The sequence below is a fragment of the Jaculus jaculus genome, chromosome 3 (assembly GCF_020740685.1).
Source record: "Jaculus jaculus isolate mJacJac1 chromosome 3, mJacJac1.mat.Y.cur, whole genome shotgun sequence".
Taxonomy (NCBI): Eukaryota; Metazoa; Chordata; class Mammalia; order Rodentia; family Dipodidae; genus Jaculus; species Jaculus jaculus.
Genome location: NC_059104.1, coordinates 94077636 through 94221814, shown reverse-complemented (window position 1 = coordinate 94221814; position 144179 = coordinate 94077636). Strand labels below are relative to the sequence as shown.

At 48.1% G+C, this 144179-nt stretch overlaps 1 protein-coding gene and 1 pseudogene across 1 annotated transcript; one reads left to right on the top strand and one right to left on the bottom strand.

Annotated features, from left to right (window-relative positions):
* Positions 1–93121: 93121 nt before the first annotated feature.
* Positions 93122–120010, bottom strand: Trim29 (tripartite motif containing 29). The gene is made up of 9 exons (XM_004667357.2): positions 119143–120010; positions 110721–110816; positions 108507–108740; positions 107196–107394; positions 104564–104665; positions 102332–102424; positions 99854–99949; positions 96928–97004; positions 93122–94203 (listed from the first exon to the last, which is right to left on the bottom strand). Exons 1-9 carry the CDS (start codon positions 119947–119949, stop codon positions 94141–94143), a joined length of 1767 nt encoding a protein of 588 aa, XP_004667414.1. The 5' UTR covers positions 119950–120010; the 3' UTR covers positions 93122–94140.
* Positions 120011–140928: 20918 nt separating this feature from the next.
* On the top strand, positions 140929–141176 carry LOC123459243 (annotated as a pseudogene).
* The last annotated feature ends 3003 nt before the right edge of the window (positions 141177–144179 follow it).

Here is a 144179-nt window from a genome sequence, read left to right as displayed (position 1 = left end):
GGGAAGGGAAGGGAAGGGAAGGGAAGAGAAGAGAAGAGAAGAGAAGAGAAGAGAAGAGAAGAGAAGAGAAGAGAAGAGAAGAGAAGAGAAGAGAAGAGAAGAGAAGAGAAGAGAAGAGAAGAGAAGAGAAGAGAAGAGGAGAGGGGGAGGGACTGGGAAGATGGTTCAGTGGATAAGGAAGCCTGCTGCATCAGCATTAGGACCTGAGTTTGAATCCTAGCACCCCATAGAAAGCCCTGTTGGCTGCATATGTCTGTAACCCTAGCACTGAGGGTGACAGAAACAGGCTGGTCACTGGGGCTCACTGATCAAATTGTCTACTGAACTATGGGAAGCTCCAAGGTCAATGAGAGACTCTATTTCAGGAAAATAAGGCAGAGGAGCCAAGCTATAGAGGGAGACACCTGATCTCTTCCTCTGACCCCCATGCACATGTGCACAGGACACATGCATCTGCACGCATGCACACACACCAAAGACAGGAAGGAAGGAGGAAGGAAAACAGGGTCATGTGGAGAGAGGGAATGATGGAGGGAAGGAAGGAGGGAGGGAAGAAGAAGGAGAAAAAGAGCTCAACTGTGACATGGTAAACTTGAAAACACTATGCTAAGTCAAAGAAGCCAGCCACAAAGGACCACGGTATTGAATGATTCCATTTAAATGAAAGATCCGAGATAGGTAAACATAGAAATAAAATGTAGGTTAGATTAGCAATCACCTAGAATTGTGGGCCTTGGTGGGGGCAGGAGACAGGGTTTCTTCTGGGAGAAATAAAAATGCTCTGAACTTGATTGTAATCACAGCTGTACGAGTCTGAGACGATACAAAACACCACTGAATTATACACTGTGTGAGTTGTCAATTAAGCTTTTAGAAATACAAGGGGGAGGGACCGGAGAGATGGCTTAGTTAGGACACTTGCCTATGAAGCCTAAGGACCCAGATTCAATTCCCTAGGGCCCACGTAAGCCAGATGCATGAAGTGGCACATGCATCTGGAGTTTGTTTGCAGCAGCTGGAAGGTCCTGGTGCACCCCTTCTCTGCCCCTGTCTCTCTCTCAAGCAAATAAAGAAAGAAATTTTTAAATACAATGGAGATTTTTTTGCTTCTCGAAGATACAGTCAATGTTTCCCCTGCTCTCAGCTGAGAAAAACTGAACACCTCAGACATGATGCATAAAACAAATGTAACCAGGCTCTGAAAGATGAAAATAAGGTAGACTTTATGTTTATTAAAATTCTTGAAAATTTTCATATGTGTATCTTATCATAATCCCTTCCCATTGCCTTCTTTTGTATCCCCCTTCTCTGTACCCCTTCCACTGACTCCGTTCTTACTTTCAACTAGCCCCTCACTTATACTGATATCATTTTGTGGGGGGTTTCTACCATACATGATGGAATGGTAATGGGCCCAATATTGTGCTGGTCTTGTACAAATAATGACAGCCATGCTAAGGTCATACATGCAACAGACGCTTCATGTCTAGAAGACAACATTCCAAAGCATTCCTCCCCATCCTCAGGCTCTCATCAGCCTTATCTCCCCCAGTGTTTCCTGAGCCTTGACGGGTGATAAGATGTCTCAGTTAGTGCCAAACACTCAACCGGCACTTATTTTGAGCACTTTGATGCGTTTTGAGTCTCCCCAGCAGTCACCTCCATCCACAAAAAAGAAGTTCTGACCAAAGGTGAGAGCAGCATCAATCTATGGGCATAACCATAAATATTTAGAGGCCCATCAGATTGTGCACAACATATCCATTTAGCGAAATAACAGGAGTAGCTTTCTCCTTGTGGCCTATGATCTTCCCAGCCATAGACTCTGACTAGGTTTTCAATACCAATCATTAATTCCCTCCTGTGGGTTGGGCATCGGATCCAATAGCAGAGCAGTTAGCTATCCCAATAACAGAAGACGGACTTTCTAGGTTCCTCACTAAGAAATGGCACAGTAGAATTGTCTGGGTTGTTGTTTTGACATGTGTGTATATGTAGGATGTGTGTGTGTGTGTGTGTGTGTGTGTGTGTGTGTGTGTGTGATGATTTTATGCATAGTGTGTGCACGTGTATGTGCAGATGTGTGCCCTGTGTACGCACATCCTAAGGCCAGAAGAGAACGCTGGTGACCTACTCTTCTGTGTTGTTTCCTTGTAACAGAGTCTCTGACTAAACTTGAAGCTGTCATTTATTCAGTGAGACTTGCTGACCTGTGAACCCCAGTGGCTCTCCACTCTCCATTCCCCACAGGACTGGGTTATAATCGTGCGTGACAATTCCTGGCATTTTATGTGGATACTACGGGTCAGACTCGGGCCCTTCTGCTTAAGCAGCAAACTAACACACTGAGCCATCTCTCCAGCCACTGCTTCTTTGTGTTTTATTTGTCCTCTTATACCCGTACTTTATGATGAAAATTTTGGCAACCTGAAAACCATCAATAGCTACAAAAAGAAAAAGGAATGCCAACAAAAACATCTGCTCTCTACAGACAACTTTTAGACAACCACATGACTGCTGCTGTCAAACGAGTAACCACAGCCCCAGCTCCACTTATGCCAACAAATGGTGGGTGACGAGCAACTTCTACTCTTGTGAGGTTGTGCCAAGCAACCAACACCTGGCTGAGGTTGTGCCAGAGAAGACCAAGTAAGGAGTAGCACCTGGTATCCTGCCAGCAAGTGAGAAGCCCACCACCTCCATTACTCAGTGTCATTGCATGTGACATGAGGACAATGGACTCCCACCCTACCCCACAGCAGGGGACTGCATCTCCCCTTCCCTTCTGCAGTAGAGCCAGAGGAAGGCAAGGAGTCAGTACTTTGACCAATGCCCATTAGTAATAAGACCATCTGCATTGTGGTATCAACGGAGATCTTGTGGAAATACAGAACCTTCTGTCCTTACCAACTAAACTATAGGCCAGCGTCAAGTGTGCATATAAGCTGACTCAGGAATCTCACTTCTGCTTCTACCTGGCAGTAACGACAGAAGAACAGAACACTTAAATAAGGTCTAGAATCCGGAAATATGAACATATAAAGGTTTCAAATGAAATCACTTATTATGCCTAGAACCAGGACAATCTCAAACTGAATTACAAAAGACAATCCATAGTGCTGGAGAGATGGCTTAGTGGTTAAGCACTTGCCTGTGAAGCCTAAGGACCCCAGCTCAAGGCTCGATTCCCCAGGACCCACATTAGCCAGATGCACAAGGGGGCACACGCATCTGGAGTTCATTTGCAGTGGCTGGAGGCACTGGCGCACCCATTCTCTCTCTCTCTCTCTTTCCCTCTCTCTCACGTGTGCACGCTCTCAAATAAACAAAAAAAAAAAATTAAGGTAATCAATAAACCCAACAAACACTTCAGGTAGCTATAATTTTTTTAATGCTATAATAAAAAAGTGTGAACATGCTTTCAATTAAATGAAATAAAAACAGAAAGCCTCAACAAAGAAAGAGATGATATGAAAAAAGAACCAAATGCATAAAAACACAATCAAAATAATAAGTTCAGTGGGAAGGATCAACAGTGGAATGGAAGAAAGAATTAGTAAATAAGATAGAACATAGAGATGACCCATCATGAACAGTAGGGCAAAAAATAGATGAAAACAAAGATCAAGCAGAGCCTCAAGGACTAGAGGGATAACAAAACATCTCACATTTGTGTCATAGTGTTCTAGGAGAAAAGAAAGAAGATAGGAATGAATGGTACTTAAGGAAATAATGGTGAAACAATTCTGATATTTCCGAACAAGGTATCAACCTACAGATTCAAGAAGCTGTGAGCCCTAAACAGCATAAACTTTAAAAAAGTCCACATAATAAAACCTCTGAAAACTCATGACAAAGAAAAAACTATGAGCTGAGAATGTAGCTCAGTGGTAGAGTGCCTGCCTAATATATACAAGGCCATAGGTTATATCCCCAGACCTATAAAAAAGGTGGAAAAATGTTGAGCATGGTGGCATCTTTAATCCCAGCACTCTAAATCAAGAGGTAGGGGCATCAGTGTGATTTCAAGGCTGGCCTGGGGTTACAGAGCGAGTTCCAGGTTAGCTTGGATTAGAGTGAGATCCTACCTTGAAAAACCAAAAAACAAAAATATTGTAAAAAAAATAAATAAATAAAGAGAAAATTTTAAAAAGCCTTAAAAGCAATCAGAAAAAACAAAACGATAATTTACCTTTATGAAACTATTTGCATTACAGTAGATTTCTTATCAGAAACCATTGATGTCAGAAGGAAGTAGAACATTGGTTTTCAAGTGCTGAAAGAATTGCCACAGGGAATACAACAGCCAACAAAAATACCCTTTGAGAATAAAGGGAATTGAGGACATCCTATAATGAAGGGAAACTAAGAGCAGACCTCCATGTAGAAAGCCTTAATGAAGTTCTCTAAGCAGAAGGGAATAGATTAGAGAAGGAATCTTGGAACATTGGGAAGAACAAACCTAACCAAAAATATAGCTTAGCATGGCAGGCTTTACTTTTTCTCTTGAGTCACCTAAATTGTTTTATAAAACATATTTTTTAGGACATTTAAAACTGGGGGAGGGAGCTGGGGAGATGGCTTAGCAGTTAAGGCATTTGCCTACAAAGCCTAAGGACCCAGGTTGGATTCCCCAGTACCCATGTAAACCAGATGCACAAGGTGGTACATGCATCTGGAGTTTATTTGTAATGGATAGAGGACGTGGCATGTCCATTCTCAATCTCTCTCTGTCTCTCTCTCTCTCATTGCCTCCTTCTTTCTTTCTTTCTTTCCTTCTTTCTTTCTTTCTCTCTCTCTCCCAAATAATTTTTTTAAAAAATGGGGCCAGACAGATGGCTCAACAGTTAAGGCTCCTGCCTGCAAAGCCTAAGGATCCAGGTTTGATTCTCTTGCACCCACATAAAACCAGATGCACAAGAAGGAAAGTGCATCTGGAGTTTGTTTGCAGTGGCTAGGGGCCCTAGTGTGCCTATTCTTTCCTTCTTTCTCTCATAAGTAAATAAATAAAATATTTAAAATGGGAAAGAGGAAGGGATGCATGTCTACACATAGAGATCATTCCACCCAGCAACTGCAGAAAGTACATTTAAGTACCGACAGATTTAAGTAGCAAGACAGTCCACAGGACACAAGCAGGCCATAGGACAAAACTAACAGAACTGAACTCTTTCAGCTGTTGTATTTGAAGAGATGGAATCATTCAGAGTATGTTTTCCAACCGTAATGGAACAAAAACTAGATATTAATATTGGAAAGACCATTTTCCAAACATTTGATAACTAAACAACACATTTCTAAATAACCTATAGGTCAAGAGGAGATATTTTAAGGCAACTGTTTTAAGTTAATTATGTAAAAATGAAAATACACTTGTGCATCACTTGATGAGGACACTCTTCCATGAACATGGCAGGCACGCTTCTACAGTAAGTACATGGCAAGACAGCTATGTCATAACTTTGCAATATGATTTTACAGAACTACTGTCAGATGGTAGTGACTGAAAATGACTGTCATTGACTGAAATGTTATTAGGGGACACATGGCTGTACAGCATCTAATTTGCGGAAGGCAAGAAAAGTAGCCCTGACAAGAACATTTTTAGCACTAAAAGCAGAGCACATATTAGAAAAAGAAAAAAAGTAATCTGGATGTGGTAATGCACATCCATATACCCCGAACTCCAGAGGCTGAAGCAGGGGGATTGTAAATTGCATACCAGCCTTGCTACATAGCAAGATCCTATCTCAAAATAATAATTAATAATAATGATGAAAGAAAGGAGGGAGGGGGAATGAAGGATAAAAAATTGGAAGGAAGAAAGAAAAGGAGGGAGGGAAGGGAGAAAAGTCTTGAGTCAATAACATAGACTCCTGCTTAAAAAAAAAAAACAAAAAAAAACCAGAAACAGAACAAGTTAATACAGAGGGAGCAGTGTTGCTAACACTGAAAAGAGAAGATGATAGTTAAAATAAATAAATAAATAAATGTACCAGTGAGCTGACACTTTGAAAACATTAACAAACTGGACAAACCTCAAGCAAGACTGACGGGGGGTGGGGGAGGGGGGAGGAAGCAAAGTTAAAAATTAGCAGTAATGGGAATGAAGAGACATTAGTAGAGACCCTGTGGAAGAATGATAATGGGGGGAGCAGGGGGAAAACAAAGACAACTCTATTCATATAAAGCTAGTAACTCAGAAGAATGGGCAACACAGACCCTTTCCCCACGACTTGCCCAATATGAAGTAGAATTTCAATTGAATAGTTCCTATAACCGTTAAGGAAATTGAATTCATAATTTGAAAACTCCCCCCAGAAAGAAATCTGTGGGCACAGATGGTTTCACTGGATAATTCTATTAAATGTTTAAATAAGAGTTAACACCACAAATTCTATACAATCTCTGCCAGAAAATGGATGAGGAAGGAATACCAATTTCTTCTTTGAAGGTAGTATTATCCTAATACAAAAGTCAAAGACAGGACCCAAAAAAAAAAAAAAAAAAAGCACACTAGAGATCAATATTCTTCATGAATATAGATGTGAAAAATCTCTAACAAAATATTAGCAAATGAAATTCTTCAATATATAAAGTGAATTATGGGCCATGCATGGCAGCACGTGCCTGGAATCTCAGCATGGAGAGATAGAGACAGGAGGATCAGGAACTCAAGGTTCAGCCTCAGCTATATAGGGAATTTGACATTAGGCTGCAATACATGAGACCTCGTCCCAAACTTCTTATTCTCTCCCTCTCTTCTCCTTCCTCCCTCTTACTCTCTCTCTCTCTCTCTCTCTCTCTCTCTCTCGTAGAATGTGTGTGCATGTGTATATATGTGTATACTGATTTTATATTCTAGAATACCATTCTAATATCATTCTGTGGTAGTTTGAATTTATGTCCCCCAATAGACTCAGGTGTTTTCTTAAAGCTTTTCTCCAGCTGCCTGGCTGGAGGAGGTGTCACTGGGAGCAGGTCTGAATTCCAGGCCAAACATATACAGAGCAGCCTGGGTTTTGCCTGGGTCTCTGCTGCTTGCCAGTGGTCCCTGCTGGGTTGCTGCCAGTTGTGTGCTTGCCCATGGTGCTGGCTGTTTTGTGGTTTTGTGTCTCTCTGCTTGGACTTCTGAATGGGGGCCAGCTTCTTCCACCATTGATGGAACTTCCCCTAGATCTGTAAGCTGAAATGAACCCTGCTTATGTCTGGTTTGGGTGTTCATCCCAGCAACATGGAGCTGACTACAACAACTCTGTATTCTAGCATGGAATGTATTCTAGAGATGCAAAGGTGGTTGAGTGTTTGAAAATTAATCAATGTAGTTTGTATTAAAAGGCTGAAGAAAAGTCACAAGATCCTATCTGTTGGTTCAGGGAAAGCATTTGATACAAGTTAATGTCCATGAATGATTCAAAGGGTGGAGGGGTCAAAACACAGGATTAGAGAACTTCCTCAACCATCTGTATGTGTGTTCGATGTGGGGGTTATTATGCATGTATGTGGGCACATGTATGTGCGCATGTGCATGTGGAGGCCAGAAGTTGATGTCAGGTGTCTTTCTCAATTGCTCTCGTCATTCTTTGAGGCAGACTCTATCGCTGAACCTAAAGCTCACTGACTTAGCTAAACTAGCCAGCCAGTGAGCCTGGGGGATCCCCTGCCTCCCCAACACCAGCATTACAGGCCCATGCTGCTGTGCTTTGCTGAGGATCCACACATGGGTCTTCATGCTTTGCAGATAACATTTGACCATGTGAGCTATCTCCCAGTCCCTGACAGATGCTTGGTGGTAGAAGATTGAGTGCATGTGTGGACACCAAAGTCACCAATATAATGCCATTTATAATCAAAAAATGAACTTCTTGGGCTGGAGAGATGGCTTAGCGGTTAAGGTGCATGCCTGCAAAGCCTAAGGACCCTGGTTTGATTCTCTAGGTCCCATGTAAGCCAGATCCACATGGTGGAACATGCATCTGGAGTTCGTTTGCAGTGGCTAGAGGCCCTGGCATGCCCATTCTGTCTCTCTCTGTGTCTCCCGCTCTGTCTCTAATGAATACACTTAAAAAATAAAAAAATGAACGTCTCAGCTGGGAATTCAACAAAGCCTCCCCAGGACTCCGTATGCTGCTGAAGAACACAACAGTGACAAGAGAAAGCAAAGACCTCAGTAAATGGAAAGTTGTATAGTATTCATGGATTAGATGACTAAACATGTCAAAGATAGCAATACTTTCTTCTACAAATATTAATTTTGAGAAAGAATAAAGTGGAAAGAATTAGTGCACCTAGTTTCAAGGATTACTATGTAGCCACAATAACCAAGACTACGTGGCATTAGAAGGATAAACATCTAGATCAGAGGAGCACATCTCACACTGGCCAATGCCAAGCCCTCTTTAGTCCTTACCACTGACCTTCACATGGCCAATCACGAGCCCATCTCAATCCTACCAACGACCTCCTAATGTTAGTGCAGGGCGGCCTGTACAAAAGCAGGTGGATGGCCCGTTCTGCACCGGTTACCAGGACTGACATTGCTCCACTGTGCCCATGGTCTCATACTAAGCCCACCACACAGAGAACAGCCCCTTCAGAGTCAAGCCTGCCCTCACCCCCATAGCCCGCGTGCCCCATTAAACACCCAAGGTAGCACCGGAAGTTAGGCCAAGGACATTCATTATCCCATGCCTTGCCCCAGCTGCCCTGACTACTTCCTTCTGATCATGACTCCCTCAGCCTCCTGGGAGTTATGTGACCATGACTTCTTCCTGCTTCGCTTAACCTCTAACCTGAGATTCGCATGAAGATGAGCACCCTGAAGGCCCAGCAGGAGTCCTGAGCAAACCCAGCGGTGAAAGTGAGGCAACAAACCCAGCAAGGGAGGAGGAAGAGAGTTTTGTCTCTGACCTCTTGTACTTAAGATGCCAGGTGACACAATACAAATTGAGCTGCTATTACAAAATCTCAAAACCACAGTGGCTTAAACAAGGTAAGCTTTCCTCCTCATAAGCACGGCATCATAAGCTTATGGACTAGTGTGGTTTCCTGAGGGATCAGAGCCCAGGTTCTCCATCTTCTTGCATGTACGTATCCCATAGGGCTCATTACTGTCTACGTTCCAGCCAGAAACCAAAAAAAAAAAAAGGGGGGGGTGCATGGGGCAAAGAGAGGGCACGCAACTTGCTTTAGAAAGGCTGATGTGCCCATCACTGCCACTCATATGTGGAAATGGGTAAGAAAGAAATGGACACTAAGGCTTCTAACCCTGGAAGTTGAAAAGATGGGAGTACCATGGAGATCGCTGATGGGTGAGGTTCTGATGGAGGCACGATCCACTCATCGGCTTCCCTGGAATGCTTCCTAAACAAAGCCTCCACCCTCAGTCCTTTCCCACGGCCAGAGTCCACCCCCTGCCTCAGCAGCGAAAGGCTGTGTTCATGACTGCCTGCCGACCCACAGACCCCCTAAGCAGTCACGCCAATTTCGCCATGGTGCCTGGGAGAACACGTTGTCATTGAGCACAAAAGGACCCGCTTCCTCCCAAGTAGTGACAAGCTCCCTGGCGTGACAGCAGCAAGGCTGTCAGCTTGCATCAAAGCAGGGCACATCAGGGCCACCATGAAGCTCATATCCAAGACAGCCCCCTAACAGCTCCAGGACCACATGCACCAGAGGAACCTTTGTCAGGGTCATCTCCAGCCTTACATATGTCCTTCCTCTTTTGTCTGTGTCTTTTTTTAGATAGTCAGAGCATAAGTCAAAGGAAAGAGAATGTCGTGATCACTAGAAGCGCATAAGGTAGGAAGATGTTATTAGGAGCCAGCAGTGTCTGTCTCTAAGGAATGGCCCTCACTGTGTACATTCCAAGGGGTATCTCCCAAGGATCCTGTCTCACATGGCATGTTGGCAACATTGAAGCAGCACAGCTTGGAGCCCTCCCTTGAGGAGTCTCCTGTGGTACTCCTCAGCCCATCGTAGGTTGACTAGGAGTTGGCTGTTGGATAAGGAGGGCAAAAAGAACATGGGAAACTGCTCAGTGGCTCTACTTCTTAAACAGCCACACCTGTGACCTTGGGGGAGCCACCACACTAGCAGCTCTCTGGGCTATGGAAGTGGTCAGATCTGACACTCTTGGGGGTCAGAAATCTCAGTGTGATCTTCCAAGCTAGGGTACCTGCCTCAGGGCAGGAGACATGTCAAAACAAGCAGCTAGTATTCAGTGGTGGCTGCTCCTGAGATATTAATGGACTTTAGGAATCAAGGCTATGCACCTTAGCTGCCTCGGAAATGTTTTTTCCACCAAAATACTTTAAAGATGAAATAGGAAACTATGAATCTCATAAAAAGAGATGAAGAAATTCTGATGTGTAGGCAAAATAAAACTAAAAACTTTAGGGATTAAGCAGCCATTCGGAGTCTTGGATATATGGATAGGGTCCATCCTAGATGTTGTGGGCATCTCAGAAAGTGGGGCGTGTTAACATTTACTAAGCATCCATCACACATCAGGCCCACCCCTCCCGATCTCAAGGAAGAAGAGTACTGATGCACACAGGGAAGGGGCTTGGCGCTGAAGGCATCATATGTCCAATGAACCAAGGGACAGGAAGCAGTCTGCCCTGTTGTGATCAACCACGTGATTGAATTGTAAATCAATCTGGCCATAGAAGAAGAAACTGGGGAGAGCAATTCCAAGGCTTCAGAGAGGTCCGCACCTTGGCACATCTAATATGGTCCGGAGCTTGGGTTTCATCCAGAGGACAACAGGGAGCCACTGAAAGATTTTAAGTGAGAGACAGGATGGGATTTGACTTAGAAATGTGGCAAGTGGCTTCCGGTGAGTATCATGTGGAGGAACAGCTTATGGAAAGAGACAAGCTGTGTCTTGCCTTCTCCGTTGAAAGTTTCTGGGGAAGAATGGAAGCTATTTCCTCCCCTCCTTATTCCCTCCCCAGGATGGGAGCCACGCCTGCCTCTATCTCTGAGGCCTGGGCTCTGCTCACTCATGAGGGAACAGACAATGTTTCTCTGTATTCTGAGGCTGAAAAGAAATTGCCAGTACTTCCTGCCTATTTAAGAAGGCCTGAGTCCAGCTGGGAGTGTCATGGCTAGGAATTAAGGAGGGGAATAACAGCTCTTAACTAGTTTATAGGACATGTATAGACTGAGTTCCAGCACTCGGTCATGGTTAGCTATGGGGTGAGGAAAGAAAGAAACAAAGGATGGTTTCCAGACTTTTCACTGGATAGGACACAGTGGCGGGACCAGTCACTGAATAGAGGAGAATATGCCATAGGTCCAAGCAGTAAATACTTGTGAGCCTAGAGCTAGGCACCCATCCTATCCAGGAACTAACCTGTGGGTTATTCTTGGACGAGAGAGGAGGAGTCCTTATGGTTTCCCTGCTGCTAAGTAACCTGTTAGTGTCTCCTGCATTGGTATTGATCAGTGATAGCATGTCCCTAGTGGGTGTAGAAGAAAGATGACTATTCTCCATGGATAGGATATACACAACATGAGCTCTGGTGTGGGCTCGGGAAGGATGACTTGGCCTAGTGTCTTGGGAGACAAAGCCAATTCCATTGAATAGGAGAATTGAGAGTTCCATGGTGTTTCTCTGCTCTTAGGTGGGCAATAACTCAGGAACTAGGGTGCCAGACATTCACTGTCACACAAGCTTCCACTGACTTAGTGGCCTTTGGGTTCTTGTCTTATTAAATTCAACAAAGAAAATCGACAGACCAGAGGATCAAGTTTAGAAAAGAATACAGAGCTCCTGCCCAAGAGGAGGCAGGAGTGAGGTTTCTGGAAAAGAAAATCCCACCTAGAGGCCCATGTTGGGGTCTTCTGCAAGAGTTTGCAGGATGGGATGAATGGGTGGGTCCAGCCCTGGGTGTCAGGTGTCCAGATGCTGCCAGGATTTCCGGAAGAGAAAGTCATCCCTTTGCATTCCTTTCTCTTCTAGGAAAGAGATCAGACTAGGGGCACAATTCACACCCTCTAATGAGGTTTTGTTTGTTTGTTTTGTTTGTAGAAAAACCATATACTCCCTTACAAGCTCAAGGACATTCTCTGCTTCCACTTTTGGGGGATCTGTGTAGTAGACAGCTCCGTGATGCTGGGATGAACACCAACCAAACACAGTTTTATGGGAGGAAGGGATTTATTTCAAGCTTACATATCCAGGGGACGTACCATCAATGGTGGAAGAAGCTGGCTCCCACTCATAAATCCAAGCAGAGAGAAACCACTATAAGGGTCCGAGAATCATTGAATAAAGACCCTACAATCAAATAGTATGTAAAAGCCGAGTATTTATTCATCAAAATCAGCCAGCATGCAGGGTAGACCATTCATACAAAATGGCGACCCCTAGAGGGGCTCACGGGCTCTCTTAAGCATAACTAAGGGAGGTTTTGGTAGGCAATTACTTCTACTGTTTGATTGGCTAATTTGAACAAGGGTTGCATTTGATTGGTTCCAAGATCTTCCCTGATTTTTAAGGGGAATTCCTAGTAGGTGAGGTAACCCTTATTATGACTGGTCTACAATTACATCTGTACATCCTTGATTGGTTGGGGCCAAGAGGCCTTGAATTTCCAGGAAGTGACCCAGCTTTTCTCCGGCCAGGGCAGTCACTGATTAATGGCCCTTTGCTCTAATTTTAGGCCTAACCTGGGAAGTGTTTTGCTGAAGCCTATCATGGTGTTGATTTAGTTCTTTCATTCCCCCCTTGAGTATGGTGTCATATCAAATCCTTGAGATGTTTCCAGAGGTTGATATTGTTGCCTTAGGACCATTAGCTGTACTGTGGCTAAGCGTTCTGTAACAAATTTGATTAATGCATTGATGATACATGGTCTGCAGGTAAGAGCGAGCAATAGGAGAATAAGTGGGCCTGTTAGGGAGGAGATCAGGGTCATTAGCCAAGGGGACCAGTTGAATAGTGCTTTTCTAATTTTGCCCCCCCCCTTTTTTTTAGCATCTTCTGGACTATGGCCAGGCTATCCCTAATAACACCTGAATTGTTGACATAGAAACAACATTGCTCTCCTAAAGCCTGACAGGTCCCCCTTGCTGTAGGAAAAGTAAGTCTAGTCCCCTTCTGTTTGTAGTACCACCTCAGCCAGTGAATCCAGGGACTGTTCTAAGTGACGGACCAACTTTTTTAAATGGGCAAGATCAGAATCTAGTAAGTTAGTCAAGGCTTGATAAGTCTGGTCTGCTTTAATTAGGGCCATAGTACCAGTATCAATCCCTGAAGCTATACCAGTCCCTTTCAATGTTGTAAGAAGGATTGCTGGCATTCCAAAGTCACATTTCCATCTATAATGATGATATTTTAGGGTTTCTATGTAATCACCAAGGGGGAGGTAGTAAACCTGAGGAAACAGAGTGACTAGATACATAGCCTGGTAGTGTTTTGAAGGATCTGAGGGTGAACACAAGGAGTTAGTCCCATGGTGCATGCAAACCAAGTTCAATTAGAGGGCACCAGATAGAAGTTACCAGTGTCTATAGTAAAAGTGTGATTACAGAGATATTTGAGTTGGGGAAAATTGTCCAGTTTTCCTCCTGTACCTAGTACACATAATCCTTTCCCAGTGACAGATAGTAGGGTAAGGATTAGGGACTTTCCCCATGAACATCATGGTGGCCCTCTCACTGGGGTTGACAGAATTCCTGTACTGACCCAGCCAGTATAGTCAGGGGGTAGTGGGTCTAAGCAAAGCCAACAGTCCTCCCTAGTGAGGTTAGTAGTGGAGTTGAGGAACCCATAGGTGAATTTGAGTAACAATAACTGAAATGCCAGTGGCACGTCTGAAACCTTGGGAGGTGGCATAGCCAAGGGCATACTGGTGCTCCTGGAAAAAGAACTGTCAAGGACTGGGGAAGATAACATGACTGTTGTGGGATGGAAGGCAAGGCCAAAATGGGATTTGGTCCCACAAGTACTGCGGCGGCCTGGGTGGTCTCTAAAGGTTGGACATGAAGTCGTAGGGTGAATACTGTCCCCGGGTCCTTTCCTTATATGTATAACCTTAATCCCCAGTTTTTACCAAGTTCCCATTTAGCGGCAATTTTCCCCTTATCAGTAAATTTAATCAGTAGCTGATTACATCATAGCAAGAGATCGGCTCCGTGATTCTAGTAATAGTGATGTGATCTGTCTTTATGGGGGGGGGGGTCAGTAGATAGTTCCTGTGGATTCACATCCCCATGAGCCACAGTAATACAACTCTGGGCCACCACAATTAGCTTGTTTTGTGGGGTCTCTATCGTGACTGGGGCATACATAGAAAACCTCTTTTCATATTAGCTTGGGTTTCAGGTGAGTTACATCCATGGGCTGGGGAGAGACCGAGTTCCCCATCATCTTCTATGTATGCATAATCCCAGGAGTTTCCCACTAAGTCACATAAGTCAAATATCAAATTGGGACACCGGGTTCCAGGAGGTGCTAAATGGGAAGTAGAGTTGACTATTTTCCCTGTGTCCATATTAGTGAGGATCCATGTGAGATTATAGGGATGATGGGGGTTTGCAAGAATAGAGGTTATTAAGCAACAAGATATTATCCTTACATGAAAAGATTTAGTCATCATGAAGTCTTAGTTTCTAGCTTACAAATCCTTAGTTTGAGTGGGTCTCATGGCTGTGCGACAGCATGCCACAGTCCAGGTTTTTCTTCAAGGGTGCAGTTGTCTGGGTGGTGTGGCTGTAGGTCAATAGCCTTCACGGGAGAGTGGTGTATCCAGGCAGGAACTCCGTCCACTTTAATTGCAGTTGGAGTGGCCAGGATCACAGTGTAGGGTCCTTTCCAGCCAGGTTCAAGAGTCTCTCTCCAGTGTCTCAAGCACTAGATCTCCCGGCTTGAATCCGTGGGGCGTGGGTGAAGGTGTCTTCTCATAAATGGCCTGTAGCTGAGACCAGAATTGTTCTTGTACTGGGAATAAAGCTTGTAAGGAGGAAAGGAATCTCTTGTCATCAAATTCAGTTAATATTTCTGCTTTTATATTAGGTAACAAGAGTGTGGGTCTTGCATACATGATTTCAAAGGGAGTCAGCCCCATGGTACAGGGGGAGTTTTGAACTCAGAAAAGGGCAAAGGGAATGAGAGATATCCAGTCACCACCAGTTTCAAGGGTTAATTTAGTTAGGGTCTTCCTTAAGGTCCAATTCATACTTTCTACCTGTCCTGAACTCTGGGGATGATACACACAATGAAGCTTCCAATCCCCACAATTTTTACTATATCCTGGGTTACCTGTGAGATGAAGGCTAGCCCATTGTCTGATCCCAAAAGAACAGGTAAACCATGCCTTGGAATGATGTCATCTAAGAGTCTTTTAGCCACACTTGAAGCTATCTCATTCTTGGCTGGAAAAGCTTCAGTCCATCTTGAAAAGGTGTCTATAAACACTAGTAAATACCTGTACCCATACAAACCAGGTTTTATTTCTATAACGTCAATTTCCCAATTTATTCCTAGCTGGGTCCCTCTTTCCCTAGTTCCTGACTGAGAAACTCCACTTTTTACATTTACTAGGCGGCAGGCATGGCATCGGGTTCTGCTTCTGTTTTTTTTTGTTGTTGTTTGTTTTTTTTTTTTTTTTTGTCTCAAGTCAAAAACGTTAAGGTGGGCCTATCTAAGTAAGTCCTCAATCTTCTGTTGTCCTAGATGAGTACTCTGATATATTTGTCTGATGAGTTGGCTGGCAAAGTCAGATGGTAGGATAATCCTTCCATCAGGAGTCTTATACCACCCTTGTTTTTTATAGGCTGCTGTGCAGGTCTTAATCCTCCAACGTTCTGAATTAGTGTAGTTTGGTGTCTCTGGCAAGGTGGGGCCACCATTGGAGGTAAATTTGCCACTAGGGTAGTAGCGACCTGGAGGGCTGCCTCTTGAGCCGCCTGGTCAGCCCTGTTGTTCCCTTTGGAAATAGGATCCTCCCCTTTCTGGTGACCAAGGCAGTACATGATTGCTTTTCTCTGGGGAGCCATATAGCCCGCAAGAGGTCCAGAATTTCCTGTTTATTTTTAATGGTTTTTCCTTCTGCTGTCAATAATCCCCTTTCTTTATAAATGGCCCCATGAACATGGACCATTGCAAAAGCATAACAGCTGTCAGTATAGATATTAAGTTTCTTTCCTTGGCCCATCTGTAAGGCTTTGGTCAGAGCTATCAGTTCAGCTTTCTCAGCAGACATTCCTGGAGGGAGGACTTCTGACCATACAGTTGTCTCTTCTGTTGTCACTGAAGCTCCTGCATACTGGACACCATCTGTGGTGGTTTGATTCAGGTGTGCCCCATAAACTTAGGTGTTCTGAATTCTAGGTTCCCAGCTGATGGATATTTGGGAATTAATGCCTCCTGGAGGGAGTGTATTGTTGGGGGCAGGCTCATGGGCTTTATAGCCAGTTTCCCCATGCCAGTGTTTGGCACACCCTCCTGTTGCTGTGTTCCACCTTACGTTGGCCAGGGGGTGATGTCCACCCTCTGCTCATGCCATCGTTTTTCCCTGCCATCATGGAGCTTCCCCTCGAGCCTGTAAGCCAAAATAAATCTCTTTTTCCCAGAAGCTACTCTTGGTTGGGTGATTTCTACCAGCAATGCGAACCGGACTGCAACACCATCCTTAAAGAAGCTGCTTCACCTGTATACCAGGTCAGTTCTGCCCCTTTAAGGGTAATGTCTTTGAGATCTAGTCAGGTCCCTTGTAAACTGCTCAGCATCTCCAAGCACTCATGTATGGAACTGTCTAGATCTGGGTCAGGTAACAGCGTTGTGGGAATAAGGGCCTGACTGATGGCAAATTGAACCTGTGGGAGTTGAGAAGAAGAGTCTGATAATGAGTCAGTCTGGCATTGGTCAGCCACCTGTCAGGGGGCTGCTTTAGCACTCCTTCAATAGCATGAGGAGTAGTCACTCTCAGAGTTTGGCCCAAAGTCAGTTTATCTAAGTCTTTGACCAATAAAGCGATGGTTGCTATTTATTCAGAGGCATGGGGGCCATCCTGTTGCCAATGGGTGTAATTTCATTGATAGGTAAGCTGTTGGCCTCTTCCAAGGGCTGAGAGTTTGAGTCAGTACCCCTTCAGCTGTGCCTTTGTTCTCATCAAAGTAAAGATGGAAAGGGTTGTGGATGTCTGGCAAAGCTAATGCCGAGGCTTCAAGAAGGGCCTTTTTTAACTGGAGAAAGGCCATTTCCCTTTCTGGGCTCCATTCAAGGGAATTCTTTTTGTCCCCTCATGGCCTCATAGAGAGGCTTGGCAATCTCTGTAAATCTGGACATTCAGAGTCTACAAACTCCCGTCAACCCCCAAAACTTATGTACCTGTCACTGAGTTTTGGGGTGGAGAATGTTAAGGATTGTCTCTTTGCGAGCTTGAGACTACAAATATTGTCCACCCTTGAGTATGTACCCAAGGTAAGTTACTTCCCTCTGGCAGAGCTTCACCTTTCTGGCTGAAACTCGATACCCCATGCAGTCCAATTCTCTCAGCAAGGCCTCTGTGACTGAGTGGCAGCCTTCTTCATCTGAGGCTGCTGTGAGAAGGTCATCTACGTACTGCAAGAGGTTATTTGGGGATGGGACTGGCAGTACTCACCCAGATCCTCAGGGAATGCCTCATCAAAGATGGTGGGTGAGTTTTTAAAACCTTGCAGCAGTCTGGTCAAAGTCAACTGTCCATTGAATCCACATTCTGGATCACTGTATTCAAAGGCAAACAGAAGTTGACTGGCCAGGGCCACTGGCAGACTGAAGAATGTGTCCTTGAGGTCAAGTACCATGTACACATTGTGCTCAGGTGACAGAATGCTTTGGGTTTGGCACCATGGGGTGGATGTCTTCCACCCATTTATTAATTTATCTCAGATCCTGCACAGGCCAGTAGTCATTGGAGTGGGGCATTTTTACTGGCAGAAGAGGAGTATTCCAGGTGGACTGACAAGGGACTAATATCCCTTGTTCCTAAAGTTGGTTTATGTGAGGTGTTATTCCCTGTTTGGCCTCTTGGGGCACAGGGAATTGGCGGACTCAGATTAGGCTGGCATCAGCCCTCAGTTGAACTATGATTGGGGCCTAATGTTTGGCCAGCCTGGTCTTATTTCTTTCTGCCCATACACTTGGAATCCTTTCCCATAGTTCCCTCAGATATGGGCTTTCAGGGGTGGCTTGGGAGGGAGAGGTGGAGAGTTTATATTCTTTCTCCTGTGACACAGTTAACATGTGTATAGGACCATTCTGGTTAAGAACCTGTACTCCCTTGGGGTTGAAATGGATTTGTGACCCCATTTTAGTCAAAAGGTCGAGGAACTAGCTTGCAAGCAGTGGCTAGAATTCACTCTCTTTCCTCTGTTGTAAAGAGAACCTGCAAAAGCTGCTGACAATCGTCCCAAGTAGGCTGGTGAGTTATCATTATAGAATCTAACAAGTCTAAGAGGGCCAAAGGTTTCTCTGAAAATTTTGGATTCTGCATCTTACAATTATACAGGTCACTGGTATAAAAAGGAATATGAGTCACGAACTGTTGGCTGTCCTGACCGAGGGAGGATGGGGGTTGTTGCTCACAAAGGCAGTGCAACCACAGTGGAGTTTGCCTGTCTTGCGACTCAGGCTTGCATGTGGGGAGAACTGATCATGTTTCCTCCTTCTTCCCCAGGGCCCTGATCAGCAGCTCTTGCTCATGGTACAGGTGGCGCAGGGGAAGATACATAGGGAGGTGGGTAGAGATCTTCCTCAGGGGTAAAGGGGGGCAGGAATCCTGGCTTATGATCCTCTGGCAGTTTTGGTTCCCTGATAGGCAGTATGGCTGGGGCTGGTGGCAAAAAGGGAATTAACCAGGGAGGGGGGCCTTCTACTAGATATTGCCAAGCTTTAATGTATGGGACATGGTCAGGGTGTCCAGGATCCCCGAACACAATACCTTTGACCTGGTAAATAGTAGGGAGATGAAAAGTACCTCCCTCTGACCATCCTACATTGAAAGTTGGCCATTCATTCCTGCAAAAGATGGTTAGTTTTCCCAACTGCACTGTCATACCCAAATTCTCTGCCATGTGTCAGAAGTCCTTAAAAAGTGACTGGACTAGGTCCAAAGGGATGGAACTAGTTGCCTGTCCCATAATACTTCTCTACAATATTTTCTAGAAACCAGAAAAGGAAAAACATCACACAAATACACAGACACAAAAACAAATTTCCTGAGAAATGCTGCAGTTGGCGGTATGTCCCAGGAATGGGCTCCGCCAGATGGGCACAACCCATCTCCTTTTATCAAAACCAGAGCAGGCTGGAGTTTTCAGGCTCCACCAGGTTCGAGCTTTCCAGCTTTGCCAGAAAGGTGTCTAGGGTGTCCTCAGGATCCCCTGGCCCTGAGGTAATTACTGGCTCATCAGCCTTACCTCCCTGGTCCTCCAGATTGTGTCCAGATGCCAGATTAGCTGTAAACAAAACAAAGCAGACCAGAGACACACAAGGAGGTGCTCAACTCACCAATCACTGGAGAGCTAAATGCCCTCCAGGAAAGCTTTACTATTGATTCCGGTGTTGGGGGGTGGTTGGTTTCTCAGCCATCCCGGACGAGCCTCCAATTGTAAGGGTCTGAGAATCCTTGAAGACCGACCCTAGACTCAAATAGTATGTAAAGGCAAAGAGTGTTTATTCCGCAGAACCAGCCAGCATGTGGGGGGCGACCATTCATACAAATGGCAACCCTGCGAGGAGCTTGCAGGCTCTTTTAGGCATAACTAAGGAAGGTTTTGGTGGGCAATTACTTCCACAGTTTGATTGGCTAATTTGAACAAAGGTTGCATTTGATTGGCCCTAAGATCTTCCCTGTGTTTTAAGGGGAATCCGGAGTAGGTGAGGTAACCCTTATTATGATTGGTCTACAATTACATCTTTACATCCTTGATTGGTTAGGGCCAAGAGGCCTTGAATTTCCTGGAAATGACTCAGCTTTTCTCCAGCCAGGACAATCACTGATTAATGGCCCTTTGTTCTAATTTTAGGCCTAGACTGGGAGGTGTTTTGCTGAAGCCTATCATGGTGTTGATTTAGCTCTTTCACCACCAGCAGCCAGCAAACTCCAAGAAGCAGCAGGCAGGAAGCTCAGAGCTCAAGCCTCTGTGCACACCTTTGGGCTGGAATTCAGGTCCCCCCACAGTGATACACCTCCTGTAGCAGTAGTCACCTTGCTAGGGTCTGAAGCTGCAAAGTCAATTTTAATAAAACACTTGATGTCTATGGGGCCATCATTCAAACTATAACACCTGGTTACCCCTTAACTGCCCTTCCCCCCTCCATGGATCTTCTTCACCTCTTTGGAAAAGTAATCCCAAAGTTCTATACTGCTGCTTCCAGCCTGTGCTTTTGCAAGAACATGGAGCTACATGGCCAAACTCCCATAGGGTCATCAGGGGAAGATTCAGAGTGTGGAACCTGGCTGTGGGTCCCTTGGGTATCAGGCAATCCTCTCCTTCATTTCCCATGCTGGACAAGGACAGGTGCCTAGCAAGGCCAAGGATAGCATGTGCTCTTGGTTCCTACTTGACTGGCCTGGGAAACAGAATGGTGTGGTCTCCAGCTCCAGCAAAGATTACATGGGAGGGCTGGAGAGATGGCTTAGCGGTTAAGCGCTTGCCTGTGAAGCTGAAGGACCCCGGTTCGAGGCTCGGTTCCCCAGGTCCCACGTTAGCCAGATGCACAAGGGGGCGCACATGTCTGGAGTTCGTTTGCAGAGGCTGGAAGCCCTGGCGTGCCCATTCTCTCTCTCTCCCTCTATCTGTCTTTCTCTCTGTGTCTGTCGCTCTCAAAAAAAAAAAAAGATTGCATGGGAGATGACATCAATAGTGTGATGAGTGTCACCTGGAGGCTTATACAAAGTCCTGTGGGAGCTCAGCATAGGGGCAGGTTTAGGAAGGCTTTCAGAGGAGGTGCTAGAAGTAGCAGTTGCCTGATGAGAGTGAGAATAGAAGGATTGAGGAACCCATACATGTGAACCATGCAGCACTATTGCCCAACTGAGCAGAATTCCATTATACCTGCTACTCTTCTGCTTCACCTTTGCAGTGATAGGAACTGAACCCACGCCTCACGCATGTCACACCCCAGCCCTCACTCTCCAAAGGATGGGCCTGGAGCCTGCCCCAAGCCTGGCTTCTTGGGGAGGGCTCTGCCTATACCCAAGTCCCCCTGAGAACCACAGTTGTCCCTCCCACCCCACCCCAGCCTGATCTTCAGTTTAGCTAAGCCACTGGATCCCTTTGGGTTTGATATCATCTAATTGCTTGTGGCTAATCCCATATTAACTTCTCCCAAAACAGCTAAAAGGCCTCTCCACACCCTCCACAAGCCAGCCTCCACAGAAGCTACAGTTATCATGTTTATGAGCCGCCACAGCTGCAGACAGGCAAATTTGCATATAAATAACCTGCCAGCACAGGAGGCTGCAAGAGGCACCAGGTAACAACTCTGTTTATTACTCGGGAGAGGGGGGCAGTAGCAAGGGCTCAGGCACTGGGTGGCCCAGTCAGGACAGCTACATTTCCACCCACTGATTAGCTGGGAAAGCATCACAGACCTCCTCCTGGAAGAACAGAAAGATCTAAAAGCAGCACAGCTCCTCTCTTTTGGGGAACCCTGGACCCTCACCTCATAGCCAAGGTCTGAGACAGCCACACCCACCTGACACTGAAGCTGGTCTTGCCTAAACATTCATCCAAGGAGCTAGGTGTCACCTGGGCTTGGCCCAGGTGGGTAAAAAGATATGTATCAGGTGTTCTAAGAACCATCTGATACAGGATTTGGGGGTTCAGGAGGATCCCCCAATGTATGAACTCCAAGTTGGGGTTCGGTCCTACCTTTAACAAAGAATTGAGAAGTATAAACTCAAGAAGGATAAATTATGAATTATTAAGTTTATTGAGGGAAAATCACAAATTGTGGGGTTTAGGAAACACTAATGTGGAAACACTGCATAGTTTATAAGGTTCGCTTAAAAGGAATTGAGGTTTGGGGTAGAAAACTGGACTAGAGCTAATGTAGTGTTGGCAAACATATGCTGTAAAAACTAGAACAGTGGAAAGCCCCAAGATGAGCTAAGAAAAGAATAAGAAGAGATGACTAGATAGGCTGTCCCCCACCCACCTATTTATTGCCTTTGCTCCCCTTTTTTAGTTAATTGCAGGTTTAACTTTAATAGTTACTACTTTTATCCTACTCTAATTTTTTATGTCAAACTGTTACATTTTTGTGGAAAAGAGATTTTTTAAAAAGCCCTAATTCCTTCTCCCAAATCTGGTCTGAGGGATACCCCCTTCTGTGAGAAGATGCAAACCAGGATTGGGCATAACCAGACTCTAGAAACTTCACTTTCCTCCACTTTGCTTCAGAGGGGACAGTCAGCTTACAGGGTACCCCAAAAGTCTCTGCCAGCCTGTCTCCTGAGAAACTAGGCTCATTTAGATAATGCAGGGACAATAGGAATTGCTCATTACTTTTCTCCAGAGACTTAAGGAAACAATTAGAAACATACTAATGTAACTCCAGATACCTTGGAGGAGGAAATTCCTCTTAAACAAATATCTTCAACTCCATAAACACCTGATATTCATATAAAATTACAAAATCTGGTAGCCAAACCAGATGAGAGTTTAAAACAGTTGCTCCAGGTGGTAACCACTGGTTATTATAATTGGGAAGCCAACAGAAAATAAAAAGGAGGACCAGAAAGGGAGATGAAGAAGAAAGGATAGGGGCTGGGGATATTGCTTAGAAGTTAAGGCGCTTATCTGCAAAGCCTCCAGATCCACATATAGCCAGATGCAACAGTGACACAAGCATGCAATGCTGTGCATGCCCACAAGGGGGGTCACACATCTGGAGTTTGTTCACAGTGGCTGAAAGCCCTAGTGCACCCATTCTCTCTGTCACTGCCTCTTTCTGTCTCTCTCTCCCCCCCCAAAATTAAAAATTAATAAAAATATTTTAAAAAGAAAAAAGAATAGAATTCATTGGGGGATCATAGTGGTAATGAAGATTGCTCAGAGAAGGGCCCCTTTATTGAAACATCTAATTGGACCAAATCTAAAATATGTTTACTTGATGTCAAGGTTTTAACCAGTAGAGAAACTGAGTCTTATGCTTGAGGCTTCACTCATTAACAGCTCAATGATGCAAATTTGTTATGATTTAAGGGTTATAACTGGCTTTAAGACTCTCAATAAAATAAACTATATTTCTCCGTCAAGATTTTAACTATTCGGGCTGGAGAGATGGCTTAGCGGTTAAGCGCTTGCCTGTGAAGCCTAAGGACCCTGGTTCGAGGCTCAGTTCCCCAGGTCCCACGTTAGCCAGATGCACAAGGGGGCGCACGCGTCTGGAGTTCACTTGCAGAGGCTGGAAGCCCTGGCGCGCCCATTCTCTCTCTCTCCCTCTATCTGTCTTTCTCTCTGTGTCTGTCGCTCTCAAATTAAAAAAAAAAAAATTAAAAAAAAACAAAAAAGAAAAAAAAAAGATTTTAACTATTGGAGAAACTGAGCCTTAAGATAGAGGTTTATGCATAAGTGTTTAATTTACAAAGATGAGGTACTCATACCTAAAGACATTTTGACTTCAAAGATAGCTCCTGTTTTATTTATCCTAATTCTATCAAATGGTCATCACTAGGTTTAATCACTTAAGTTTAAGTGATTTAATTTCAGTCATTATAACCTTTATCCTCCTGTTAGGTAAAAGATTTTAGGATAGTCTGCCTAAACTTTATCAATTTTAAGTCATGGGCAAGACATAAAATTGTTTTATGTTGATAAAAATTCCTATTATACATAAGATCAATTACTATCCAAGATTAAGCGAAAAACATTGGTTGTCAAACAGTGTTTCCTCTTTGAAAACAGAGTTTTCAGGGGTTGTATTAGAGCTTTGCTCAACAATGACCAAATTCTGCTCCATTATATATAAAGTAACTGTCTCATTTCTGGCATCTCAAGTCCAGTGCTTATAACAAAATTAACTCTTAAGACATATTCCCTGCTCTAGGGTACAGCCTCATGTTCAGACAGTGCTCCTTTTCTGAAAGAAATAATTTCAAGCTCTGTGGCTCTGTTTCCAGTGTACTCTGGATAATTGGTACCCACACAGGTATCTGGACTAATCAAAGAAAGATGTTTTCAAACACAAGTGCCAAGACTTTATACTGTCTTACTTGTCTTTTTGCTGACAATTTCTAGGTTAAATTAATTGGTTTAGATGTACATTATTTTCAAGACTGGTAACAGATTCTGCCTGTATTTACAGCTACTAGATATTTAAAGGGTAAGATGTGCCTACTTTCTATGCTCCAGATATGGCCTATGCTGTCACAGAATAAATAAAGTTAAAAATATTGAACAAAATGACTTTAAGCTCTTGTGTCATTCTTTAACTCGATCTGTTTCAGTAATCAAGTGTGCTCTACATGTACATATATCCAGGTTGGCATAACTCCCTTTCTAAGTGTTAATCACCTATGTAGAAGCCAAAGCCAATTGGATTCACTGGAGCTATATTAAAAAAAAAAAAAAAAGGCCAATATTCTAGTCCCTGCTTCCAGTCATGAGGCCACTGGAGATGATGGGACACTTCTACATTGTTCCCCTGGTAAGTCACCTGTCTTCCTGATCAAGGAGGATACAGAGACCCAGAAACAAAAATATCAGTGAACAGGCTGAAAGAGACAAGTCACAACTGAGGACAAATCCGTCCTCCTGGCTTCTCAAAGAAGGGCAAACTACTTGGCCAGGCTGGCCCTGACTCATCCTAACAGACAATACAAGTATCTGAGAAGACAGAATGCTGCTCCTGGGTCCCTAACGTCTCTTTTAGAGACACATTAGAGACCTCCAAGATTAATCCTTGACTAAATTTTGGCTATCTACTTGGTCTTAAACACCCAGAGAGAAATGTATAACCAAAGACAAAGGGACACCTCAAATATTATATAAATGACCTACTAAGTAACACAACAAGAGCTTTCAAGAGGGGAAACAAACAAGGCCTTAAGACATGTTGACCCCATATCTAATTCTATGATAAGGAAAACAACCAGAGATGTCAAAATGGTTATTCTCAAATCTAAAAAATATGTATGGATGACTCTGGCCAAGGGTCCCTTAATTCAGAAGGCTTCCTTATACAGCGAACAATGGTGAATCGCTTCTAACTTGTGTCAAGACATCACTAATAAATAAAATAAGTCCTGAGGCCAAAAATGTATTTGTACAACCTTTAATGACACCCAATGGCTCAATGGTACCAACCTTTGGCACTAGCTACCTCCAGGACAAATTTTAAAAGGTACACCCTGGAAGGTTTTATACAACATATGCTATATTCACCATTATTGAGGTTAAATGTTGTGTATATATTCCTGATAACTCTGATACTATCTCTTCTATTTTACAAGCTGTATAAAAACAGATTCAGACCATGTCAGACAGTACTGTTCCATTCAATAAAAAGTGCTGTAGGAAAATCTCAGCCAGCTCATGCTCAGATGGTCTTGAGACAATCCAATTCCATCCACCTGGGTTTTTTCAAGTGCTCCCCAAGGCCTAGAAGTCCACAAAAGGAAACCCTAAAGGTGACCAGTTTGCTGTGTGCTCCTTCCTCATTAACTCCTTATTTTTATTCTTTCTCCCCAACACTTTCTTCCAAGGCTATCAACCTATACTTCATCATACACTTTCAGGGTCCTTTAGAATAGTTCCTCTCCCTGGGAGAGAGCCTCTAACTGCCATATTTCTATACCCCCTTTCAGCCAGAAGTAGTTCAAGATCTCACGTCATCATCCCCTGCCCATAAATAATGAAAAGAGAGAGCAATTATTAAAAATAAGAAAGGCAAGCCAGACATGGTGGTGCACACCTTTAATCCCAACACTCAGGAGGCAGAGGTAGGTGGATTGCTGTGAGTTCAAGACCACCCTGAGACTGCATAGTGAGTTCCAGGTCAGCCTGGACTAGAGTGAGACAACTCTCTCGAAAAATCAAAAAAATAAAAATAAAATAAGAAAGGCAGGCTGCAGAGATAGCTCAGTAGTTAAGGCACCTGCTTGCAAAACATAATGATCTGGGTTCAATTCCTCAGTATCCACGTAAGCCAGGTGCACTAAATGGCAAATGCATCCGGAGTTCATTTGCAGTGGCTAGAGACCATGTTGCACCCATACTCTCTCTCTGTCTATCTCTCTCTCTCTCTCTCCATATCTCTGCTTGCAAATAAATAAATAAAACACTTATTTTTAAAAAAAGGAGAGAGGCATTCCCAACAATGGGAGTGGAAAAGACCGACATCCTAAAAGCACCTGCCATAAGCCTCATGGCCCTTTAACAGGTCATTGATAACATTAGAACCAGAATGACTCCATCTTTGGACCCTGACTGCCATCTCGTTGTAACCCTCCTTTCCCAAAAATGACCAACCACCCCTCCCAATTATTACATTCAGGGAATGGCCCAAGCCACCTGTCTGATTATCACTTCCCTAAAGTGACCCAAGCCCCAAGGCAAGGTGGACTGCCCAGCAATCACGGAATTCCAATGCCCTCACAGCCCCCCAGAATATCCCCTACTCTGTAAGGTGGCTTTTTGACCTGCCTGGTCAGAGCCCTCCCTGGGTGTCCCAAAATAAAGCCTCTTTCCACTGTGGAGCTGGACCTTTCCTGTCTTTGCCAGCTTTTAACAGACGTAGCACCCTCCTCTCCCATATTTTTGTATCACGGGCTTTTTTCACTCATGCTCTATTGTTACAGTGGCTAGCATTGGAAAGGTTGTCATTACCTCCTTTTATATGTTGATATTTTCTAAAAAAAAAAAAAAAAAAAGCTATGTATTTATTTTTGCATGTAGTAGAAGATGGGAAGGGAGGGTAGGATACATTAAGGCTTTTTGCTGCTGCAAACAAACTTCAGATGTATAAATTTATGTGGTTAATGGGAAAATTGAACCTAGGGCTAGCAAGCTTTGCAAGTAAGCCCCTTTAATTGCTGAGCCATTTTCCCAGCCCTATAAGTTGATTTTGATGTAGTCTTTTCCAAGTCCTTATGCTACTGATATGTGGAAAAGCCATATAACCACCACCATGAATGAGGAGTCCAAAGCATCTTCCTTTTTGCTTCAAATCCTGACATTCTCTCACTTGGTGCTCAATAAATCTTGTAGTGCTAAGGAACAGTTCATCTTGGTGTTCTCTAGTATTGAACCTGAACTTACAAAATGGATTACTGAATTTGAGGAGGGAGGTCCATTAGAAGACCACAGAAGGGTTAGCTGGAAGGGTAGGCATGTGTCAGTCGTAGGGCCTCTTGTTTGTGACCTCATCTCCTAGATCTTGAAGGCTTTAGAAGCAGGACATAGCACTGGAGGGAGTATTGTAGACAGGAGTTGGCCTCTGATATCAACGTGAAAAACAAATGAAGGTCAGATTGAGGCAGCTGGGGTGACTAACCCCTCCCAAATGTAAAGGCAGGAATGTCCTTAAGTGTGCCCTTGCAATCTCCACTTTGCTAGAGATCAAAGGATGTGATGATCTGACTTCTCTCTTTCCTAAAGGAGTTCCTTAGATTTGTTTCTCCACAAACAACCTGAGCCCCTCCAGGGAAGGAGGTCCCCTTTCGTAGAATTTAAATCTAATCCTGACACTGTAGTTGGTCAAGTTCAGCTCCCAGAATTTGGCATTGCGGCTGGCCTCTTCTTGAGCCAGCCTCGAACCCAGATCGATTAGCATCTCTCAGGTTCACCTGAGCCTAAAGGTGAAGCCATCAAAACAAGGTTATAAATAGATGTGCACCAGGAGACAAGCTCTCTTGGCTATCTCCTGAACTTTCAGGGTCTGGTAAGCTTCCCTCACCTCAGCCCAGCCAGGCTGAGATGTGGAGAGACCGCCTATCCTTACTCCCACATGGGCTTTCTTCTCCCTCCTGCCCTCCACATGAAAAGAGTGCTCTTTCTTTTCTTTCCTTCTCTTAATCTAATAAAGTCTCTCTAAACCTTACCCTCTGGCCTATGGATTTTAATTCTTTAAATTCAAAAGACATGAATCTAAGGTACCCTAAATTTGTTGGTGAATTGGCATATTGGTATATTGGCAAGTGTTGCACTCAGGTTCTCATTGATGGCAGAAATCACCTGACCAAGAGCAGCTTTTGGGAAAAAAGGATTTATTTTGGCTTATAGGCTCAAGGGGAAGCTCCACAATGGCAGGGGGAAACGATGGCATGAGCAGAGGGTGGACATCACCTCCTGGCCAACATCACAGGTGGACAACAGCAACAGGAGAGTGTGCCAAACACTGACAAGGGACACTGGCTAAAATAAGCCCACCCCCAACAATCCACTGCCTCCAGGAGGCATTAACTCCCAAATCTCCATCAGCTGGGAACCTGGCATTCATAATACCTAAGTTTATGGAGGATACCTGAATCAAACCACCACAGCAAGGAAACCCAAAATTCCTGTTTCAAGAAAATGATGGCACCTGCCTAAAATTCAGCACTTGGGAAGTTGAGGCAGGTCGATCAGGAGTTTAAGACCAGCTTCAGGTACACAATGAGTTTAAGACCAGTCTGGGCTACATGACAGCCTGTCTCAACCTCCCAACCATAAAAAGGAGAAGACCTCCAAAACATTGCCATTGGTTCCTTGGTTTCCCACCAGGAATAGATGGTTAGACCCTATTGCTGGAGACTCTACATACTTGGGCTGCAAGGTCACTGAGAAATCCTGCTGGAGCTGAACTGAAAACTTCCTCCATGTAGACCAGCTGACAGAAAGCTATAAAAAGCCACACTGCATGCAGTTCAATGGGAAAAGAGACAATTCATCAGTGAAGATACTCAATAGTGGACACTACAAGCCTTAAATTTCGCCAGCCAGGCCAAATGAGCAAACAGGTGCAATCGTGGCATGTCTGTTATGGGGGAAACCAACCACCCTCTAATTTGACTGGAGGCCTGCTTTATGGGAGGGAATACATCCCTGATACTGAAAACCTACAACAGGGGTAGTCATGAGCCCTTGGGATATAATGTCTGCTGCTATCTGGGTATATACTATGGTCACCAAACTGTCCAGTAAGCACTTCTCTTAATGTTCATACCCATATATTAGTGCTACTCTCATTCTTTGTTAGAGAAGCTTCTCTTTTCAGATGGCACTGACCTTGGCATCTCAGAAGGCATCATGGTGCTGAGAAGAAGTGACAGAGTGCTCAGCACTGCAGTATCTCTATCACACCTCCCAAGGCTCAGGGTCCATTGTGGAAGAGGTGGCGGAAAGAATGTAAAAGCCAAAGGAAGGGTAGGACTCCTTACAACGTGCTCCTCCAGTCAGAAAATGGCCTGGATATCCATGACCTCACAGTGCCTGACACTACCTACACAAGACCATCATAATAGGAGGAAAAGATGATGACATCAGAATAAAAGAGAGACTGATTGAAAAGGGGAGGGGATATGAAGGAGAGTGGAGTTTCAAAGGGGAAAGTGTGGGGTGGGTTACCATGGGATATTGTTTATAATTATGGAAGTTTGACAATAAAAAAAATGTAGAAGAGCCAAGAGTTAGCTAAAGAGGCACTGTAGGATCTATTCACACAGTGTGGAACCAACCCAACACCCCAAGGCTTAATTCAGAAAGAGGCCATGAGCCAATAGCATAGGGACCTAGGTCAAAGAGACTTGGGGCCTTAGAGGTGGGGTGTAAAGAATGGGGTGAGAAGGCTGGAACTTTGGGTAAAGTCAAGGCAAGAGAACAGTTGGGAATAAAATTTTTTAAAAAAAGCAAACTTCTGGGCTGGAGAGATGGCTTAGCAGTAAAGGCACTTGCCTGTGAAGCCTAAAAACCCATGTTTGACTCTCCAGATCCCACATAAGCCAGACACACAAAGGTGAGGCAAGCACAAGGTTGTACATGCCCACTAGGTGGCACAAGCATGTAGAGTTTAATTGTAGTATCTGAGGCCCTGGCATGCCAATTCTCTTTCTCTGAAATTAAAAAAAAAAAAAAAAAAAAAGCAAACTCCCAAGCTAGGAAATCTCTGCACAAAGGTGGGCTATAGAGAAACAAATCTTACCAAATGAGCAGAACACAGCCAATCAGCTAAGAGCAGGGACAAAAGGTAGCCTGACCCACCACATAGTGAAGCAGAAACGACCCATTTCACTTGTTCTCAAGACCAGCAATAACTAGTCTTCTGGTCACAGGACGTGATATCAATGGCAGCACATAATCCACCCTAACTTTCCCAGAGAATTGGGGTGATCATCTGTAGCAGACAGCTTCAGGTTGCTGGGATGAACTTCCAAACCACGCACAGTTATGGGAGGAAGGGATTTATTGAAACTTACAGATTGAGGGGAAGTTCCATAATGGCAGAAGAAGCTGGCGCAGTTTCACAGGTCCATGCAGAGAAAAGCCACCACCATTGCCATCAGCAAGCACAATCCAGGAAACCAGACAGAGGCCCAGCACATTGCATGTCTTTAGACTGGAATTCCAGACCCCCGCTCCACACACACACCTGAGGGCTGGACCAAGGATCCACCTACAGTGTCATCTCCTCCAGCTAGGTGGCTGGCGATCTAAGTTACCAGCTTGAATAAACCTCTTGTATCTACTGGGGACCATCCATTTGAATTACCAGACTGTCTTTGTGAGCCTAATTAGTAGCTTTATTCAGAGGATCCCATCTTCATGCCAATTCATCCACAAAGTCAGGTTTTTAACTTCCACAGGAACTTTGAGAGGAGGACTCCTCCTCTAATCCTCTTCATGGTCTCAGGTTCCTGAAATATGCCTTGGTTTTAAGACTGGCAAGAGGCTTATTTGGCCATTATAAAGACTGACAAACAATTAAAAATGACAAAGTGCCAGAGAGATGGCTCAGCAGTTAAGGTGTTTGCTTGCAAAGCCTAACAACTCAGGTTCAATTCCCTAGTGCCCAGGTAAAGCCAGATTCACAAAGTGGCACATGCACCTGGAGTTTGTTTGCAGTGACTAGAGGCCCTGGTGCACCTATTCTCTCTCTTCTCTCTGTCTCTATATGCAAATAAATTAATAAAATAAAAATAAAGGGCAGAAAACTATTTTAAAACAGAGGAGTTACTCTCTCCTTTTTTTTTAAAAAAAAAATTCAGTTTCTTATTTATGATTTGTATTTGACTTGCCAGACCTATAAGCTAGAAAATACCTGGGCTATCTTGGGGCTCAGAGCTGGGTTCAAATCCAACTTGGCCTTGTGCTATCCAGGTGGACAAGTCAACTCTTCTTTGTACTGGTTTCCTTATCTTTGTAATGAGGCTCATGATCTCCCTCTGTCCTGGGGCCATGAGGAATAAATGAGGGCATGCTTTAAAGTCACATGGGGACTGGAGGCATGGCTTAGTGGTTACTATGCTTGCATGCAAAGCCTAAGGACCCAGGTTCAATTCCCCAGTACCCATGCAAGCCAGATGTACAAGGTGGTGCTTGTGTCTGGACTTGGTTTGTAGTGGCTTCAGACCCTGGCATACCCATTCTCTCTCTCTCTTTCTCTTAAGTAAATAAATAAAAATTTTAAGATAAAAAAATTAAAGGCGTATGGAACACAGCAGGCCTTTTGAAGTGTTCTTCTTTAAGATTACATTATATGTTGGGCTGGAGAGATGGCCTAGCGGTTAAGCGCTTGCCTGTGAAGCCTAGGGACCCCAGTTCGAGGCTCGGTTCCCTGGTCCCACGTTAGCCAGATGCACAAGGGGGCGCAGGCGTCTGGAGTTCGTTTGCAGAGGCTGGAAGCCCTGGAGCGCCCATTCTCTCTCCCCCTCTATCTGTCTTTCTCTCTGTGTCTGTCGCTCTCAAATAAATAAATAAATAACTTTTTAAAGAAAGATTAAATTATATGGAATGGCGGTTGGGATGGTAGAATAAGAGTGGCTCATTGAATCCTGAAATGCTAACTGGATGAGTCCTTGAGGTAGCTCAGGAGGAAATGCTCCTTTGTGAGTAGCTGGCCATAAATCCACTTCCCTAAAAAGTATCAGGTCAGAAAATGTAAATAGACTCCAGAACACTCATAAATGACAGCTCTGAACAGGCTGGTAAGGAAATGCAGATGTTGGATCCCAAACCTAACTCCAGGGTCAACAGCTGCCAGGCTTACGCCTTTCCCACAGGTGCCATGGAAACACTGCCTCCAGCCAGCTTTGGCCAGACGGTGTATTGCAGGTTTGGATTTAGGGATAACTCTTCTATTTTTGTGCTCTGCATCCCACGGGTCCCCAAATCCCTAAGATTACAGGCTAACTTTGCAGCCGTACTGTCATTATGGCTCCCTTGACACTTGTCTGAAAATCAGCACTGTCGCCGTCCTCTCCTCACCAGCGCACACCTGTCACACGTCTCGCAGGGCCACCTCTGTTGAGATGCGCCGAGGAGAGCGCAAAGTCCTGCGGTCCTCACGCAGCGACACAGCACAGAGAACCACAGCGACCGCGTGTCTTGTCCTCCGAACTTTCCAGGTCCCCATTCCCAGCACCTGTGGGATGCCTTCCAATTGCCATGGCAACTGAATTCCCAGGAAGCCAACCCATAGGCCCCCACTGCCATCTTGGGGCATTCCTGATGGCATAAGTCCTTCTCAGTGTCTTACCCAAAGCCCAATGACACCACCCCTAGCTGAGGCGGCCAAGTGAAAGAGCTCACGTTTCTTGTGATAGTGGGTTTAAAATTTTTTTTTCCTATATGAAATTAATTAATTAATTTATTAGTGAGAGAGAGAGAAAGAGGCAGCTAGAGAGAGAGAGAGAGAAAATGGGCATGCCAGGGCCTTTAGCCACTGCAAACAAACTCCAGACACATGGGCCACCTTGTGCATCCGGCTTACTTGGGTCCTGGGGAATCAAACCTAGGTCCTCAGGCTTCGCAGGCAAGTGCCTTGACCACTAAGCTATGTCTCTAGCCTGTGATAGTGGTTTTGATGTTTGGGGCCAGAGAGAGGTTGGGGATAGGCCACGATGGCCAGCGGTTTTTGGGGTTTCCTACCTGCTTTGGCGAGGTCAGACCTATACAAAGTGTGGAGGCTGCGAGAAGGACTCCTCTCCTCCCTCCCATTCCTCCTACCTCATGCCCTCTCCCAAAATCAGAGGCAGAAAGAGGCTGCTGCGTGCTAGCTCGGCAGTGGGTGATGTTATGAGGGTGAGCGTAGAGATAGCAGATACCGTGACAGCAGGAACTAAAGCAGTAGATTTTCATCTGGGGACCAGGGGAAGGTTGGGCCTGAGCAGATGGCAGGATCAGGGCCGGGCTTCCAGGGTGACGGAGACCACAGGGAGCCCTAGAGCAGAGCTAAGCTGGCTGCCAGGGCATGACTGAATGGCAGCTCAGGAGGGATTGAAGTGTGAGACAAAGGATTTGTTGCAGAGCCTACAGCCTGATGGAACAGGGATGCTCTGATGCCCGAGATAAGCGACTGCAGTGGCCTGAGGGTGGGGCCAGGAATGACTGAGCACCCCGGAAGACAGGACTGGACTGGGCAGGACTTGCTGCTTGGGGACAGAGCAGTGGGCTGCTGCCATCCACCCCCAGCTGAAGGCGGCAGTGAGAGAGGAGGGGGAGGCACAGAGCTGGCTCTGAACCCAGCCCACAAGCGTATTTTGCCGTCAACATTCGACCAGATTCCAGGACAGCTTTTCCTCAGGAAAGGGAAGCGTGGTTCAAAGAGAATATAATGAATTGGCTGAAATAGATAGCTAATTAGTTGCACATAACTTCAGAAGCCCACATAAGAACTCATGGATCACTTCAGCAAGCTGGCAGCAAACCCCTGCCCTGTCGGACACAGGGACAGTGAGCTCAACATGAGAGGGTGTCTCAAAGCCAGCAGTCTTGGACAGCCGCCTGCGCCAGCCACTGCCAGCAACGCGGAGAGGCCGTGGAAGTAGCCTAGGCAGGTGGAGACAGGACCTGGGATTCCGTCCAGGCTCTGCAGCTCCCACCTGAGACACTGTGAATGGCTTCTCTGAGTCTGTTTTCTCAACCTCAAAAGGAGATTAAACCCCCAACTAACATCTGCCCTGACTGCTCCCATGGTTTTTTTTGTGAGAACTAAACAGAAAAAAAATGGTTAAACACTGGTGTAAATGATTATCCTGAGACACTAAGGTCTGAGAGGGAAGGGGATGTGTTTTATTCCCTTTGTGGCTCTGTGCTTAACAGGACACCTGAAATAGATATTTGTTGCATGCTGTTGAGTAATGGAGACTCTTCAATTCCTCCCCCTCCAGTGGTACCTGCAGTCAGTCATCCACATGCAGGTGACTCCAGGAAAGGTAAGGGTCCAAAACCCAACCTCAAATGATGTTCGGATTGGTGGTCATTTATGTATTTATGTTATGTATGTTAGTTATGGCATGTGTGTGGCACGATGCATGTGGTTACATATGCACATGTGTGCACATGCATGTGAAGGCCACAGGGTGTTGTTGCAGTCAGGTTCACATTGCTGGTAGAAATCACCTGACCAAGAGCAGCTTGTGGGTAAAACAGGTTAATTTCAGCTTACAGGCTCGAGGGGAAGCTCCACGATGGCAGGGGAAAATGATGGCATGAGCAGAGGGTGGACATCACGCCCTGGCCAACATCAGGTGGACAACAGGAACAGGAGAATGTGCCACACACTGACATGGAGAAACTGGCTATAACACCCATAAGCCCACCCCCAACCCCCCAACAATACATTGTCTCCAGCAGGCGTTAACTCCCAAATCTCCATCAGCTGGGAACCTAGCATTCAGAACGCCTAAGTTTATGGCTGACACCTGAATCAAACCACCACAGGTGTCTTCCTCAATCACTATTCACATAAATTTTTTCAACTTTTTATTAAGGTAGTTTATACACACACACACACACACACACACATATATATATATATATATAATTTTTATTTGACAGAGAAAGAGGGAGAGAGAGAGAATGGGCACACCAGGGCCTCCAGCCAATGCAAACGAATTCCAGATGTGTGCACCTCCTTATGAGTCTGGGTCACGTGGGTCCTGGGGAATCAAACCTGGGTCCTTGGGCTTTGCAGGCAAGGGCCTTAACTGCTAAGCCATCCCTCCAGCCCTTTACTAAGGTGTTTTGATCATAATGTCTCCTCATTTCTTTCTTTGGTCACTCCTCCCCCATACTCTTCCCATGGAACCACTTCTTTCCAATTAGTCACGCTTCTATTTTGACATCTCTTTTGCCTCATCCATCACCCATGACAACAGATTGATGGCCCAACACTGCACAGGAAAGGACGGTCACTGTGAGGTCATGAACGTAATCGCCGCATCGTGTCCAGAAGGCAGCACTCCAAAGCACTCCTCCCTTCCTTTGGCTCTTACACTTGCTCCCCACCCGCTCACCACAGCGCTCCCCGAGCCTTGGCTGGTGGGGTCAAGATGCGTCACTTTGTGCTGAGCACTTGATTTTCACTTCTCAGCTCAACGATGTTTTGAGTCTCCCCAGTAGTCACCACCATCTGCAAAAAGAAGTTTCTCTGACCAAAAGTGAGAGCAACCCTACTCTATGGGCATAAACAGAAGTATTTAGAGGATAATTTAATGGGCACAACATTTCCGTTGGCCAAACAACCGTAGTAGCTTTTCCCTGTATAGCCCTACGACCTTCTAAGCTATAGGCTTTTGACTAGGTTTTTAGTACCAGGCACGAATTCCCTCCTGTGGGACAGGCCTCATATCCAATCAGAGAGCAGCTGGCTATTCCTAACAATCATGCTAATATTGCACAGGTGGGCACATCTTGCCAGGCTGGCTGGTGCTCACAGGGTCCACTGCTGATTAAAACTGTTGATGACTTTTCTCCCCCAGTACCCTGCATTGCGCTTTCCAGTACTATATCAGCTAGCCAGCAGGGAGGAGGCTTCCAGCTCGGGTCCAGCTTGTTTTCTCAACGTCTTTCAAACCGACACAGTCCTCTATGTAATTTGATGTTTTGGTTTTTGTTTGTTTGTTTGTTTGTTTTTTGGTTTTTCAAGGTAGGGTCTCAGTCTAGCCCAGGCTGACCTAGAATTCACTATGTAGTCTCTGGGTGGCCTCAAACTCATGGCGATCCTTTATCTCTGCCTCCCGAGTGCTGAGATTAAAGGCATGAATCACCATGCCCAGCTAATTTTTTTTTTTGAGACAAGATCTCTCACTGAATCTGGAACTAACTGATTCGGCTAGACATGCTAGCCAATAAGGCCCTGGGATCCTCCCCATCTCTATCTTCATTTCCCCAGCCCCTTATTTACTGAAAAATAATATATATGCATATAGATAGATAGATAGAGAGAGAGAGAGAGAGAGAGAGAGAGAGAGAGAGAAAGACCTTCTAGCCCAGGCTGGCCTTGGATTCTCTGGGTAACTAAAGGTGACGGTGAGCTCCTGATCCTCCTGCTTTTACCTCTGAGTGCTGGGATTACAGGTATGGGCTCTACGCTGGATTACGCAATGTAAAGGATTGAACCCATGGCTTGCTGCATGCTAGGCAAGCACTCTACTAACAGGGCTATATCTCCAGCTCCAGTTGTCAATGTAAATTAGCCATACCTCTGTTGTTTTGGAAGAGAGAAGATGGAGAGCCATTCAAAATTTGATGGAGCAGAGCTGGGCCACTCCCTGGGGGGGCTTCTTAACTCCACATCTCTCCTAAGCTTTCTGATTCCAAGGCAGAGACAGGGAGGGACAGGGTCACTTTATGACCTCCACACATAATTCAGTCTGAGATTTGGAGGCCCCACAATAGATCAATCTTCCTAAACTGCATGCACATTCAACATTAATTCTAATTTAGGAACAACCAGGAGTTAAGTGGCAGTTGACTAGTTGACATGTTTTGTAGACATATAATCAAACACTTATTAATTTTGATTTTGCAGTTCCCTTTTTGCCTCATGGGGCCAATCTGTTCTTTATTTGGGTATCAAACATTAGTGGAGGTCGTTGCAAAGTTCCCAGAATCCAGGCACCAGATCCACTGGATGACAAAGCAACTGGGGAAGGAAGAGTGGTGAGGTTTGGAACCCTACATTCTCCTACAGAGGAGAGAAACAACCTGTAGCTTCAGTGTGTTCCCAGAAAATAGGGGACAAACAGTTCCAGCTCAGGACACAGCCTGCATTTGTTATGTGTGCCTGCACAACCTGGATGATTTGTCTAGGCCTGAATATTCCCCTGGGCGTTGGCTTGAGCAGCAAGGATAGAAGCGGTAGGGAAGGGAGTCACCAGCCTTTTCTCCTGTAAGTTAGCAGATGTGGCAGTGAGCGTCACTGGGGTCCAGACACCTGGAAGCTAGGCTAAAGCCATATTTGACCCCTTGAGTGGAGAGACCCTCAGACATGTGGAGTAAACTACCTGCCCCCTGCAGTCCTTATGGACCAAGAAGTCCCCACTTGGGTCAGACCCAAGTTCTATTGCACAAGCTTCCTATTGACTAGCATCCCCACCAAATGTATATGTTAACACTACAATCCCCAACACAACTATATTTTGAGATAGAGGCTTTAAGGTAATAATAAAGGTTAAATGGGATCAGAGGGATAGGGCCTTAATCTGATAGGATTAGCATCCTTATAAAAAGAGAGAAGAGAGCGATCCCTTTCTCCCTCCCCTCCCGCTCTCTCTGCCATCTGAGATCACAGGGAGAAGGTGGGCATTCCCAAGTGAGAATGGGGCCCTCCCCAGAACCCAATCTTGCCACATCTTGATCTTGGCTTGGCTGCCTTAGAACTGTGAGAAAATCAGAGTCTATTGTTTATCTGTCCACACTGTGCCAGCTTGTAATATCAGCACTAGCCAACTAAGACAGTGCCTTCCCCCTGGCGGGGGTGGTCAGCAAAATCCCAAGAGGGAACATCTGTTTCACAATGTCCTGCATCCTTTGGGTCAAGAAAAAGTGACACCCTTGCTCACTTTGACAGCACATCACTAAAATTGGAAGAAAAGGTGGCACTGATTCGGAGCTTATTTTGAATCAGGCATCGCCATTGGCACATTTAACTTTTACAAGCCTCACAGTGCTGGGTGTTATTAGGACTCTGTTGCAGTCCGGTTCGCATTGCTGGTAGAAATCACCCAACAAAGAGCAGCTTCTGGGAAAAAGAGATTTATTTTGGCTTACAGGCTCAAGGGGAAGCTCCACAATGGCAGGGAAAATGATGGCATGAGCAGAGGGTGGACATCACCCCCTGGCTAACATAAGGTGGACCACAGCAACAGGAGGGTGTGCCAAACACTGGCATGGGGAAACTGGCTATAAAGCCCATAAGCCCGCCCCCAACAATACACTCCCTCCAGGAGGCATTAATTCCCAAATATCCATCAGCTGGGGAGCTAGCATTCACAACACCTAAGTTTATGGGGGACACCTGAACCAAACCACCACAGACTCCCTCCTTGAACATCTGGGGGAAGTGAGGCATGAGCTGAGTAGGAACTTGCTCAGGGTCACCCAGGTGTAAACTGGCACCATCTCTGCTGTGAAGGAGCTCATAGTTGTTTCAGCCCTTCAGGGTGACTGTGAGCCACGACTGTCCCCAGCATGTGCAGGCTCTGGGAAATGAGGAAGAGGACAATGTAGAGATCCTGCTTTCTGAGGCAGCTAATTAGGAAAATAGGACAAACCCCTAAATCCTATTTGGCAGAGACCCATTTGCCCAATCACCACTGTATGAGTTATGGTTTGTTGCTGCGACTAAAATACCTGAGCAACTTGAGTTATGGTTTGTTGCTGCGACTAAAATACCTGAGCAACTTAAGGGACAAAGGGTTGATTTTCAGCTCATGATCCATTTCATGGCGGGGAGGGCATGGTACTGATGGTGCTCGAAGCATCTCCCATCCATGACGGCAGGGACACGAGGCAGTTTGCCCATATCTCTGTGGATCAGGAAGCTTAAAGACTTGGGGAGTGGAAATCAGGGTGGGACTATAACCCACCAACTCCACCCCAGAACCCTACTTCCTCTATCCTTCCTCTAGCTAGGTCCCATGTCCAAAAGGTTCCACAACTTCCCCAAAGAGCACCACCCCCTGGGAACCAAATATCCACACATGAGCGGAGCCTCTGGAGTGTGTGTGGGGGGGGTATCATTTCACATCAGCCCAACAACCTCCCAACGCAACATGGGCTCCTCATAAGTATTTCTTGAATGATGTGTTGGAACAAAATATTAATTTTATGTTGCCGTTTCAACAAATCACTAGAAATTAGGTGGCTTAAAACAGCACGGCTTATTGTCTTACAGTTTGGGAGGTGAGAAGTCCAACCTGGGTCTCTCTGGGCTCAAGCAAGGTATGTGCAGGACCACCTTTCTCCTGGAAGCATTGAAGGGGGTTTTGCACGTTTTCTGGCCTCTAGGTTGCTTCCTTCCTGAGCTCTGGCTCCTTCTACTGTCCTCAAAGCCAGCACAACTCACAGGTCTCCAGACCACCACCACCCTGGGTGTAAGAGTGGCTCTGCCGTCAGCCCTGGGCCTGCCCACAGAAAAGCCCAGCTCCTGCCTCCTCTGCTGCTTCCCAGCTTGGGTCTCTGGGCCTGGGGAAGCGTCCTCCTCTCTCTTTGACTAGGTGCCTAGACATAGAAGCACAATGCCCTGGGCTCGGCAGATCTCTGCAGGGAACTTCTTCCTTTCCCCCCCACCAAACACGCAGACCTCCAATTCCCCCAGGGGATGAAGAGGTTAGAACAAGCTTCTTGGAATGTGTGGACAGAGATGAAAACAAACTTGGCTCTGGATGATGTTCTTCTTAGAATTTCCTAAGCCAGCGCAGTTTCTGAGTGCAATCCAATCCGTGTGGCCCTGGCTCATTACGCACTGGGAAAGGCTGATGCGTAAGAGAGGTGGAGACCCCACAGGCTCCCTTAATTGAGTTTACAAATCCCTTTCAAGTTTTCTTTTTTAATCATTAGGAAACAGACATTGCGCGCCCTTAAACCACACATATACACACAGGAACATATGCATGCCCACCCACTAAAGACATCTCCAAGTCAAAGACTTGTGAACCAAGAGGCGTTTTTTCTAAAGAGCATCTCTGGTATTTTCAAAAATATTTTTTCTTTGCACATGTGTGCGTGTGGGCGTGCATGCTAGGGTCTCTTGCCCATGCAAACAAACACCAGATGCTTGTGTCACTTTTTTTCTTCTTCTGGGTTTATATGGGTGCTGGGCACCCAGACACAGGCCAGCAGGCTTTGCAAATAAGCTCCTTTAACTGCTGAGCCATCTCTCCAGCCCCAAGAGTTCCGAGACACATTTTCTGAACTCCATTTCATACCTATGGGCAATAGGAGGGAGACTGGGAAGAGCTTGCATTGGCAGGAAGTAGGCTAAGGGTCTCACCTGCTCTGGGAAGCGATGCAGGTCTTTAGTCCACATGCCATTGCTCCCCTCCCCCAGGAAAACCATCAGGACAGTGGTCGCCAAGTCCAGCCCTGGCTTAGTTTCAGGTTTTTAAAATTTTTTTTTTTATTTATTTGAGAGAGAGAGAGAGAGAGAGAGAGAGAGAATGGGCAGTCCAGGGGCCTTCAGCTGTTGCAAATGAATTCCAGATACATGCACCACCTTGTGCATCTGGCTTATATGGGTCCTCAGGAATCAAACCCGGGTCCTTTGGCTTTGTAAGCAAACACCTTAACAGCTAAGCAATCCCTCCAACCCATTTTCTCTCTCTATCTCTCTCCCTCCCTCTCTCTCTCCCTCCCTCCCTCCCTCCCTCCCTCCCTCTCTCTCTCTCTCCCTCTCTCTCTCTCTCTTTCTCTCCCTCTCTCTTGGTTTCAGGTTTGATGGGAGGACACTGAATCAAGAGCAAAGAGCCAAAGGTGTTGGTAGAGTCCTGAAAAAGGTTATTGGATCCTGTTCATCTCTGCCAGCCAGGACTTTCGGGGAGTGTCTAGGTGGACCCCTCACAGATGAAGTGTAAAGTGCATAGCATGCCAGTAAGAGCTGCTGTCGCTCTGCCTGTTTGCAAGTCCTTCCTGGCATCCAACCTAAATTACTTCTTAAACAATTTGTTCCTCATGTCATACATGGAGTTGAGTGTATATAATGATCAGTTTTCTCTGTTTTGTATATGTACAAATTCTGCGCACATCCTACTATGTGAAGATGAACCTGGAAAGGAGGATTCTGGGAGTTTCTTCCCTCTGAGGCCTGAACCATACAGAACCCTGGACAGTACACCAATGCCCAACAAGTCATGGGGTAAAGTTAGACTGACGTGAGCATCTCTGCTTTCCTCCTCAAAAAGAAAGTAAGCTGAGTGGTTTAGGCAACTTTTTAAAAATAATTTATTTATTTGCAAGGAGAGGGAGGGAAAGAGAGAGAGAAAATACGAAAATGGTCACACCAAGGCCTAGCTCCATTGCAAATGAACTCGAGACACATGTGCCACTTTGTGCACCTGGCTTTATGTGGGTACTGGGGAACTGAACCAAGATCTTCAGTCTTTGAAAGCAAGTATCTTTTTTCGGGGGTGGGGGGTTCTGAAGTAGGGTCTCACGCTAGCTCAGGCTGACCTGGAATTCACTCTGTATTCTCAGGGTGGCCTCGAACTCACAGTGATCCTCCTACCTCTGCCTCCTGAGTGCTGGGATTAAAGGTGTACACCACCACGCCCAGCTTGAAAGCAAGTATCTTTAACTGCTGAACCATCTCTCCAGCCCTAGGCGACTTTTCAAATCAACAGGTGTAGTCCTTAGGTAGAACTCAGAGCATGAAGTGTGTCATTTTCATCGGGAAAATCTGCTCTTATGGACCTCGCATGGTCCTGAGGATGGGAGACTTTCTTACTTCCCCCTCAGGTGCAGGCTGCATCTGACGGGCCAGCTTGCCTCCGCCCCGGCTGCAGGTCATGGAGCCCTTTCTTTCCATTCAGTAGTCAAAGCTGTTTCCTAGGAGTCAGGTCAACAAGAACAACAACCACCCATCTCCTTTTCTCGTGCTCTTTCGGGATCTCTCCTAGCAGGTAGCTGGCTCTACTGCTCGGAAATTCGCAGCCTGCCTCTGTCTGTCTTCACAATCCAACCACATAACCTGGTCTCTGGGCATGAAAACTGTTCTCTCCTAACAATGACTGGGCTGATCATCGCCCTCCCTTGGGATCTTGTAAGAGCATAAGAGAGAAGACCCCCCTCTCCTCTCTGCCCCTCTGCTCTTCTGACTCTCTGTTTTCAGTCAGAGATGCCCAGAAACTGGGAGACAAAGGAGCAGGCAGAAGATGGACTGTGTGGTCCCCTCAGGATTCTCTCTCCCGCCAGCTCCATCTCAATTCCATTAACCTGGCTCTGCATGACCTGGGTTAACTGGCTGGGAAGCCCTAGTCACCCTTCTGCCAGTGTTGCCAACCTCAGAGTGGGCTCAGGATACTAACGGGGAGGACTTGGAGTTCACAGACAGGCCATTAAATGTGATATAAAAGAGAGAAGCAGCTGTCTTGGGATGACATGAAGTATAGTCAAGATGCTAGTGGGCAGGAGCGAAACTGCCTCATGTTCAGTTTCCCTCCATTGAGCCTCAGCTCTCCTCCTCAGCAGCTGGGGAGACTCAGTAGTGTTCACTTCTTCAGTGGGGTGGACAAGCCTGCAGATGATAGCAGCTCTTCCATGAATGCTGTGTGGGCTTTGTAACTCACGCAGTATGCTTGTGAGGTAGAGGGGCCGCAGGACAGAGACCCCAGAAATGGTTTATATTGATTGCCAGTGTGGCAGGATTTAGAATCGCCTGTGAGAAACTATGTGGATGAGGTTAGACTTTATCTAGGAGGGGTTATCTTGATTAGGTACATCAACGTAGAAAGACCAATCATAACAGCGGATGTCACTAATGCATGGGCTGGGATCCTAGGCTATGTAAAAAGAACAAAAGAACACAGCTGGCTGAGACACTCTCCTTCCCATGCTGATGTGACACTGAGACTTTCTCTTCATCTGCTGATGTGACACTGAGACTCTCTCTTCATCTGCTGATGTGACACTGAGACTCTCTCTTCCTCCTCTGCTGACGTGACACTGAGACTCTCTCTTTCTCCTCTGCTGATGTGACACTGAGACTCTCTCTTCCTCTGCTGACATGACACTGAGACTCTCTCTTCATCTGCTTATGTGACACTGAGACTCTCTCTTCCTCTGCTGATGTGACACTGAGATCTCCCTTCCTCCTCTGCTGACGTGACACTGAGACTCTCTCTTCCTCCTCTGCTGATGTGACACTGAGACTCTCTCTTCCTCCTCTGCTGACGTGACACTGAGACTCTCTCTTCCTCCTCTGCTGATGTGACACTGAGACTCTCTCTTCCTCCTCTGCTGACGTGACACTGAGACTCTCTCTTCCTCTGCTGATGTGACACTGAGACTCTCTCTTCCTCCTCCTCTGCTGACGTGACACTGAGACTCTCTCTTCCTCTGCTGATGTGACACTGAGATCTCTCTTCCTCCTCTGCTGATGTGACACTGAGACTCTCTCTTCCTCCTCCTCTGCTGATGTGACACTGAGACTCTCTCTTCCTCCTCCTCTGCTGATGTGACACTGAGACTCTCTCTTCCTCCTCTGCTGATGTGACACTGAGACTCTCTCTTCCTCCTCTGCTGATGTGACACTGAGACTCTCTCTTCCTCCTCTGCTGATGTGACACTGAGATCTCTCTTCCTCCTCTGCTGATGTGACACTGAGACTCTCTCTTCCTCTGCTGACGTGACACTGAGACTCTCTCTTCCTCTGCTGATGTGACACTGAGACTCTCTCTTCCTCTGCTGATGTGACACTGAGATCTCTCTTCCTCCTCTGCTGATGTGACACTGAGACTCTCTCTTCCTCCCCTGCTGATGTGACACTGAGACTCTCTCTTCCTCTGCTGACGTGACACTGAGACTCTCTCTTCCTCTGCTGACGTGACACTGAGATCTCTCTCTTCATCTGCTGATGTGACACTGAGACTCTCTCTTCCTCTGCTGACGTGACACTGAGACTCTCTCTTCATCTGCTGACGTGACACTGAGACTCTCTCTTCCTCTGCTGACGTGACACTGAGACTCCCTCTTCCTCTGCTGACGTGACACTGAGACTCTCTCTTCTTCTGCTGATGTGACACTGAGACTCTCTCTTCCTCTGCTGATGTGACACTGAGATCTCTCTTCCTCCTCTGCTGATTTGAGACTGAGACTCTCTCTTCCTCCCCTGCTGATGTGACACTGAGACTCTCTCTTCCTCTGCTGACGTGACACTGAGACTCTCTCTTCCTCTGCTGACGTGACACTGAGACTCTCTCTTCCTCCCCTGCTGATGTGACACTGAGACTCTCTCTTCCTCTGCTGACGTGACACTGAGACTCTCTCTTCCTCTGCTGATGTGACACTGAGACTCTCTCTTCCTCTGCTGATGTGACACTGAGACTCTCTCTTCCTCTGCTGACGTGACACTGAGACTCTCTCTTCCTCTGCTGATGTGACACTGAGACTCTCACTTCCTCCTCTGCTGATGTGACACTGAGACTCTCTCTTCCTCTGCTGATGTGACACTGAGATCTCTCTTCCTCCTCTGCTGATGTGACACTGAGACTCTCTCTTCCTCTGCTGATGTGACACTGAGATCTCTCTTCCTCCTCTGCTGATGTGACACTGAGACTCTCTCTTCCTCCTCTGCTGACGTGACACTGAGACTCTCTCTTCCTCCTCTGCTGACGTGACACTGAGACTCTCTCTTCCTCTGCTGACGTGACACTGAGACTCTCTCTTCCTCTGCTGATGTGACACTGAGACTCTCTCTTCCTCCTCTGCTGACGTGACACTGAGACTCTCTCTTCCTCCCCTGCTGATGTGACACTGAGACTCTCTCTTCCTCTTCTGCTGATGTGACACTGAGACTCTCTCTTCCTCCTCTGCTGATGTGACACTGAGACTCTCTCTTCCTCTGCTGATGTGACACTGAGACTCTCTCTTCCTCTGCTGATGTGACACTGAGACTCTCTCTTCCTCTTCTGCTGATGTGACACTGAGACTCTCTCTTCCTCTGCTGATGTGACACTGAGACTCTCTCTTCCTCTTCTGCTGATGTGACACTGAGACTCTCTCTTCCTCCTCTGCTGATGTGACACTGAGACTCTCTCTTCCTCCTCTGCTGACGTGACACTGAGACTCTCTCTTCCTCTGCTGATGTGAAACAGAGACTCTCTCTTCCTCTGCTGATGTGACACTGAGACTCTCTCTTCCTCTTCTGCTGATGTGACACTGAGACTCTCTCTTCCTCTGCTGATGTGACACTGAGACTCTCTCTTCCTCTGCTGATGTGACACTGAGACTCTCTCTTCCTCCTCTGCTGATGTGACACTGAGACTCTCTCTTCCTCTTCTGCTGATGTGACACTGAGACTCTCTCTTCCTCTGCTGACATGACACTGAGACTCTCTCTTCCTCCCCTGCTGATGTGACACTGAGACTCTCTCTTCCTCTGCTGACATGACACTGAGACTCTCTCTTCATCTGCTTATGTGACACTGAGACTCTCTCTTCCTCCTCTGCTGACGTGACACTGAGACTCTCTCTTCATCCTCTGCTGATGTGACACTGAGACTCTCTCTTCCTCCTCTGCTGACGTGACACTGAGACTCTCTCTTCCTCTGCTGATGTGACACTGAGACTCTCTCTTCCTCCTCTGCTGACGTGACACTGAGACTCTCTCTTCCTCTGCTGATGTGACACTGAGACTCTCTCGTCCTCCTCTGCTGATGTGACACTGAGACTCTCTCTTCCTCTGCTGATGTGACACTGAGATCTCTCTTCCTCCTCTGCTGATGTGACACTGAGACTCTCTCTTCCTCTGCTGATGTGACACTGAGATCTCTCTTCCTCCTCTGCTGATGTGACACTGAGACTCTCTCTTCCTCCTCTGCTGATGTGACACTGAGACTCTCTCTTCCTCCTCTGCTGACATGACACTGAGACTCTCTCTTCCTCTGCTGACGTGACACTGAGACTCTCTCTTCCTCTGCTGATGTGACACTGAGACTCTCTCTTCCTCCTCTGCTGACGTGACACTGAGACTCTCTCTTCCTCCCCTGCTGACGTGACACTGAGACTCTCTCTTCCTCCTCTGCTGATGTGACACTGAGACTCTCTCTTCCTCTGCTGATGTGACACTGAGACTCTCTCTTCCTCTGCTGATGTGACACTGAGACTCTCTCTTCCTCTTCTGCTGATGTGACACTGAGACTCTCTCTTCCTCCTCTGCTGACGTGACACTGAGACTCTCTCTTCCTCTGCTGATGTGACACTGAGACTCTCTCTTCCTCTGCTGATGTGACACTGAGATCTCTCTTCCTCCTCTGCTGATGTGACACTGAGACTCTCTCTTCCTCTGCTGACGTGACACTGAGACTCTCTCTTCCTCTGCTGATGTGACACTGAGACTCTCTCTTCCTCTGCTGATGTGACACTGAGACTCTCTCTTCCTCCTCTGCTGATGTGACACTGAGACTCTCTCTTCCTCCCCTGCTGATGTGACACTGAGACTCTCTCTTACTCCTCTGCTGATGTGACACTGAGACTCTCTCTTCCTCTGCTGATGTGACACTGAGACTCTCTCTTCCTCCTCTGCTGACGTGACACTGAGACTCTCTCTTCCTCCTCTGCTGATGTGACACTGAGACTCTCTCTTCCTCCTCCTCTGCTGATGTGACTCTGAGACTCTCTTCCTCCTCTGCTGACGTGACACTGAGACTCTCTCTTCCTCTGCTGATGTGACACTGAGACTCTCTCTTCCTCCTCTGCTGATGTGACACTGAGACTCTCTCTTCCTCCTCTGCTGATGTGACACTGAGATCTCTCTTCCTCCTCTGCTGATGTGACACTGAGACTCTCTCTTCCTCTGCTGACGTGACACTGAGACTCTCTCTTCTTCTGCTGATGTGACACTGAGACTCTCTCTTCCTCTGCTGATGTGACACTGAGATCTCTCTTCCTCCTCTGCTGATTTGAGACTGAGACTCTCTCTTCCTCCCCTGCTGATGTGACACTGAGACTCTCTCTTCCTCTGCTGACGTGACACTGAGACTCTCTCTTCCTCTGCTGACGTGACACTGAGATCTCTCTCTTCATTTGCTGATGTGACACTGAGACTCTCTCTTCCTCTGCTGACGTGACACTGAGACTCTCTCTTCATCTGCTGACGTGACACTGAGACTCTCTTCCTCTGCTGATGTGACACTGAGACTCTCTTCCTCCTCGGCTGATGTGACACTGAGACTCTCTCTTCCTCCCCTGCTGACGTGACACTGAGACTCTCTCTTCCTCCTCCTCTGCTGATGTGACACTGAGACTCTCTCTTCCTCTGCTGACGTGACACTGAGACTCTCTCTTCCTCCCCTGCTGATGTGACACTGAGACTCTCTCTTCCTCTGCTGATGTGACACTGAGACTCTCTCTTCCTCTTCTGCTGATGTGACACTGAGACTCTCTCTTCCTCCTCTGCTGATGTGACACTGAGACTCTCTCTTCCTCCCCTGCTGATGTGACACTGAGACTCTCTCTTCCTCCCCTGCTGATGTGACACTGAGACTCTCTCGTCCTCTGCTGACGTGACACTGAGACTCTCTCTTCCTCTGCTGACATGACACTGAGACTCTCTCTTCCTCCTCTGCTGATGTGACACTGAGACTCTCTCATCCTCTGCTGACGTGACACTGAGACTCTCTCTTCCTCTGCTGATGTGACACTAAGACTCTCTCTTCCTCCCCTGCTGACATGACACTGAGACTCTCTCTTCCTCCTCTGCTGATGTGACACTGAGACTCTCTCTTCCTCCCCTGCTGACGTTACACTGAGACTCTCTCTTCCTCCTCTGCTGATGTGACACTGAGACTCTCTCTTCCTCCTCCTCTGCTGATGTGACACTGAGACTCTCTCTTCCTCTGCTGATGTGACACTGAGATCTCTCTTCCTCCTCTGCTGATGTGACACTGAGACTCTCTCTTCCTCCTCCTCTGCTGATGTGACACTGAGACTCTCTCTTCCTCCTCCTCTGCTGATGTGACACTGAGACTCTCTCTTCCTCCTCCTCTGCTGATGTGACACTGAGACTCTCTCTTCCTCCCCTGCTGACGTGACACTGAGACTCTCTCTTCCTCCCCTGCTGACATGACACTGAGACTCTCTCTTCCTCCTCTGTTGATGTGACACTGAGACTCTCTCTTCCTCCCCTGCTGACGTGACACTGAGACTCTCTCTTCCTCCCCTGCTGACATGACACTGAGACTCTCTCTTCCTCCTCTGCTGATGTGACACTGAGACTCTCTCTTCCTCCCCTGCTGACGTTACACTGAGACTCTCTCTTCCTCCTCTGCTGATGTGACACTGAGACTCTCTCTTCCTCTGCTGATGTGACACTAAGACTCTCTCTTCCTCCCCTGCTGACATGACACTGAGACTCTCTCTTCCTCCCCTGCTGACGTGACACTGAGACTCTCTCTTCCTCCTCTGCTGACATGACACTGAGACTCTCTCTTCCTCCTCTGCTGATGTGACACTGAGACTCTCTCTTCCTCCTCCTCTGCTGATGTGACACTGAGACTCTCTCTTCCTCCTCCTCTGCTGATGTGACACTGAGACTCTCTCTTCCTCTGCTGATGTGACACTGAGATCTCTCTTCCTCCTCTGCTGATGTGACACTGAGACTCTCTCTTCCTCCTCCTCTGCTGATGTGACACTGAGACTCTCTCTTCCTCCTCCTCTGCTGATGTGACACTGAGACTCTCTCTTCCTCCTCCTCTGCTGATGTGACACTGAGACTCTCTCTTCCTCCCCTGCTGACGTGACACTGAGACTCTCTCTTCCTCCCCTGCTGACATGACACTGAGACTCTCTCTTCCTCCTCTGTTGATGTGACACTGAGACTCTTTTCCCCTGCTGATTTGACATGTGATTCTGGTTTCCTGCCATTGCTATGTTTTCCTTACCTCTATGGCCTCTACTGCACTCTAAACCGAAATAAACCCTTCCTCCCTTAAACTGATTGTTGTCTGGAATTTTGTTCCAGCAACAAGAAGATAATTAATACACCCCCTGAGGTCACTTGAGAGAGGAGCCTGTTGTCCAGGTCACACGGCACAGGCTAGGAACACGGAGACGGAACCCTGGTATTATATCCTCTCCATTTCTATTACACCATCCTCTCAGGGTCGAAGTAGACACAGTCTTATTTACCATGTCTGAGTGGTTAGAGCCTGGATCTGAGCCCCAGACTGTCTAGTTTAGATTCCAGTTGGATGTGGATAAGCACCTATCTCCAAAACAGCCAATTCATAGACTGCCCACAATGATGTGTGGAGAGCAATGATCTGAACAGCAATTAGCTGAAACATCAGCTCTCTCCCTTGATGGAGAAAGAAAAGAAGCAGCTGGCAGGGAGGGGAGCAGATTGAAGGCAGATCAGAAAACAGACATGTAAGAGCAGGTAGGTCTTGCTGGTGGTGGAGGAAAGAGCCACCACCTCCAGTGACTGTGGAACCTCAGGAAATCAGAGAACTCCCAGGACACTGGCCCCACTCACTTTGCCCAGTTTCCCAGTCCACTACCAGCAGCAGCCACCCCCGACATACCAATGCCCTAGTGCTAATCCTGGAGTGTTGTCATGAAGCCTCTTATTAGGAGTCTCCATGTTCTAAAAGGCTTTGTGTACACTAGAGAAAGGGTTTTGTTAGTTTGCATAATTAAAACACACACAGGCAAGCTGGGTGTGGAGCCACACACCTTCAAATATTTTATTTTATTTATTTGACAAAGAGGAAGAGAGAGAGAGAGAGAGAGAGAGAGAGAGAACAGGCACTCCAGGACCTCCAGCACTGCAAACAAACTCCAGGTGTGTGTGCTCCCTTGTGAATCTGGTTAATGTGGGTCCTGGGGAATCAAATCTGGGTCCTTTGGCTTTGCAGGAAAATGCCTTAACTGAGAATCCATCCCTCCAGCCCAGTGGCACACACCTTTATTCCCAGGACTTTGGAGGCTGAGGGAAGAGGATCTCAGTGAGTTCAAGGCTAGCCTAGGCTACAGAATGGGTTCCAGGAAAAACAACAGCAAAAAGACTCAAAGACCGCAGAGGCAGTTTCTCCAGCCTGCAGTCTCTTTGGTCTCCTCCCTGAGCACTTAAGTCACAATACCCAAAATGAATAAGAAATAGTTTTAGCAAATACCCATTGTGAGTCTCAGGCCAAATTTACGAATCACTGGTTTGCTCTTGGCCTCTTGAGTCCATTCACTTGAATCAGTTGTGTTAAATGTGTTAGATGTCAAGAAAGCTGCCTCTCATGTCCACTCTCTCCCAACAGGGCTGCCCCAGACCAGATAGTCCCTGTCTGCTGTTAAGTAAATTGACCAAACTTACTGCACCAGGGATTCAATGAGGAAGGAGGCCTCCTCCCAGCCACTCACTACCTGTGGAGTGGAGAGGAGATGTGGCAATTCAAACCTGACCTCCTTAAAGGAGTTTCTATAGGTATTCCAGAAAATCCTACCAAGGGACTATAAAATCCAGACCCAGAAAGGAATGCCTTCACCACAGAGGCCCGAGTCAAGTCTTTTGTGGCCTCTCCCTTGCCATGCAAAGCCCCCTGCTCCTTCCTGAAAAAAAAATACTAAAACAAACAAACAAAAAACCTCTTTTCCTCTAGCGGGTGGTTAGGCCCCTAATACTCTCTTACCTGCCATTAAATAAAACTTCAGGCCCAAGAAACTGTCTCTGTTGTCTATTACAAATCCTAAACCTGACAAGTTCTGCACTGAGTTGCTTAAACAGGGAAACATGAACACTTTGGATCATCCAGGCCAAAGCAGTTGTGCCCATTTCCTATCTCCTTCACTCTCCCTCTGGCTTGCAGGCAGGATATTCTAATAATTAGGACCAGCTTCCCTCAGGATGGCTGTCACCAGATGGATGCTGTGCCTTACAGAGAAGTTACAGAAGGAAAATGAAATTCAGTAGAAGAAACTCATGATGATCCCCACACACCCAATTTCCCCTCTACCCATGGGAATGAAATTTTGAGCTGAACATATAGCAGTCTCCATTTTTAGCAAGATGTGGTCTTATAGCTAGAAATAAGACAATAAGACATTTAATTATTGTGGTGATTTGAATGAAATGTGTTTTGAATACTTGGTTCTCAGCTGGTGACAATTTGGGAAAGTTGTGGGGCTTTGGGGGATGGTGAAGTTGTGTTGATGGGAGCAAGTTTGGGGATGATATAGGCTGATTCTAAGTCTAGTACTCAGACGACTCCTTTCCTACTGCTGTGGAGGTGTGATGTTCACCTGGCTGTTTGCTCCTGTTGATTTTCCTGCCATGATGAAACTGTCAGCCAAAACAACCCTTTTCTTCCATAAGCTGCTAATGATCCAGTGTTTGTCCCAGCAATGAGAAGGAAACTGCTATAACTATAAAAGAAAGAAGGAAGGAAGGAAGGAAAGAAGGGAGAAAGGAAAGGAGAGAGGGAAGGAGGGAGGGAAGAAGGAAGAAAGGAAGGAAAGAAGGAAAAAAGGAAGGAAGGAAAATTTTCCTAGCCTCTCTTGCAGCTAGACATGGCCATATGCCTGATCTCTGCCTATGGAGTATGGGAAAAAGCAATGAACAAGCTATGGATGGGGGCCCATGGGGAAGGCACATGCCCTCACCTGTCCACTTCCCTTCCTACTGGCTGGAATGAAGAGTTTTCTGAAGGCAAACCACCTAGGGCCCTGTTACAAGGGCAACTCCAGGGGTAGGAAGGGTAGAAGGTAGAAAGGGCCTAAATATATGAGAGAGAATTTTTTTTTTTTTTTTTTTTTTTGGAGTTCATCACACTATCATTTCATTAAACTTCTATCTTCAGAGTTTTAGCCTCAGGAGATACCAGACCTGAAACTCTGAAACTACTAGAGGAAAAAGTAGGGGAAACCCCTCAACATATTGGTATTGGTAAAAACTTTCTGAATATAACCCCAGTTGCTCAGGAAATAAAACTACTAATCAACCACTGGAACCACATGAAATTACAAAGCTTTTTTACAGAAAGGTATATAAAGAACTGAAAATACTAAATAATATGAAATCAAACAATCCAATTAAAAATGAACTATGGAACTAAATAGAGAGTTCTCAAAAGAAGAAATGACCTATAAACCACTAAAAAATAAAAGGCTCTATATCCATAGCCATCAGGGAAATGTGATTTAAAACTACACTGTTAGTGGGAGTGTAAACTGGTCCAGCCATTGTGGAAATCAGTGTGGAGGTTCCTGAGACAGCTAAAGATAGATTTAGCATATGATCCAGCTACACCACTCTTAGGCATAAATCCTTAGGACTTATTGCGCTGCCTTCAAGACACTTGCACATCATGTTCATTGCTGCTCTATTTACAGTAGCTAGGAAATGGAACCAGCCTAGATGTCCTTCAACTGATGAGTGGATAATGAAGACGTGGTGCAATGGTGTTCTATTCAGTAGTAAAGAAAAAGCATTGAACAAGCTATGGATGGGGGCCCATGGGGAAGGCACATGCCCTCACCTGTCCACTTCCTACTGGCTGGAATGAAGACTTTTCTGAAGGCAAACCACCTAGCGCCCTATTACAAGGGCAACTCCAGGGGTAGGAAGTAAAGAAAAATGAAATTTGCAGGGAAATAGATGGATCTGGAAAGGATTATACTTAGTGAGGTAACCTAGGCCCAGAAAACCAAACATCACATGTTCTCTCTCATATGTGGTTCCTAGCTACAAATGCCTGGACTTGTATGTGAGTTGGAATAAAACTCGGTAGCAGAGGCTGGTAAGCTAGAAAGGGGCTATAAGGGAGGGAGGAGAGGGGAGGACTTAAGGGGATGGTATTGTATATATGTAAGTAGAAGAACAGATTACTGGGGTTAAAACGACCTAAATGAGGTCAGGGAAGAGATGGAAGAAAGGAAGGGTAAGGGGAGGGTTAATCAAAATCTAAGAGGATATGAATAAGTCATATGGAAACCTACTTTTTTGGACAATAGCACACTTAGAAGCCATAAATTGTTGCTAAAATTTTTTCAGTACTAGGGATAGGATACTTTCCAGTGAGTTATTGGCCAGAGAGAGATCTCTGATGCCCCCAAAATATTACAGACCACTGCCGAGGCTCTTGGTCTTCCACCAAGAATAGAATAGATGGTAAGACCCTATTGCTGAAGACTCCACATGCTTTGCCTGCAAGGTCACTGAGAATCTTGCTGGAGCTGAGCTGAAAACCTCCTCTGTGTAGCCCAGCTGAAAGAAAGCTGGGAAAAACTATGCTACATGCAGCTCCATGGGAGAGAGAGAAGTCATCAATGGAGACAAACAACAGTGGACACTGCAAATTTTAAGTTTGGCCAGCCAGGTCAAATGAGCCAATGGGTGCAAAAAGTGGCAGGTCTGTTATAGAGGAAACCAACTGCTCTCTAATTGAACTGGAGGCCTGCTCCACAGGAGGGAATACATGCCTGATACTGAAAAAACTAAGACAGGGGTAGTCATGAGCCCTAGGGGTGTAACATCTGCTGCTATTTGGCTAAATGTATATACTATGCTCATCAAACTGCTTAGTAAACACTTCTCTTAATGTTTATACCCATATATTAATGCTACTCTCACTTTTGGTTAGAGAACCTTCTCTTTTCAGAAGGCAGTGACCTTGGGATGACTCAGAAGACACCATAGTGCTGAGAAGAAGTGACCCAGCATGCAATATCTCTATCACACCTTCCAAGATTCAGGGTCCATTGTGGAAGATGTGGCGGAAAGCATGTAAGAGCCAAAGGAAGGGTAGGACTCCTTACAATGTGCTCCTCCAGACACAAAATGGCCTAGATATCCATGATCTCAAAGTGCCTGACACTACCTACACAAGACCATAATAATAGGAGGAAAAGATGATGACATCAAAATAAAAGAAAGACTGATTGAGAGGAGGAGGGGAAATGATAGAGTTGTGAAGGGGAAATTGAGGAAGGGGAGGGAATTACCATCGTGTGCTGTCTATAATTATGGAAGCTTTCAAAACTATAACGAGGGCTGGAGAGATGGCGTAGCGGTTAAGCGCTTGCCTGTGAAGCCTAAGGACCCCAGTTCAAGGCTCGGTTCCCCAGGTCCCACGTTAGCCAGATGCACAAGGGGGCGCATGCGTCTGGAGTTCGTTTGCAGAGGCTGGAAGCCCTGGCGCACCCATTCTCTCTCTCTCCCTCTGTCTTTCTCTCTGTGTCTGTCGCTCTCAAATAAATAAATAAATAAATAATTAAAAAAAAACTATAACGAATTCTTATTTTGGAGTTCATTGCACTACCATTGTAGTTGAACATCTATCTTCAGAGTTTAAGCCTCAGGAGATGTGTTCACCACAGCTGCCCGCATCAGGACAAGACTCAGTTTCCTAGGAAGCTCTCTGACCCTTCCCATACATCAGAGCAGACCTGGGCCTCATGGGTCCTCGTGGCCCCTCATGAGGGGGAACCAGAAGCAGGGTCACCTTTCCTATTCAATGGTATCCTGGCACATCTATTTCACATTCAGCATGAATTGTTTTTTAAAATCCTCTCCTTTATTCTACAAAATTATTATCAGTAATGACTATGAAACAAAACAAATAATAGTAATGTCCCAAAGAGAAAATACAACCAAGAAGTTCTGTTATTGAATCTCATATATAATCATCCCAATAGAAGCATTTTTTAAAATAATATTTAGTTAAATAATTGTCTAGTAATTAATAAGTGAATTTTAATAAAACCCAAATATTTGCAAATGGCTCACTTTAGACAAATACTGAATTGTACCAATGATGTTATATTTTATCTTTTTTTTTTTTTGGATTCATTCTTTAGCCTTCAGCAATTAACAGTTAATACTTTTGAAAGAATAATGAATTTTAATTTTAAAGAGATTGTTTTAAAGTGATTATAAAGGTAATATAAAGAAATTATAAAGGTATTATTTTAAATATATCAAAGTTAAGCAAAATATTTTACATACGAACTAAAATCAGCACTTAATAAAATTATACTTCACAGTTTGCGTTTCCTTTTATTGTTCCAAATACTGCAAAAACTCAAATAGTACCATAGAGAGACAAAATTGAAGTGACTCAAGGTCTGCATTATAATAATAATTATGAGTATTTTCATTCTTGTTTGATTGTTATTGTTTGATTGTCGAATATGCTAGGCAAATACTCTAACACTGAGCTGCATTCCAGCCTTGGATGGTTTGGGTTTTGGTGTTTAGTTTTTGGCGTGTGTTTTTAAAGTATGTTTTATTTATTTAAGAGAAAGGAGCTGACACAGAGAGAGAGAGAAGGGGCAACGAGGGCCTTCTGCCTCTGCAAAGGGACTCCAGACACATGTGCCACTTTGTGTATCTGGCTTTGTGTGGGTACTGGGGAATTGAGCCCAGGCCATCAGGCTTTCCAAATAAGCTCTTTTAACTGCTGAGCCATCTCTCCAGCCCTATAGTTTTTAGTTTGTGGCACAGCATATTATGATATTGTTTAGGTTGGCCTGAAACTTGTTTTGTAGCCCAGGCTGCCTCAAAGTCATGATCTCCTTCCTCTGCCTCTCTAGTATTGCGGCACGCTCGCTTGAGCACACCCAGCCATTTCTGCTCCTGTAACACGGCTGTGCTGGGCCTGCTGGGAGTCTGCCCCTCAGCACAGGAATACATAGCACCAGGGGAGGAGATAAAATATACCAAACACTCTGCACTGCCGGCATTTACTGACTCTCAACAGTCCCCCGTGAGGGAGTGCACGGTGTCAGGGGCTCGCTGAACAACTGGAAGTCCTCTGAGTCCACTTCCGTGCACACACAGTGTTACTAAGTCATAAGCACTTCGAATGCACCAGTTTGAAGCTTCTAGAGCTGCTCACACTTGATTGTAACCATGGCAATGATTTAGGAGTTGGGACAACAGAAGGTTTTGGGGTGCAGGGGAAGGTTTTTATCATGACTTTGCTTGGAATTTCAGTGACTAGTGATCACAGATCACAAACTGATTCTTAGACAGTGTTGATCTGAACTTCTCTGCAGGCAGCACATGCTTGGGTCAGTCCTGTCTTGCCACTGGTCTTTGGGACACCACGCAGCAGACCTCTCTGGCTCTGCTTTTGCGTCCTCTTATTGGATGTGGGCACCGACTTCTGTTGCAATGGCTTTATATTCCTTGGAAAGGCAAAGTTTGGGCACAGCAGAGCCCCAGACACTAGTTTTGTGGTCTTGCTGACTAAATCTCATTTGTTCTTTTTGCTTTATTTCCCATCATAATGTTACCATGTAAAAGTGTCCCCTTAATTCCTATCTTCTGGAAGGAAAGAATTCATCTGAGAGATAGTTTATTCAACAAAGCAAAGTACAGGGATGTTACACCCCAGAGAAAGAGTGGGCTGGCCTGACTGAGGAAAGGTGGTGGCAGCCCAATGGGTTCTATTCTGAAATCTTAAAGAGTGCTTAATGAATATTTATGAGATGGGTAGCATATTCATTGAGATAAGGTGAACCTCCCCAAATCATGATGGATCAGATATTTCATCCTATGATCTTCTTGAAAAAACCATAATGCAACTGATGGGGTAATGAAGCAAGGGTCTTTGGAGGATACAGACCCTTTGTTAGTGCACATGCATAGCAGTTGGGAAAGTGCTCTGGCCCCCGAGTTTCTGATACAGTGGGAAGAGCTCATCTGCAGCTACAGCTACAAGGATGTCTAACCACCAAGGGGCATTCTGACCATCAGGAGACATAGCCACCAAGACACAGCTGCAGTTTCCTTGGCTCCTGCACATCTAGTTCTCTGCTTAACCAGGACACACAGCTGCCAAGGTACAGATGCAGTTTCCTTGGTTACCTCCTATCTAACCTCTTGGCTACTTGATCTCAGCAGCATTTGTGTTTTGGAAATGAGTTGACAGTTATGTGCTCTTCTTTATTGACAAAGGTAACTGCCCACAGTGACATTCCTCAGCAAGTGCTGCACACATGGTCTCCTAAAGAATTGGGAGCAAGATTTGTTAAAAGCTAGAAGAGGGCTACAGAGATGGCTTAGCAGTTAAGGTGCTGGCTTGTGAAGCCTAAGGACCCAGGTTTGATTCCCCAATATACACATAAGCCAGACGCACAAGGTGGGACATGCATCTGGAGTTTTAAAGTGGCTAGAGGTCCTGGGGCCCCCATCCCCCCTCTCTTTCCCTCTCCCTCAAATAAATAAATAAAATATATTTTCTTTAAGAGCCAAAAGGGCTGTAGATCTAATAAGGTATGGATGTGGATGGAAGCTGGGGAAGACTAGAAGCCAAAAAGAAGGAGGCATGATACTGGGAGATGCAGCCCCTAGGACAAAAGGGGACAAGTAGGTAGCCTGCATAGAGGGTGTACGTATTAGTGAAAAGAGTCAGTGCTGAGCCTTAATGTTTCTTTTATTTATCTTTCCAACAACCTGGCAAGATTGGGTCAAGAAGGTTAATATTTGTCCAAGGTCTTTCAACTAGGAAGACAAGACTTGAACTCATTGCTCACCCCTTCCTACATTGGCTCCCACACAGCCTCAATCTCATAGCAAGCCCAAAGCCAGACTGAAAGTTGTAATTCACAGGTAGACCCCATGAGTTAGAGTCATAGTGTCCCCCGGACACTGGGCATCCTGAGAACAGTGCTATGGAAAGAGTGAAGTGGGCAGTACCAATCTGTCCCACCAAGCTCAAGGTTGGAAGACAACCGCCAAGGCAAGTGCTCAGATCTCAGCATGGAGGTCAAGGTCAGGCCCTCCTCACCAGCAAGCTTCACCTGAGGTAGAGTCTCTGAACCCCAAGTTGGAAGGAAGCCATGTGTCACACAGCAGTGTCTCAATGACAGACCCCCAGATATGATGGTGGTCCCATAAGATTCTAAAGAGGGGCTGGTGAGATGGCTTAGTGGTTAAGGCACTTGCCTGTGAAGACTAAGGACCATGTTTGACTCTCCAGATCCCACATAAGCCAGACACACAAAGGTGAGGCAAGCACAAGGTCACACATGCCCACAAGCATGTGGCACAAGCGTCTGGAGTGTGACTACAGTGGCTGAGACCCTGACATGCCAATTCTCTCTCTCTCTCTTAAAAAATAAAAAGATTCTAAAGACACTGACAACTTCCTGTCCCCTAGTGAAGTCATAGCTGTCGCATCTCCACAGGGCAACTCATCACTGAGGTGTTTGTGGTGATGTGACATGACCAAACTATGGTTGGTGCTGCCAACCAAGTAAAACTACAGTTCACACAGTGGTGGGCACTAGGTGTGAAATGCATGATACCATCTAGGTTTTTGCTTGTGCAGTTGCAAAATCATTTCCCCTCTCCTGAGTGTGCTGATTCCCTTAGCCTGGGTTCAGCAGGAGAGCGCTTCTGGACCCCATGAGAGCAGGCTGTCCGATGGGGCACTGACTGTGATCTGCACCCTCAAGAACCTTTAGGGCAAGCTCTGAAACCACTGGGCAAGCCGCAGGCCTAGCAGCCACTGGCCTCTGAGGCTCCAGGGAGTTAGGACTGAGCAAGAGCCATCCGGAGCACAGCATGTGGCTTGCATAGACTTTCTGAAGGTGACTGCCCAAGGTCTGAGCGTCTGCGCTTGTGGATTAGGCTTCTTGAAAGAGCGCCGGGGGCTGGGGAGATGGCTTAGCGGTTAAGGCTTGCCTGTGAAGCCTAAGGACCCCGGTTCGAGGCTCGATTCCCCAGGACCCACGTTAGCCAGATGCACAAGGGGGCACACGTGTCTGGAGTTTGTTTGCAGTGGCTGGAGGCCCTGGCACGCCCATTTTCTCTCTCTCTGCCTCTTTCTCTCTCTGTCACTCTCACCGTTGGCCTGAGCAGCAGCAGTTTATTCAGCACAAGTGTCTGTTGAGGGCCACTTTGTGCTCAGCACCGTCCTACACAATGGACATTGGCCAGTGGCAACGCCGACGAACCCATTCCTTGACAGAGCTCAATTCCAATGCCAAAGGCAGTGAATCAACGAACAGCAAAGAGGCACATGGAAAGTGCTAGTGTGAAAACTAAGGGCAAGAAGGAGGGCGGCTGCTGTGAGAGGGAAGCCAGGGAAGGTCTCGAGGAGGAGGTTTTCCTTGGGCTACTCTATAAGATGCGATGACCTCATTTCCTACCTCTGTCACTCGGAGTGACCCAGCCCCGACCTAAGCTCAAGTCACTAAGAACAGTGAGCACAACAGTAGTACATCAGTGAGCCCCAGGGACTGGCTGTCTCCTGAGTTCTGAGGTGAATCTGGCAGATACAAGAAAAGTGGAGAGACAGCTTCTTCCTTCAGAGAGATGGGCAGACACAGGAGGAAAGGGCATCCCAGGCATGCACTCAGAAGCCGAGGGAAAAAATGCCAATTAGTGGGATGCAAACTGGCCATCTGTCAGGCAGGCTGCATTTGTGGGAGAGACAGACCCCAGTGGTCTGTATGGTAATTCCCTGTATAAGTCAAGCCTCCATTCACTCTGCTTCAAGCTCATGGCTACGCAGTGGCATAAAGTGCAAGCCTTGAAGAATTTATTCCTTGCATACATTCCTGAGACTCTGTGGCTAAGTGCCCTGGCCTTGTTCTCTACTCTCACCTCCCAAGTCTGGGGTCAACAGTAGCTCTGAAGCTCCTTGGACTCCATTCTATTGGAAATCTGTTGCCACTGACATACCCATGACCTCCGTAGTGAAGTCCAGTCAATGAACAAAAATTAATGTGGGATAGTGGCCCTTCAATGTGGACGACCACTGATCAAAAGATATTAACCAAGGGCCACCTAGTTTTCTGGACCCCTCTCCACCAAGGAACACTTTTATTTTCTTCCTCTTTCAAAACCAAATTTTGCTGTTTTTCCCCTACAAAAACAACTAACCATTCTGGGGGCTGGGGAGATGACTTAGTGTTTAAGGTGCTTGCCTGTGAAGCCACAAAACCCAGGTTTGATACCCCAGGACTCACGTAAGCCAGATGTACAAAGTGGTGCATGCATCTGGAATTCGTTTGCAGTGACTGAAGGCCCTGGTGTGCCTGTTCTCTCTGTCTGTCTCTCTGTCTCTCTGTCTCTCTCTCTCTCTCTCTCTATCTCTATCTCTCTCTCTCTCTCTCTCTCTCTCTCTCTCTATATATATATATATATATATATATATATATATATATATATATACACACACACACATACACATATATATATACATATGTATATATCTTAAGCTTCTTTCTCTCTCTGTCTCTCTCTGTCAAATATATAAAAATACAGTGAATTTTTTTAAAATTAACCATTCTGGCAAGGTAGCACATGCCTATAAACCCCAGCACTCAAGAGGCAGAAGAAAGAGGATGGCAAGTTCCAGCCAGCCTGAGTCCTAGGCTAGCCTGTGTCCAGTGAGGTCCTATCTCATAGACACATTCATAGACACATGCTCAATAATTTTAATTGTATCTGTTCTGAATAAGAATTTTGACTTCTTATTCCCTAAAGGCCATAGTATAACAAAAATTGACAGAGCACTCACATTGCAATGGGTGTTACAAGCAACTCGAGCTGATATGAAGTGTGTGAGCATGTGTGCAGGCTGTGTGTGAGTCCAATACTATTTTACATAAGGGACTTGAGTATCTGCAGGTTTTGGTAGCTATGAGGTTTCCATATGAATCTTAAAACCAATCCCCTGAACATCCCAAGGGATGACTACATTGTTATTCTTGTAAAGTCAAAGCAGAAATATTCACATCACAGAGAACAATAAGAAATTAGTACCAAAAATGTTACTCACTCAGTCAAGCAGCTCTTAGTTTGCCATACTGGAGTCATATGCTCTCCTGGACTGGTTGCAAGAAGGTCTTCACAAAAGTCCCTATTCCGGGTGGCCTTGCCAAGTAATCACAGTCCAACACAGGTGTTGCTCCAGTAACTCTTGATCTCAATTATACCCCAAGCATTGCTTCCAGCTCTGCTCTGCAGAAACGCCTGTAGTTCTCACTTGACAGACAGGGAGACGACTTCCTTTTCTAGGCAAGGAATGTATCATGGTTTGAGTGTGAGACGTCCCTCACAGTACTGTGTGTTTGTGCTTACACCTCATACTTGAAACCCAACGGGTAGGATTTGTTGGATGAGGTGTGTCCCTGGAGGAACAGGCTGTGGGATTTTATAATCTAGCTTTCCCTTGCCACTGCTAACTAGCTCACTTTTACTGCTTCCTCCCCGCTGATGTGACAAGATGTGACACCTAGCGATTTGTTCTTGCCATGCTTTTCTTGCCATAATGAAACTTCCCCTTGACACTGTAAGCCAAAATAAACCCTTTCCCTCCATAAGCTGCTTATGGCTGGCTATTCTGTGCTCACAAGAAGAAGTAACAGGTGTCACAGCAAAGAATTCTGAGCAGCAATTCTAGACACTTTAGTTCATGGGTACATTTATCAAAAGCCACATATAGGTACCCAAGGGCTTGTTTAGAGAAGATGTGAAGTATCGACAGTCCCCTGTGAAGGGGGAGACCAGTGAGCAGCCTGGCATACTGCTCCAGACACCTTTTTCAGTTGTTGAGTGCCCTGCCGTTCTGCCGTGGAATCTGGTCTCCACCCCACGCATCAGACCTGCTTGTGTCCAGGCCAAGAGCCAAAGGTGTGTCTTCCCATTTTAGGAAGCCTCCCCCCATAAATTCCAAGCCCCATGTGAGTCTAGGAATCTACACTGGGAGAAATGCTGCCTAACAATTCCAATAACCACAAATGCCCAAAACCCAACACGGGAAGCCTGAGGACTAAGTACCAGCTTAGTATGCCCAGTCAAGATGCTTGGTGCGTCATGTTGCATGTAATGTACATTTATCAAGGACAAGATTTCCACAGTGAGTGCTGTCATCCTGAAAAATAAAATGTCCTTATAGGAGATTAGTCAAACACACCCTAGGATATGCACACATTGGAGAACTATGTAGCAAAAATTAATAGTTCCCTGTGAAGTGATATGGAGTGATCTCCAGATGTTAGGAAGTGAAAATAGCAAAGAGCATATGCAGCGTGTCACCTTTTCTGTAGAAAATCAGGCAGAACAAGGAAAAGTACATTATCTGTTAATAATCAAATAAGAAACAGGCTGGAGAGGTGGCTTAGCAGTTAAGGCACTTACCTGTGAAGCCTAAGGACCCATGTTCAACTCTCTAGATCCCACCTTAGCTAGATGCTCAAAGGGGAGGCAAGCACAAGGCCACACATGCCCACTAGGAAGTCAATTTTCAGTGGCTGAGGCCCTGATGCACCAATTCTCTCTCTCTCTCTCTCCATATATATATAAAATTTCCTACTAAAAGGAGTCAGGACTCCTCACAGAAGTAGCTTATTCCAGGACTTGGGAAGAGTAGGTATGGGATATGCTTACAACACCTTGTGCCATATGGTAAAGAAATACTCCTCTAAAATGATGGGGCATGCGTGTCACAGATAAAAGGGTTTGCATTGAAAAGGCTCCCACTGGACTGCTCTGGGGCAATTTGAGCAACCAAACTATTAACTATAAAAGTGAGTGGTGGGGTGGAGAGATGGCTTAGCAGTTAAGGCACTTGCCTGAAAAGCCAAAGGACCTGGGTTCAATTTCCCAGGACCCACATAAGCCAGATGCACAAGGTGGCACATGAGTCTGGAGTTTGCTGTGGCTGGAGGCCCTGGTGCACCCATTCTCTTTCTCTCTCTCTCTCTCTCTCTTTCTCTCTCTCTCTGTCTGTCTGTCTCTTTCTCTCTTGCTCTCTCAAATAAATAAATAAATAATTTAACAAAGTGAATTTGAACCATTGAAAAATTAAGACTTCATAAATCCATGTCAATAATAGAATACAATAGACAGATGGAGATGACAGATAGAATATAGATATAGATGGCAGACAGATGATGATGATGATAGATATATAGATAGATAAATAATAGATAGATAGATAGATAGATAGATAGATAGATAGATAGATAGATAACTTTAGAATACTGAAAGCCAACAAGTCAGTGTAGAATGGATGTTGGGCAAGAGCATTTTGAATCCATCCTGTATGGGACAGTTATGAATCATTAATGGATATTAAACCCAGAGGAAATTTCTATGAAAAATGTTCATAAGGCATCTTCCCATTGACTACTTACTAGCTGCAAAAGAGGAGGAAAATAGTAATAAACATAGATAAGTCAAATACCACCAAAAGCAAGTAACCAAAACTAAGCTCATCTGTGAGGACAAGTGGCTGTCATCTGTGTTCAGTTGTGGCAGTCCAAGAAGCACTTAGTATCACCCATGTTGTATTGTCACTGAAAATACATAACCCTCGCCTAGTCATGAAGAAACATCAGACATACACAAAAGGGAAGACATGCTATTAAAAAATCAGAGTCAACAAAAACTAAATTAATTTTAAAAGGCTGGAGAGATGGCTTAGCAGTTAAGGCACTTGCCTGCAAAGCCAAAGGTGGCAATTCAATTCCCCAGGACCCAAGTAAGCAAGGTACAAAAGGTAGCACATGCATCTGGAGTTCGTAGGTAGTGGCTGGAGGCCTTGGCATGCCCATTCGCGATCTCTCTCTCTCTCTGAAATAAATAAATAAATAAACTCAGGATCATATAGTCTTTTCCTAGAACCAGGGAGGAGGTGCCTCAGAGCAGATAAAGAAGCTTACTACTGAGGTAAAAAGGGGACATAAAGGGTAGAGAAAGGAAGGGAGGAGGATACTTAATAGTATACTTAATCCTGATATTGTATATATGTAATTACAATGATTGTAATGGGGAGGTAATATGTTGAAGAATGGAATTTCAAATGGGAAAGTGTGGGGGTGGGAAGGGAGGGAATTACCATGGGATATATTTTATAATCATGGAAAATGTTAATAAAAATTAAAAAAAAAAAGAAAAAAGAGACTTACTGCTGTACCAGAGACCCTTAACAAGCAGCAAAGGGGTTTGTTTCACAGAGCTGAAAGTAAAATTAGTCTCAGAATAAAGCTTGCTCAAAAGATGTCCAAGGGGCAAGGAAGCAGCTTATCCGAAAACAGCACTATTACCACAAGGAACACAGGCAGATGCACACAACTGGGATTTGACCAGCTAGACCTGGCAAGAAAAACTGGCAATGACCACATGCCTGCAGAACCGGAGTTGGCATTTGCAGTCAGAATCAATGGTGTCAATGACACGAGCCCAAAGGGCCATAGGGTGTTGCAGCTCCTCTGCCTTCGCCAGATCTTCAGTAGAACCTTCGTGAAGTCCAACAAGGCTTCACTTAACATGCTGAGAACTGTGGAACCAGGTATCGCATGGATACACCTGAACCTGATGTCAGGAGAGGAGCTAATCTACAAGCATGGCTTACGGAAAAGTCAGTAAGAATTGAATTGTCTTGGTTGGTAGCTCTTGGACTGCTCAGTCCTTTTGGTACATGGAGCAGAGCACCGTCTGCATCGAGATTGGTTCATGACACCTGTCCTATGGAGAGAGGCTTCAAGGATGTAAATGGCTTCCTGCAGCCCTTAGGTGATCATCCCCACGAGGAGGGATGAAGAAAACAACCCACTTTTGGAAGGTGGTGATGCTGGCAACAGGCTGACCAGAAGGATGGACTGAGGTTGCTGCTGTGGAATTTTCCATAATCTGCTTAGGGGATGAATGGTGACTGCTGGCAAGTTGAAAATAAATAAAACACGGCACTGTATTCTTCAAAAGCAGTAATATTCTACAAGCTAAAAAAAAGGGTATGGGGCTGGGGAGATGGCTCTGCAATTGAAGGCACTTGCTTGCAAAGCCTGATGGCCTGGGTTTGATTCCTCAGGACCCAAATAAAATAAACCCAGATGCTCAACATGGTGCATGTGTTTGCAGTGTCAGGACCTCACATGCCCATTTTCTCTTTCTTTCTCTCTCTCTCCTTCTCTCTTTCTCTCACCTATTTATTGAAGATAAATAAAATTTAAAAAGACTACAGTGACATTTCAGAGTAAATGGGAGACAAACGCAATATCTGCTCCAAGACTGGATCTGCACTGCGGGGGGGAAGTGCCACAAAAGGTATTATTAGATTGACAAAACAAAAGACTGTAATGAGGGTGACAGCTTAGCTGAAAGCATTGCATCAATGTAAATCTATAAAATTGATAAGTGTGCTGAGGTAGGTAAGAGAATATTTCTATTCTTGGAAATGCACATTAAAGTATTTAGAGTAAAGGACCAGAACATATCCCAACAGGTTGAGAAAAGAAATTGAGTATAAATATATAGATATATAACCATATATTTTGTATAGTGTGGAGGGGCATAATAATAAGAGTAATAAATGGAACGAACTGAAAATAATAGGTTAATCCTAGTAAAGTGTACATGAATGTCCTTTGTACTATTTCTAGTTTTGTAACTTTCATGATTTTGAAATTATTTCCAGGTGAAATGCTTAGACACTGGCCTCGTCTTCTGCTGTGCTCCTCCACATTGACGCTGTTGACCGGCCCGGCACTGTTACTGCCTCTACTTGACCGGCAGGAAACTGAGGACACAGAGGTGGCAAGTGACTTGCCCGGGGTCACATCACCGGAACAGGAGCTGGAATCTGCATTTCCCGTCTGACCTTCCTCCCTGGACACCCACGCATCTCCCTCTCCCCGCCCTGCAGGCGTCCATCAGCAACCGTGGATGGTCCTCGCCCAGCTTTTGAAGCCAATCCTGGGGTCCTTTCTTCCCCATTCCCTTGGCTCTGGATCCTCTCCCAGAGTCACGGCTGACCCTCTGTGTCCCCCCCAGCCCTGCTCCAAACGTTTACTGCGGAGCTGATTGCTTAAAACGTACTTACTTCTCTCCTGCCTATCAACCGGAGGACAGGGACCATGAAGTGGTCTGTGCTCCCTTGGCTGCGCAAAGCGCCTGGCTCTGTGAAGGCTGATGAATAAAATGACTATATGGCTGCAGGAAACCTCCCCTCATTTGACCTAAACTCACCTCAATCAAGTCTCAGAGTGAGCCTTTCATGTTGGCGCAGGAATTAAGCAGGATTAGCATGAACACTGTCCTGGATGGCTAGGCCTCTCCCACTCCTTCCCCTCCCATCCATCCTTCTGAGGAAAGAGATGGGCCCAGGGAGCAACGTGGATTATTGCTACTTCCATGAACAAGAGCTTCCTATTAAAACGGCCTAACGGGGGAGAGAGACAGTGTGACCAACATAAAGGAAGCAAAAGGTTAGGACAAAGTTAGAGGATGGAGCACACAGAGAAGTCTGAGGGGGTGCCATCAGAAAACTACCCCTGAGTCAGGGTCCCCAGTTAGGTCAAAGGTCTGCCCGGAGGAATAACAAAACACCTGTGATGCGGCATGCAGAGCAAAGGACTTGAACGTTGTGCCTCAGTGAGCAGCTTAACTCTGCAAGGGGTGCTTGGCACCTGCTTCAGGAAGCTGATGGAAGTCTGCCTCCCTGCTTCAGCGCCCCCTGAAACTGAGGGCTGACGGCGCCCCAACACAGCGCGGACTGGTGTGAGAAGATGGAACTTCCAGATAAACCCCTGAACTGGGAATGAAGCCGAAAACTTATTTGAAGGGATTTGCTTTCGATTTCATTTTTAAATGCATTTTTAATAACAAGCCTATTCAATCAAAAGAGGAGTATCTGACCGCTTAGAACAGCAGCGGGATGTCCCCCAGTGTGATATGGATCCGTTCCTGGACTCGCTTCTTTGATTCTGCCAACTCACACGTCTGCAGTCCAGTAACTCACGAAGCCTTGTTGTCAATGGTGTGGAAGAAATGCAGTTAGGGACATCTGTGAAGATACCACCAGACAGCCTGCAAAGCAAGAGGGCAAGTTCCCATGCCCTAGACACCAACAAATGACCTCACACATCAAGAAATTATGCCTGAGGGGATGGGGTCAGAAATGATTGTGGGTATCATACGCACCCAGCTCTCCTCGCAGCGTGGACATCCATAGAACCGATTTGCTCGACTGTAGATGGCGACTGAAACATTCTGCCTCAGGAGGCTGGACAAAGACCTTTGTCCTTTTAGGCCAGAGGCTAGACACAGTAATATGCCCCTTGGGCATGTCACCAGCATTCTTGGCTTGGGGATCATAGAAGAAGTAATGAGGACCTTTTAGGTATGATGGGCAGCTCCAAGGACTCTTTATTAAACCCAAACTCCCAAGAAAGCCAGTGAGGCTGTGCTACCAGTGTCTGGGTTGGGATGCTCCAAGGAGGCATGGGAGTCAGTCCCAAAGTCAGGAACTGATGTCCTAGAGCTTGGGTGACCAGGGCCATATACAGAAGGGCTCCTTATCACAGAAGGAGCTGCATCACCTAGCCGCCAAATCACTCAGCCACAGGCGGGCTGGGGACAGAGACAGAGGGTGTGGAAGATGACAGGGAAAGTAGCAGCCCCAGTTAAGGCTCCACGTGACAGAGTAAAGACCAGAACCAACAAGGAGGGGAGACAAAGGGACCTGGGGAAATCGGGGCAGGTGGGAGCCTGCTTGCAAGGCTGGCTTTGGTAAGCATCCCTGATGGCAGCACTGGGAGGTGAGTCCAGGGTCATACTTAGAGCAGATCAAGGCTGCTTCTGTGTAATTTTGTTTATTGTTCATTGGTACAAAGTTGTGACACATTCAGTTCAATATTTTCATAGAAATGTTCTAATCCTAGTCAAGTTTAGAAAATCTGGTGATCACATTGACCCTCTCTGGTCAGATGACATCTAAAATTCTTTTTTTTTTTTTTTTTTTTGAGATAGGGGTCTCACTGTAGCCCAAGCTGACCTGGAATTCACTATGAAGTCTCAGGGTGGCCTCAAACTCACAGCAATCCTCCTACCTCTGCCTCCCGAGTGCTGGGATTAAAGGCGTGCGTGTGCCACCACAGCCGGCCTAAAATTCTTAACACAGCCACAAGAGGAATCCCATGAGAGTCCTTTCTTTGTTCTAACTACCTCCAACTTCCCATGGCACCTAAAAATCAGTGGTCACAGACCCTAGGGCAATCTGGCCCTTGGGACTCATTGGATAAATTCCCTGTGGTTCTATCCCCTTCTCTCCCCACTGCAGCCTTATAGGCTCTGCCCTCCCTCCGCCCACAGACCTGCAGACCTTGTACTTGCTGTACCTCTGGCCTGGACTTCTCCCAGATGTCCTTGGGGCTCCAATACTCATATCCTCTAGCTCTCTGCTAAAGCATTATCTTCTAGGAAAGGCCTCCTCTGAGCCCCCCTGCTTAATCTGTATCACCACACTGTGTCTCTCCTCCAGTGCAAGAATGCATTACCATCTCACGGTGCTAAGTGTTTAAATCATCTGACGGTCTGGCTGGCGCTGGTAGACAGTGAAGCTCTGTTGGGGTCGGGATTTCTGTCCATTTCACTTACCACTCAGGCATAAGAACTGAGAGTAGAGCCAGGTACATCATAAATATCCCAAGCGTCTGTACTGAATGAAGAATGAAGAACGTGATGGCCTCCCGGCACTGAGGTTGGCCTGAGCCCCAATTCACACCACTTTGTACTAGGGCTCCTTCTCTAACTTTGCTCTGCCCCTGGCTTCTGAGCTCCAGACTTGATTTTTGCCCTCTGCTGTTGCCTGACTATACTCTGTCCCTGCCCATGACTAGAAGGGGCTGAACATATGGGTCTGATCCCAGTGCATCTCTCAGGAATAGAACTCTCCTTCTCCAAGACTAGTGTCCTCAATCTGGAGACTCTTTTTGTATGTATGCATGTTCATATGTATGGGTGCACATGTGGGGGGAGGTGATGTACACATGTATTTGCATGTGTGTGAAAAATGACATTAGAGTGTCTTCCTCAATCGCCCTCCACCACCTGTTTCTGAGATAAGGTTTCCTTGTAGCCCGGGCTGGCCTGGACCTCATGGTGATCCTCCTACCCCAGTCTCTCAAGTGCTGGTAATAAACATACCATAGCCAGCTGCACCATTTTTTTTAAATTATTTATTTATTTATTTATTTGAGAGCGACAGACACAGAGAAAGACAGATACAGGGAGAGAGAGAGAATGGGTGCGCCAGGGCTTCCAGCCTCTGCAAACGAACTCCAGACACGTGCACCCCCTTGTGCATCTGGCTAACGTGGGTCCTGGGGAACCAAGCCTCAAACCGGGGTCCTTAGGCTTCACAGACAAGCGCTTAACCGCTAAGCCATCTCTCCAGCCCAAGCTGCACCATTTTTAAAAAATAATTTCTTTTTGAGAGAGAGAGAAGGGATATGCCAGGGTCTCGAGCCACTGCAAACAAACTTGACACATGCACCACCATGTGCATCTGACTTACACGGGTACTGGGGAATCGAACCTGGGTCCTCAGGTTTCACAGGCAAGTGCCTGAACTGCTAAGCCATCTCTTGAGCCCCCACCATTTTTTTTGAAACAGGGTCTTCCATTGAACCTGGGGTTTCTTGATCAGCTCCCCAGCCTCCACATCCTCTCTCAGTCGAAGCAATCCCAGTATCTTAAGAAAGAAAACAAAAAATCTCTTCAAAGGCTGGGGAGTTGGCTCAGTTGGCAAAGTGCTTACCTTAAAAGCATGAGGACCTGAGTTTGATTCCCATGTAAAGATGGTTACTGGGACTCCAGTATGGTGGCATGTGCTTGTAATTCAGTACCATGGAAGCAGGCGGGTCCCCAAGGCTTGCTGGGTAGCCAGTGTACCCTCGTTGGAGAGCTCCATGCCAGTGAGACACCCTGCCTCACAGAAGGTGGAGGGCACCAGGGAAGGTGTTCCTCTGGCCTTTGCCTGCAGTGCGCACACAAACAAGAGCATACACATACAAGTGAATCTCTAAAAATCCTCTTTGAGAGCCGGAGAGATGGCTTCGCAGTTAAGGTGCTTGCCTGCAAAGCCCAAGGACTCAGGTTCAATCCCTCAGAGCCCATAGAATGCACAAAAGCCAGATGCACATGGTGGCACATGCTTTTGGAATTCGTTTGCAATGACTAGAGGCCCTGGAGCACCCATCCTCCCTCACCTCTCTTTCTCTCTCTAATAAATAAATAAAAAATATAAAAATCTTTGAAACCGAGCATGGTGGTGCACACCTTTAATCCTAGCACTCAGAAGGCTGAGGTAGGAGGATCACTATTTGTTTGAGACCAGCCTCAGACTACATAGTGAATTCCAAGGTCAGTTTGGGCTACAGTGAGACCCTACCTCAAAAAAAAAAAAAAATCCCCTTTGATTTTATTTAAGCAAATCAGCCAGCCCTTTGACCATAGGTAGGGAAGTCAGCACTAGAGGCTGGTGGGGACACACGGGTGTCTTCTTGGAGCTGGGCCCACCTACACACCTCAGCAGTGGGTGCAGCTGACCTGAAACCTCCTCCAGCAATTGAGTATCATGGCAGAATCAAAGGGAGGCCACAGCAGAGCCTGCTCCTTTGACCAAGGGAGCAATGCGTCTTGTCACAGACATGGGAGGACCCAGAAGAGAAGCTCCGGGGACACGTGCCCAGTTCTTCTAGGATGTGTCACTGTTCAAATCCAATGCTGCTATGTAAACAGCACCCCACAGCTTCTGGAGTTCTGATAGAGCAAACCGGAAATCACTGGCCTAACCATCTGTAATATTCCTCAGCTTGAAGATACTTGGAAGCCAGCTTCGTGTTTCTGCCAGGTGTTGGGAGAGCATCGGGCACTTCCCTTGGATGCTGTGGTCCCACAGTTTGTTTTTTGTAAGCCTCCAGAGAGAAGTAACGCTGCCAGGATGCCAAGGAGAGAGAGCAAGCCCTGGCTGCACCTTATTCCTCACCACTCCGGGCCGAACTCAGCTGCAACAAGCTGTTGTTCAAGAACAATTTCTGAGTAAGTGATAGAGAAAATAAAAACACTGAGGACTTCCAGAGGAAAGAAAGGGACAGCCACCTGGGCAGCGCTGGGCTCTCCGCTGGGCAGAGTGTGCCCACCTGCACAAAGCTCACTGCTTCATGCAGTGGCATTGGCTGGGACAGTGACTTGTGGGGGTTGTCATGACGATGAAATTGAAACTGGGATAAACAATAGCCACTTAGCTGGCAGCCTAACCTCTGGGCTGACCTGTCATTTTGGTAGCAGCTGCTAGGCCTGTGCAGACATCAGGAGCTGAGCTTGATCAGAAGAAAGCTTTGATACGGGTGACTAAACACACAGCCAGTAATCAACTGGGGCTTTTTGCCCCTTTGTACGCTACACTGGGGAGTGCAGACTAAGATCTCCAGGACCTGTGTGGGGGGACAGACAACAAGCCCAGAAAGTGAATGCAGGGCACACAAACATGCACAGAAAAGGCTAGACCGGCTACCCCATCCTAGGTTCCAGGTCCCTTGGAAATCCTGGCTCCCTGGCTGCCTGAAACACTTCTAAAGCTCACCAGGGCTCCCCGGCATTCCTTACCAAATGGACCAAGGCAAAATTGAATTATTGTCTCTGTTAGACTATGAAAATCCCTTTGCAGTTCTAAGGCAAAGAGGATGCAAATGCGAAGCTTCTGCCACACGGGCTCCTCCTCCTGCCCCTCCATCTCTGGTTGCTTCAGACACCTCTACAGGCGCTGAGCTCCAGGAAAGGGAATACAATATGCCCCATAGGGCTCAAGTTGGCTTTAAAAATGGTGTTGTTATTTATATTTAATAGCGGCTCCCTGAAAAGCCACAGATCCTAAGACATGGCAGAAATGCAAATGCAGGCTGATTGTTATTCTTATAGAAACTTAGAATTCAAAAGTTTAATCATCCTCATTAGCATAATTTGGGTGACTTCAGTCCATAACCTTATCCTGGAGTTGATTATCTATGGTGCCCTGAACAGAAGTCAAAAATTAACTTTGATTTAATGTAACAATTCTATCCCAGATATCATTCATAATGCAGATATGTTCATCAAAAAAAAATAAATTGAGCTGTTCACCCACCTCGGAACAAGAAACCACAAAGGCAATAGAAAGAGAATCCCTAATCTTTTCTTTCTATGTCGGTTCCTACTCTCCCTGGCTGTCCACAAGTCTGTGCTTGCCCAGAAACAAACTTCGCAGAAGGCAGAGAACACCAGGAAGCAGAGAAATGAAGTGATCAGACAGACAGACAGGCAAGGAGGGAACAGAGGGTTCCCCGGAATGAACATCCCACTTCCAAGGGTCTTAATCCAAGTCTACAGCCTTCTAATCAGACTGAATGAGGAAAATGCTCAGGGCAGCTCGTCTCGGGGGTAGGTTGTGTGGAAGACGTAACTAACATTCCCTGCATCTGCTGGAGTCTTGTCACTTTGCAGTTGGTTTCCAACTGAACAATTTCATTTAATCCTGGCCACAACAGGCAGGGCCACTGGACACTGAGGCCCTGCGATATCAAACAACTCATCTGTGCCCCGCTGCTTCTAGAAGACAGTGTTCATCCCAGGCTCCTGGGCTCCTGGCGCCACATGCAATGCTTTCAATCTCTCAGCCAGAGCAAAGAAGGAGGCTGGGCTCAACCACCTGTGTCATAGCTCCAGAAAGCGGTGCCTCATGGGCTCCATCAAATCAAGGCCTTCCGGAGAGGGGGGAGCAAGTCTCAAGATGCCACCAGCTTTCCAACTTCCGAGAGTGTGGAAGTGGCATTTGTTACCTTGTAGGAAACAATCAAAACACACAAGCCCCCCAAAAGGGGAGCGAAATGTGCCATCGGAAATTGCTCCTAGGCGATGGGGCTGTCATTCTAGTGTTATAGATGGGCTCACCCACCACATACAAACGTGGTCTGAGATGCGCTGCGCCAGCCCACTTGGTTAGGACTTCTGTCTCTGTTCACATTGTCTGGATGGCCGAAGCTTCCTAGACGGGCCAGACTGGAGTGGCAACCAGTTTGCTGCCAGTAACCAACATCCCCTCCCTCTTCTCCATGAGCACCGCAGACCAGCAATGCCAATGTGCCATTTTCCATGCCAGGCAGAGCTGATGCTACTTACCATGGGTATCAAGGCAGTGTGCCAACAGCCGGAGTCTGCCCAGTGGCTGGCAGCAAAGTGACCATGCTCAGACGGTGCCATTTGGCTCTCTAGCTTCAGCACTGGGGGAAAAAAAAACTGGCTGAGACTAGGTAAGAGTTGTTGGCAAAATATGGACTTTGGGGTCTCTTAGTCCCAACTTGGTGGGGATGGTCATGTGTTGGCACATCCTATGAGGGTGTGTGCATGCACACGTGTGGGTCCTCATGCTCAATCATTTGTTTTTAATGGTTAGAAGATGAAGATGGAACCATGCCAAAAGTCTCATTGTGCAAGGGAAGGCATCCAGGACCTGGGATAAAAACACAGATAATCTTAGACTGGGTCACCATGATACCAGAACAAAGAATTGATTCACTCAATTAGAACAGTCGATTGGTTCATCCAACTCAAACAACCACCTCATCCTACCAGTGGAGGGGGAAATGTCAGTTATTAGAGTCTCTGTTGACCAAACACTCAAGAAGTTGGCGAAGTTGATGTCTTACCAAATAAAGGTTGTGATGCATATGAATCCTGGCTTCTCACTCCTTCTCGGGCTTCAGTTTGCTGAAAGAAAACAAGGCATTTTGGTCTCTCCTATCTCCATTTCTGAATATGGGTTATTATTAATGATAGCAATAGGAATAACAGGTATATGAGCTCATCTGCCAGAAGCCAAGCATTCTTTCTTTTTTTTTTTTTTTTTTTTTTTTTTTGGCAGGGTCTCACTCTAGCCCAGGCTGACCTGGAATTCACTATGCAGTCTCAGGATGGCCTCGAACTCATAGCAATCCTCTTACCTCTGCCTCCCAAGGGCTGGGATTAAAGGTGTGTACCACGATGCCCAAGGAACCAAGCAATCTGTTGGAAATTTCATGTACTTACTTTCAAATAATCCTATGAAAGCTGTGTTATCATCATAACAGTGCATAGGTGAATATGGAGATCCAGAGCTGTTCAGTAACTTGCCTGAGGTCACACAGCTAGTAAGTAACCAATACTAGGCACAGAACCAAAGCAAGCCATTTTCCTTCTCTTAACACGAGCTCACGTGTGTAGTGTGATCTCCCCAACTAGAATGTACACACCTGCTCTCTAGTTAATTCCTCTGGGTTCCCATATCTAAACCAGTCAGCACAGAAGCCCAGCATAGGCCTCACTGAATAGCTGTTGGATGAATCAACCCCACCTTAACTGTGTCCTGACACTGACCGATAGCCATCCGCTGAGCAGCAGCCCCAGAACAGAGAGGAGTCTTGCACAGGTATCAGGGCATGATGCTCCCAGAGGCCAAGGCTGGGGTGTACCCACACTCTGCTGTTGGCAGATCCAATCACTGTGGGTTCCCTCCAGCCACTTGTCTCTTACATGGGGCCCTGGGCTGGGAGCACCCTGAGCTTCTGGGCCCTGGAGTCATGGCCTAGGTATCCACTGTCCACTTTGCCAAACAGCTGATGGACTAGGGCAGTGGGTGGCTGGTTTCTACTTGAGCTTTGGTTCTGCCAGGGACTAGATGGAGTGGAGAGTGGAGATGTGGGATGGGGGTACACTTTCTCACCTCTGACCCTCAACCTCAGAGTCCTGGGGATCAGTGTATTCCAGTGCTACTAGGCAATGCCAATGGAAACACATCCACTATGCTATTCATGATCTCCCATTCCCCCCTGGCTTCCCCGTGTGCCTGTACACAGCTCCCACACACACCATTCCCCTTTGATGGGACCACTCATCAGCCACACGCACAACAGTAATCTCCCCACGTGGACAATGACACGGGTGGAGACACCCAGAGGTGTGACTCCTCTCTGCGGCTTACAATGGAGCAAGATCCACCTCTCAACGTCGCCTCCCACCTCTGCTTCTGCTACTGCTGCCACCGAGACCCAGCCCTGCGCCTGCTCCTGGAACACGAGGGGTTACACAAGCAAAGGGGCCCTACAACGATGGGACTAGCCAGAGATGAGCAGGAGTGGGCACGTGGCCGTGATACCTGGACTTAACAAAATGCCTCCTATTTACGACCTATACCTGTGCTATAAGGAATCCTTTTTTTTTTAAGTCTGTGTCATAGATGAGCAACCAGATATTGGACAAAGATTATGCTAAGCTGCCTTCCCTGTCCTTGTTGCCTGGGTTCCAGGTCCCTATAGAGCAGAGAAAGAGAAATGGTGACATGAACACACCATACTGCTGGCAGTGTGGCTCATGAGGTGGAGGGTCACAGGACACGCAACCTGTGACACCCTGCTATCTTTGTTCTCTGGAAAAACTGGGGCAGGGGACAGCCCGTGTGAACAGCCAGGATTGTTGGCCCGGTGTCTTTGGGAAGCCACAAAGAGGCCAGTCAGCTGGTGCAGAGCCCAAAGTAGGGATGAGGTGGCTGGAGGCTGATGCAAAGCGTCTCATGGGGAGAAGTAACATGATCTGATGTGGATGTGGGGGGGGGGGGACCCTCTGGTGACTTGCACAGGCACCAGTGATAGACAAGAGGAGTCATCCAGGAAGCTTTTGTTCAATTCCCAGAGTAGAGGTCATGGGAAATCTGCCCCTACAGGTAACCGTGGTGAGATTCTAGATGGAGTCAGGCCAAGGGTAGGTGTTTGCTGTGTATGTGTGTGTGATTTTACTGATGTAAAGGATATGTGCAAGCCGGGCGTGGTGGCACACGCCTTTAATCCCAGCACTCGGGAGGCAGAGGTAGGAGGATCGCAGTGAGTTCAAGGCCACCCTGAGACTAACATAGTTAATTCCAGGTCAGCCTGGGCTAGAGTGAGACCCGACCTTGAAAATCAAAAAAAAAGGATATGTGCAATATATTTTACAAGCAGTAAGAAACTACCCAACACCCTTTACTGCGAGGTTCCTAGAAGCAATAGGTTCTCAGATGAATTTTGCAGCCCTCCCAAATTTGTTGCCACGGATGGCTCCCATTGATAAGCAAGTGTAGTTCCCACGTGAACACTGGTTGGTCATTTCATTGGCTTTCCCGGACAAAAAGAAAGTGAAACAAGAGAAACATTTCCTGGAACTTCGCCAGTGACGTGAACACCTTCTTCAGGTATCAGAGAATAGTTTTCACTTCCTGCAAGAATGCTTCCTTGCCTTCTTGTGCTATGTACAATGTAGCATGCCTGTAACTTTAAGATGCATTGTCAAGGCTTTTCTCCATCACTGTTTAAAGTCTAGACAAATAACAAGGCGGCAAAGCCCTGAGCTTTCACGTTGTAAGCACTCCTACCCTCGCAGACTGCAAGCCACCGAGCTGGCGCCACTGAATGTGAGCTTGGGAATCCAGGCTTCGCCCTGTGCCCTTACGTAGAATTTCCACCAGGCAGATATGACAGCTGCAAGTAACCTCAGGAGCATAGGAAATAGGAAAATGTAGTGAAATAATTAGGAAGTCATGAGTTTTGAGTATTTATTGCCTTTGTGTTTAATATAACTTGTCTAGTTGTAGTTTAGATATCTTAATTTTTAGAAGCAGCTGAGCTGTGTTGATCAACCAACTCACAAAAATCACTGTTTATCACTTAACTTTCATGAATGTGTAGAAGCCAGCTCCAGCACACACGTGCGCACACACACGCACACACTCACCACTGTGTGGTAGTTGCAGAATTCACCCATCTTTCCAACTCAGGTCAGGAAGCCACTGCTATACAAAATGGGGAAACTGAGGCTGCAAGGGTGAGGGAAGTTGTCCAAGACGCAGGGTACCCACTGTTCCCGAGCACAAGGGTGTGTCTGGAGGGGTGAAGAGACAGTGGCTGCAGGCTCAGGGGGCTGCTGAAGCCCCCAAGCCCTCGGAATGGGATCCTGGTGGCTCCTCAGGGACAGGCGGTGTCGTCTAAATCTCATGGCTGTGTCTGGCTAACAAATTAGCTGCCAATCTCATGACAACCAATGTAAACGAGTTTGTCCATAAGATGGGACTGTGCTGAGCTCAGCACAGGAAGCCAGGGTCATCTCCAGGCCTCCTTGGCCCAATATACTACCGTCTCATGGCCCTTGAATCCAGAGGTCAAGAGGGCTTCAGAAGCTATCCCCCTGACCCCAAAGACCCAGGCTACCCCACCTGCTCTCCCCTAGGACATCCTTCTTTTCCCATTCAAAATCCAATTTGGCTCCACAGCTTCCTTCTTGACCCATTCATTTTCTAAAGTGCCCACTTGACCCTGGCTCAATGAAACAAGAGCTGTCTGAATTCTAGGCTCCACAACCACCCTAGTTCCCAATGTGGAGGAGGGAGCCAAGGGTGGCCCAGCACAGCCAGGGCCAGAACAGTGGCCATAACCAACCACTGCTAACGATGCTGCTTGTCCATGGAGATCTGCTCTGTCCAGCTTGGCAGGCCTCCTGATGTCTGGATGCTTGAAATGCTGAGGGCAGTAGGGAGAGCGAAGCGGGAACTGGCCAGAGAGTGAGCACAACCTAGCTCCTGTGCATGGGAGGAGAGAGCTGGCTCAATCTAGAACGATCTTCTCTCAGATCATTAGCAGTATTGACAGTGGATAAGCTAAAGATTCTCTCAGTTTCCATTCAACTCGTAGAAAAAATAAGGGCTATGGAGGTAGCTCAGTGGGTAAAATGTTCGCAGAGAGAAGATGAGAATCTGAATTTAGATTCCCAGAACCAGTGTCAATGCCAGGCATGGTGGCATGTGCTTGTAATCCCAACACTTTGGAGACAGGGACAGGCGATGCCCAGGGAAAGCTGGCTAGCTAGAATAACTGAACTGGTGAGCTCTGGGTTCAATGAGGGACCCTGTCTCAATAAATGAGGTGGAGAGCAACTGAGGAAGACACCTGACATCTACCCTGCTTTCCACATGCATGCATACACACATGAATACACATGAAAACACACACGTGAATACACACATGTGCTCACACAGACATATGAGTATACACCACACACATGAATATACACATGTGCTCACATACACATGATTACACACACACATGTGCTCACACAGACATATGAATACATACCACACACACACATGCTCACACACGCACATGAATAATAACACACACATACACACACAAATAAGTGAGTATGATGAATCATTGGCTTTCAGAGATTTAGTATTGGAATGTTTGTGGTGACCTGTTTCATGGCCTTGTCGGCCTCTGTCTGTTGCATGCCAAGCTGGGGCAGAAACTGGGTAAGGAGGACCTGGTGCCTGCCCAGGCTCTCCTGACCCTGGCCTCAGCCCTCCGGGACAAAAGGTCAATCCCAGCAGGACTTGCCTGGGTGCTAGCTTATGCCTCGTATGGATGGCAAAGCTGAAGGACCTCTGCCCAGGGCGAGCTCTGCCCAGATTCCTGAGACCCAGGATGCCTCATGGCAGGCGGTAAAGATTCCAAACTCCAAATGTTCAGTGAAAGGCCAGGACCTCAGCAACTCTTTGTTCTTCTAGATACCCAGTTTACCCTACTGCAAAATGTGTTCTCATAGGGCTGAAGAGATAACTTCGTGGTTAAGGCACTTGCCTGTGAAGCCTAAGGACCCAGTTTCGACTTCCCAGAACCCACGCAAGCCAGATGCACAGGCATCTGGAGTTCATTTGCAGTGGCACACCCATTCTCTCTCCCTCTTTCTGCCTCACTCGGCCTCTCTCTCTCTCTCTCTCATAAACAAAGAAAATAAAATTCTTTAAAAAAAATGTGCCCTTGTAGAATGCAAAGGTGTCTCAATGCCAAGACTATCAAAATCCCCAAGCAAGGGAGCATGGAGCCACAATAGGATCATTAGTAAGTCATTAGTTTTCTGAATGGTATTACTAGATAGACCTTGCACAGAGCTTGAGAACATGCCTGCCCTGGGGTGTGGTACAATAACTAATGTTTACGTGATGCCTCACAGCATGGAAACAGTAGTCATATGTAGCTTTCTCATTTGATTCCCACAACAAAGCAGGTAAGGCAGTGCTTTTCTGTGTTTGTTTCACAAGCCAAGAATGACAGGTGGAAGGAGGGGAAGGGATCTCCTCAGGCCACGGAGTCAGACGTTTAGAGAGCAAGAACTTGAACCCATCTCCTATGTCCAGACCTCACCCTTCCCCTTCCCAGGACCCATTCCCAAGCAGCTGGGAATTGTGCTGAAGGAGGATAGGTTAAGATTGGGAGTGGGGGCAGGTGAGGATGCCAGCTGTGTGGCCTCAGCTCCCCTGGACCCTGGGCTTATGCTACAGGCAACAGCCACTTGCTAGTGCCGCTGGGGAATATTAGGTGGATAAAAGGTTCAAAGGACTGGGCAAAGCGCCCAGCACTGAGAAAACGTCATTGTTCTTATCACTGCTGAGGATCCAGGAAAAGGGTGTGTGCCCTTCTGGCTTGCCCGCCTCTCCAGAGGCAGGAGGTGGACATGATGGCTTCCCAACTCTCACCCAGCTGAAAAGACCAGGAAGTGATTTCTCCTCCACCTAGAGACACTCTCACCCCACGCAGCATCTAGGACTTTCCCCGGGCTCACAGCGGCTCCTCTCCCAGACAGGAAGTGAGCTGGGGAATGCCTGCCCTAGGGGACAGCCTGCCTGGGCTGACAGTGGAGAGAGGAGAACCTACGTCCCGAGGTAAGATGGGCCCTGACCATGGCTTTGGAATTAACCAAGGAGTCATTTCTCCCCAGTGCCATGATTTTAGCGGAGGTATGGGCAGTGTAGAGAGCATGACATTATGCCTCATTCTGCCTCAGTTTCTTCAGGTGTACAGTGAAGTTACTGGTGGCTAACATTAGTAGGAGTAAAAGCATTCTCCTGGGTAAGTGTCCCCTCCTTCCTATTCAGAGGAGACGAGGATGAACCCCAGGTGCCAGACATTTCTCCTTCCTATGGACACTCCCGGGTGGGATCTTCCCATAAGTCAGAACTAGGGAGGGGACAGGGTGGCCACAGGAGCACTGGAGACCTCTCCCCATCTTCCAGAGCAAGTGCCCCACTGCCAGCAGCTACCAACCTTCGGACATCACCCTAGTCCACTTGGCTGCCAGAATGCTCAGCTTCTTGACATACCACTGCCTTGCCCCCTGGATCTCTCCCAGGGCCACCTGGACCCCTGCCTCTCAGAAGCGTCACAGGACCCTCAGAAGCCAGCCTCCTGAGCACACACAGGTCAGGTGAACTCAAAGGCTCAAGGCTGGGAGGGCTGTGCTACTAAGGGGCGTCACCTGGGTCCTGTGTTTTGATTTCGCCCAGCTGTGCCTGTGTGCGTTTAGATTAATCCTGTTAGCTGGCTGGAGCTGGGCTACCGCTGTTTATCAAGAGTGCTTGTGTGATTCTGTTTGATAGGCAGCCGTCTTCCGTCTATCTTGCCGTAACTGCGGGGAAAGCCTGGAGGGCCAGGAAGGGCTGTCGGGGCCCCTTCATGTTGCCCTGCAGAGGGTGGTGCAGGGTCTACCTGGGCACCCACTGCCCCTCCTCTGCTGCCCCCTTTGGTGCCCACTTTTGTCATAAGCCTAGAAGGCTCCCAGCCTTGAAAAGCACTGGTCTAAATGAGGCTTGACCACCCCTTGCTTGGTCACTGGGACCAAGTTTGGGGGAAGGAAAGGTCCAGTCCTGACCTGTCCCGTCAGCCGTGGGGTCCCAGGTGAGGCTCGCCACTGTTTGCTCACCTGGAGCATGACTCTGGTAACACCTGTCCACTTAGGGGACACGTCCTCAAGGAAGCCCTTGACAGTGTTCTCGGCAGCATCCACCTGGAGCCAGCAGTGGGGGTGGCTGGGTGCTGCACATTTGAAGAAGAGGCTAACAGCCCTTCTTGGCAATATGTCCTTTGGGAAGTCCCCAGAACAAATGGTCTCTCCATTTCTTCATCTATCAATGGAGATAGCCCATTGTCTGCTCACAGGGTGGATTCAAAAGTCCAAGGTTTCCCATCCATTATTTTACACTTTTAGGCAAGGCCTCATATATTCCAATCTGGCCTCAAGCTCTGTAATCTCACTCTGAGAGTGACCTTGAACTGCTGACCCTCCTGCCTCCCAAGTACTGGGATTATTGGCGGGTGCCATCACACCCACTTTAGGTGGTGCTGAACCTTGTGCGTGTGAGGCAAGCATCTGACCACTCTGCCAACGGCGTTACATCTCTACCTCGCTTTTCGTGTTTTGAGACGGGGTCTCACTACGTAGCCCAGCCTGGCCTTAAACTTGCAGCATTCCTCCTGCCTCTGCTTCCTGAGTGGCTGCAATGACAGGCATGCGCCACCACCCCTTACTTTCATCTGCCCTCATATCATGTGCTTGGCTCCCAGCTAGGGGGGTACTGACACCCTTAGACGGAGAACACAAGGTCAGTGAGGAGCAACAGCTGACCCCACTGCCCCCAAGTCTGTGCCCACAGTTGATCTTGGGGGTGGCTTAGGATCTGCCCAGGATGGCACTGGTGGTGTGATGGCCTCTATGGTGACATTATGGTGAGACAGAACTACTACCCCACACTAGAGCTGCAAAGGTCAAAGAAACTGCTCGGTGCCAGGGACTCCAAGAGCAATGCCTCTCCTACCACTAAGAAGCTCTCGCTGGCCAGAGGCCAGCACCCTGAGCCACACCTACTGGGTGCGCCTAGTGGCCCTTCTTCCCAGGTGTTCCCCAGATCCCATCCACACCCAGGAAGCATCCCTGAGCAAGGCGGCCAATCCAGGGCCTGACAATGAATCACAACTCCAGAGCCTCCTTGTCTGCCCCACCGGGGCTCAGTTCATTTCTCCTTTTAACAGCTTTCTTGCTATAAAATTCAAATACCATGGGGCTGGGGAGTGGTCCAGCTGACAGAGGTGCTTGCAAAGCATGCTGGCCAGGATTTAGTTTCCCAACACCCACATGAAGCCAATGCCCAGTGGAGCAGGTATCTGTGATGCCATTGCAGGTGCAATGATGAGGCAGAGCCAGGAGCTCGCAGTCTGGCAGTCAGGAAGTTCTTTGCAGTGGCGCGAGACCATGTCTTAAAGATGATGGAGCACAGAAAGCTTGAGGTTCTGCTTTGACCTCCACATACACACAAACAAATCATCAATAAAAATAAATTTTAAGGGCTGGAGAGATGGCTTAGCGGTTAAGCGCTTGCCTATGAAGCCTAAGGACCCCGGTTCAAGGCTCAATTCCCCAGGACCCACGTTAGCCAGATGCACAAGGGGGCACATGCGTCTGGAGTTCATCTGCAGTGGCTGGAGGCCCTCATTCGCCCATTCTCTCTCTCTCTATCTGCCTCTTTCTCCGTCTCTCTGTCACTCTCAAATAAATAAATTTTAAAAATTAAATAAATTTGAAAAGAATCCAAATACCATGTAGTTGACTCACTTAAAACAGGATGGTGACTCATGCTCTTTAATTCCAGCACTTGCAAGGAGCTCTGTGAGTTCAAGGAGAGCCTGTCCACAGAGTGAGTTCCAGATCAACCTAGGCTAGAGTGACACCTGTCTCAAAAAATAAATAGCACTGGAGAAATGGTTTAGCAATTGAGATGTTTGTTTGAAGAGCCTAACATCTCGAGTTTGATTCCCCCAGGACCCACATAAGGCCAGATGCACAAGGTGGTACATACATCTGGAGCCCGTTTGCAGTGGCTGGAGGCCCTTGCGCTCTCATTCTGTCTCTCTTCTCTCTCTCTGTTTGCAAATAAATAAATAAAAGTATTTTTAAAAAGAAAATAGGTGAAAACTAAAACTAAAAAGCATAATTGCATGGTTTTAGGATATTTACAAACATGTGCAACCATCACTACACCAGATTAGGAACATTTTTATCACCTCACAAGGATCCCCATACTGTTTAGCGATCACCCCTCCAGAGACAAGATCCACGCTGCTAAGCACATACATGCCTCCATCGACCAAATCCTCACCACCCCACAAAGTAGTCTGCTCCACTGTTGCAACCCTCTACTTAGCTTAAATTTTTTTGACAAGCTGGAGAGATGACTTAGTGGTTAAGGTACTTGCCTTCAAAGCCAAGGGACCCAGGTTCAATTCCCCAGGACCCACGTAAGCTAGATGCACAAGGTGGTACATGTGTCTGAAGTTCATTTGCAGCAGCTAGAGGCCCTAGTACACTCATTCTCTCCCTCTCTCTCTCTCAAATAAATAAACAAAAATAAAAATATTAAATATATATACATACACACACACACACACACACACATGTATATTGCCACTGAACAAAGACTATTTGTCCCCATCAAACCTCCCTCCCATTGGTCCTGTTCTAGAAGCCATCAGATTTGGGGACATAGGAGGTCCTTCTCTATCCACTCACTTGCACATGCAGAAGCCCCTGGCCTAGGGCCCCTGACCTCTGGCTGAGGCTAAGGCATTCCATTTTTTAGGTGCCCATCAAGGATTTCCCATTGTATTCACAAAGCAAGCCCTTCTTCAGGTACAGGGACTAAGACTTAGGGGGAAGACTAGGCTTTGGTTAGTGGTGAAGTGGGACCTGGGGAACTGGCTCTGTGACCCCATCGGCTGAAGGTCCAGTTATAGCAGGAGTGGGACTCAGGCCAGGGCTGGCAGAGCCTGTGGCTGTCAGGCAGGAGAGGGGGCTCCCAGTCGACTTGTTCATTCTAGCCAGGCAGCAATCCCACGCTTGGTTAACTCTGAGAGTGACGCTGCTTCAGAGCTGACCTGTTGTAGCCTCGGAGCTCACTTGACCACAGGGCTAAGACCCCAATCCTCTAGACTCTGAGTCCTGGATGGCCGTGAGGTGGGGGACAATGAGTCAATACCCGAGTCCTTCACATACATCCGAGGCAGGAGAGGCCCCGGAGTTCCAGGCCGGCTCTCCCGATCCCTGCAGCTTCACGTCTGTTCCAGCCTGATCAGTCCTGGGCCTCCTGCTACGTACGTCAGCATGGACCCGTCTGCCTGCCCTTGAGAATTCAAGCTGGCAGGACAGGCATTGCTCTCTGGCACCGAGGCTGTAGCAATCCAGAGCCAGCCGTGTTCTGAAGGCCGGAGACACTCCCGTGGTCTCGAGGAGAAAACTGTACACCATCAGGTCAGGCCATACCTTCAAGTCCACGTCGTGGCTGAGAGGCTGGGGGTCGAGGATCAGGGTGACGTGAGCTGGAGTCCAGCCTCCACAGGGAATTTGGTCACCAGGCTTCCACCTGCATTGCTATACCGTGAGTTGGTAACATGTGCCTCACTTACCCACTTGTGAGGATTCAGTAAGATTTTTAAGCCATTCCTCAAAGCTTACATACAGTGTGGGCCCATTTAGGGAAATGACTAAGTTTCAGACAAGAAAATAGATTAGTGGTTACTAGGGTCAGGGAAGAGAAAGGAAAAGGATGTCATAATTGGGATGTTTTTGTTTTTCCCTTTTTCTTTTTCTTTATTTTTATTTTTCAAGAGAGACAGAGAGAATTGTTGTGCCAGGGCCTCAGCCACTGCCATCAAACTCCAGACACTTGCACCACCTAGTGGGTATGTGTGACCTTGCGCTTGCCTCATTTTTGTGCCCCTGGCTTACATGGGATCTGGAGAGTTGAGCATGGGTCCTTGGGCTTTGCAGGCAAACGCTTTAACCACTAAGCCATCTCTCCAGCTCACAATTGGTATCTTAAATGTCTGCTAAAGCTCAGGTGTCAAAGAGTAAGTCTCCAGTGCTGTGGTCAGAAGGGGGGACCTGTGCGAGGTCATTGTGTGCTTGAAGCTGTGCCCTGAGCAGTGCCTTCATCCACAGATGAAACCATCACTTGATTGGACATTGGTAAGAGGCCTGTTTGGAGGAAGGAGGTGGTTTGGTCATTGTCTCTCTTTTCTTTGTCTCTGCTTCCTGGCTCCCACGAGGTAAGCAGCCAAGCTTCCCAGGTGGTGTTTCCTCCCCACGGGACTAACAACGACCATGAGCTAAAATGTCTGAAATCATGAACCTAAATAAACCTTTCCTCATCACGCTGATTGCTCTTTTTGGTTTTTCAAGGTAGGGTCTCACTCTAGCCCAGGCTGACCTGGAACTCACTATGTCGTCTCAGGGTGGCCTCGAACTCTCTGTGATCCTCCTGCCTCTGCCTCCCAAGTGCTGGGATTAAAGGTGTGCACCACCACCCCTGGCTTCATGACATTGATTTCTAACAGGTATTTTGTCATAGCAACGGAAGGATGACTGATCTATAAAAGGGGGACAGCAGGATCCTGTAGTGAAGAAACTGCTCCAAGTATGTACGTGTGTGTATGGGTGCACCGGGGCCTCTTGCCACTGCAAACAAACACCCCTTCTGTGCCACTGTTTATATCCAACTTACATGAGCAGCTTGGGACTTGGGACCAGCTAGCCTGGTGAGCAGCAAAACACCAGCAATGAGAATGAGAGAGAGACGAGCCTGCATCAAACAAGGCGGAAAGCAAGGAACAACCCGAAAATTGTCCTCTGACTTACGCATGCATGTCATGACACGTGAATGCCCACACACACATCACACACACTAACTAGCTAAATAAATAGTTACTGAAACAATACAGGGCAGAAAACAACAACGTGTAACGTTACTTGTTAGGTCAGGGTTCCTCCACACGCTGGGGTGTCCTGAAGGAGTGTCCCATGAAACCGTCCGAACAAATGGGAAGAGAGGCTAGGCAGGAAGAGCCTTACCATGGACTGAACATCTTTATTTCTGTGCCCTCTCTGAGTGCTTAATAAATATGAGAGGGAGGATGTACGGGAGTCAACGAGTGAGTGGGTGAGTGAATGAATGAGTAGGAAAGCTAGTAATCTATTGTTCTCTCAGGAAATGAAAAGGTGCAAAGCAAAAAGACTTTGGTATAGACCCAGCAATGCTCTTTAGCCCGGACGAGTCTGCCCAGGTTCATGCCTAGCCTCCTCCCCAGCGCCGGGAGCAAGCTGAGGGCCGGCCAGGACAGCAGAGCGATGCACTTTAATTAGTGCAAGAGTAAATTACATCAGACGGAGAGAGCCCCGGCTCCTCCCGACGGCGCGAGGAAAATGGAAGCCTAGCATTTCCAATTTAAGGTTTAGTTAGATAATGCCTATTGGTGCCAGTAGATTACAGAGTGGATATTAAATCCTGCAGGATTTGAAATCTGAGCATACAAGTGGAATCCATAAGTAGAGGGAAGCAGCCGGAAGGAGCTGGGCTGCTGTCCTCAGCTAATGAGAAGCCTTACTGTGACTGAGCAGCAGACCCAGAACTGGGTCCCAAAGTGCCCCCCAATGGGCCTGGAGGGTCAGTGTTTGCTGGAATTGCAGGAGTGAAGTGGCTTTCCTCGCTGGCGTCCTGAACAGTCATCCTACGGAGGACAAAAACTGAAATGCTTGAATCACGTCAAGAACCCACACTTTGGGCTAGAGAGATGGCTTAGCGGTTAAGGTGCTTGCTTGCAAAGATTAAGGACCTAGGTTTGACTCCCCAGTACCCATGGACAGCCAGATGTATAAAGTGGTGCATGCATATGGGATTTGCAGTGGCTGGAGGCCCATTCTCCCCCCACCCCCTTTCTTTCTCTCCTTGCAAACATATAAAACTTTTTTGTCAAAAAAAAACCCACACTTCAACACTTCAATTGTTTTTAAACCTTCCTTCATTTCCCACCCAGCCAATTTATATGCTGCCTTCAAAACCCATCCGTCAACCCATCCTAACTATCTACTTGGATTCCTGGGTGAGCCGGAGGAGCCCGGCTTTCCCAATCCCAAGCATTGCTTTCACTCAGTTCCAAGGATTTACCTCTCTTCCTGGGCCCTCACTCTTGGAAATGTGTGGCCATGACTCACTCTTCCATGCCCTTCCCCTCTCGCCCCCCCCCCACAAAGAGGTACCCAATATACATGCGCTACACAAATGACGTTTAGTAGATTTGTTTTTCTCTTTCAGCAGCCAGTACACTTTTGAATATGTAATGCAGTCACAGCACCAAAGACTCAGGAAGTAGAAAAGGGTCTATCTACTGAGCAAGTCCCCCTCCTGCTCTGCCTTGCTGCTCCCCTGGGGACTGCTGTGTGCCCTTCTAGGAGGCTTTCTCCACATCTCAGCCCACATGGATGCACATCTCCCCCTTTCTTGACAAACCAGCAGGATGAGACACACATTATTCGACTCCACTATCTTCCTGACCTTTCTCAGAGGCTGTCCTTCTCACTACATAGAGGACGTCTCCTTATTCCTGTTCCCTTCTGAGGCACGCTTTGCTCAGAGGGGAGGGGCTGCAAGGATGGACTCCCAAGTCGTTCTGTTCCTTCAGATGATGCACAATGTTCCTGCAGAATTCCAGGAGGACCGGTTCCGGGGACCCCCACTGATACCAAAATCCGTGGATGCTCAAGGCCCTTGTATAAAACAGCATGGTACTTGCAAGCAACCTACGCACATCCTCCCAGATACGGAAAATTATGTCTAAATGACTTATATACCTAAGACAATGTAAATGCTGTGGAAATAAGTGTTCGACTATTGTTTAGGGACTGATGACAAGGGAAAAAAGTGTCTGTGCATGTCTAGTACCGATGCAATTTTTTTCCAGTATTTTCCATCTACAGTTGGTTGGTTCATGAATGTAAACCCTGCAGATGCAGACAGCCAGCTGCGTTGTGTTGATTGGCACTTTCCAGTGGCCTCTCTGGCATCTCCGGACCAGCAGGCTTAGGGCAGAAAAATGGCTAGGATCGAGAGTGTGGGCCCCAGAGCCTGAAGCCTGCTGGGCATGTGGCCCTTCCCTGGGACTCAAAGGACGTCTCACAGGCCCAGCATGAAGGCTGGGGCTCAGGGAAGGCAGACAGAGAAGCTTATTAGTGTAAGCAGGATGAAATGTGTAAATTAATTACCCCGGCCACCCGTGCATGTAGCAGCTGGTCTTGCGCATCGAGAGAAGCTTGGCCTGTGTCCCTCCTGCAGTTTGGCTCCCCCGCCAGAGGCAGCCCAGGGAACCTGCAGCTGCATGCCCACTGGGGAAGGGGCCCAGGCTCAGCCCAGCCTCGGGAGCCACAGACAGGCAGCCTTAAGGAGATCAGCAGGCCTTTCCCTGCATGGCAAGGTAGGGTTTCCAAGCTTTCATTAAACAGTGACAAGGGAGGGGAGAGAAGAGCCCATCCTCTGGCCTATTCCCCACTCATTCATGAAGCACCTATGGGTCCACCGATGACAAGGTGTCGCACATCGTGCTGCTGCTGCCTCCTTCCCTTCACTGAATCCTCACAGTATTAGTCCCATTTCACAGATGAGAAAACTGAGCGTCAAGAAGTATCTTATTTTATTGACACATCTGCTGCATGGCAACCAGTACCGTGTCAGTATGCATGCACAGGCGTGGGGTAATCTCTGGGGTCATACTGTGCCTCCACATCCATGAGAAAAAGAATCCCTCCTCCCTAAGCCTGTGGCAACCTTGCCTAAGCTCCGCGTCCCCACCCAATCTGGGTTCAGCTAGCCCACCTGGCCTCCTCTCTTCATCAGTCCTCCGGCCCCACCCACCTAGCTGCTTCCTGCTCAGCACCCACCCAGCCTCTGCGTCTGCCTGTCCCTCCACTTCCACCATGGGTCCCCTGGAGGCTGTCTCGAGCCACTGTCCTCAGCCATCCTCAGAGCATGTCTTCTTCTTAGAGGTTCTCCTGGGGAGATGACCTCTGCACTTGCAGCGAGAACCCAGCTCCGCATATGGCCGTGACAAGGACCGGTGGCGTTGCCTCCCGCGGGGGTGGCCACTGCCCTCCTCACCCACGGAACTCAGCTGCAAGTCAGCCCTGCTGGTCACTCCCGGGCTTCCTGTCATGACTTTCCATGCGGCAGTGTCCTTCTCGGAAAGCCTGCCTCCCTCGCTCTGGGGTGTGCTCGGAGCTTACCTCACCTACGCCAGCTGCTAAGGGTCGGCTCCCCCAGCTCACCTGCCATCTAGAGACTAGATTCAGCATGTTCCCTACAACCACTCCCTCTCCATGCCTACATCTTGCCACGCCTCCAGTCAACTGGCTCCCTAGTGTCTGAGGATGATTGACTGCAGGCCCCCTCCCCCAGTACCATAACCCAGCCTTGTACAAGTCACTTGAGTAAAATGGGGTCAAATTTGCATATAACCTAGCACATCCTCCTGTACACTTCAAATCTTCAGATATCTCTCTATTACCTATACCTAATGCAACGTGAGTGCTATGTAAATAGGTGTTATGCTGTTTTGTTTATGGAATAATGACAAGAAGAAAATCTACATGTTCAGTGCAGATGCAATTATTTTTAACATTTTCCATCTGTGGTTGGCTGAAGCTGCGGACTTGTTGGAGCTTTGGACACAGACAGTGGTGGAGGCTAGGCTGTGTCTATGGCTGAATGAAGCCTCCCTCCATGCTCCTGTGTCCTCCTCCTTATCTTGTCTCTCAATGGGAGCCCTGTGAGTTTCTGCCTCATCTGGGCCTAGAAAAGAGATTTATCTGGTCTAGTCCATACCCCTAAGCCACTGCAGACCCACCTCTAACCCCAAAGGTCATGAGCACAGTCTCCCCTGACCAAGACCTCCACTGTCACATGGACCTCCTGCAGGTCACCAATCAATCATGGGGCTCGTGGCCCATCAACTCAACATCACGGACGGTGGGAGACACAAAGGCTCTACCAAGGACCGAACCCCAGGCCAGTGAGGTAGAGATTCTCCTGGAAAGCATGAACACAGATTAAGACCTCTCCTCCCTTCCTCTCTTGGCTCCAGACCACTCTTAGGCCATTCTCATGCCCTGGGGAGGGGTCCCAGCTCACTGTCTCTTGCACAGCTCCCGTTAGCCCACCCTCCTCTTCTCTGCCTTGGGCACTTCTGAGTCTCAGCCTTGGCAAGGTGATGAATTGGGAACCAGAAGTTGGCACATCTACCAAGCAATTAGTGTTTATCTCCCTCGTTTATGTGGCTGAACAACAGCTCGTTTTCAAACTTAATAGTCAATACGCGGAAAGATAAAACTGCCTCTGTCACTCTTGGGAGATGGCTCGAAGATTTGATGGGAAGATAAGGATGGGGGATAGGCCCCAGAAAGGAACCCAGCAAGTCTTGCCCTGCTCCTCCTGCCAGTCCTGAGATGGAACCCAAGGCCAGTGCCCGCGGGGAAAGGGGGTCGTTCCCTGCCCAACCTCTGGCCTCCAGTCCATCTCGGGCAGGCACTGACAGGACAGGCGGCAAATCTCTCGCTCCTGCTCGGACTAGGACTCTGCCTTCCTATTCATCCCACCGATTGCAAGACGTAGCTAGTGTAAAAGGAGGGCAGGAAGGGGGCTGGCTTTGTGAAAGACCTGGCTGTACAGCAACACAGTCCACAGGGCCAGGGATGGGGATGGAGGCTTGGAGCCCATCAACCACAGCGAACTGCTGCCATCTGCTGGTTAGTTCTGGAACTTCAGGAGCCCTAACGCTGGCCTATAGTTCTGTGCTGGCTATATGCAGAAGCTAAAAGGATCGGGGTGCAGTGGCAGCTACCTATAATCCCAGAACCTGGCAGGAGGATCAGGACTCCCAAGCTATATAGTGAGTTCAAGGCCACACTGCCAGAGTTCCTGCTTTGTTGTTGCTTTGACAAGAACAATAAGGATTCCACTCTCTGTCACTGAATACCTGCCATACAGGTATTTGTACACGTGGTTTTTGTGATCCGCCATCATCACCTTGTTATCCCATTGATGCTCAGATAGGAGAGACAGCTTGCCCAACATCTCACATCCCGTGGGTGGTGCAGATGGTGGATGACTCTAACTGTGACTACCCCTCCAGACCCAGCTCCCACATGAGGAGACACTCTGACACCCCCTCACTGGACATCTTCTAGGTCCCCTTTGGTGTCTGCCACATTCCTCTCCCACGTCCCGTGCTGGGATGACTGCTCCAGAGCCCTCAGGCCTGCGCATGCGCCAGGCGGTGCTGTTCTAGTGCACAGCGGAGTTCCCTCTTGTTTCGGGAGCCTGCACCCCTGGGGTCCTGAAGGCCTACAGCGGAGCCACAGTTTGTGGGGGAACCAGCCTTCTCCTCTTCTCAACAGGAAGTTTCTTCCTTAGCTAGGTATCCAAAGCCCTGATACTCAGGTCTAAAGAAGAAGAGGGGAATAAAAAGGGGGGCTGGGGAGATGGCTTAGTGGTTAAGGAGCTTGTTTGCAAAGCCAAAAGACCCAGGCTCAACTCCCCAGGACCCATGTAAGCCAGATGCACAAGGAGTTGCATGCATCTGGAGTTCGTTTGTAGTGGCTGGAGGCCCCAGCGTGCCCATTCTCTCTCTCTCTCTCATAAATAAATAAAAATAAAATATTTAAAAACAGAAAAAGAGGACGGACAACTGGGCTGGGAGAAGGGAGCTTCTTGGATTTGGAAGTGCACCTACTCAGCCCCCTCATGGCGCCCCAGCCTTTAGCCAAGTGCATTTTCCAGTCTCTTCCCACCCTCCTGCATCAGTTAAGAAAGGACCCTAGAAATGAACCATGCAAATGCTGGAGAGGGCAAGCAGCTTGCCCAGATTATGCAGGCAGAGTTCCAGGGCCAGGATAGGAATTCAGATCTCCCAACTGCCCAGACAGGGGGCCCTATTGAACCTCAGTGCCTTTTGCTTTGCCTCGTCTGCTGGTGGGTTCTTCAGATCATGCTCAGAGCTGCCAGTACCCCAAGGCTTGCTGAGGGTTTGCTCTGGGTCTGAGATAGACAGGAAGTGGCAATGACAGTCATGCTTCTGTCCTCCTCTCCCCTCTCCTGTGCTGGACACCTGCTCTGGCCAGTTCTTTCCACTCTTGCTGAGGAGGGAGGCATCTTGGGGGCTGGGAAGAAAGGGATCCCTGGTAGCTCAATAATCACAGCTTCAGTGGAATGGAAGGGGCAGGATTGGTGGGTGGAGGGATGCTCAGAAATGTCCCCACCCTGCCTGGTCCCAGCAGAAAGCCAAGGGCTTCCAGTCACTGGTGCTTCCTACCTTGCCCACCTCCATGCGTCCATGGCACCCCCTGGGGAGACTCAGAACAAGCAGCCTGCTGGCCCCATGGCTAAGGATATTCTCTGCAGCAGGGCCCCAAGGATGGGGAGCCCCTGAAGCTACCAGCTTTCTCAGAATCTGGCAACCCGACATACCTCCTCTCCATCCCAACCCCAGGATGGCAGGTCTGGAGAACATCAGGGGGCTACATGGCACTGACTGTTCAGAGAGCTGACCCACTGGACACTCATCAGGGTATACAAGGAGCATTAGCCAATCTCAGAGCCACTGTGTCCTCCCAGCTCTCACAGGAGGCCACCAAGGGGGCCCCAGCATGGCGGCAGTCTCCCAGGCAGCATTGCGGGTATTCCCCAGAGGTGGCCCCATCCCTCATCCTTGCTCCTCCTGAGCCTTTCCGATCGATCCTCCCCCCTCCTGTTCTTCCCTCCCTTCTCCTTGAAGCCCTCCCCTCGCCTTGGGCCTGGCCACTTACTGGCTGGGATCCGAAACGTCCCTGGGAGAGGGAGGAAGAGGGTCACCCCCCACACACCACCATGTGACCTACATGGCACTTGTTTAGGGGCATTTTTTCGTGTGAGGACTAGTCTCCATAGGTCAGTGTTGATCAGCCCTGGACAGGGGCAGAGTGCTTTGTGAGCAAAGGCCGGCAGTGTTCCAGCCACCACAGGGGAAAGGACAGGCTGTACGGTTGACGTGCTCTCTGCCAAGTCATGCTGCCGCTTTTCTTGCTTGCCTCTTCCAGGAAGCCTTTCCTGATTGTCTCTTCAGGCCTCTCTGAGCTCCCAGGGACTAGATTGTATCTTCTTTCTCTGTCCCCCAAGCTCAGGATGGGGCTGTAAGTTTCCCTGACAAGGCCACCCTGCAAACTGAGAAGGCTCCTGGGTCTGAGGTCCCCTCCATACTATCTGTGTGTGCCACGGAGCTCCGGGTTACAGACTTGTAGCAACCCTGCTGGACCCTGGGGCAGGTTGGTCAGACAAATAGCTCAATCATGTACCCCAGGATCCTCAAGAAATCTCTCTGTGTTCAGCCTGCTTCAGAAAGTCCCAGTGTTCTTCTCCCTAGAGAGTCAGCCTGAGGTGGAGAGAGGTGGGCGACCCAAAGACTCCCCATCTTTAAGATGAATAGGGAAGATCAGACACAGCTGTCGGAGACGTGCTCATTCAGTTCCAGAGGAGTGAGGGAGAAGTGGTTTATTCGGGAGGGAAAGCCCAAGCCAAAAGTCTCCCTCCCCACCCCTGAAAGCTGACCCATATGTAGCCCCAGTGGCCCAGATTGGGAGCCAAGCCCCCAAACACCCAGTACTGCTCCTGGTTTGGCTTCTCTGCAAGCAGCCACATGTGATTCGGAGTGTAGGCAGGGGGAAACCGAGGCCCTGGCTGGGCCCTGTATGTGACACCCTTGCAAGCAGCCCTGCTACCACCAGCCCTCCTGGCCTCCATTGCTGGGGGGAACACCAAGTTCAACACTGGAGGGTAGTGTTCCCCCAGGACAGCTGGGCCAGGGGCTGTTCTCATGGATGGATTCCAACACGTGCAGGGAAGGACTAATCCTTGCAGTGGAAAGAGCGGGGGAGATTGGCTATGATCACCCTGCCAGTCAGGAGACCCCAACCTCCAGTGTCCTGGAGACCCACAACTGGGCCAGGGAGGAGGCAAGACACTAAGAACATCCCCTCTGGTGTGGCCAGGACTGCACTGTCTGCCAGGCAATGCTTCAATAAGAGGACCCAGCAAGGTGCATATAGCGAATCTCCTCCAGACAGGGCTGGGCTTCTGGGAAGAAGTGCGCCCATGGAGATGGGAGAAGCAAGGTTGCCTTGGTCAGGCACCCACTGCCTGCGTTGAAAGGAAATTGTCACCAGGCCCAAAGATGGCAGCACACAAGTAGGAGACCAGGCGGGTTCCACGTGGTCCCAGTAACCAACCCGGGGGAAGGATTAGGAGAGAGAAGGTCTGCTGTCTCTCATCCCTGCCATGACTTGACTCCTGAACCCAGGAGTCACAGTGACCATCACAAGTCACCAGTCGGAAAAGGGGCTGGTGGGAGAGGGGGCAGAGGAAGCCAGGATGCCCTGGTAGGGCCAGCAGAGGCTGCAGGAGGGCAGAGCAGGGCCAGGCTCCTTGCCCCGCGAGAGCGTAGTAGCTTAGAAGGCAGGAGCGACAGGGAGGACGGGGCGGCGAGCTTCTTGCCCAGCTCACGGGGCCTCATTGGAGCCGATCCCGCTGCCTTTGTTGACGTAGAAAGGCCGGTAGTGAGACTGTGGGGAAAACAGCAGTGGTTAGAGTTCCAGGAGGCAGGTGAGGCCTCTAGTCACCCACCTAACCTAGACCTCCTCCAAAGCAGCAGTGAGCCAAGCTGCTGCTACAATCGCACCCACCTTGGGTCCTGACCCCCAAGCTTGACCTGCCTTGAGAGTGGTAGGTGGTCTCAGAAGTCAAAAGAGATTCTGGGTTCAAATCCTAACTAAAGTTCATTTCTGCTACTTAATGCATGAGCTTGAACCTCAGCCCCATCCCCAAGGTTCTCCCATGTCACCACAGCCACCACACACAGTGTTTTGTGCCACAGAGTGCTACGTTGTGTTACATGGCTGACTCAATTAAGTTTTACAACCAGCCAATTAAGTAGGTTACTGTTCTCATAGCCACTTTATAGTCGAGCGGATCACGGCCCAGAGAAAGGAGGCATCTTGCCCAAGTCACTCCACTGGCGAGTGAGAGAGCCACAATGGAGGTTCCGATGATGGGCTCCAGAGTCCTCCACCTCCCAACTTGAAATCACCTCTTGTGTCTCAAGGACTTGTGCATGAGGTGAGGAGTACAGATCTTTCTGACAGAGAGGGTACAGAGTGTGCAAACCACTGCCCCAGCCCGACACGACTGGCCCCCACATCAGGATTCAGTGTTAGCTTTTCCTGACAGAGTCAGCAACAGCTCTCCCAGACCTCTCTGTGTATCGAGTCTCACAATAATGTTGAGAAATAGGCACTCCTCTCCTCCCAGTCTCTACCTCGGGACCTTGAGAAACCAGGCCTTCCAGCCTGGAATGGAGCTGAAAATGGAGATAGTTCTAGCCCCTGTGGGTGCTACTGGCCCCTAGGGTGTATCAGGAAGTGGACCTGTCCCTGAGCAAGTCAGAAATGGAGTCTGATCCTTGACCCACGAGCCCTGCTACCCCTGAGGTTACACGCAGCCCTGCCTTAGTCCCTCTGCCTGGAGCCTTGCACCCTCCAGCTCGTGACCTGTGCCTCGTGCATGGAAGGACTTAGGCTTGGGGAAATGCCAGGGCAGAGTCCTTAGCCCAGATCTGGGCTGAACCATCAATGCACAGGTGAAGAAACTGAGAGGAAAGGACACAAATTCACCTGGCTTCTCTGGCACAGCAAGGCCTAGAACCAGATCTCCAGCTCCCCTGTGCCAGCTAGGACCCCAAAGCAGTCCATAAGAGAAGGGGAATAGATCTGGAAATAGCAAGGCCTTTCTTTTCTTTCTTTCTCCCTCTGTCTCTCTCTCTCACTCTCTCTGTTTTGAAGAACAGTCATGTCCGTAACATGTAGACTACAGGTCAGTGAAAGATGCTGTTTTTGTTTGAGAGCCCATAGTGGTGGGTTGGCGGGGTATTCCCCATTCTTCCAGCCCTGCCTGGCTCAGAATCTCAACAAACGAGAGCAAGGAGGGCTATGAAATCACTAGAGCCACATAGCTCATGTTACAGGTGGGGGAAACGAGGCACTGAGGAAGCTGGACTCACTCGAGGTCACTCAGCGAGCTGGTGAGGGCAGGGACCAGTCCCCAGGCAGCCCGCCTGCCAGGCCAGCCTCTGCACATACCACGCCTGTCCTACCAGGGCTGAGCACTGGTCACATCCCAGTCCCGCGGGGTCTGCAGGGGGTTGGGAGCCTGCTCTGCAGAAACCCACGTCTTCGACAGCAAGGAGGTGTGTATGTAGAGGGGTACACTGGGTCTCTTTTTCCCCCATATCTGCTTTCCACGGTCCTGCTGCGGTGGTGGCCCTGGGCCCAGCTCCATATTACACATGCAATCACTTAGCTGCCCTCACCACAAATTAAAGATTTTTTTTCCCAACTAACTCTGCCCCGCCACTCTGCTGAACCGAAGAAATTACCCCATGCTCTGACCTCCAAATGCAAAGACAGAAGGGGCCAGGGGCTCCAGTCTTTGTCCCAGAAAACCCCTAATGCCACCTGCACAGCAGAGTCACAGCGCGCTCCCTCGGGACCTGGCACAGGCCTTGGGACAGAAGCATTTGGGGAGATGCAGGCCGAGCATGTGGGTGACAGGCCTGGGTCGCTGGGGTCCTGGGGAGGTGTCAGAGATGTCATGTGGATAGGGAATTGCATCTATGGGGAACTGGCCAATAAGTTCAGCATTGTAATATAAAAATAAAGGAAGATTCCCAAAGATGGTATTTGATTCATTTGGGCTGCCATAACCAGTAGGTGGCCTAGACCTCTTTGTCATACCTCCTCCTGTCAGAGCTCTCTGATGCCTCCATCTTAGAGTCCGTGGATAGTGAACCCTTAAGCACATGTCAGCTCTCCCACCCCATACTATCACCCCAGTGATCGATATGCTATCAGAGCTGAAAAGCTATTCCGGGGGTGAGACCCATCTCCAAAAGGCCCATCCCCTTCACTGAGCATTTTACAACGTCAGGGCCGGTAGAGACAATGCCACTGATTACAAGTACTCAATGGTCATTTTCAAATACAAACATAGGGAGCCCACCCAACAGATTGGAAACTGAGGCCCAGACAGCGTGCACATGCACAGGGGCCCAACCTACAAGCTCTTGTCTCTACGACCTTTTCCTCATTCGGGTTCTCAGGCCACTGCTATCCACCCTCCAGCATGGCCTGGAGAAGTCATGCTCTTCCCTCATACAGAGCCTGGTTGCATCAGACCAGCTCCCTGACCCCAGGACACGCCTGTGGCCAGTAACCCTCCCCGTGGCATCTTACCAACAGAGTCTGCTTGCCGGACTTCCAAGTCTGTGGCTGGGCCTTGGGAGCCTGACTCCGGAGGAGGGAAGGATAGCCTGGGAAGACAAGAGGCTCTGGTCAGGGGAAGCGTGGGTTGGCAGTCAGGAAATCCCAGTGGGGTTGCAACAGCAGGGCTGCCTGCCCCAAAGTGACCCTCAGTGTCATCCAACGCAGAACCAAGTGCAGCCACCTGCAGAGACACGCAGCAGCTGGGGTGGTGCAATTGGCAACTGAAAATCCTGGGAGGTTAGCCAGAGGGACGAAGCACCAAGGCAGACAAAAGGAGAAGGGGCCAGCCAGGTGGGCTGGGCAGGCATCAGGAGAATTTTGTCCCCCAATCCAGATCAGCGTTGCACACTGCTAGGCAGGAATGTCACCACTCAACCCTGTGGGCTCACGATGGACCACTCCTTCTCTTAGAACCTCATCAGTATCCCCTCCCAGCATTGCTTGGAAGGAGGGACTCCTCCGTGCCATGCTGGGGTGGTCCATGTGTTAAGTCCTGCTTGTGCGAAACATTGCACCAGTATCTCCCATCGCTGTGCCCTCCTTCTGTCTCTGAGAGCTCAGCTGTTTGCCCGAGCTGTGCAGCTAGCAAGCAGCCAGAAGGATCTGAAAGCAGGTTTGCCAGACTGCAAAGCCCATCTTGCCACTCCTTCTGCCCAGCTCCAAGTGTCCCCCGTCTTGTTAGCTGATGACCAGGAACACACAGAAAGGCAGAGATTTGCCAGTGTGACTGCCCCCCAGGGTCAGGACAGCAAGGCCAAGAGGTCTCAGCAGGTGGCACTCTCTGGACTTGATCAGAAGGTGCTGCCCTAGGGTGGGGCTGCCCAGCCACCTTCCAGGCCCCCCTTCATGCTCCAGAGGCCTCTGTAAAGAGCTGTGGTTCCCAGCACAAGCTGGTAAGCCCTCTCGGGGCCAGGCATCGACCCACAGGGATAGCCAGCAGCGGCAGGGAAGAAATAGGATGTGACCTGAAGACTGAGAAGATGGAGAAATTAAACAGGGTCTCTGGCCGGCCCCTGTCCAGGCAAGCTGTCACACAGGGAGACCATGTCCTATACAAGAGGGTGGCCCGCACCACGCCCTACAACACCGTCCATATATCTAGGGTGGAAGCAGCCTGACAAAGAGAAGGTTCCATGGGCCCTGAATGGAGATGAAGAAGGCAAATTGAGACCTCCAGTCTCAGTATCCAGAAAGAAAATGCCATGCCAGCCATGAGAGGTGAGAAGGAGGGCGGGGTGGCGCCAATACCAGACTTGACAGCAGACAGAATCCAGGAAGAATGAGCTAGGATGGCATGGAAGGACATGCATCCCTCTCCGGGAAGCTTTGGGGGACAGGGACCAGGACACCCTAGAAGTGGCAGAGAACCCCCTGCCAGGATGGCCCACCTTCCCTGCTATGGGAAAGGAAAGGGGAGGGGTGGGAAGCAGGCAGGTACCGGGATTATTTTTAAAGAGCCCACTGCGGTCCAGTGGCTTGGAAAACTCTGCAGTAGCCTGTCCCAAGGTGGTGAACTGATAGGGGGATTTCCCAGTGCCTGCTGGGAGAGAGAGAGGCATTAGCAGCGTGTGCCTGCTGTCCGCGGAGGCCGGGGCTCTCACACCTCACTGGGACCCAGCTCTATAGCCTTGCTCAACCCGCAGGACTTCTGGGGATAGGGAGAACCCCAAGGACTGAGGCCTGGAGGCCACTGTTTTCCTAGAATACAGAGTATCCTCTGTCCAGAGCCTTGTCTGGTCACTCTCAGCTAGCTAGTTGCTTTGTGTGAAGATGGGCAGCGGTGCTCTGGACTCCTCCAAACTTGCATTTGAAAGGAGGCCCTTCCAGGTGGGGCTTTAGTGGAAGGGGGGCTCCATGGGCATGGCTAAAGATAGCTGGCCTTCTGTGCCAGCTGGCCTTCAGACCAGGTTTGGAACAAGGAACAGGGAACAAGGAGGTATCTGCTGGGAGCCAGCAGGCCCAGGCAAGGTCCAGAGCTTCTTAGGCCCAAAGACAGGACTTCCCCTGGGAATCTACAGGCTAGAATTCCTTCCCCATATTGCCTTCTCCTTTAACCAGCTTGTAGCTCAAGAATACTGCTATGACCATAACCTGGAAGGGACCATTAAGTGATAGAGTCACTTGGAAGGTCACTGCTATGGGACAGAGGGTCTGTATGTACTAGGTAGTTCATTGTCCTCCCCCATCCAGGGACCAGGCCTCTGAGCCTTCCTTCTAGACCAGGTGTTTTGGGTGTAGTGGGAAATGGTATTTCTCCAACCTCAGCCCACCAGAGCTTCCTCTGGGACTAGAGACATGAGAGAGCCCCAAACCCTACTATATACTAGGTTGGAGCCTGAGTCTCCAAAATGACCTCAACCCCAGGGATGGGGGCTGCAGAAGCTATTGATTCTCCAGCCTTGTCCAAGACCTTCAAGAAACAGTGAGTGCCAGGGGCTCAGTGTAGGTGAAAGATTTGGGTGGCGTAAAGATCACCTGGTCCCACCACCCTAGAAAGGCTTCCCCGGGGTGGTTCTGTGGGATGCTACATGGCCTGAGGTCTATCCAACCACCATGTTGGAGTCACTGGGCAAAAAGAGTTAAATCAGCTCTGCGGCCAGAAGACTTGGGAGGTAAGCCCTAGAGAAGCATCCAAACTAGGGGCTGGTGGTTTAGAGAGAAAAGGCCACCCTGGTCTCCGAGTCCTCTTCTCACAACCCATTTTCAGAGGCCATCATGTGGTCTCTGAGGAACACTGGTGTCGTCCAGGCCCTTCCCTGCCCTCCACTGCAGCAAAGACCCTGGCCTAGCATGGGGCTCTGACCTCCAGAAGGTAAGAGCGGAACTAGTTAGGGAGGAGACAGAGACCCAAACCAGGCAGCCTTGAGCAGAAGCAGGGGCAGCGGGACAGACTTACCTTTCAGGGAGAAGGAAGAGTTGCCTTGTACTATGGGCACGTCGTCAGAGCTCTGAACACTGGACGAGTATTCCCAGACTCGAGAGGTGTAGTTACCTGGCAGAGGGCAAAGAAGATGTGTCACCCTCCCACAGGGAGGTGTGGCAGGGGGAGAGCAGGACAAGGACTTGGCCAATTCTGAGGCCCTTGGTCTCTTTGCCATCCCGGCATAGGAAGCCACTATGCTGAGTACTGCCTTCCCTCAGGTTTCTTTGCCATCAAAAGTATAAAGTAGCCGGGCGTGGGGGCGCACGTTTAATCCCAGCACTTGGGAGGCAGAGGTAAGAGGGTCGCTGTGAGTTGGAGGCCAGCCTGAGACTACAGAGTGAATTCCAGATCAGCCTGGGCTAGAGCGAGACCCTACCTGAAAAAAAAAAAAAAAAAAAAACTAAGAAATGAAGAAGGAGGAGGAAGAGAAGGAGAAGTATAATGTAATGTTCCTGCAATGACTGCTGTCCTCAATAATAAGGAGCCAAGTCCTTAACGAGGTGCACAGGTCTTAGGAGGGTCCCTCACTGCCATCCTCTCCCTCCTTCATGTCCCCCTTCCTCCCCGTCGTCCCAGCAAAGCTGTGTCTCAGCTCCTCCAACTTCAACCTCTTTCTTGCTCCTGGCTTCGGATCCAAAGCGGGTCCTCTGCCTGAGACACACATCTGCTCCCCATTCTCAACAGACGCATGTAGTGGGGTCTCCATGTGTCAGCTTATATGTCATCTCCCCCAGGTCCATGTGTGACTGTGCCAGACACTTTCCATCACCTTCCATTCCCTGTCCCCTGGGTTGCAGTTGCCTGTTTAATTGTCCACCCCTCTACAGAGCTCAGGGGGCTGGGAACATGCCTGCCCATCCAGCATCACACTGGTGCCTGGCAGATCCTGGTTTGTAAAGGTTGCTCACTGTGTGTCTTGGATACGCACACTAACAAATGAACAAATAAATACCAGCACATCATGACACTCGGGAACAGAGGAAGCTGACAGAATGCCATCTCCTGTTTGTTGGGGGTTGGACAGATGTCCATATGCACAGATGTCCCTACAGTCTAGAGGAGGAAGTAATGCGGAGGAACAGCAAGGGGATGATTGGAATCGAAGGTTCAGAGTCCCCATGCATGAGGCACCCTTCTCCAGACCTTTCCGGAGCACTGGGGCTTTGGGTACCTCCAACGTCACGCTCCCTGTGCAGCAGGGGCCTCTCATCCCTACTTCCTCTCCCATAGGTACTTGCTGCACTTGATCACATCTGTGAATCTTAATGACAGAGCGGCCCCAACAGTGTGCTGTCTACCAGGTGGCCCTGGCCCGCCAGTCTCCTGGGACCTGCTCCACACTGTGGTATCTACATGGTGCCCCGCCTAGGGTGGAGCGTCTGGTGGAGCTGGCCTAGTCCTCCCCTCCTTGCACATGGTAGGCAGTACTCCTGCTCCAGGACAGAACCAGAGCCCCCCAAAGCAGGCACTTCATGAGCCCACAGCTCTGTTCTGAGGCACAGTGGTCCCCCTCAGCACACTGGGTAAAGCAGACCCCGGATGTGAAGTTCTGAAGAAAGCACATCCTCACCTCCACTTCTGATCTTTATTATTTTTTTTTTTTTTTTTGATTTTTCGAAGTAGGGTCTTACTCTATCCCAGGCTGACCTGTTATTCACTATGGAGTCTCAGGGTGGCCTCGAACTCATGGCAATCCTCCTACCTCTGCCTCCCGAGTGCTGGGATTAAAGGCGTGCGCCACCACGCCCGGCTTTATTTTATTTTATTTTTAGAGAGAGAATTGGAATGCCAGGGCCTCATTCACTGCAATCAAACTCCTGATGCTTGTGCCTCCTCATGGGCATGCGTGACCTTGCACTTGCTTCACCTTTGTGCACCTGGCTAACATGGGATCTGGATAGAGTAGAACATGGGTCCTTAGGCTTCACAGGCCAGTGCCTTAACCGTTAAGCCATTTCTCTAGCCCTCCACTTCTGACCTTAAAGGGGTTGCAGCAATGCCTCTAGGACTTCCAAGGATAGCCCACGTCACATCATGCGTTCCTACACTTGTTCACTTTAACCACTGTGTGGCTAGTACATGACAGTACAGGTCTGCAGTGGGTCCTAATGTCCTGACACTTGCCGGGATAGCCTCAGACTGAACCCCAGGCTGGCCACTTGCTCCATTTCCCCTGACATGCTTCAAGAGACAAGAAGACCACATGCACTTGGGGGGGTTCCAGGGACATTGGGGTTTCCGCTTCTTCTCTCTTGACACCATGCATTTCTGTGCATGCACCCACATACACACACACACACATTATACTCAGTAGGATCTATCCTTGCCTGGCTCTCCACATTCATCTCATGCAGGGAATTTAAGACCCCCAACCCATGGCCCAGCTCCATGCAACATCCCTTTTCACATACCCACCCGGGCCTCTACCCTATGGAGCTGAGCTCCTCCTACCTTTAGTGCCATAGAGATTGTTGAAATTCTTCTGGTTGGTCTCCTTGGAGAGACGGCTGGGTGACGAAGGCTGGTAAGATGTCCTGGCCCCACCTATGAAGCAGAAAAGGACCCCTCAATACAGAAAGGTGTATCTGGCTTAACTCAGGGGCCTCTGACATACAGGATCTAGGGCAGGATTGAAACAGCTCCCCCTAAGTGCCCACCATAGGGCCTGAACGCCATCATTAACAGCAGTCCCTGGGTCTAGCATAAGGCCATCATGAAACGTATCCCAATGGGGACGCTTTAGAGAGCGGAAGGGATTCTACTGATCATCGTTCCCAGAGCACTGTAGTTCTCCTGGATGGCCATAGTCACCTTCCTTAGGGGCTTTGGGGCCAGGAGGCTGACATGCGAACACTTCCCTCCAAAGCCAGACCCCATGTGAGCCAGATTTTAGAGGCTGGTACCTAGTGTGCTAAGAGGAAGGAGTTCCAGAGCGGCAATGGGGACAGGGGCTCTGGGTCTTCACCCAGTGACATCTGAGACACCTGCTGATAGCATCTGGGAACTCACTCCAGGTGCCAACACAGCCTGTGGCTCACTGCCCACGCACACTGGGCTCCCACACAGTCCATGAGGAAAGCAGGTGGGAAGGATGCCTACGTGTGCCAAAGCTCTCCTGTTGTCTCTGCCCCTCTTACCTAAACTTCATGCACCACGTCCCCACCACAAGTGTGTCCCACTGGGACCAGCACTCACGAGTCCTTCCTGTCCACCACAGTCTTGTCCTACTTCCAGATTAGAAGCTAACCTCCCCAAGAGAGAACTCACAATCACCACCTAATCCCACTGGTCTCACGCTTCCAGGCTCAGATCTAGTGACTTTCAGTGACCCTGCTTCTCTGATCCCCTTTTCTGTGCAGCCTCCCCTCTCTCCTGAGCCCAGGAGTCAGAAAGTGGGTGTCCTGCTTCTCCTGTCCCTATGGGACTTTACCCACAGTGCCAGGGCAGGGACGCCAGGGAGGCCTGTTTTTTCTACCTATAAACGTCACAGCTGATTCACAGGGCCAGAGATGGGAGGGCTCCTAGCCCTGGCATCCCACTGCCTCTCTTTACAAAGAGGTCCACTAAAGCCAAAGGGACTGTGAATAGCCCCAAGCCCAGATACTCTTGGAGAACCATCATGGTGGGCTGCACTCTCCCCTCGTAGAGGCCAGCAGTGAGGCCAGAGTGGCCTTGGTTCTCCCATATGCAGGGTCACGAGTGAGGGACCACAGCAGGCTGGCTCTTGACCAGAGGGAAAGCTAGAGAGGTCAGGCTAGGGCCCAGCAGCAGGGGTTTCAGAGGTAAGGGATGTTTGGACGCTGCCTAGCAAGGCACATCCTCTCAGAGAACTGGCCAGAAGGGGATAGCACCCTGGGCAGGGAGGGAGAGGTCTGGCTCATCCCAGGAATGTCAGGTGAGGGAATCCTGACACTCACCTGCTGCTCAGACCTCCCAGAAAGCCCAGGTGTTGTTTATAAAGGTAGGACACAAAGCTTCCTCTCCGATGAGCTCACCCCTCCCAACTCAGGTCCCTCCTGCTCTGGGTGTGTCTGTCTATGAGGGACTGCTCTGAGCCTCCAGCTACCCCCTCCAGCCCGTGGCCTTCCCCAGGTCTCCAGTCTTCCTTCCCTCACCTCCCCCCACACTCTTTGTCTAGCTTAGTGACCGCCCCCCGCACATGCCCCTGCAGGTTAGCCTGGGGTATGGACAGGTAGGTCTCAGCCTAGAACCCACCAGGCTGACAGCCCTGCAGGCTGGGGCACAGTGGGTGACAGGAAGGGAAAGGGATGGTGGGCCAGAACAGAAATACACCGGAAGATCAGAGTGGCCCTGGAGGAACCAGCCGTGCCCAGGCCTGAAGACGTGCAGAAGCCGAAGCAAAGCTCTGAACAGCTCCAGCCCGGTAGAGGGGAGCCCAGGACACCCTCGGAAGGACAGAGGGGCTAAAGGAGAAGTAGGAGGAGCTGTTTGCATCAGAGGACCAATGCCTTAAGAAGTAGGGTGCTGGGTAATTTGTCACCACACCAGGACACTCGTCACCCTGAGAGTGAAAGAAGGTGAAGGTTGTCACCACACCGGGACAGCTGGTCAGCGCCAGGACTTCTGCAGCTACACGGAAGGTATGGTCACCCTATCAAGAAGGAGCCTGCCCGAGAGCCGCTCCGTGGACCGGGGGCCCCTTGGCAGCCTGCTGGTCCTCACCCTTGGGCGTGAGGTACATGGAATATCTCTTCATGGTGTCGGGCGTACTCCACTCACTCCCATAGCTGCTCGTATAGCTGTTCATGTAGCGATGGTCACCACCTGAGGAGCAAGGGGGCCGGTCAGCAGGGGGAGGCCCAAGAGCACCTCCCCCATGCAAGGAGAAGCAAGCTCTCACAGGCTCAGGGAACATGGCAACAGTATGCCTGTGCTCCCGACACCCTCCTCAGCAGTGAGCCACCGCCCTTCTGAACTATGCTCCTGCAAGGAAGATTGTGTTTACAGCACTTTGCAGTTTACAAAAGGGCTTTCGATATCCATTTCCCATTTGATCTGTGTAACAACTCTTGGGCAGGTGAGAACGTCTCTGTGTAACAGATCAGGAAAACGAGTCTGAGAAGGTGAGCAGAGCAACTTGCCCTGCATAATATGCCAATAAAGGCAGAAGAGGAGCTGGGTGCAGTGGCGTGTGCCTTTAATCCCGGCACTCGGGAGGCAGAGGTAGGAGGATCACTGTGAGTTCAAGGCCTCCCTGAGACTACATAGTGAATTCCAGGTCAGGTCAGCTTGAGCGAAAGTGAAACCCTACCTCAAAAGAAAAAAACAAAAAAACAGTTTGGGATTGGAGTCCCGGCCTCTACTCTGCAGCTAAGTCCCAGTCGCTAAGTGGCAGAATCAGGTGGTGGAATGAGGTCCACATTGGCCTCTGTGACTCACGGATCCAGGTGAATAGAGGGGACTGCGCACAACTGCAGATCCCATAACTCACCCAGATTTCTACTAGATGCCCAGCCCGCCTCCCGCCCTCCCAGGTGAGGAGTGAGTGGCTCAGACCTCACCCTTCATCACTCGTATGGAGCAGGGTCCTGGCAGAGGTAGACAAGAACAGGCAGAGACTGAGTAATTAGGTCTTTGCCCAGCCCTTGGTCTCCATGAGCCAGGATCTTGAAAGGTGGCCTGGCGCCTCTGGACTCCAGGGCCTGTGAGATTGGGGCGCATCCCTCGTCTAGTGAGTGGGCCATTGTGAGGGAGTAGCGAATGCTCAGTGCAATGTCCCATTCACAGGCTACCCATCTCTACCCCTGCAGCAGGTACACTCTGAGCCACAAAGAAACAGTGACAAAAACATGCCCACACTGAGGCACAGGAGGCTCCCCTCGGGCTCTGGGCATGGTGCAGGGCCACTGAATCAGCAGCACCCAGCCTTGTACCTGGATACCACCTTACCACACACCTGCCACAGGGCACAAGGCCACACCCACAGAGGCCAAGGCAGGTACCATCTTGACCTAGAAATGGGACAGTGAGCAGCCAAGAGGCTGGATGTTTCCAGAAAGGCTTACAGGCCACCCCGCCCTACTTGAGGTCATCCTCCTAGGTCTTCCCAGACCCACCCAAGAGCTTCCCTTACAAGGCCTGCACCCCCAAAGATGATGAGAGCCTCATTCTGCATATGGTGGTGGTGGCAGCATCTAAGATGGGAAGGCACGGTGGACTGAGCGGCAGGATGTGATGCCCAACAGCACCCCTTTCCCCAGCTGGGAACCCTTTGTCAAGCTGCTTCTCTCAGCCTCAGTCTTGGAGTCTAAAGATGCAACACGCTCCAAGGAAAACAAGGTGGGGAAGCAAAGAGTAACGCCCCAGTGCAGGGAGCACTCAATCGCCATCAGCTGTCACCATCCCCATTAGGGTCATCACTATTGTCATTAAGAAGAACTATCAGGATCCAAGTGCCATTTAAAGCCAAATGATTATCTTGCTAAAATGGCTTCTCTGTCCTTGGGTATGACTGAATGATCCCCATATTTCACAGGGACACTGTGTGGCAGCCGACCAGGAGGACACCCAGGCACACTCTTAGCCCCTTCTCCTCCTGCAAGACTCACGTCCTCTACTGGGACATCCAGGAGAGTCACTTCCATGGGGCATTAGTGGCTAAAAGTTCTTAATCAGGCTGTTGTCTAAAGACCTTGTTCTGGGCCTGGGCCATGGGGCAAAGCCTTGGGGAAAGCGTCCAGGCTTCAGGTCCTACAGGGATTAGGTAGAAAAGGACTTAACAAGGTAGTTCTTCAGGTGGGGAGGCTCTTTGTGAGATGATTCAGTTGACCTCTGCAGGGGCAGCATGACTCAGAGAAAGGGCAAGTGAGTCACAGAGACGGGCTATGTCCCAGCATCTCCAGCCCTGCCCAGCAGGCCAAGGCCAACCTATGGGCTCTGAATGGCCGGGATGACAGGCAGGCTCTCCCTCCGAGCTCAGATGCAAGGCTAGGTGTCTTTGGGAGCTTCTAAGTCACCCATCTGGAGGCTGGCCAGCAATAGCGTGAAGCTGCTAGTCTGGGCCCGGCCACCTGATGGAAATCTGCATGAAACTAACTCCTGACCTAGATGGAGAACCCACACAGAGGAGGCACCTGTACAGTACTGCCCTGGGTCTCCCTGCTCTGGAGGCCCCTTGGAGCTGCCACTTCAATGGGGGGCTAGAGCCCTTGAGCCCTTCTCTGAGAACCCTCCAGTGGATAGGTGAATGAGGACAGTGAGGAACCAGCCAGCTAGGTGCCAGCCGACACCAGGTGTCAGGAAGTGACCCTCTCCTCCAGGGCAGCCTTGGGTCTGCAGACAAGAGGGAACCCACCATTTTCCATGTGGTTCCTCTCAATGAAGTTGCGGCTCAAATCAGCTTTGCACATCTTCTCCACGTGACGCATGCACACGTTGAGCAGATCATCCTTGAAGTTGCCAAGCGACTGCCCCAGGCCCTCCCCTTCCAGCAGGACATGGTAAGTGGGCAGAGGTGGAGGGAGAGAGTAATTGCTCATCAAGGCACCAAATTCCTACCAAGAAAAGGGGATAGGTCATTAACTTTGTGGGTCCTTCGGAGCTCTGGAGGGGGCACTCAGTTTAGCCGAAGACGGTGCTGGAAGCCAGAGGAGCTAAGTTCTAGAATCACTTCACTTCACCTTACTGGGGCAAAAAGTTCAACACAAATCCTCTGGTTGCTCATAGCCCTGGTGGCATTAGCATTGTGACAAGTCCCTCTGTTGACCTGCACGCAGCGCGCCTACCTTGTAAGGCTGTGTGCAAGTGGCCCTGGCTGTGTAGATTGTGAGGGAAAGCATTTTTTAAAACTCCAGGAATTTTAGAACATCCTGGGTATTTCTATCTTTACAGTAAGCCTCACTCAATCCTGCCCTCTGCACCTCTGTGCATCTCACCTCCCTTCCCACACACTGGACCACCCTTCTCAAGTCCTAAGCAGCCTGCGAGACCCCATTCAAACCCCAACTCCTCCACAATGCTGGCTTTAGATTGGTGAAGGCTGGTTGCCCTTCTCTGAGTTTCCACCGGCACTTATCTCCTGAGCCATATGCTCTATCATTTAATTACACACTATTCTATATTGTTCTCTAATTGTACATGTCTTATCTTCCCAGCTGGATTGCAGCTGCTCGGGGGCAGAAAAGGTGTCTTATACTTCTCTATTCACCACAGCACCTAATAGAGTCCTGGATGCCAGGAGTACCAAAACATTCTAGAAGACAGAAAGACAGATGCATGAATGCACGACCAGACCAGATCAAAGATAGCAAATATGCAGCACTCATATGCCATTCATCCCTTACCTAGAGCAGGCATTACTAATTAATCATAGAACTCTTTCATATTGAACCTGGAGCACTACTGGTATATTGCAATTGAAATTGGTACAAGGTGATATTTGTGTGCCAGAAAAGCAGAGGAGTGGACTGGATGGACAAATTAAATGGACAGACAGATTGGAGGCTGGATAGATGGATGGGTGGATGGATGGATGCATGATGGATGAAAGGATGGAGGTGGATAGGTAATGAGCAGATGGGCATGGGTGGATGGAAGGATGGCTGGCTGCTGGATGAGGGTCGGAGCCAGCTCGGGGGCTGAGGACTTGGGTGACGGGGACTCTTACCTGAAGAAACAGCACTGAGTCGCTAATGCTGTGCAGCTGTTCCCGGATCTGCTTGTCATCATGCAGCACCTTGGCTCTCTCATCCAGAGCATCAACAATCACCTTCACTTGGTCCACAGCATCCTGCTCACGCTGCTCCAGCGCAGCCCTCACTTCCTCCTTTTGCTTCTCCAGGTCCCGCACCAGGTCCCGGAAGTTCTGCTCCAAGATGGCTTTCTCATTGGTGGTAAAGCTCTAGATCCAATATCAGGGGAGGGGTTCATTAAGGAAAAAAAAATTTTTTAATCCTTCTAGGCTGAAGAGATGGCTTAGTGGTTAAGGCGCTTGCCTGAGAAGCCGTGTTCCACTCTCCAGATCCCACCTAAGCCAGATGCACAAATGTGAGGCAAGTACAAGGTCACCCATGCCCACTAGGTGGCACAAGCATCTGGAGTTCAATTACAGTGGCTGGGGCTCTGGCAATGCCAATTCTCTCTCTCTCACTCACTCTATCCCTGTGTCTCTCTCTGTCTCTAAAAATTTTAAAGTGTTTTGAAAAATCCTCCTCATTTGGCTTAGCAGTTAAGTGCTTGCCTGTGAAGCCTAAGGACCCCAGTTGGAGGTTTGAGTCCCCAGGTCCCAGGTAAGCCAGATGCACAAGGTAGCACATGCATCTGGAGTTCATTTGCAGTGGTTGGAGGGCCTGGTGTGCCCATTCGCTATCTTATCTGCCTCCTTGTCTGTCTGTCTCCCTCAAATAAATAAATAAATAAAAATAAACAAAGAAAACTTGAAAAAAACCACACAAAAAGTCCTCCTCATTGATTCCCTAGGTTCCCACAGGAACAGGGAATTCCCAGCGCCCTAACTTGGCCTATTTTGTCACAAATCTCATTCAAAAGTATCACCAAAGGATACCATCTACCGAAAAGATGCCTGTGAGTGGGGCAGGCAAAATGGCTTAGTGGGTAAGAGCGCTTACTGCACAAGCAGGCGGGCCTGAGACAGTCTGAGTTTGATCCCCAGACCCATGTTTTTTAAAAGCTGTGCATGGCCATACATACCTGTCATTCTAGTCCTGTGGTGAGTTGAGATTGGAATCACTAGGAATAGCTGGTCAGTCAGTCTGACAGGAAGAAAGAGAGAAAGAAAGAAAGAAAGAAAGAAAGAAAGAAAGAAAGAAAGAAAGAAAGAAAGAAAGAAAGAAAGGAAGAAAGAAGAGAAAAGAGAGAGAAGAGAGCCCGATATGGTGGCGCATGCCTTTAATCCCAGCACTTGGGAGGCAGAGGTTGGAGGATCTCCATGAGTTCAAGACCAGCCTGAGATTACATAGTGAATTTCAGGTCAATCTGAGCTATAGGGAGAACTACCTTTAAAAAAATGTAATTAAAAAAAGAAATAAGAGAGAAAGAAAGAGAAGGGGAGGGAGGGAGGGAGGGAAGGAAGGGAGAGAGAGAGAGGGAGATAGAAATAACAGCAGATTCAGATTCAGTGAGAGACTCGGCCTCAAGGAACTAAAACAGAAAGAGTGACAGAGGGACACCTGACATTCTCCTCTGGTCGCTGCACATGTAAGCTTATGGCATACACATCTACACACAGAGATAGTACATTACACATACACATGCACCACAACACACATACTACATACCCACACATACCAAACAGTAAAAAAGAAATCTGTGTATGTATTGTCACTGTTGCTGTTGGTGGTTTGTTGGGGTGGTGGTTGTTTCAGGGTCTCATGAAGTCCAGACTGCCTTCCAACTCACTATGTAGTTGAGGCTGGCTTTGAACACCAGCTGAGCTGGGCTGTTCCTGAGGCTAGGCTCAAGAATTAGTAGCCTCAAACTGGTTTTACCTAAACTGCCATTACTAAACCACAGCAGACATGTATCTCGTCACACTAGCACAAGTAGCAAGGAAATGGCATGTATTTGGTAGCTGGGTAGTCTGGAGGGCAAAGCAAGCACTAGAGGACCTTGAAAGACACACAGGGATAGGTGTGAAGTCTTTGTTTGATGGGGCAGATGACAGGCAAGAAGAGCCCAACTAAATGACTGGCCCAAGCTGAGAAGAGGGGGCAGGAGAAAATGTCAAAGAAGTGGGAGGATCTGAAACAAAAGTGTGTGGGAAGTCACTGTGGGCCAAATCCTGGCACAGGAGCTGAGGCATGCCCCCTCCCAGGCTGCACTGGGTGGTGAGGGAGCAACAAGGGGGCCCGGGTCTGCTCACCCTGATGCGATCCTTCTCCTTCTGCCACTTCTCAGCTTCATCCTCCACCTCGATGATCTTCAGCTGCAGCTGTTCCTTTTGCAGTGACAGCTCCGTCTACAGGGAAAGGCAGAGGGTTATAGGTATCAAGAGGGAGGGCAGCTAGAGAGATGGTTTAGCAGTTAAGGTGCTTGCCTGCGAAGCCTGAGGACCCATGTTTGGCTCTCCAGATCCCATGTTAGCCAGACTTACAAAGGTAAGCCAAGTGCAAGGCCACATATGCCCACTAGGTGGCGCAAGTGTCTGGGGTTTGACTTCAGTAACTGAGGCCCTGGCATGCCAATTCTCTCTCTGTCTCTCTATCTCTATAAAATATTTTTGAAAATTAAAAGAAAAGAGAGAGGATCGAAGTAGAGACTCAGATCATGCATCTAACCACTGGAGCCACCTCAGGCAAGCTCATCACTCACCAAATACTCAGCCCTCACTCAGCAGATGTTCATCAGGACTTAGGATCTACTAGGTTCTGTGCCAATGATCCAATATCGCATCGAATACTACATCACTGAATGCTTGGGCCACTAGGGCTGGGCAGCGGGGCCATGTCTTTATGGGGCCTAAACCTCCCAGGGAACCTCCATCTAATGTTAGAGGTGGGATGCTCATTTATGAAGTTCTTGTTCCTGTCAATGAACCTGGGGCCACTGGAGAAAGAGAAGAGCGGGACTCGGCCCAGCTCAGCACTGTCCTGCCCTGCCCAGGGAGTGTCTCGTGGAAGTAACCATGCGCGGCATTTCTGTGGCATGACGTGAGGCTTGAGCTGTGAGCAGGAGCCAGGGTTTGTTGCTGCAGGCAGGGACTCCGTCTGGGCAGGCACAGCTATAAACCTGTTTATAAGAAAGGGAACGCATCTGCAGTGTGGGGAGGATAGAGACTCTTCCCCAGGCAAGCTACGAAGTAAGGCTGGGAAGGAAAGGACCTAAGGTGACACACAGGGACATACAGACAGTGGGGGCCTGGAACGGGCTGGGAAGGGGTTCTATCAGGAGTGCTATGTTGGGACATCAGCATCATAGCCGTGCTTGCCTTCCATGTGAGGAAAGGCCCTTCTCTGAGACGTTGCTGGCACCAAGGCAAGGCCAAAGCCATTCAGACAAGTCAGGGGTACCTCATTACTTACCTGAGCCACATGAGGGCTCCCAAAGTCCTGTCTAGCTTGGAAGATAAGAGAAAGATCTCTACCTGACAAGAAAGACCAAATCATTCAAAAACACCTTTGACTGCTCAGGGCTCCCATAGCCACTGGGTTTTGAATGCAGACTCCATCCCTTTCTCTGGCCATCTCCCAGAGAACCCATGAGAACAGTCACGTGAAGAAGCCACAACCCATGCCTTGTGAGCTCATAGTCATGTGCAGCTGGGCCTGAGATCAACAGTTGCCATACCTCTGAATGTCCCATCAAGCTTGGGGTACCTGCCACAGACCCCCAGAACAAGGCATCTGAGGAAAAGACCCCCTCTGGCCTTTTTAGAACTGGCACCCAGAGGTGAGGAACCACTGAGCCTCCCAGACAAGAAGACCAGAAGTTGGCTCCTACCTCTTCCCCCAACCCTGACGCCCCTATCACACTCCTGGGCTCTCTGGCAACAAGGCTCTAAGATGTTCTCACTAAGCACCTGCTCTGCTTGCCACAGGCTGGAAACTCCGCATCATGGAAAACGCCAACACCAGAGGAGCAAAGTGTTGTTGAGAGGAAAGGAACATGAGGAGAGAAGGGTGGGGACTTGGCCTGGTCTCTGGAACAAGGCTAGGAAGAAGACGCAGCTATGGGAAGAAGGAGGACAAAGGGAGGAAGATCTTCCCGTAAGTGATGGGAACCAGCCCTTCTGATCTCTGCAGATGCACACAGGGAAAGCCCAGAAACGGAGGCTGGAGGGCCAAATACTAAGAGAAGGCCAGACCTGGGTGGTGGATCTGAGACTACGAAGCAGGACAATGGGCCTATCGGAGACAATGTTCCTATCCCTAAAGAACTCCTGGGGGAGGGGCTGGAGAGATGGCTTAGCAGTTAAGTGCTTGCCTGTGAAACCTAAGGATGCCAGTTCGAGGCCCGATTCCCCAGTATCCAGATGCACATGGTAGCACATGCATTTGGAGTTCATTCACAATGGCTGGAGACCCTGGCATGCCCGTTCTCTCTCCCTCCCTCTCTCTCTCTCTCTCTCTCTTTCGCCCTCTTTCTCTCCATCTGTCACTCTCAAATAAATAAATAAATAAACAAAGAAAAATAAATAGGAACTCCTAGGGGATTCTGGGCCAAAAGAAAGCTGGAGGCTCCCCACGCATTGCACAGTGGACTCAGGGCACAGCAGATGGCACAAAGGGCCCCAACTCCACTTCACTACCCCCAGTACGAGGTCTGATGGGAAGGAAAGCAGAGAACCACGCTCTACCCCTCCCCACCCTTTGAGCCAATGGGGTCCAGAAAGAAGCTCACCTCGAGCACATGAATGAATCCAAGAGCAGGGCCCATAACCACTTCCTACAGGCAGGCAAGAGAGCCTCGGCAAGTTCCTTAACTCCACAAAGGTAGCAAGAAGTAGAAGAGCTGCAGACAGCTTGTCTCTCCTTCTGACCCTGCCCTTGCCCATCTACAAACCAGGCCTCTCCTCCTCTCTCCCAGGTCTCTGGCCAGCACTGCTGATTCTCTTCCCTTGCTAAGGAGATTGTGATCTGGACAGAAATCATGGAGTGAAGCTCCCAGAAAGTGCTGGGCACTGACTGAATAATGTCCCGATGGCCACTGCTGTCCAGGCACCTCCCAGGTGCAGACTAAGGACAAGCAAGACCAAGACATCAGGCTGAAGATGTAAAATAAAGGCTTAGAACATGAATAATTGGGGCTGGAGATGTGGCTTAGCGGTTAAGGTGCTTGCTTGCAAAGCCTAACGATTCATGTTCAAATCTTCAGGTCCCACGTAAACCAGACACACAGTGACACAAGTATGTAATGTCGCACATACACACGTCTGGAGTTCGTTTGCAGTGGCTGAAGGCCCGGCATGCCTATTCTCTCCCTCTCTCTCTCTCTCTCTCTGATAAATAAAAAAGGAACATGGATAATTGAAAGTCGGGGGTACTGGAGGAAGCAGAACTGTGGCAGGGGAAGGGGCTGAGGGCAAACTAAGTCCCTGCAAATGGGAGCGAGTAAAAGCCAAAGAGGTGAGGAGGTGAAAGCTGGAAGTGAGCATCAGTCCTAAGGGGCACCCAGCAGGAGCCGTGGGATTGACCCACGGGTACAAAGAGGCCTTGGAGAATGGGCTCACAGGTCAGAGGGAGACACAAAGTACAGAGGATGCAGAGTCCAACGGGACTTATGCCATGAAATATCTAGGCCAAAGGCAGAGAGAAATCAGCCCCTGGGAGTCCGATCTGTGTAAGGGAATGAAGGAGAAGATCAGTGAGACAGCTATGGCGTGGAGAAGAGAGGTGGATGTGTAGGCCAGTGACCTGGAAGACGAGGAGGAGGGAGCCAGTCTGGACACGTGCAAGGGCAGGATCAGAAATGGAGACGAGCTGTCTGCAGCAGTGGGCGGCCAGAATAGGTCAGGGTGGAGGAGAGACTGGTCCTCCTTTTCTCTGGGACTCCAAGGAAGTCCAACACAGACTGGGAGGGGCCTGGCACCCACGGTCCATCTGGCAGGACCAGACCTGCCGGACACAGAGGCTTTTGGAAGGCATCTGGGGCTGGGAACGACCCTTCTTCCCTCTGGGGGGGGTGGGGACAGCTATCTTTCCTCATTGAGAAAGGGGACTTGGGTCAGACCTCTAGGAATGAACCTCAAATCTATTCAGTATTTGTCACCTTTCCCACCCTGCCCTGTACAGGAGGTAATACAGAAAATCCAAAGACACGGGGACGCCAGGGAAGCATCTCCTATGAGCCAGGGAATTTTCTTAATTGGCCTAAGACCCCATGGAGGTCAGTAGTGTCACCCCTACTTTGTGCATGTAGCAACCAGGACTTAGAGATGGTTTCCCCGAATCCACATGGCCAAAAAGAACTCGGTAAGGCCAAGGTGCAATCACAGGGCCCAGGGCCCATTCTGTGGCCAGAGTGGTGGCCCAGGCATTCCTAGCACCTAGACCTCCTTTACATCTGCTAACCTACCACACCCAGGCTGCCTCCCAGAAGCTGTCTCCCTCTTTTTCTCCCCACCAGGGCCCCAACTTTCTCTCTCCTGCTTTCCCTCCTCCCATGGAAGGCAGCTGCAGCCCCTGATGTCTGACAGGCCTCAGCACCACCGCTCCCCACACCTCCTTCCTGGCCTCCTCTCCCACTCCCTTCCACCCTGCCCAGGCCTGTCCCTAAATACTTCCTTTGTTCCCTTCTCCTACGCTGTCTGGGGCTCTCTTTTCTGATGCCTGGAATGGCCTTTTTGTGGGTCACCCACCCAACCTTGAAAGCCTGTGAGTGAGCAGTTCTCTGAGAGCACAGAGGGCAACGCAGCCTGTGGCTCTCAACCTGGCCGACACGTTCCAGCACCCACCTGGACAGGTGAACCTGCACGCCCATCTCCCCACCGCCAGAAAGATAGAGGGATGCTGGTCGGCCAGGATCTTTCCCCAGCCTGGATTAATTGCATGGGCCGTGGGCTGTGACATTTACCAAATGATCCAGTTAATTGCCAAATTTGTACTCCCAGACACATGATAATTACCAGGATAAGAATCTGAAATGCTGGATAGATTTCCGTATTTCTACTCACAGTGTCAAACAATCCCACATCAGCCTGTGGGCTTTGATCTCGCCCCTCACTCATGCACTCCACTTCCTCATAGCCTCAGGTCAGGGGAGGGGCCAGTTGGGGTGAGGCATCACTCTGGCATCTACAGAGGCGCCAGAGCCCTTTGCAGAAGTCACTGCACATCCCTGGGCCTCAGTTTCCTTGTAGTGGATTAACTTCCTAAACCTCCACTCCCATCCCAGCTACACACGGGCTCTCTGTAGGAGTCTTACAAATAAGAGTCCCAGGCCTCAATCCATGAGCCAGAACTTCTCAAGGAAAGGTCTGGGATTCTGTTTTAACAAGTTACCAAGTGACTGCAGCCTGTAGCTTGCCACCTGAGGGTCCTGGTCTCGGTGACTACCTACGACTCTTTCAAACCCATAGGAAGAAGTGTAAAGTGGTGGCAGGAATCCCAGCCCCACCACTTCAGTGCTGGACCTGTGTGAGTGAGCCTCCCAATGTCACTGAGCCTGTGACTCCCTCAGGCAGCAGGTGTGATGTGCTGCCCTACCCTGCAGGACTGCTGTGTGTGACTAAATTCGAACCCAGCCCAGCAGCCACAAGTGCTCCTCAGAGACTGTTCGCCTGCCTGCTGCTGCTTACTTTCCCTTCTCCTTCCTTTCTCTGAACCTGTTAGTTGGTTTTTCCCCACAGCACCCAACTGACCATGCCCCGTTTTGCATCCCACTCACGCCAAGTGTTCCCCTGAAAAGCCCCAGTGAGAGTAGATTCTGGCTATCCTGGCCTTCAGCCTGCCTCCTCCCTCTCAATCCCAGTCCCCACTGCCTGCCTAAAGAGCTTTCCTTCTGCCCAGACCAGCACAGCAAGAAATTCAAGGACTAGTGGGTGTACCAGCCTTGCAGCCTGGTGGCTCAGCCTTGCTCAAACACTTGGGCAAGAAGATGAGAAACCAAGCCACAGGGCACAGTGGGAGAACTGAACTGAGTCAAATGGCGGGGCTGAGCGTGAGTGAGGTGCCGAGGATGAGCTCCGCCACAGGGATACTCATGCCCACTCCTTCCTATGCCAAGGATGCTATCACCCCAGAGGCCGGGTACACCACAACACCTGGCCACCCTATATCAGCAGGACTAGGGATGGGTAGGTGGAAAGGCCACAGGACATAGGACAGGGGTCCACATCCCTCTTCATCTCACTCCTTTACTTAGCCTGAAGTATCTAGACACAGGGGCAGACTACTGCGCATCTACGGAACCCTTTGTGTTGTTTGGTATAGCAACACTGTGACTTAAGACCCATCAGAGTAGGGGTCATCATGTTGCTGTATCATGTGACCTTCTCCTACCATGGTCTCCGCTCAGCATCTGTACGTTGAGCAGAGGACCCGATGAGCCATGGGTGTCATTTTTAGCTTTGTGCAGCGAACACAGACAGGGAAGGCTCACCTCACCCAGCCTCAGCGGCAGGCCTACCAAACAGGTTCTGCCCAGCTGCTTGTACAAAGCTGTGTGGGGGCTGGTGTGTGGGTCTGTTGCAGATTCCTCCAGAGGGCTTCCTTCATTCTGGCCCATCAGCTCTCCACCCCCAGGACTGCATCAAAGTCCTCTACAGCTGGCATCTCAACAGTGCCAGGCCTAGACTGACTGCTTCAGCCTGGGTCTCCCGGCTGCTCAGCCCTGCTCCTTCCCACCTATCCCTATGCTGCAGAGGCACATGTGTGTGCATACACACAGGCCACCCCACAATCTCCCCACCCTGTTTTAGTCTTTCCAGGATCCTCTACCCACCCTCTGAGTTCTCTGAGGTGCCCTTGAACACGGGAAGAGGACTTGAGGGTTTCTTTCTCAAACAAGGTACTTGGCCAGGTGCCTTCCTTTCCCTAGGCCCATGTCTCCATCTGTGAGACACAGAAGATCCACGAAACGGAATGCTCCGTCAAGCCTGGCATTCTGCCCGCTGTGCCTCCATGTCGGCACACAGTTGCTTCTGCATATGTGGGCAGGTGCTCTCTTCTTCTTCGTGTGTCTGAGCTCTACCTACAGCTCTACCTCCTGACCCGACCTACATAGACAGCCTTCAAGATCAAGGACCATCTGTGCCCGACAGCAGCCCCAAGGTGACAACATGAACCTGGGAGTTGCTCGGGCCTCCAGGCCAAGCTGCCCAAGGCCTTCCTAGCTGCCAGGACCAGCTGTTCTGCCCTCGGGATTTTAAGTGGTGACATTCTTGTTTTGGAGGACATGAGCAACCACAGCCTGCACAGTACAGGTGGAGACCTGGCACCTCTGCTTTCTATGCTCCCTCCTCACCCTCATCCTAAGAGCTCAGATGTTTCCAAGAAGCTCCATGGGGAAATTGAAAACTATCTAGCCCAACCCCTCAGTTTTACAGGAAGGGAAGGGAAGAGACTAACCATGTCTACTTACACTCGTCACACCTCCCAAAACCCAGCCTGAGGCGTGCCTGCCTCAGTTGCCCTGGTCCTGCCTTCCCAGTGGCAAGAACGGGTTTCATGCCACTGCCCCGTCTCTGTTTCCTACTCTGAAAAATAAAAACAGGCCAGGGGGTAGGGTGCGATGGAAGCTGAAGACACATTTTTGGGGAGCCAAATGAGGCTTCTGGAAAGGAGGTTTGAGTCTGTTCCCATCCCTGACTCATCTCTCCCTACACAGAGGTGGGGGCAGAGCCACAAGGCAAGAGTGACCAAAGGTCCTCTGCCTGTTGGAGGAGTGCTGAGCAAGGAAAGACCCGCTGATGCTGTGTTGTGTGGGGTACAAAACCTCACGCTAAAGTCAAATCCCCAGCACTAGCCACCAAGAAGAACAAGGTGTTCCTTAGGGAACCCACCTGTGGCCAGGTGAGTAGCCTGTACAGGAACACTGAACAGCAGCCACTGCTGGCTCCTTAGCTCAGAACACCCTCCCCAGGTTCTCCACATCCACTAGTCTCCACTTGCCTCTGCTCCTCCCCACGGAAACACTGCCTAATCACTTACATAGAATTCATACAAACACACGTATCTCATACGCAAGTAGGGGCAAGCACCCACATACGCACAGACACCGGCGTGCATGTGCAACACACGCTCATGTGCATCCGCTCTCCCCCACACGCTGTCTCCCCAACAGCACCCACCTACAGGCGCAGGCCCATCTGCCCACAGACACACACACACACACACACACACACACACACACACACGGCCCAATTGAAAGCCAGGAAAAGGAGGCCACCCCAGGAAGCAAAGATTGGGGCACCAAGTAGAGCAAGCAACTGTTAGACTGTAAATACAAACTGGGGGAAGGGGGGAGGCAGCCAAAATGGTATTTGAGTGGCCCTCAAATCCCTTCTTCCTAGTATCGTCCCTCATGCTTGCCTGGCTCTCTGCTCAAAGGGAGGAATTCTCTCTCCCTGGAAAGAGAGGGAGAAAGACCTTCCGCCAGGCAGGGCTGGGCAGTGAGGTCTCTGTTTTTACTTGCTCGCTCTGACCTAACTTGGACGTATCCTTGGTCCAGCCCCCAGTCTTTTCGGAGCTTTTGTTTGCTCATCTATGAAACAGTCCTCTTTCCCAAGCCCATAGGCCTAGGCTGGGGGTGCAGAGGGCAAAGAGGTATCTGCTGGAAGAATCTAGCAGAGCGAGGGCTGCAGGGGCAGTGGGACAAGCAGCGAGGGGTGGGTGCCCGCCAGTCACCTCCTTCTCTGCCTTGGCCTCCTCCACCGTCACGGTGCTGTGGTTCTTGTGCTCTTGGAACATGCAGAGGTAGCAGATGCAGGTCTGGTCGGTCTGGCAGAAAAGCTCCATGGTCTTGCCGTGCAGGGGGCACTTGCGGGCCTCGAAGTCGCGGATGGGCTCGAGCAGCTTGTGGTCGCGGAAGGCGGCGCCCTCCAAGTGGGGCTTCAGGTGCAGCTCGCAGAAGGAGGCCTGGCACACCAGGCAGGACTTCACGGCCTTCTGCTTGTTGCCGATGCACGAGTCGCACAGCACCTCCTCGGAGCCCGACTTGGCCCGGAGCAGCGGGCCCGAGTCGGCCCGGGGGTAGCTGTTCCTGCGCATCTCCGCCGGCTCCACGATGGACACGGTGGGCTTGCTGCGGGGCTCCGAGAAGATGGACTTGCGCAGCTCCCCCTTCTCGGCAAAGGTCACGGGGGGCTTCTTGGAGGGCCCCAGCTGGAGCCCCGCGTACGGGGACCTCCTGCCTTCCGCGGAGTCCATGCTGAAGTAGCTGGAGCCTTTGTCGTCCACGGAATCTACAAACTGGATGATGGGCCGGCGCCACTCGTTGCCCGAGAACAGGGCGCTCTTGCCCTCCCCTGACTTAAGGGCGCTGCCCAGGCCCTTGCCCTCCGTCGCCTCCCCGCCGTGCCCGTTGGCTGTCTTGGTGTCCTTGCCCTCTGACTTGGTGCCATTCTCCAGGCTGCCATTGGGACCCGATGGGCTGCGGGCATCCCTGGCTTCGGGGCTCGACCCATTGCTCCTGGAGGCATCCGCACCTTCCATCACGGCTCTCTGGCTGGCCTGTTTGTGCTTGCTGGGCTGCGGGGTGGGTGGACCTCGGGCGGGTGCCTCTGCAAGGAATGGGGCTCACAGCCACGGGGCACAGAGACACACCTGTGGGAAGGAGGTGGGGGAGGAGCCAGGGGAGGAGGGGCCTGACAATGGCCCGGGAGAGAGGCAGGCGTGGCCCAGTGGCTAATTACCCAGGGCCACGCCTGCACATTCATCTCTAACCAGGAGTTTAAATAGTGGTTGTTTTTTTTTTTTTCCTCTCCCCCAGTTTAATTCTTTCCCACCACTGGGCAACCAGTTAAGCTGCTTCTATCTGACGCACGTCTCGCAGGGGAGCTTCTGTCCTCACAAGTGAGCGTGCTTTGCTGAGCTCAATGCCCCTGAGGGCACAAGGTGAGGTGTCCAAAGAGGTCCAAGGAACAGAGGGCTCTTAATTCCAGTCACACAAGCCAAATAACCTCGTAATTTATGAGCCTGGATATTGGAGAACAGTTGCCACACAGGGAAGGCACAGCTGCTTTCCCACCTAAGGGGAGTCATGGTTCAGTTAGATTTTTTTTTCAGTTAGATTTTTTAAAATTATATTTCATTTATTTATTTTTTGGTTTTTCGAGGTAAGGTCTCGCTCTAGCCCAGGCTGACCTGGAATTCACTCTATAGTATCAGGGTGGCCTCAAACTCATGGACCACTGATTCTCACAGGCACTGTCCTAGGTACTTTAAACATCTGAGTTTCTCTAAACCTGCCTACAATCTCCAACCGTGACACACACACACACACACACACACACACGGTTTTATTTTTATTTATTTATTTGAAAGTGACAGAGAAAGAGACAAAGAGAGAGAGAGAGAGAGAATGGGCGCATCAGGGCCTCCAGCCACTGCAAACGAACTCCAGATGCATGCGCACCCTTGTGCATCTGGCTAATGTGGGACCTGGGGAACCGAGCCTCGAACCGGGGTCCTTAGGCTTCACAGGCAAGCGCTTAACCGCTAAGCCATCTCTCCAGCCCCAGCCGTGCCTTTTAGTGGACAGAAAACAAGCATGCAGCTGAGGAAACGGCTCACTCAGTAAAGTGCTCTTGTACAAGTATGTACACGGGGGTTCAGGTCCCTGGCACCCACAGGTGTTAGTTGTGCGCCTGTGGCCCTCGCACTCAGGAGGTAGAGACAAGTAGATCCCCAGGACAAGCTAGCTAGCTGGTCTAGCTGCATTGGTGAGCTCTAGGTTGAGAGACCCTGTTTTAATAAATAAGGTGGAGCACAATAGAGAAAGACACCCCATCTGGACCTCTGGCCTCCACATGCACGCACATATACACATATGTACACGTGCCCACACACCCTACGTGCATATGAACACACACACACACACGTCATGAAATAAAGAAGCAATAAGAAGACAATTCATTGGTTTCAGCCCAGCAAGAGGACTGGCATTGGAACCCCAGGCCTTTGAGATTCCAGTCCCTTGCTTAGCTCCTGGGTCACGGAGCCATCTAAATATCTCACTAGAGGGTGTCTGCTGAAGTTCCTTCCATGCCAAGGACCCTAACAAGGTGCACGTGGATCCTGAGTGCCACCTCAGAGTGCTAGGTTAGAACCTACTGGGGACCAAGGCCAAAACACACGGCAGCAAGGGGCCGGCAGCAATGCTGGCCTCTCGGAGGCAGGCTTTCCAGAGCCCAAACAGATCCGCAGTAGGTTTGCTGTGTGGCTCAGAAGTCTGCCTGCCTTCTCTCGACGAGGTCACAAGGTCATACACAAGGTAAGCCCCTCCAAAGACTGGGTGATGCACTGTGGAGCGCAGATAAAGCTGGACAAGCGAGAGCTACCCACTCCTTTCTCTCCCAACCCCTGCAGGAGCTTGGAACTTTCAGCTTCTGTAGGATATGCCACCCAGCCACCTCCTGGGAAGCCAGCATCCCCCAACCGCCCCCTCCTTCCCACCCCATCTTCCTGTACAGGGCTGCCTCCCAGCCCCCCAACACCACAGGGCTGGAAGAGGTGGAGCAGACAGTGGGTGTGGCCGGAGCAGCAGGTTCTGGGCTGTGTGGAGGGGGTGCCAGTCCTTCCCTTCGAATGCAGGTCAAGCCCTAGGGGCCCCACCCTTGGCTCACCAGACTGACAGCTAATCCTTTGCCATCACAGCCCTGGGAACAGGGCAGGAGACACGCTTGGCTCACAAAGCAGCTAGGTTTAAGAGGAGGGCTGTGTTGGGGGCAGGAACGCTGGTTTATAACAGGGATTCCTCTGTGGTACCTGTCCTGGGGCCCCACAGGAAGCCGTTCTGTTTGGGCTCACTGAGGAGTTGCCTAAGAGCTCATGGCAATTTCTAAGACGAGGGACCTCTTGACCAAAGAGCCAGGCCCAAGTTGGGTATGGTGGTGCCCACTGGCACTTGGAAGGTAGAGGCAGGAGTTCAAGTTCAAGGCCAGCACAGTCTACAGAGTGGGTTCCAGGCCAGCCAAGGTGGCAGAGCGAGACCATGTCTTAAAAATAAATAAAGAAAATTTGAAAACGGAAATTTAAAAAAAGGTGGGGGAAGAAACTCCAGATCCAACATCACTGGGCTCTTGCCTGAAGCCTGGTGGAGATGGGGAGAGGAGGAAAGAGAGAAAGATGCCATCCTGGACTTCGGGCTGAGACATGTCTCTCCCGCGTCCCTTTCTGTGATAGTTTTCCCTACCTTGGAGGTCTGGCCTAGGAGGGGGGAAGAGCCGAGAGAGCAAGAAGGGGCTGAAGTTTCTCATATAGATACAATGTCAGGGCGGACTGAGTCCTGTACCTGTAGAGTTCATGAACCTGTCTTCCAGAACGCTGAACAATGCTCTGAGCCTTAGTAAAATCTGCCATGGAGAAGATGCCCAGAAAACACTAGTGGGCCATGGAAGGATCTGAGTAGGAACGTATAGATAGTGGGTGTGTGGGTATTAAGAGGATGAGTAAGGAATGGATGAATGGTGTGGTGTAGCTGATGGATGAGTGGGCTGGAGGGAGGGTGGATGCACGGATGGATGGATTGCTAAGCAGATGCAAAATGAGATAAAAGAACTGATGAAAGGGAGAAGGAAATGGAGGGAGGGAAGGAAGGAAAAGAGGGAGAGGAGAAGGAAGAAGGTAGGAAGGAGGGGTACAGCTAGCTCATAGAGGAGTGAGTGGATTGCTAAATGCACTGGTAAAAGCCTAGACCTGACTCTTCCCAGGTGAACAAGCACTGGTTTGTGGTTTTGTCGCTCTTCCCTCCTGGCCCACCTGCAGCAAAGACTGACCGAGCACACAGAGCTCCGCCAAGCCAGCCTGAGCCTGCTCCAACACATCCCAATGCCAGCACTGGTGGAGGTAGATGGATGGGCTGTAGGGGGAGATAGCAGAAGCTGGGGTATGCCACTGTCAGTTGTCCTAAGGGAAGGGACCAGGTTCAAGTGCTTTAAGGCACATGAGACAAAGATCTCCAACCCCAAGGGGTCATCCTCTCTCAGCCCTATCACCTCCCTGTCTGTCCTATGGAAGACACATAGCTCAGACGTTCCTGTGTTGCTGTTCCTTCATTCCCACCAGGCATCAATCATGTCTCGTGCCACGGACCCATCACCCATCACCCAGACACGAATGAATCCCCAGTCTGCCACTGGGAGCTCATCACTGGGGGAAGACAGAAAAGCATTGGAACAGATAGTGGGTGTGTGGGTATTGAGTGGATGGGTAAGGAGTGGAAGGATAGTGTGGTGTAGCTGATGGATGAGCAGCTGGATGGAGGGTTGATAAAAGCTATTACCTAGGTGAATAATGAATAAGAGAATGTGTGCAAGGGGCTTAGACTGCCCAGAGGAAGGAGAGCCAAGGCCATCCTGAGACTTCTCACCTACCGGGCCTAGCAGGCTTTGGATCCACTCTCAGAGAGCCCTTCCTGCCAGCCAAGTGGCCTTTGGTTTCATGCAGCATCTGCATTCTCAAAAGGTGGGTGGGTGCTCACTGACCAGACTTCCTGTCCTCTTGCTCAGGGACTCAGGGTCCCCTTCCTTTGGACGCTCTGCCCCGTTCAGATACCTTCAAAAGAAATGCTGTCCTTTGGCCACCCTCATTCCACAAAAGAGCCATTCCTCAGAGCTGAGGACACATGTAGCGCAGTTGGTAGAGTGCCTGACTGATGTGCATGGAGCTCTGATTTTGACCTCAGCACTTGGGTAGCAGAGACATGAAGAGCGGAAGTTCAAGGTCATCCTCAGCTACATAGTGAGTTAAAGGCCACTCTAGGCTATATGAGACCCTGCCTCAAAACAATAATCGGCTATCATGAAAAATGAAATTTGTAAAGAAATGGCTGGATCTGGACAAGATTATACCAAGTGAGGTAACCCAGGCTCAGAAAAATCAAACATCACATGTTGTCTCTCATATGTGGATCCTAGATTCAAATGTTTAGATTTGAATGTGAGTTGGAATAAAAGTCAGTACTAGAGGCCAGGAAGCTAGAAAGAGGATAGGAGGGGGAAGGGGAGGGCTTAAAGGGAGGATAGAGTTGATATGTAAGTACAGAGCAGAATACTGTGGAGGGCGGGATAGAGGAGGGGAAGGCGTGGAAAGAGGGTTAATCAAAATTTAAGATTTATGAATAAGCCATATGGAAACCTGCTTCCTGTCTAGCTAATAATATATATGTTATAAAAGAGAGATCTTGTGGATATGAATAATGTTGTTCCCAGAAGCCATAGATTATAATTAGAAAATTTTCAGTTCCAGGGGTGGGATACCTTCCAGTGAGTTGTTGGTCAGGGAGGCCCCTTATGTCCCCAAAACGTCAGCTCCTGCCAAGGCTCTTGTTTGCCCACTAGAGGTAGATGGTAAGGCCTATTGCTGAAGACTCCACATGCCCAGATTGCAGGTCACTGAGAAATCAAGCTGGAACTGAGCTGGAAACCTCCTCCCTGTTGACCAGCTGTCAGGATGCTGGAAAGATGTGTGTATCCTGTTGGGGGAGAAAAGTCATCAGCGGTGTTACCAGAAATGGACTCTGAAAGTCTGGCCAAATTCACCAAGTGGTGTAATGATGGCATGTCAGCTACTCTCTGATTGGATTGAAGCCCACTCCACAGGAGGGAAGTTCTGTCTGGTACTGAAAACCTAATCAAAAGCCTATGGCTTGTGAGGTCATAAGCCCTGTGGGGTGGGGGGCCAATCTACTACTGTTGTTTGGCTAATTGAATATATTATGCCCACCATATTATCTTCTAAATACTTACCTTTATGTCCATATATTAAAGCTACTCTCACTTTTGGTTAGAGAAGCTTCTCTTTTCAGATGGTGGTGACCACGGGGTGACTCAAAGCTCACCAAAGCGCTGAGTAAAAGGCAGTGGAGTGTTGAGCACTAAGGGAGACATCTCTCACACCCTTAAAGCTCAGGGACCATTGTGAAAGAGGTGGCAGAAGGAACGTAAGGGCCAAAGGCAGGGGAGGGGCGCTTACTGTCTTCCAGACACAAAGGGGCCTTGCTATTCATGACCTCACAGTGGCTGGTGCTACCTAGCAAGCCCTGCATAATAGGAAGGGAAAAGATGATGACATCAAAATAGCAGAGAGGCTAGATGGACAGAATAAGGGATTCAGTGGAAGGGGGTTTGGGAGGGGGGAAGCAAGGGTGGCGGGAGAGGATTATGAACATGGTATATTGTTAATATTGATGGAAGATGTCAATAAAAAAAATGTTTAAATATGTTGGTCCAGGTGTCGTGGCTCACTCCTTTAATCCCAGTACTAGAGAGGCTGAAATAGGAGGATTGCTGTTTTTGAGTTCAAGGCACCCTGAGACTACACAGTGAATTCCTGGTCAGCCTGGGCTACAGTGAGACCCTACCTCAAAAGACCAAAAAATAAAAATTTAAACAAAAGAGGCAAGGCTGTGTAAGCTCTAGCACTGAGATGGGGGGTCAGGGCGGGAACCAGACCTCCCAAGTCCCCAGGCCTTTCTAGATCCACATTTATGCCTACCAAAGGCCTATCTACTCCTAAACCGATCTGCGGGCTCCTGCCCCTTCCTCTGCAGCCCATGAAAGGGCATTTTCCAAACCTGTGCCACATGCAAACTGGCAGAAGGCCCCTGGGTTGGAGAGATGGCTTAGAGGTTAGGGGCTTGCCTGTGAAGCCTAAAGACCCCCTTGTTCAAGGCTGGATTCCCCAGGACCCACGTAAACCAGATGCACAAGGGGGCATTCATTTGCAGTGACTGGAGGCCCTGGTGTGCCTATCCTCCCTCTCTCTCTCTCTCTCTTTCTCTCCCTCCCTCTCCCTCTTTCTCTCGTTGTCTATCTGTGTCTCCCAAATAAATAAATAAAAATAAACAAAGATTTAAAAAAGCTAAAACAGCTCCCAAAACAGTTTCACCATATTGGCTGAAGAAGGACTCCAAAGCTAAGGGACCTTTCTATTTTTTTTAAAGTCTTGAAAGAAACAAAAACATCCTAGGCTGGAGAGATGGCTTAGTGGTTAAGGCACTTGCCTGCAAAGCCAAAGGACCCAGGTTTGATTCCCCAGGACCCATATTAGCCAGATACACAAGGTGGTGCATGCACCTGGAGTTCATTTGCAGTGGCTGGAGGTCCTGGTACTTCAATTCTTTCTCTCTCTTTCTCTTTTAATTTCTTCTCTCTCCTTCTCTTCCCCCCCTCCTTCTTTATCTCTTTCTCTCAAATAAATAAAATAAATTTAAAAAAAATTTTGTTTAAATATTTTTATTTATTTATTTATTTGAGAGTGACAGACAGAGAGAGAAAGACAGGTAGAGGGAGAGAGAGAGAATGGGCACGCCAGGGCTTCCAGCCACTGCAACCGAACTCCAGACGCGTGCGCCCCCTTGTGCATCTGGCTACGTGGGACCTGGGGAACCGAGCCTCGAACCGGGGTCCTTAGGCTTCACAGGCAAGCGCTTAACCGCTAAGCCATCTCTCCAGCCCAAATTTAAAAAATTTTAAAAACCTCAGAAACAAAATCATCCATGGACTCCTGTTTTACTCATCTCCCATCTTATTATCCTTTTCTTCTGGTCTAGCTTAAAGCTTTGCTAGGACGTGGTAGAATTTGGCTATGAGCTCCTACCTCTTCTCTGGCAAGAGTTAGCAAGAAAGAAGAACAGATGTGGTTTTTAAAGTAGAATCCTTAGGGAGCAGAGACGACCTCCTCCAGTTTTTGGCAGCCTTTGGCTGGGCGTGGCGAAGGCTGCCAGCCAGCCCCCACCAGGTGCTTTCCACCCACACCCACCTGCCAGGACCTAGGCCGCCCCCAGCTCCTTTCATGAGGCAGTTTGAAGCCAACCCTCCCATGGAGCCTTGATTCAGGATTCAGCAGGTGGAGCAGCCTTCCCCATTCACTGCCACCCATCATCCTGTCCAGAAAGAGGAAATCCCTTAAAAGGAAAAAGCTTCCTAGGAGCCCAAGGATTGGAGAGGAGTGGCTGTCCTGTCTTTCCTTCTGCCTCTGGACAAGACTATCTGGAAAGTCTGTGTGCGTGTGTGTGTGTGTGTGTGTGTGTGTGTGTGTGTGTTTGAAGAGATGATAGGCTCCTAAAAAGACCTAGAAGGAAATAGATTTTGCAGTCTCTTTCAGCTATTCATTTCTTACAACTATTTGCTGCAGGCTGTTCTTTGAATCTAGTTTAAATATCCTAGGAATGACTGTTCAGGGGCCTGTGTCCCTGACCACACAGAGGACAAGCTAAGATGCAATTGTGTTGTTGAAGGAAGGAAGTTGGACCAGTCTTTTTTTAATACATACACACACACACACACACACACACACATATATACACATATATATAATTTATTTATTTATTTGACAGAGAGAAAGAATGGGCATACCAGGGCCTCCAGCCACTGCAAACAAATTCCAGATGTATGCACCACCTTGTGCACCTGGCTTACATGGGTCCTGGGGAATCAAACCTGGGTCTTTTGGTTTTGCAGGCAAACGCCTTAACCACTAAGTCATCCCCCCAGCGCTGTACCAGCCTTAATGTACTCGTGGTTTTTACTTTTTTTTGAGGGGAGATGGTAAGTTTTTGTTGTTGTTGTTGTATTTTGTTTCTCTTTTTGAGTCAGAGTCTCACTTGGTAACCCAGGCTGGCCTTGAACTCAAGATGTGGCCCCTGTCTCAGCCTCCTGAGCGCTGGGATCACAAGTCTGTGCTGCTAAGCCTGACAAACAGCTGACTTTGAGAAAAAGGAATGCCCTCAATGATGCTGTGGGTCTTATGTGATGAGTTAGAAGGCCTCAGAGTTAAACAAATGGGCTTCTCAAAGAAGGAGCAATTCAGCCCAGGCTGCAGCAGGGGTCCTGTCTCCCCACTGCCCTCTGGGTTTTCCTCTTGTCAGTCTCCACAGCCGCAGAGCCAGCTGGTGGCAGCGTGCCTCTGCCTGTAAAGGGGCACATCTACTACTGATGGCCAGCCTTGGTGAGCTGCCGCCACCTCTCTTTGGACCCAAGCGCTTTCCCAGGGAGGCAGGAGTTGCGCTAAGGGCTTATGGGATCATCAGCACCTATAAGAGTAACTTGGGCAGAAGAATCTGAGACAGTTCATTAATTTATTTTACTCTTTGAGACAGAATCTCATTCTGTGGCCCAGGCTGGCCTTGAACTTACTATATAACCCAGGTTAGCCTCAAACTTGCTTTGAGTCTTCTGCCACAGCCTCTTGAGTGGTTAGGATTCCAAGTGCATGCTCCGCCATGCCCTGCAAAGAACTTTCTCAGTGTGTGGATTTGGGCAAGCTATTTAATCTCTGTGAGCCAACTTGCTTGCCTACAAAAGGAGGCTGGCCATCACTCACAGCAGGACTGCTGAGAGACTGAGGGAGGTGGCGCTGGCTCTGGGGATGTCACAAATGCACAAGGTTCCTGGTTTTACATATGGCTTTGAAATGAACTGGCTTCTCTGTTGGAGGAGTAATGGAGAAGGCCCAAGAAGTTTCCCATTTCCTTGCCAGGAAGGGCGAGGCTTGCTACCTCTGCTGCTGGGTCTCCTCTGTCTGTGGCACATCCAGGTAGCTTCCAGCCCTGAAATTCTGTGATTATAGGGTTGTGTCCTGAAATGCACACAAGGGCAGTGAAAACAATTGACGACTTGGAAAACAGGACCTGAGAGGAACGGGTTAAAGGCACCGGGATTGTTTAGCCTGGAGAGGGGTGGCTTAATCATACCCTTTTGAACCAAGGCTTAGCCAACTTCCCTCTCCCTCCTAGAGGAGACCACTGACCACAGCTGGGGGGGGGACTGAAGTCAGACGGCTGGGTGAATCCTCACCACAGATAGTATCACCCTCTAGAGACTGTTGGCTATGGGGAGAATGGATTGGGTGACTTCTGGGTTTCCTCCCTGCTGTCGGAATTCTAGAAACCAATTTTTTTTTTTTTTTTTTTTTGGTTTTTTTGAGGTAGGGTCTCACTGTAGCCCAGGCTGACCTGGAATTCACTATGGAGTCTCAGGGTGGCCTCAAACTCACAATCCTCCCACCTCTGCCTCCCGAGTGCTGGGATTAAAGGCGTGCGCCACCACGCCTGGCTAGAAACTAATTTTTGCAGGACTGTCAAAGATAGGAGGAGGGCTGGAGAGATGGCTTCGTGGTTAAGGTGTTTGCCTGCAAAGCCAAAAGACCCAGGTTCGATTCCCCAGGACCCATGTAAGCCAAATGCACAAGGTGTGTGCATCTGGAGTTCAGTTCCAATGGGTAGAGGCCCTGGCGTGCCCATTCTCTCTCTCTTTCTCTCAAATACACCCCTCTTTCTGCCAGCCTGGCCTACAGTGAGTTCCAGGTAAATCTGCAGCTCTCTTCTGTGGAGGAAATCCCTGGAAGGCCCCCCATGGGAGCAGACAAGGGTTACTTCCCTTACCATCAGAAGGACTGGACAGAGTACCATAAATGGCCTTTCCATTGTACATTCTGCACCCACCTGGGCTAAACAAACCCCCAACATGCTTGCCGTGTTCAATCCTCCCCTAATAAGAGGTGGGTACTTTTCATTCTCCGCATTTTAAATATGAAGAGACAAACACAGCGAGGTTAGGTAACTTGCCCGAGGTCATAGGGTTAATAACTCACAGAACTTGGTCTTGAATCCTACACAATCTGTTTTCAGAAGTTTCTAGCTCTAATCCTTTAAACTATGTGGGGGATTTTTTTTTTCCTCCTGGCTGAGCATGGCAGCAGCTCCCCTATGATGTGTCTAACAAGTCTTTCTATAACTCCGCATTCCTCCAGCCTCTGTTCAGGGTGAGGCCTTCCACAGCCATCTCTCCACCCCAAGATTTCCCACACACACCTCCTGAACCCAGCAATGGTGGCTATGAGCTCAGTCTGCAAGGCCTAGCTCCCTGCCTAGGTCCTTACCTGAGCGTATCACTAGACCCAGGGCCGGCACTGGAGCCAAAGCCACAAGCAAAACATGACCCAGATGCTGAGGCCCTCCCCAGAAGAGAAAGGGTGTGGACGGGTGGGTGAACCACAGAGGCTGAGGCAGGAGTCACATGACAGGCTCTGAGGCCAGCTAGGCCTGAGTCACTGCCTATCCAGAGCCAGGGAGAGAAGGGGTAGGCGAGGGATGAAGGGGGCCAAGGAGGACCAACGCTATACCATCCACTCTGGGAAGGGCCAGGCCAGACCAGAGGAGCCTTGATGTGAGTGGGTGGATCCACCGGAGTCTGAGCCCAGGGAGGCTAGGTGTGGCTGGCAGGGAAGCTGCAGGCGTCCCAGGCCTCCACTGTCCCCTCCCTTCACACCCACAACAGGGCCATCTGAATTGCAGGCAGCTCCCAGGAAGCCCCGCCTAGAACTGACCCTGGTTTGGCCCATAGGCTTGTCTAGGCCTCTCCCCTGCTTGGGACCTTGGCTTCTTTCCTCCAGAATCACAAACCTTTTCACCCCAACCCAGGCTGCATGTGAGGCCCTTCTGTGTGCCCCCACTACCCCCAGAAGCTGCCTGATGACACCACATTTTTTTTAATATTTTTTGTTCATTTTTATTTATTTATTTGAGAGTGACAGAGAGAGAGGGAGAGAAAGAGACAGACAGAGAAAGAATGGGCTCGCCAGAGCTGCCAGCCACTGCAAACGAACTCCAGACGCGTGCGCCCCCTCGTGCATCTGGCTAACGTGGGACCTGGGGAACCGAGCCTCGAACCGGGGTCCTTAGGCTTCACAGGCAAGCGCTTAACCGCTAAGCCATCTCTCCAGCCCACCACATTTTAACTATTTGTTTATTCCTTGTTCATGTCTGTGACTATTTGCTTCTTCCACCAAGCTGCAAATCTGGATGGTTCTGGAGGGGTTGGCAGTGTCCAGTAAATATCTGTGGGACTCATGTCTGGTCACAGTCGCATCCAGAACCTTCAATGCTGCAACAGGACATTGTGGTTCACAAAGGTTGCACTTGAGATCTCATGATTTAAGCAAGTTTGTAATTTTTGTTGGGCCACATTTATAGCTATGCTGGGTCTCATTAGGCCCTTGGGCTGCAGGTTGGACACACTTGGAAGAAACAATAAGCATGAACGCAGAGGGTAGGCGTCTGTGAGCATGACCCCAAAGGCTGGATGGTGTCTGGCCAAAACAGTCAGACAATCAGGATGTGCGGACTAGGATGCTGACAGAGCAAGGAAGATGTCACTGACAGCTGTCAGAGCGGGAACCCAGCTATGGCACAGGGCTGGGTGGGGCAGGGTGGCTCCTTGCAGGGAGGAGAGCCAGGGAGCAGGGCTGGGAACCTGAATCAAATTTCCCTAGAATCTGAGTGTTTTCAAGAGAAGCCAGGTAGAGAGGGCATGTCTGGGCCACACGGCCTGTCCGTCCTGTTGCAGATGTGGGGGCACTCGGGTGACGATACAGCAGGAACATCCCCGCCTCCGCTCAGAGCAAACACCCCATGACAGAGCTGTGACCAAGCGGCCATGAGAAAAGGCAAGGAGCAGAGCCTCGGGGTGCCCCTCCCTCATCCCCCACCGTCACTGTGTGGCCCTGAGGGACAAAAACCCATGGGGCAAAGATAATGAAGGTTGAGGGCAAGGAATTAGGCAGGTGGAAAAGAGAACTGCGGCAGATGTGGTGATACATGTCTGTAATCCCAGCACTTGGGAAGCCGAGGCAAGAGGATTCCCCCGAGTCTGAGTTATATAGCCAGACCTTGTCTCAAAAAGAAAGGAAAGAAAATGGAAGGAAAGGAAGGGAGGGAAAGAGAAGGGAAGGAAAGGAAAGGAAAAAGGACAGGATAGAAGGAGAAAAAAGAAGAAAAGCAAAAAGAGAAGAAAAGCGCAGGAAGGACGAAAAAGAATTCTGCAGAGGGCAAGACCCAGAGAGTAGGGGAAGGGAGCGTGTGTCAGTCAAGCTCCACGGCCTCCAGAACCTTCCCACAAGAATGCTCAACAGCCTCACAAGGTATAATTATCCTTTTCTTCCCCTTTACTTGATTTCATTTTTTATTACGAAAAACTTCAAAAATACACAAAATAAACATAATAGTACAATTTAAATCCCCATGTGCCCATCACCCCACTTCAGCAACAATCATGCTGTGCCATTTTATATTTTCACCCACTCAACTGTTATTTTTAGACAAGACTATTTTCTAGGAACATTTACGTATGTTAAAATGTACAAATATTAACCGTGTGATGTTGGTAAGTGTTTATATCCAAGTACTCCACATCTCTGTCGATATATGGAACGTTACCATATCAGGAAATTCTTTCACGTTCTTTCCCAGTCAACCCCACTGCCCACTTCCATTCCAGCCATGGCTTGGCTTCAGCTAGCCTAGGTCTTCACCAAGCGGACCCCAAAATGGACTCCTCTTTGTCTGGCTTGGCTTCGTAGCACCCTGTCTTGGCCACTTATCCATTCCCGTGCTTGTATCCGTAATTTGTTTATTTTTCTTGCTCCATATGCATGCGTGTGAGTTTGCCTTACAATTCTGTTGGTGAACCTTAGGGTCATTTCCAGCACATGACTACTGTGGTTAAAGCTTTAAGAACATTTGTTTTTTGTGGGCATGTTTTCATTTCTCCTGGATAAATACCTAAGTAAAATTACCATGTCAAACAGTAGGCGTGTGTTTAACTCTAAAAAGCTGTCAACCTGTTTTCTGAAGTGACCGTAGCATGTCACATTCCCCACAGTGGCGCGTCTGCGTTCAGTTTCTGTACAGTTTCACTAGGTATGAAGCGACATCTCATTATAGTTGCCAAATGACATCAAACAATTTTTATGTGCAGGTTGACATTCATGTATTTTTCTTTGAGAAGTATCTTTTCAAGTCTTTTGCCCATTTTTAATAGGGTCACTTGACATTATTATCATTATTAGTCATTATTATTAACCCCAGGGCTTCACACCCCTATTATTTTTTAAGTTATTTTTATTTATTTATTTGAGCAACACAGAGAGAGAATGGTGTGCTGGGCCTCCAGCCACTGCAAAGGAACTCCAGACACATGTGCCACCTTATGCGTCTGGCTTACGTGGGTCCTGGGGAATTGAACCAAGGTCCTTTGACTTTACCGGTAAATGCCTTAACTGCTAAGCCATCTCTCCAGCCCTTCATTGGTTATTTTAGTGGCAAGTTCTTTATTTATGTTTTTCTATATATTTTCTTCAAATATGTGGCTTATGGATTCATATTATTAATGGTATCCTTTTTATCAGAATTAAAGTATGTTTTATGTCATAATTTATATAAAATCCTATAGCATACTATACATAAATCAATTTTAAGTGTACCAATCAGTGAGTGAGTGATACATGTATTCACTCATGACCAGCATGAGGAGCATGATGTGGAACATTTCCATCACTCTAGAACTTTCCCTTCTAGAACCTTCCCTTGTGCTCTCTTGTATTAAATCCTCTACCACCAGACCCTGGAAATCACTGCCTTGCTTTCTGACATGATGGTTTTGCCTTTTCTAGTTTCATATTAGTGAGGACTTTCAGTATGTCATCTCTTCTGTCTGGCTTCTTTCTCTTGGCATAGTGTTTTTGAGATTCATCAAAACTGTTGAATATATAGATCCATTTTAATGTTGAATTGATGGATGAGGTTTAATTAGTTTGTTTATCCATCTTCTGATGGACTTGTGGGTTTTGGTTTTTTGTTTTTTGTTTTTTTTTTTTTGAGGCAGGGTCTCACTCTAGCCCAGGCTGACCTGGAACTCACTATGTAGTCTCAGGGTGGCTTTGAACTCACAGTGATCCTCCTACCTCCAGAGTGCTAGGATTAAAGGCATGCACTGCCATGCCCAGTTGGACTTGTAGATATTTTACTCATTTTGGAGACAGAACTGATAGAACTTCTATGAATAAGCCAGGAGTGGTGGCTCACACCTACAATTCCAGCAGTTTGGAACCCAAGGTTGGAGGATGGCTACAAGCCCAAGGCAATCCTGGGATGCAAATGCAGCTCCAAGCCTGAGTATGATCCTTTCTCAAGTAAAAAAAAAAAAAATCTATGAATTGTTTCTGAAATGTTTTTATGTGTTTATTTTCATTTCTCCTGGGTAAATGCCAAGAAGTGGACCCCTTGGATCATATTATATAGGAAGGTGCTAGATGCTATTGGTAATCATCAAACCATTTTCCACAGTGGCTGTGCCATCTCGCACTTCCACCAGCAAGGCTTTCTACTCATTTTTCTTACCAACACATGGCATCATAAGTCATTTTAAAGTTCAGCCATTCTAGACATTGTTGTGGTACCCACAGCTTGATTATAATGCACACTTATCTTTTTTTATTATTTATTTATTTATTTGAGAGCGACAGACATAGAGAGAAAGACAGATAGAGGGAGAGAGAGAGAATGGGCGCTCCAGGGCTTCCAGCCTCTGCAAATGAACTCCAGACGCGTGCGCCCCCTTGTGCATCTGGCTAACGTGGGACCTGGGGAACCGAGCCTTGAACTGGGGTCCTTAGGCTTCACAGGCAAGCGCTTAACCGCTAAGCCATCTCTCCAGCCCTGCACACTTATCTTTTAATGGATGATATGGGTTTCTTTTGATGTGATCATTATTCACTTTCTTGCCATTATTGGTAAAGTGTCTCCATATCTTTTGTCTAACTCTTGGTCAGGTTGTTTGTCTCCTTATTGAGTGTGAAGAGGAGATCGACACAAGCATTCTGGAAATAAGTGTACTGTTAGACGCATGTTTTATAAATCATTTCACCCCATTATAGCTTACTTTTTTATTATTTTTATTTTGAGAGAGAGAAAGAGGCAGAGGCAGAGAGAGAGAGAGAGAATGGGTGCACCAGGACCTTCAGCCTGCTGTGAACAAACTCCAGGCACATGTGTGGCCCTGTGCACTTGAGTCACTGTCCGTTGGGCCTACGTGGGACCTGGAGAGTCAAACATGAGTCCTTAGGTTTTCATAGGCAAGCGGCTCTAACCACTAAGCCATCTATCCAGCCCTATCTTGCTTTTTTCATTTGGCAACTATGTCTTTTAAAAAGCAGAAAGTTTTCATTTTGAAGTTCAACATGTTGACTTTTTCTGGTAGGGTTATGCTTTCTGTGTCCTAAGGAAACATAATGATCTTGGCTTATCTTAAGTTTAAAGTTCTTAACTATCTGATTTACCATTTCAAGGTCATTCTTGGACTTGGAACAAGATAAAAATCTCTTTTTTTCTTGCATATAGACTTCTAATTGTTCTAGCACCATTTGTTGAAAAGACTACCATTCCGCACACATGGAGTTATTGTTGCATCTTTTTGAAAAATCAGTCAATGTTGGGCATGGTGGCATGCCTGTATTCTCAGTATTCAAGAGGACCAGGGGTTCTAGATCATCCATCCACATAAATGAGTCCAAGGAAACCTGGGCTACAGCAAGACCCTGTCTTAAAACAAATCAATTAGCTATTTGTATAAATCTATTTCTCTCAAATCTGTTCCAGTGATCTAAATGATGAGTCGAGGTCAGTATATACCATCATAATTACTGTTACTTCATTGCAGATCTTAAAGTAACAAGTCCTGCAAGCTTGTCCTTTTCCTCCTCTCTCTCTCTCTCTCCCTTCTCACATTCTCATTCTCTTTCTCCCTTTTTGCAGCAGCTTTTATAGTCCTTGACATTTCTATATAAATTCTAGAATCATCTTCTCAGTTTCTCAAAACTTCTGCTCTAATTTTTGCCTGAGAATTTATGAACTGTGAAAATTAACTTGGGGAGAATTAATAGCTAAACAATTTCAATGATCATGGTACAGCTCACCATTTAAATACTAATTTCTCTAGCCATGTTTCATGGTTTCAGTGTGATACATAGATTATGTTTTCTATCCCTAAGTATTTTAACTTTTTATGCCATTTAAATAATATTTTTATATAAATGGTTGTTGATTCCTACTGTATTAAAATGTAACATGTTGGGCTGGAGGGATGCTTAGCGGTTAAGGTGCTTGCCTGCAAAGTCAAAGGACATAGGTTTGATTCCCCAGGACCCACGTAAGCCAGATGCACAAGGTGGCACATGCATCTGAGATGGCTATTCTCTCTCTCTCTCCCTCCCTCCCTCCTTTCCTCTTTCTCTCTCTCCAATAAATAAGTAAATAAATAAAAATAATTTTAAAATATATAACATGTGTATATTGAACTTGGATCCTGCAACATTGATAGATTCATTCATTATTTCTAGTACCTTAGATTGTTTGTGGACTCCTTCAGTTTTCCAGATAGAAAATTATATTATTTGTAAATAAAATAATTTGTCATCTTCTCATCCAAAAAAACATGCTTTTAATATCTTTTTCTATATCCTTGTACTGGCTATAAGGACCTCCAGTACACTGCTGAATAAAAATATTTAGAACAAAGTCCTTGCTTTGTTTCTGATCTGAGAACATATAGTATAGAACCAGTAAGTATGGTGTTGCCTGAAGGCCTGTTTTGTTTTCTCTTGTTTGTTTGTTTTTAGTTTTTGACATTTTATTTAGTTATTTTCAAGGAGAGAGGGAGGAGAGAGAAAATGGGCATGCCAGGAGCTCCAGCACTGCAAAGGAACTCTAGATGCAAGTGCCAATCTGAGCATCTGGCTTTATGTGGGTTCTGGGGAATTGAACCTGGGTCATTATGCTTGCAGGCAAGCTTCTGAACTGCTAAAACATCTCTCCAGCCCTGTTTTTAGTTTCTTGGTATAGGCTTTACTAGCTAGCATAGCCCATATAATCCAGCCTGACATCTAAGGCATAGCAATCCTCCTCCCTCATTCTCCTAAGTGCTGAGATGACAGGCATAAGCCACCATCTTCTGTTCCTTGTAGACATAGATGCTTTTCCAGTCTGGATAAGTTCCCTCTGGGTGCAATTGATTAACACACAGAATTTCTGTCCCTAATTCATTATGAATCTGTGCTAACTTTTCTCGAAAACTTTCTCTATGTCTATTGGCATTATCTCATCATTTAAAAAGAATAATCTGGGCTGGAGAGATGGCTTAGCGGTTAAGCGCTTGCCTGTGAAGCCTAAGGACCCCGGTTCGAGGCTCGGTTCCCCAGGTCCCACGTTAGCCAGATGCACAAGGGGGCGCATGCGTCTGGAGTTCGTTTGCAGAGGCTGGAAGCCCTGGCGCGCCCATTCTCTCTCTCTCTCCCTCTATCTGTCTTTCTCTCCCTGTCTGTCGCTCTCAAATAAATAAATAAATAAATAAAATTTTAAAAAATAAAAATAAAAAAATAAAATAAAATAAAAAGAATAATCTGAGTCGGGTGTGGTGGCGCACACCTTTAATTCCAGCACTCAGGAGGCAGAGGTAGGAGGATCGCCATGAGTTCGAGGCCACTCTGAGACTACAGAGTTAATTCCAGGTCAGCCTGGACCAGAGTGAGACCCTGTCTTGAAAACCAAAAATAATAATAATAATAATAATCTGTTTATAGATGTACTCACTTCCTATTACTGCCATAAGAAACTCCATGGCTTAACAAAGTACAAATTTATAGCCGGGTGTGGTGGCACACACCTTTAATCCCAGCACTCTGGGAGGCAGAGATAGGAGGACCACTGTGAGTTCGAGGCCATCCTGAGACTGCATAGTGAATTCCAGGTCAGCCTGAGCTAGAGTGAGACCCTTCCTTGAAAAAACAAACAAAAAAAAATATAATTTTATTATCTTACAGTCCTGGAGGTCAGAAGTCCAGAATGGGTTAATGAGGCTAAACTCCTGGTGTGTACAGGGCCTCATTTCTTCTTCTGCAGGCTGTAGGAGGGAATCTGCTTCCTTGTACTGTCCAGCTGCCCATGGTCCTTGGCCCAAGGACCCCTTCCATCTTCAATGCCAGGAACCACGTCAGGTAGTCTCATTTCCTTCATCACACGTCTGCTTATCTCTGACTCTCCTGCCTTCTCCATTTATGTATAAAGAACTTTATGATTACACTGGGTCCATATAAGCCAAAATAATTTGTCACCTCAGTAGGCTTTATCTTTTTTGTTTGTTTATTTTGTTTTTTGTCTTTTTTTAACTTTATCTTTAAAAAATAACATTTGGGGGCTGGAGAGATGGCTTAGCGGTTAAGCGCTTGCCTGTGAAGCCTAAGGACCCCGGTTCGAGGCTCGGTTCCCCAGGTCCCACGTTAGCCAGATGCACAGGGGGGCGCACGCGTCTGGAGTTCGTTTGCAGAGGCTGGAAGCCCTGGCGCGCCCATTCTCTCTCTCTCCCTCTATCTGTCTTTCTCTCTGTGTCTGTCACTCTCAAATAAATAAATTTAAAAAAAATAAGGGCTGGAGAGATGGCTTAGCGGTTAAGCGCTTGCCTGTGAAGCCTAAGGACCCCGGTTCGAGACTCGATTCCCCAGGACCCACGTTAGCCAGATGCACAAGGGGGCACACGCGTCTGGAGTTCGTTTGCAGTGGCTGGAAGCCCCGGCACACCCATTCTCTCCCTCTCTCCCTCTTTCTCTCTCTCTCTCTCTCTCTCCTCTCTCTCTCTCTCTCTCTCTCTCTCTCTCTCTCTGTCTCTCTCTCCTCCTCTCTGTCGCTCTCAAATAAATAAATAAATAAACAAAAATAAATAAAAATAAAATAAAAAATAACATTTGGGGGCTGGGGAGATAGTTCATCAGTTAAAGGTGCTTCCTTACAAAGCCTGCTAATGCAGGTTTACTGCCCCAGCACCCATGCCAGTCTCAAAGTGGCACATGCATCTTGAGTTCATTTTAGTGACAAGAGCCCTTGGCATGCCTATGTGTACACACACACACACACACACACACACACACATTCAAATAAATTTAAACTTTCAAATAGTTTTAATGTATTTATTTTAGTGAGAGAGAAATAGCGCTCCAGTGCCTCTTGCCTCTGCAAATGAACTCCAGATGCATGTGCCACTTTGAGTTTGGCTTTACATGGGTCCTAAGGTATTTAACCTGGGACACCAGACTTTGCAAGCAAGTGCCTTTAACCATTAGTTGAGCCATCTTCATAGCCCCCACTTCATAAAAAATTAAAATGATAACTTTTGCTATGTAAAGAAGTATCTTCATATGTATGTTCTGTCTAATGAAGAGATATTCTGCCTACCACATATGATGAATCATAGGTTGATTTTAAGTTATGGTAAAAAACCACACAATATAAAATATATCTTCTTTACCATTGCTCAGTAGACTGTATTCCTATGTTTCTATAATGTATCTTAGAACTTTTTCACTTTTCAAATCTGCAACTAAATCTTAGCACTTGAGATGCTGAGGCAGAAGAGCCCCGTCATGAATTTAAAGCCAGTCTGTTTCATAGTGAAACCCTTTCTTAAAAATAAAAATTAGGGTTGGAGAGATGGCTTAACGGTTAAGCACTTGCCTATGAAGTCCAAGGACTCCAGTTCAAGGCTCGGTTTCCCAGGACTCACGTTAGCCAGATGCACAAGGGGGCGCACGCATCTGGAGTTCATTTGCAGTGGCTGGAGGCTCTGGAGTGCACATTCTCTCTCTCTCTCTCCCTCTTTCTGTCTGTCACTCTCAAATAAATAAATAAAAACAAAAATAAATAAAACTGAAACAGTATCTATTGAACAACTTCTCAATTTTTGTTCTCCAACCTCCTGAAAACCACCATTCCTCTTTCTGTTTCCATGGATGTGACTACTTTATATATCTCCCATGAGTAAAATCACAGGCCATCTGTCCTTCTGTGCTCACGTCACTCCCTACAAGATTCATCCAAGCTGCATGTGGACTGGCTTTTTTAACTTAAATTTTATTTATTTATTCGCAAACAGAGGGAGAGATTGAGAGAGAGGAGAGACAGACAATGAGCATGTCAGGGCCTCTAGCCTCTGCAGAACAAACTTCAGCCATATGCACCACTTTGTGCATCTGGCCTTATGTCTGTTCTGGGGACTCGAACCCAGGTCAGAAGCCTTTGTAGGTGTGAACCTTAACCACTGAGCAATCTCTCCAGCTCCCTGTTCTATTTTCTGAAACAGTGTTTGTGGAATAGGTACTTTTCCCTCCTAAATTTAGGATATCCCAGAAGTGATTTATGCTTGCTCAGAAGAACCTATTGTTAAATTTTTAAGAATTTTTGTGAACAACTTGTTAAATAAAGCCATCATTAAAAATCAAATAAATAAACTGGGCGTGGTGGCGCACGCCTTTAATCCCAGCACTTGGGAGGCAGAGGTAGGAGGATCGCTGAGAGTTCGAGGCTACCCTGAGACTACATAGTGAATTCCAGGTCAGCCTGAGCCAGAGTGAGACCCTAACTCAATAAACCAAAAAAAAAAAAAAAAAATCAAATAAATAGCCAGGCGTGCCTTTAATCCCAGCACTAGGGAGGCAGAGGTAGGAGGATCTCCGTGAGTTCGAGGCCACCCTGAGACTACATAGTGAATTCCAGGTCAGCCTGGGCCAGAGTGAGACCTTACCTCAAAAAACCAAAAAGAAAAAAAAAAAAATTAAATAGAGGGGCAGTGATTTAACTTGTAGGAGGCAAAATGGAGCTTGAGGCCATGAGCAGATACACCAGCCCAGTCAACCCAGCTGTCTTCCCCCACCTGACCTTGGACCTTGGCACTGCTGGCCACAGGCATGTTCTTCAAGGCCTGGCTCTTTGTTTATGAGGTCACCTCCACCACGCACACACAGGATCTCTACAAAGAGGTGCTCATCTCTTTGGTGGCCTCACTCTTCACAGGCTATGAGTCCTCTTCCTCCTGCTCTGGGTCAGCATCTACATATGAGCACCCAAAGGTACTGACCATGCGGCTTCAATGAGTCCCTGCTTTCCTAAATTAATTTTTCTTTTTTACTGTTGCTAAAAGTGTCCCACCTGCTGCTTACAATAAAGGCAAATATGTGACATTTAAAAAAAAAATAGCCAGTAAGTTGAAAAGGAGATATAAAGGGAAGAGAAAGGAAGGGAGGAGGGTACTTAACAGGTTGGTATTGTATGTATGTAAGTACAATGATTGAGATGGGGAGGTAATGTGGTGGAGAATGGAATGTCAAAGGGGAAAGTGGGGACGGATGGAGGGTATTACCATGGGATTTTTTTTTATAATCATGGAAAATATTAATAAAAATTAAATAAAATTTTTTAAATAAATCTATTATAAAACAAAAAAATTTTAAATAAATTAACCAGGTATGTTGGTACAGGCTTTTGCTTACAAATTCAAGACTAACTAACTAACTTTCATAAATTACCAGATTTTTTTTTTTTTGAAGTGGCAGGATTGGTACTTTGGGCATTGTGTATGCTAGGCAAATGTTCTACCACTGAGCTATCTCCCAAGCTCTTGTTCTTTTGAGACAGGACCTTACTATACAGTCTAGGCTGGCCTTGAACTTGAATTCTTTCTGGATCCTGAGTGACAACAACCTGTAATACTAGGTTCTTGGGAGGCTGTGACAGGAAGATCGTAAGTTCAAGGCCTATCTACTATCTAGGCTACAGAGTGAGTTTAAGGCTATCAGGCAATTGAGCAATATGCTACTTCACAATAAAAATGTAAACTAGGGCTTGAGAGATGGATTAGTTGTTAAGGTGCTTTCCATATTCGACTGTCCAGATCCCAAGTAAGCCAGATGCACAAAGGTAGGCAAGTGCAAGGTCACACATGCCCACTAGGTGGTGCAAGTGTCTGGAGTTTGATTGCAGTGGCTGAGGCCCTGATGCATCAATTCTCTCTCTCTCTGTCTCTCTCTCTCTCTCTCTCTCTCAATCTCTCTCTCTCTCTCCCTCTCACCAAAATTTAAAAAAAAAATACAACATAAACTAGGTGTGGTGGCACACATTTGCAATTCAAGCACTCAGAAATGGCAAGGAGGAGGATCAGGTGTCCAAGGAAAGCCTCTGCTACACAGTGAGTTTAAGGCCAGCTTGGCCTACATAAGACCCTGTCTCCAAAATAACCAAGTGAAATAATAAAAACATAACAAGGGGTTACAAAGTGGTGACTCATTCTTTTAATTCCAGCACTTGGGAGGCTAAGGAAGGAAGATCACCATGAGTTTAAGGCTAGTGTATTCCTGATCAGTCTGGGCTAGAGTGAGAATCTGTGTCAAAAGATAAATGATGGGCTGTAGAGATGGCTTAGCAGTTTAGATGTTTGCCTGCAAAGTCAAAGGACCCAAGTGCAAGTCCCTGGGACCCACGTAAGCCAGACGTACAAGGTAGAGCATGAGTCTGAGTTCATTTGCAGCAGCTAAAGGCCCTGGTATGCCCAGTCTCTATCTGCCTCTTTCTATCTCTCTCTCTCAAATAAATAAAAAATAACAATTTTTTTGTTTTGTTTTTCGAGGTAGGATCTCACTCTGGCCCAGGCTGACCTGGAATTCACTATGTAGTCTCAGCATGGCCTCAAATTCTTGGCAATCCTCCTACCTCTGCCACCCAAGTGCTGGGATTAAAGGTGTGTGCCACCACGCCTGGCCTAAAATAATAAATGATCTGGGCATGGTGGTACGCACCTTTAATCTCGGCACTCAGGAGGCAGAGGTAGGAGGATCACCATGATTTCAAGGACAACCATCAGACTACATAGTGAATTCCAGGCAAGCCTCAGCTAGGGCAAAAAAAAAAAAAAGGTGGGGGAGGAGAGAACAAATACTCTGGATTTTTCCTCAGACCTCACCCATACACACACATCATATAGATCCACACGTGTATATATACACACACATACATTGTATACATCCATGAATATATATCTACACACACATGTATATCATATACATCTTCATAGATATACACACATATACACATACGTCACATATATCCACACAGGTATACACATGTATACATCATATACATCCACACACATATATATACACCTATACACATATCATATATATATGCACATACATTATATGTATCCACACAAATACACACACATATATCATATATATCCATACACATATATACACACATACATCATATACATCTGCACATATGTACACACACATAGATCCTCACATATATACACACACACATTCATCATATATATCCACATATATATCCAGACACATACATCACATAGATTCACACACACACATAATTTTTTTAAAGTAGTTCTTTGACACCAAAAAAGCAACAAAATGTTTCTAGTAACATAAAAAGCATCAACACAACAGCAAATTTCTATGATGCAACTTGTGGTAGTTTGAATAGATGGCCCCAATATATTCAGTGTTTTATTACTTTGTAGTTTGCATCTGCAGCCATCTGGCTGGAGGCAGTGTCACTGGGCAGATCTTAAGGTGTGGTGGTAGGTTTGAGATTTCAACCTAAAGATATGCAAAGTGTGTTTAGCTGAGTTCCTGAAGTGTGCTGTGCTGTGTGGCTTTTGGGCTTGTAGCTTCTCTTTCTCTGCTTGGACCTGTGAAGGCTGGCCAGCTTTGTCTGCCATTATGGAACTTCCCCTGGATCTGTAAGCTTCAGTAAACATCCCTTCCTCCATAACTGTGCCTGGTCTGGAAGTTCTTCTCAGTGAACCTGAAGCTGTCTGCTACACAGCTAATCCAGTGCTTACAGATTGCATTAAATGCTTGCATTTGAAAAAAAAATGTTGTCAAATAAATCAGAGTCTCTGCCAAAAGAAATTAAAAAGAGCAGAGAAATTGAACCCAATTAAGCAGAATAAAGAGAATAGAAAAAAAGCAGAGATTGAGCTGGGCATGGTGGCGCACACCTTTAATCCCAGCACTTGGGAGGCAGAGATAGGAGGGTTGCTATGAGTTCG

Bases quoted from the DNA above. Each gene is read 5' to 3' on its own strand.
- Trim29 (XM_004667357.2), bottom strand. From the start codon at position 119,949: ATGGAAGGTGCGGATGCCTCCAGGAGCAATGGGTCGAGCCCCGAAGCC. The intron at 99,950-102,331 runs GTAGGAGGAGCT...GCCCTCTGCCAG, and splicing joins CAATCTCTATGGCACTAAAG to GTAACTACACCTCTCGAGTC. The intron at 94,204-96,927 runs GTAAGATGCCAC...TTTTCCCCACAG, and splicing joins CCGGCAAGCAGACTCTGTTG to TCTCACTACCGGCCTTTCTA.